Genomic DNA, 144,179 nt, shown 5'->3' with positions numbered 1-144,179 from the left:
TTGTTCGTTGTTTGTTTCGGGGGTTTTCGATTTGCTGACTTTTGATGACAAGGGGAGGGGGGCTGGATGATGCTTACGTCATCAACCACCCTTTATAAAAAATATGAAGTATTCTTAATAACATCCTGAACTGTGGTTTGTGGGCACCTGAACTAACAATCTCCCTATTGACAAGCCTCATAGAGAGCCACTTTAGTGATCTCTAAATGTTTCGTGGATCCTTCAAGTGATCTAGAAAGGGGTTTGGGCCGCTTAATTACACTCGAACTGCGCCACGCATCATTCAAGTGATCCGTAAGTATGCCGCGGATCACTTAAGTAATCTCGGAATGCGCCGGGTGTAACTTGAGTGATGTAGAGCCGAACTGGGGGGGGGGGTCACTTAAGCGCTCTAAAACTGTGCCCACTGTCCCTCAAGGTATTTCTAAATGTGTCACGGATCACTTAAGTGTTCTGGAAATGTGTCGCGAGTCACTCAAGTGATCTGTGAATGTGTCACAGTCCTACTTGTATGATCTGAAAAATGTGCCACTGGCCTATTTGTGTGATCTGAAAAATGTGCCACTGGCCTACTTGTGTGATCTGAAAAATGTTCCACTGGCCTACTTGTGTGATCTGAAAAATGTGCCACTGGCCTACTTGTGAGATCTGAAAAATGTGCCACTGGCCTACTTGTGTGATCTGAAAAATGTGCCACGGATGTACTTGAGTGATGTGCCACGGGCCGCCTAAATAATCTGGAATTGTGCAATGGGTCACTTAAGCGATCTGTAAAAATGTGCCACTTAGTTCATTTTTGCAAAAAATGTGGGACAGGCCACATCAGATAACCACCCTGGCTACATTTGGTCCACGGGCCAAGGATTTATCAGTATATGGCTTAGAGGGTGGGTGACAATAAATTTCTTAAAAGGAAATTTTGAGTTCTTACCCTTCAAATAGCATTGAAATTAACAGAAATTGGTTATAATAACATATAAAGGTATTTTCTGTCGCAATTTTGATTTAAAAAATATTTTTTGATCGTTTGGGGTGTTCAGGAGCCCTCCTTTGCTCCGCCTTCCCGTGTACAGTCTCTGATCCCAACGTTATGTGATAGGAGGTAGGGGGGCTGATAGGACGAAATTTTTCTGACAGGTGGGGGGGGGAAATTAGAGTTTTGCTGACGGGGGGATCAAAATGGCGGAAGAAATGCTGACGTCATACTTGAACGGCCCCCTTATGCAAGATGGAAGTGTAGCGAGAAGCATGGTCCTTAACTTTTGTATACAGGGTGATTAAGAAAATTCGATTTGAAAATGGTTCTACATTTGGAATCGACCATTAACAAGAAAATTCTTCCTGAAACAAACATATTTTTTCCCTTATATTCACGTCAAAAGAAAAGGGTGGGGGAATCTTTGTGGAAAATCATCCAATGTCTTGTCATTCCGGAAATATCAGCGTTAAAGATTTGAGAAAGATCAGTGTTTTTTCTCAATTTATGTATCGAACGAAGTGAATGTATTTAAAAATAATTCACGCCCGGTCGAAATTTTTACATATCCTGGGTATGTATGCTAAATTTCAGAGCCGCATTTCCTATATTCAAACTCCAGAAATGCATTACAACGGCCCCAAGTTTTTTAATGATATTTTTTCTAATGGTTGAGGCTCATGAAATCAGAAGAAACATCGTATTAACCGATATTTCACTGCATCCGATTATTTTATAAGTGGCCAAAAATCTCCAAATAATTAATTATTTTGAAAATTGCTCAGAAACTTATTTCTTGGAAAAAAAATAGGACGGAAATTTATACGCATGAAACTAAAAAGTAATATTCACACACACGCTGATGACGCTTAAAAGCAAAACTAATTTATTCAGTCGCGCACAAAATCGAAACTTCAACTGACTCGGAATGGAATAGCGAAAAAAATAAAAAAAAATTACACTAACCGATATTTGACCGCATCAAATTCCCCTATAATCAAGTCCAACTGTAATAAATTTATTTTTTTGAAAAATTAACTTAAAACATAAATTTATCCATAGAAGAGAGATAAACACACGCTCTTATAATATTCATTGATTCAAAATTAATGCTTTATGTCGAGAGTATAGGATGCTAGTGGAAACAATTTTTTTTCTTTTAATTTCAAATTTCCTTTATTTAAGATTTTTAAACACAGTTAAAAAACATTTAGGGGCTAAGCAAGCTTGTGAGCCCACAAAACAATACATGATACATATCTGTCGGCATAAATAATGACGAGAGAAAAAAAGAAAGAAAAAAACACACATATATATAAGACCAAGAAGTCTTATATATATGTGTGGAATGGAATTGATAAACAAAAAAAATTGGCATTTAGCAGCGTATGCAAGATAAAAGAAGATTACATTACAATATCAAACAGATAATTTAAATCTTCTTGAGTTAACAACCAAGATTTTAAATTGATGAAAAAAGATGTACATGAAGATTGTTCTTTTATTAACTGAGGAAGTAAATTAAATATTTTGGGAGCTAAATAAAGGAAAAATTTTTGGAAACGAGTTTTATTTGGCCTTGGTACCTGTATAGTATGGCGTCTAAATTACATTCCAGACTTATGTAATTTCAGATTGAGATGGCCACTTCTTTTATAAAACATTTTTAAACTTTTATAAACGTACAGATGTTGCAGAGGGAGTAGCTTTAATTGATTGAAAAGTGGAAATGTATGCGTGAGTCTATTTTTACTCAGAATGATACGGATGAAGGACTTCTGTGTGACAAAAAGTGAAGAAAGATTGCTGACGTATGTCCCACCCCAACATGTAATGCCGTAACTCAATCTAGATTCTACTAGAATCTATTATACTCAATACTTCATGACTATCCGTAGGGTATATAAAAAAGGATTTCTCAAAAAAATTTAAATTTGAACAATTTAATGAATTACAATTATTAGGAAGATTATTGTTACAAAAATTAGAAAAAAAAGTCATTAAAACATTCAGCAATATCAATTGGATTCGTTATTTCACCAGTTGTTTCAGTAAAAACCGTGTCAATGCTGCTATATTTATCCTCACCAATTAATTTGTTAATTAAATTCCATTGAGATTTCGAATCACCGTTTGCTTGAATAAATGCTGAAGTATAATAGTCATTCTTATTTTGTTTTATCTCATTGTTTAACATATTTCTAAATGTCTTGAAAGTATATCGCAGCTCAATATCAAACGGTTTCTTTTTAATTTCTTTCAATAATCTATGTTTTCGTAATCAAGGGTTTTCTTATTCTTTTATTATACTTTACTCTAGTAGAAGCATTAACACAATTCTTAATTAAATCCAAGAAAGTATTCATTGCCGAGTTTGCAGATTCACAACTGTAAACAGTATCCCACGTAACCATTTTTACAAGATCAATCAATTGATTTTTATCAAAATAGGTAAAGCACCTTGTTTCACAATTTGAGTCATTGCTGTCATGATCCGTTTCTAAATAGCCATTTTATGATCAGTTATGCACAAATTCAGAAGTACAGCTTTTTTTTAATTTAAATTTCTGGATCTACAAAAAATATGATCTATGCAAGTTGACGTTTCATCGGTTTCTCTAGTTGGAGAATTAATTAACGATTCAAATCCAGATCTTGACATGAAATTCACACAAGAAAAAATATTTAAGTCTTCAGATCTTAAAATATCAATGTTTAAGTCACCGATCAAATACATATCTTTATCTCGTTTATAATCAAGCAAATGATTAATTTCGTTTATGAATGTGTCAATAGAATACATGTGTATTTCCCGTAAGTGCAATCAACCAACAGCGAATCAACACGTCATCTCATTTAAATGCAACTTATTAAAAATTACAATTTTTTCTGGCATATGAATCAACGCATATTTTTATGATAGCTCTTTCAATTTATAACAAAATTAGCACATGATTTTTACACGTGATTCTACAGCATACAGCCTCTAAAATTTACAACCTCTTGATAATTGTTTTTTACTTTTCAACTTTTTTTGTGGGATTTTGCCTTGTGGGACAAGTGACTTTTATTTTTCTAACGCTGTATATACAAGGTGGGCAAAAGCTCCATAGAAACTTTCAAAATTCATAAAAACCGGAAACGTGATTGAAATAAAAAACTGTTTGCAGGGTTAGTATCGCTAGAGGTCATGGGAATTGTTTAAGACAGGAAAAAATAACGCAAATTACAGCCAACAGATGTCACTGACGTACACAAGACAAAGAAAAGACAAAAAACGAACAGAATGCCTCCAAATCGTTTATTACAGCAGCATGTCTTCCACATGCCCACCACCACAGAAGTTGAAACATTGTAGGCGAGTCACAGATCCAGCAACGGCAGAGTGCAGCCGTTCCGGATGTATGCATCACATCTCTCGGCGGATCGCATCACTCAGTTCCGACAGATTGGATAAACCGGATCGATACACCCGGCCGCAACTACATGCTTCGTCAGTCGCGGCAAACACGCATTTTGGAGCTCCACATAATGCTGAAGGAGAGGTTAAAGAGTGCCCCCCCCCTCTAGTCCGGCACCCAGGGCACCAGACCCACCTGCACCCCTCTAGTTGCGGCTCTGCAACCGGGATTTCAAATATCCCCATAATCAGAATTCTGCCGGCGTCAAATGTGGAGACCGAGAAAGCCATGGGAACTTGCAACGCCTGATAATGATTAGGTCTTCCCCGAACGTCTGTATCAGGAATGCCTTGACCGGAGTAGCAGTGTTACTAGTTGCTTGATCTTGCATAAACGTAACTGTAGAAAGCGCATCACTTTCACGCAAATATGGCACGACCTTCTCACGCAGAAGCGTTAAATAGCCCTGCGCATTCATCGTATGCAATGCGTTATCCCCTATGGTGGTGGTCATGTGAACACATACTGCTGCAATAAACGATTTGGAGGCATTCTGTTCGTTTTATTGCGTATCTTTTCTTTGGCTTTTGTGCGCCAGCGTGTAATATAATTGTGTTATTTTTTTCCCTGTCTTAAAAAAAAAACTTCCCGTGACCTATCAATGCTAACCCTGCAAACCGTTCTTTATTTCGGTTATTTTTCCGGTTTTTATGAATTTATAAAGATTCTACGGTTTTTTTTTCCACACTGTATCAGGGCCGCCATTTCAACTTTTTTCAGGGGGGGGGGGGGCAAAGAACATGTACTCAATGCATATAATTAATTATATATATATACAATTTTTAGTGTATTTTCAAAAGCCAAGGATGGGGGGGGGGTGCAACAGCCTCCCTGACCCCCAAATGACGGGCCTGGCCTGTATCTTCGTTGGACATTTTGCCTGTTGTGGCGTTGTATTTGTATTTGAACTGCGATATTTCATTTGCAGACATTAGAATGCCGAAGAAGAGAAGAAGAAGTTACATTCACTTTTTGTGCAAAATTATAAATAGTGTAATTGATGATTACGACCTTCTGCAGAGTTTAATGTGCCAGTTCGAAATATTCTGCTCGGCGAACTTTTCACTTTCCTAAACCTCGAATAAATATTTTGCGATGGTCCCATATTTTCCAGATGTGTGAAGTATATAACAAATGCTCTGTGAAACCCGATATGTTTAATTCAAGCATAAGAGAATTTCTCAAAACTTATGGTATATGATTATTGAATGTTTGACGGTCATTCTATTTCTTCATGGATTTCTATTTTATTGTATTTCTCTTCTCTGGTTAATCTCTATACTTGGGCAATGCTTTACTGTTGAGATGTGTGTATAAATAAATATTATTTAATTAATGAATCTCTCTCTCTCTCTCGCCTATACATTCTGAAGTGAGGACGGTAAATGCTTATCCTTGAATTTTCATGTCATGTTGGTATCATGTTGTAAAACTGCCTGCTCCCTGCGGAGAGACAGTCTTTTTGCACCACTGTTTACGGAAAAAATGAAAGCGATTAATTTTTATTGTTTTTTTCACATTCCCATGTCGGGCATGTGGTTGAGAAAAATACATAGCCGGTCAAACTCTTTTTTACATGCCCAGAGCATGTCTGGCAATAGATTTGGCCAGTTCTGCTGTATATGTGTGCATACTATGTTGAACTTCAAGGGAGCAAAATGTTGCTTCACAGTTATATTTTCTCTGTCTATCTCTCTCTCTCTCAGTACATTCACTAAAAATAATCAAGTAAACAAAACAAAAATAAAGGTCCCACCAAAATAAATTCGCGTTCGGGAAAAAATCCCAATAAAATACAAATAAGTATCACCGAATTACTTAGGAGGAAGGATCAACATACCGCGACAACAATGTAAAAGTAGAGAAAAGTAGAGAGAATGAATCGCCGCGTACCCAGATATCATTGCAACGTTTCTTGGAATTACGGAAACGTTTAATTACCGCGAAACTCGTTAAAGAAAGTCTAATTAATGCCCCCCCATTGTAAAGAAGCTCTTATCATCTCAGACAGATGGCATTTTCCGCTGGAATTTCTGGCTCGTTTTATCGTTAACGCGTTCGCATCCGGATTCAGTTACGTTTCAGATATTAAGTATTCAAAATAGCGGTAAATTATTCATTGAATTTTCAACTGCAGAAAGACAGCCGAGTCAAATTCAACCTGAGTAAAAAATCATTTGGGCCCCTTTAATAAACAATATTGTAATGTTTCTGTGTGTTACATAGGTGGAATGTAATTGCCAAATAAACGCAAGAATTATAAACTGAAAAATAGAATGAAAGAAAAACGTAACAGACAGTGAAATACCATGTATAAGCTGGAATTACATTATGAAAGTTTAATAAAAGATATTTTACCAAACTCGAAAAAAACCAATACGCCTATTGGTTACATTCACTAAAATATAAGCGATACGCTTATTGGTTAAATTTTTCAAGTTTTATAAAATAACTTTTATCAAACTTTCATAGCGTAAAGACAGCTCTTAAACGTCGGATTTTTGAATAATTTCAGACTCAAAACGGTTCGATTTTCAGTAAGTGATGAGACTTTATTTGTAAGAAACGAAAAAATTGTGTTATAAAAATTCTGCACATTCTGTTCCTGTTTTATGTCTTTTGTTAAATATGCATTAGGCCCAGATACAACTATAAAATTTCGATGAAACATCTTTTTCAGCCAATAAGCCTATTGGTTACATTTGGTCGTATGTAGCCGATACGCTTATTGGTGGCATTTTTCAAGTTTTTTAAAAGAAATTTTCTAAAACCTGTTATACTGTAAAAGTAAACCCGCTCTTATACAGCGTTGTACTTCAACCGCCTGTCCGCGGAAAAGTTCCCCAAATTGTTGAAGCAACTATATGGTTAGGAAGTTGCATTGTTGAGGGAAAAGAAGGATGCTTTTGAAATTATATTCATGTCAGCAGAAGTGTGCAGCTATGTTAGTAATGAAAAACAAATTAAAGAATCGATTGGAAGGTGTTGCAGCGCTTCATGTCTCAATAATAGCGCCGAAGTCACTTATACAGAGGGAATAGCCAAGTCCCCTTGCCGCAAATTACTGGGGAACTGTTGATTATAGAGGCAATTGGAGCGTGTATGACTCATATATGGCATTCATGTTGCAAGGGGTTATGTAAATATTAAAATAGAAATGGTAAATTTTTATACGGAGACACCCTGTGCTAAAAAATCCCAATTCGAAAGCTGTTTCCCCTGTCTTTCCTGAGCACCACAAAAAACATTTCACGTTTCGAAGTGCAATTTTCGCTGCGGTAATTGAATTCACAAATCACATAAAATGCGGGAAAGTATCGCATAAATGAGGGAGATAAACGTTTGCCCGTTAGTTCATGCTCCACATTTTTTCAATTTTTTCAATTCGAATGTCTAAGCGAATATTGATTTTGGAAACGTGGATTTTTTTTTGTTGGTCTCATGAGAGACAGAGCAACAACTTTGCAATGTAATTGGATTTTTTTTTTTCGATTGGGTTCCCGTATAAAAAGTTATTTTTTTTCCAATAACTTTATAATCCGTGCAATAAGACTGATGTACCTGGAATCTACACATAATTTGAATATCTTTGTTCCAATTGGAAGCATGCCAATATGACCAATGTTTCACGGTTAATTATATATATATATATATATATATATATATATATATATATATATAATACACTGGTGAAATAAATTAAGAGAATTTGCATATTTTATCGAATTTCATGAAAAGAACTGAACTGAATGTGAAACCACTGCTTCTAGACAAAAATGCTAATCTTGTACGTCAAATACGTAAGCGTATACGCGTGTTAAAAGTAGATGTGTAGGCGGAGCCAGTAGAGAAACAGGCGTTATAAGCGCGGGTAAGTTAAGACGCATTTCGTTCGCTAACACACCTCGGTGAATTCCTTGGTGTTATTTTGCAGCAATCGGTTAATTTCAAATTGTAACAGTAAAAATGAGTAACCACCAACGTTTAGATGATGGAATGAGGTGGCGAATTGTGGGGAAGGCTAGAAGCAGGCCAATCTGAAGTCCAGATTTGTAGAGAGTTTAATTTAACGCCCAGCGTCGTGTGTAACTTATGGAAACAGTTTCAGAATACCGGATCCATCGAGAGAAAGCCTGGGCAAGGTTGTCCAAGAGCCACGACGGCCAGAGAAGATCCCCATTTGTCGATTATAGCGAGGCGTAACAGGAGTGCTACAGCTTCTCAGCTCTCTCGTGACTTGTATGCAGCCACAGGAACCCGTGTATCAAGAGTGACTGTTTCCAAAAGACTTCACGAGAGAGGGTTGTTTGCAAGAAGACCTGCTGTTTGCGTTCCGCTCACTTCGACGGACAGGAGAATCCGTTTATCATGGTGCAGAGAGCATAGAGATTGGAGTATGGATCAATGGCCGACCGTTCTCTTCACTGATGAGTCCCGGTTCAGCCTAAGCACCGATTGTCGCCGTATGTTCATATGGAGAGAACCAGGGACCCGCTAACTACCCTCCAATGTCCGCGAAATCGACCAATATGGCGGAGGAGGTTTAATGGTCTGGGCAGGCATCATGTTGGATGGCTGCACACCTCTCCATGTCTTTGAAAGAGGCACTGTGACTGGTGTGAGGTATAGGGATGAGGACTTGAAGCCCTATGTTCGCCTTCGCCTTTTCAGGGGTGCAGTTGGCCCTGAGTTCATTTTAATGGACGATAACGCGAGGCCACATAGAGCTCTTCTGCTCGACGATTTTCTAGAGAGTGGGGATATTCGCCGGATGGATTGGCCAGCCAGATGTCCAGACCTTAACCCTATAGAGCATGTCTGGGACGCCCTGGGGAGGGCAATTGCAGTTCGCAACCCCCCTCCGGGAATGAAAACAGCGTTGCTGAACGATTGGGACCAACTGCCACAGGAAATGATAAACTGCCTTATTGCAGGTATGAATATATATATGATTATATATCATATATATATAGAGTTATATATATATGATATATAATCATATATATATTCATACGTGCAATAAGGCAGTTTATCATTTCCTGTCGCAGTTGTATATATATATAAACCGTGGATTATTACGATTAATTTGCAGAGTAAGTATATATAAGTAAGCAAGTATTAGTATATAATATATCTCATATCCCTCTCCACCATTACTCTGCTAATTAATCGTAAAATTATAATCCACGGTTGGTATAAATATAGACAGAGAAGGTAGAGAGGATTATGTTGTCAAAGCATCGATGAATGAATTTGAACTCTATCCGCTTTCCCGTTCCGATATTTTTGTATACAAGAGGAATGCGCAGAAATGTGGATTGGAATTGATAACCTTTGCTGTGGGACCCTTGCTGCCGCCTATTAAATACGAACAAAAATATTTGTTATGAATTCTCCAAGTGAAATTTGCTGCTATGTTTATACTAGTTCACAGCTTGAGAGTAAATAGTACATGGTATGATACCATATATTGCTTATTTTCATGCTTCACCTGACCTGAAAACATTAATCGGTGATACCAATGTTTTGATGGATAATTGTAACCCATCAAACCCCCTTCATCATTACCCTGCCGTTTCAGTAGCAATAGTGTCTTTCATGCTTCATACCGAAGCAAATCTTCACCCCTAATACTGATTACTTAACATAGTGACCATTTCCGGTCATAAAATTTACATAAATATATAGCATGAAAAAAAAATTTATTTCTATGTTATCACACCCATATACTATTTATTTTTATGCTGAAAAGCGGTTTGAGACGAACAATCAGTTTTATTTGAAAAAAAAAAATCAATTGATTCGTTTTTATTTCGTAGGTGGCAGCAGGCGTCCTTGTGTGATTGGTTTTTTTCTTTCTATGTGTCAATAATGTCTGAATAAACACCTAGTAAGCGGTATAAAAATGACGCAGAAAATTGACACCAGTATACATCATAAAAATATAAGTATGTATGGTACCGAACCACACATATTTTAGATGGCAGCAGGTGTCCCAACTCAACGATGTCTCGTTGTTCACACGATTAAACTAAAGAGTTATTGTTAATTAAACGAAGTTAATCACATTAACAAAAAATTGAGACTTAATTAACGCATGTACATCTTCATTTTATGCCTCTAATTATATTGAAATCTTGCAAGTTTCAACGAAATTGCTCGCTAAAGTTGAAAGCATAACTTTAGCGGTAAGGTAAGATCATTGAGGAGTAATTTGAAAACACCGCCAACATGATTAATTTCAACACACAACTATAAGGCATTGATAACGTTTTTCCATTAACTTAAGAATAATGTAAAAGTTATTGCGAACTGTACAGAAATTGAGGATACTTCTTTAGTTCTTCACTATATTTTTCTTTCATTATCACGTCTAGTGTCATGTAAGACCATTGTATTGTCTCATTTATAGTGACATTTGTTCGATATGCCTAGCGCTGTCAGGTACTTCTTTTCTTTTGGAATCTCCTGGCATTCAGACAAGAAAAATTACGTCTTAATGCAGTAGTCCAGCCTTATTGTAATCAGGATTAATGTTATCATTTGGGTATTGTTATCACTGGAGCCTGGATTGTATGCTCTAAAAATGCTGAAATATTTATTTGAAGTACCAAAATATGCATGAAATAAAAATATGCTTTACAAATTAATGCTCCGTAGGGGATATACATTATAGGTACATCGAAAAATGCGTGTGAGATAAAAATTATGTATTTAAAAATGCTGAACTGTCCCTGGAAAAGAAAATATGCTCCAAAAATGAAAAACGAAGTGGATTTACAAAATGCAGAAATATGACCGAAAAACTAAAAATATGCACAAAAAGAAAAATATCCATGTTAAAAGCACTGAAGTATAGAAGGAAAAAATAATAATTTGCAGTAAAACTAAAAAACATGGCCAAAATGAACCCATGTATTTAGAAGTGCAGAAATCTGCATTTAGGAAAAAGCCTAAAAACATGCCCAAAAATGAACAAAACTGAATGGCGGAAGTTATTTTCTCGAAAAAAATTGAAGAAATTTGATTAAACTTGCGGAATAAAAAGATAAAAATAATCTTACAAACATTAGTACAATGCGATGAATATATTTAAAAAAAAAAATTCTAAAAATACGCATTTATTCTAAAACATCGGTGATTTCATGCATTTATATGCACTTACTATAAAAAGTAATAAAATATGCATATGCACTTATGCATTTGCATTTAATTCGGCCTCTAGTTATAACTTTTGCATATTACGGAACGGGCCATTATCATAACATGGGGAACATTAATTCACAGTTATCACAACTTTGGTTTATGTCATTAATTTTTCTTCAATCAAAAGTTATTGCTTCTTGCATATTTTGAAGATAGATATAAGTTGAACAAAACTAATTTTTTATATATAAGCTATACTTATGAATCTGTCTGAAAGACTATGTAGGAGGTCAGAAGGCTCCCCATTGATCAAAATGTCCGTACTGAGTTCACAATTTCTTAATCGGGCCGTAATAACCTCTATGATCCCTATACGTATAGTGCTGTTTTTACAATGACTTTCCCATAGTGAAAACATGAGTAAAATTAAAAAAAAGTCCATTTCTTCAATTCTTGGTCAATTTCAGTCAGGAATCTATAGAACATACCGGTGATAAGTATCGTAATTTGTAATACACATTACAGTTCCATTCCAACACTTCGCAATTTCTGAAAGAATATATAAAAAAAATTAACTGAAAGGGGGAGAAAATCCCTTTTTTTACAGTAATTTTAAAAAAATGGCACTGTTTAACATTTGAAACATGATATGTGGGAACGAAATACTGAACTGCCCAGTTTCCATACGTCCCGTTCTAAACGGGCATATGGTCATTCGACATACAACCGAGATTTTTTCAGATATAGTTATCGATCGGTTACTGTTATCACAAACTCCAGATGTCATCACAATTCCTTTCCGACACGAGCATTCATCTTTTAGAATTTTCAAAAGTTTTTCTTTTGCATTTTTGATGCTCAAAAAATGCAGTAAAATCATAAATGTCGGAAAATCTTTTTTTTTTCCCAATATTTTTGTTTTTTTGTCAAGAAATAATTCGTTTCGTTAAATTTTTTTCAGGTAAGAAGATGCAGGTTATATCTATCTTCGCATACAGTTTTTTTCCCAGAATTTTATTACTAAATTTTGTGAAATAAACCACACTTTTCCCAGAGGCACTTTGTCTTCTCTTGGAAGAAATTTTAAAGAAGTCCTGTGTGAAAGTACAATTTTAAGTGCTGCCTTCTTTCGAAATCCCCTAAAGTTCACTTTCACCATATTTCTAACTCAAAACGTACACAACCCTTTAAGATAGGGCTGAATTTACTAACTGAATTCTACAGTATAAAAAAAATCAACCCGCACCAGTGTCTGAAAATGTTCAGCGGCATGCGCTGCATTTCCATTTCCGCAAATATACTTTCCAACGATTTTTCTTCTAACGCAGTTGAAAATATGGGAATTCCAATGTGTGAAGTAAAATATTCATATACAAAAGAATTCGATAAACATCAGCGACTGTGTGGGATTTTCAGTACAACGGCCACTGAAATAAAACGCAATGAATGAATCCGTTGATAACTTTCTATGCCCGAAGTCATTACAGGAGAATGAACGGGGAAAAGGGAGAGGAATGAATGAATGAATGGCTGAAGAAGGAAATTACCGCTCACTTTCCATGATATATGGTAAAGGAAAAATATTGAAAAGAGCTCCTGCTCATTTTCTGTAACTTCGGCTATTCAATGAGAATGTGGATATAGTACTACTTTGTTCCTTATCTGGTTGATATCGTGCGATTTTTTATCCTGATGTTCCAGCTCCAGAATCTCTTTTTCTTTCCATCATCTGTTTCCCATTATTTTCATTCACAAATATATGTTATGTGTATATAGGCTACATTTCTTTCCATTCTCGGTGCCGACAGAGACATCTTTGTTATTTCTGGAGAAATGCATGGAGAAAATCGTATCGAAATGGAATTTTCGCAGAGTAATATGGAATGGTATTCTAACAATTTGAAATATTGTGCCTAATATGAGAGTATTTTTTTTTTTTGTTTGCTTGCTTGTTTTATCAATGGTAGGCGATTTGCTTATTGCATACCAAATCGTATGCCAGGATTGATTGCAGTAATGAGCTTAATTCAGAGCGATGAGAGCCAGAGCGCGAAACATCATTACTTTAAGCTTTTTAGACCAGTATATATAGGAGTATCTATATTTTCTACGTCAGAATCATTTTACTAAATATCGTTTGTAATGACTGCATAACAATCGATATGTTACAGTATTCAATATGTCCTGTGATTAATGCGCGCTTTATCTCATCAATCGTCCGTAGTGGAAGTATGGTTACGATTTCAAATGTGCCTAAATGTATTCAGAAATCTCTTTCTAGGAAGAAAATACAGCGTGTCACGGAATAGAAAGAAAATCTAAATTTTTATACGTATAGTCTGTCATAAAAACCCCAATTAAAACGTTTTTGTCCTGTATCTTCTGAGACTAGCACGTTTCTAAGTGCAATATTCGGTGAGATATTTTAATTCAAAACCAGGAGAAAAGTTTGAAAATAAAAACAGCATAAATGAGGGGAACGAAACGTTGTTCATTATTTTATGCCGTTTTTAGCCTAACTTTACAACGATTTTTGAATTTTAAAATCCCATCGAATATTGCACTAAGAAAAGTGTATTTTTTTTTCGCTGGCCTCAGAAAATACAAGGTAAACATTTTCTAATAGGGGTTTTCAAGACAGGATGTCCATATAAAAATTCAGATGCTTTATTTTATGACACACTGTCGAAACTTGTATATCTGTATATTTCATTTGTTTTCTATATTCTTATGCTGAGTATCGTATTGTATTGTATTGTCATTATAATAGCATTAAAGAGCAATTTCAGAGAAAACCGTAGCCAATCCAACTTTGTTACGATCAAATTCACGATCAGCACAACGAATTATATAAGAAATTGCGATTTTTAATTGGGACACAGGAACTTTGTCAAAATTTGTTTTCCAGTGTTATTACAATGTTATTCAATATAAAATATAACTTCTTACTGATAAAAACTTAAATAGTAAAACAGTCGAATGTGTATGTTAACATTAATAACTGTTAAAAATGCGATCATAATAGTTGTTACTAATAAAACTAATTAATCGATAAATAAACAATGAAAAATTACAAAAACGAAGTAAATAAAAAAGGGTTCAGAGTATTTTAGTGAATTCGGTAAATATAAAGTAAATGCAGTATATGATACATATTTACAAAGAGAAAGAAAAATTGTAGAGATTTCTCCGTAACATTCGAGTACAGAATTAAAAATGTCATTGTATTACATGAAACGGAATTCTTTGGAGAGTCGGTGCTATCCAATACTTGACACGTGATTTACTTCGGGATCTACGGAGGATTTCACAGATATTTCCTTCTTATGAAAAGAACAGAGAAAGTAATCGCGAAATTTTTCTAAGTTATTATTTCAATATATAGATTTTGTTCTATCATATTTTAGAATTTATGTTTGACGTTACGAGGATAAATCATAGAGTGATATATTTAGTATGTACTAGAATATTATTTATGATACGATCTTCCTTATTTATATGAAAGAAAATCTATCGGTGACTATAAATAGTGCTTATGGCATACGGAAGTTTCATTCTTTTTGGCAATATGTTTTTCTGTGGGTATTTGGATTAATAATGGTGGAATTTTAAGCAACAGAAATCATTTGAATTCACGTATGTGATGCATATGGAAGTTACGGATTCAAAAAAGTACGATGATATTGCGTAGCAGTAATACAATTCGGAAATGTCTTATGATTTTCTTTACTCTTGAATTTCAATAAATAAAGTATAAATTATCGTATCTGTTACGGTAGAAGAAATAAATGATCACCGATCATTTTGATAAGTTTGACTGATTAAGTCAAAAAAGTGTAAATTCCCCTAAATTTATCACTTTTACCGGTGATTATGCATAATAGCCAAGTCACTGGTATATAAACATGATAAATCGTACTAAGCTGTTCACATTTGCCGGTTATTATGCATAATCGATATTTCGAATTGGTAATTATGATAAATCGGTCCCGATGCAGTGATATGATTTATTATTTAAATGACCATACTCGTTAACCAGTCTGTGTTATACGCCCGACGCGTGCATATTGAAAAAAAAATAGATATACACTTTTGTTTATCTATGCAAATCCCTAGTCAACGTATATTGGTGTTATTCGCATCGTGTTGGTATATTTTCATGCTTCTAATATACAGGGCTGCCCCAAATTGTTTGCACAGCGGATATCCCTAAACCTGTTGACTTCTGAAACATACTTTCAATTAAAAAAACTTTTAAAATGACGTGCAGGTACTTAAAATCTCAAAATTTGTTTGAGGGGTCGTATACATGAAAAAATAATGAGATTTACCTTCTATACAGTTCCCTCGTGCTCAGAAACTCAGTTAGAAAGTTGTATCCCTGTCTCTTCTGAGACCAACAAAAACATTCCACGTTTCTGAGCGCAATATTCGCAGAGATATGCGGTATCGAAAAACGGAGAAAATTCAGGAAAAAACAGCATTAAATGGGAGTGAAACTTTTTTCTCCGTATTTACAATTGGTTTTTTTTGCCAAATTTCTTCCGCTTTTCAAATTCGAATATCTCAGAGAATATCGCACTTGGAAAAAACGTGGAATTTCTTCTATTGGCCACGGAAGAGACAGAAAAGGCCGAGTATGACCAGGCTCTGTCGCTTCCGCGAATTTAGCTCATTGCCCGGATTGCGCGGTCATGCCGGAGAAAATTCTGTAATACAAGGAAGGAGATTGGGGGGAGGGGGGCTTTCATAGGGTACAATATACATTCATTTGTCGTTGTGCAATATACATACAACCACGCAACTCTCCCTCATAAGAGACAGGGCAACAATTTTCTAATTGCGTTTTTGAGCACATGGGGACTGCATGAATATTTCATGTCTTAATTTTTTTAGGTTATACGACCCTTCAAAAAACAACAAATTTTTAGATTTCAAGTAACGGAACTTGATTTAAAACTTTTTTAATTGAAAGTATGTTTCAGAAGTCAACGAATACAGAGATACCCTCTGTGCAAATAATTTAGGACAGCCTGTATGTGGTCATGGCGGTGCGGTCATGGACCTACACAAAAATATTGGGGAAACTATCCATCCCAAAAATATGAGACTTTTGCAGCCTCGTTACAAATAAAAACTGGACTATCTGTTATAATTTTGCAAGTAAAGTTAGTTTTTATGGTTTCAAACCAATGTGCGGCACAAAAATGGGCAAAATACTAAACAGAGTGTCGTTGAAGTGGCGACGAACTCAGAGGGATGTTATTAGGCACCAAGAGGAACTAAAATTGTCATAAAACATAGTATCGCAAACCGCCTTTAATCGGTGAAAATCGCAAAAAAAGAAAAAAGGAAAAAAAGAAACAAACTTATGAAGGGTGTGACGTAGAGTGGGACAAAAAGACATTCAAGATAAGTAGAAAAAACATTTATTTGACAGCATGATTACAACACAGCCTGTAATGTAAAAAATAATGTGCAATAATAAGTACAAAAAATAAAATAAAATAAACAAGTACAAAATCATTTACTTGCAACATGATTACAATACAGCCTGTGCAGCACAGTTGACTGTCAGAGAGTAGACGAGGAAATGATCATAGTTGTTGGAAGTTGCGCCCGCGAAGGTCATTGCACAGCCCACAGCGGAGTAGTAACGATTGCCGGACGCGCGTAAAGATACTGTATACCCCCTACTGAGTTGTCCTGTGACGTTGACGCGTGAAGGGAGGGATCATATGCCAAGGAGGGGAAACGGGGGGAGCGGAAGGGGTGCAAAAAATAGCTAAATTAGCGCAAAAGACTCCAACAGAAAATACCAACCTGCTCCTTTTGCCTGCGACATTTTTTTATCGAAAGAAGATGAATGAATCGCCCATCGTGACGTTTCATGACGTAGCCAGAGGCCAACTTAGCGTGGGTGTACAATATCGTATGTGCTGGTGAGATGTGTGCCCTTTCATAAGTATTTTTGTGGTTTTCATCGACTAAACGTGTTTTGTGATATCATGTTTTATGGCAGTTTCTGCTCCTCTTGATGTCTAACCAGACCAGACCAGAACTGAACTTTAAGCCGATTCCCAGCCCGCGAGGGCCAACTGCCGGCATAAAAACTGGCCAAGAAGGCCTGTGAAGAAGAAAATGTGTACATGTTTGTAGATAGATATGTGTTTGCATGAATGTGTAGTGTATGTAAAAATAAAAAGAACTGGTCAAATTGGTGAAAAGTCATGATCTGGCTATAAGCAGGCAAATATCATCACAGTTCACAGAAGCAGGCAAATGTCATCACAGTTCACAGAAGCAGGCAAATGTCATCACAGTTCACAGAAGCAGGCAAATGTCATCACAGTTCACAGAAGCAGGCAAATGTCATCACAGTTCACAGAAGCAGGCAAATGTCATCACAGTTCACAGAAGCAGGCAAATGTCATCACAGTTCACAGAAGCAGGCAAATGTCATCACAGTTCACAGAAGCAGGTCACACAATCTGCAGCTAGCAACATATATTCGAAGTGGAATGGGGGAAAAAACATCACATGGGAGTCGTGACGCAAAAACCCCAGTTGTAACATCAAAAATGCAATACAGGTAATAAAGTTCTGTTTCAACTCAGTGCATCAGAAATTAATGGGGATTTACTATTGACAAAAAAAGTCTTCTCGCTCTTTTTTTTTTTTTTTTTACACCTTTTTCATATGTACATCATATATAGGTCAAAGTTCAATATGCAAGTTCAATTGGGAAATATATGTGTATATACAAAATTCAATAATGAGAAGATACAAATCGAATAGATGCGAATAAATGTCAAAAGTGGATAGATACATAGTATGCAAGTAATGTGAGTATATACAATTGAATGAGAGAATTTATGTACTAAAATAGATTTGTATACAATGAGATTTGTAGAAGAAAACACCTTTACAAACCCTCCCATGTAAGGTGAACAATTTGTTTGGGCCTCCTATATTTCCTTAAGCAGTCAGCATCATAGTCAACAATTTCCCTCAGATGTTCGAATTGGGAACTAAACATTCGCTCGAATTGATCATTGTTTAATTTCTTAATGTATGTGAATATGTGAGGTATGTCCAAGTCTTGTCTGATGTTTATTCCACGAACAAACCAAGGGGCTCCAACAAATCTTCTGAGTGATGTCTAATATCACCCCCTCTGAGTTTGTCACCACTTGGCAGGCTTTGGCAACACCCTATATGGTATTTATTGTTATGCTGCATACCGAAGTAAATTCTATGCACGAAAATACATAACTGTTTTTATGTTTGCTGTTGCATATTTCTTGGTGAACAAAATAAATTAGAGTAACCGGTATTTTGGCGTGCATGCAGCATAAAAATACAAAATTTATAGTTTTATATCGCATGTAGTTTATATTGTTACGAACTTTCGACGATAGATGGCGTGATTTGTTCGATAGAAATATCGATGATACCGGTTTCGGTCTAAGCGCAGAGACATTCGATTGGCGGAGAACAGGCAGGGCGTGTAGACAAAAATCTAGAAAGTCCCGCCCCTCCATATGGTAGCGCAGCCGACTAGGAAACTGTGTAATAGAATTTTGTGGAATGTCCTTTTTCTCGAAGTTTCTATCCGGGTTATAAATACCGTGGCGCTCACAAGATGGCAGACTGAGAGAGGCTAGACAGGCACAAGGAGATGCAGTCAGATGTGTTTGAACGTTGAAAGAAAGTTGTTAGCTCTATGATTACGTTGTGAATACGTGTAAATTGTTGTTCTGTAAATAAATCTGTGTTTGTCCGTCGAACCGCTTCTTGTTTTGCAATCTCGAAGTCTTGTGGAAAATTATCCGCAACAATATTTTTCTTCTGCACATCGGTTTAAAAGAAAAAGAACAATTTTATTTGAAGAATTACAACAGATAGTTTTTTTTTATTCAATAGATGACAGCATGGATTAGCCTAGCTTAACACGGTTTCTCGTATACATTGCATATTCAGTCGAATCCCGTTTTAACGAATACCGTTATAGCGAAAATTTCGTTTTAACGAACCCTTTTCTAATCGCCCTAATAAGTTTACATAGGAACAATGCTAGGTGACCTGGAATTCCTTTATAACGAAATTTCGTTTTAACGAAGTGATTCCTCCGGTCTCTTGGCGTTCGTTATAACAGGATTCAACTGTTATAACAAAATATAAATATAAAAATGTCAGAATGGTATAAATTTTTTCACCTATTCTAATAAAAAATTTTTAATTCCAAATACTAATTTTTCATTATAATTTTTTTTTCATCGATTCGCAAATTCTCCCATTTACGTATTCCAGTTCGTGGAAATTTCAATCATTTTCAGACGTCTGCAAGTACAAGAAGGTTGAACTTGGTAATTTAAATAGGTAAATTCATATTTGCCCTACAATTCGACACTATAATGCCATCTGAAAATGTTTTTTCGAGGTATCCTGGTGTCCATCAGTGAATTCGGGGTATATACCGGTTTCTATCAGAATTTGTCTCATTTTCTCAGTCTCATAGTACAGAAACCCTATCCTAGGCCGGCGTAACCTTACCGTAAATCGGCGACGATCCTATAAGCGAGGTAAATTGTAACTTGGTGACTTTGCTGATAGGAACAGTGCGGAAAATTCTAATTCGCATTTTGACTGATTTTGGTTTTTGTATTGGTGACCAGTATAATGTCATGGAAATCGAACGATTTAAATTGAGGATGAAATCGATTATGAATTTTATCTGATTTATTATTGATTTCAATATGTGATTTAGGACTTTATACTCGAATTAAGATGTAATATGGAATATATAGGATTATATGCTTGATTTCCGATTGTATACGTAGATTTGTGATCTCGCAATTGATTTTATACTTAGATTATGATTTTACACTTAGATTATGATTTTACACTTAGATTATGATTTTACACTTAGATTATGATTTTATAGTTGTAATGATTGTAATGTATATTTTGTAATGTATATTTTGTAATGTATGCTTTTTTATGAATAAATTGCCAGAGGTATCCAGTCCGTGTGGACAATGAGCCGATATTGCCATATGGCGATGTGGCCTGGGTATCTTTCGGTTTGACGGTGATCATAATCACCTTATTTCAGTTTTCGTATTTCTTTCAAAATTTCGATTAAAAAAACTATAACTTTTGATATTTGTTATGCAATTAAACCAATTTGTTTTCAATTTTTTTTTCAAATAATTAAATCCGGTGGAAATACTTTCCCGGCGCTTAAAACATTAAATTATTTCAAGTTACATGCCGGACCGGGCATGTAAACTTTTGGAGATTTGATCTATCCCTGGTAAAAAAAGCATTTTAAGTATTGAATATAACTTCATTTGAATCCTTTCCCTGAAAAAAAGAAGACAAGAGTGTGATAAAATGACACATGACGGCAAATATTTTCGTTCAGTTTACTCCGTAATTTTTCCCGTTCATGGATTTTTAGAATTATTTCGTTATTTTCTGAGGCAGAGAAACAGAAGAGACAAGTTTAATAGAGCAATTCGTTCCTGAGGGAATTGATGCGTTGCTACTTGGTTGCGATCAGAAAAGTCTCATTGTCCCGAGAGCGAAAGCGTAAGTTTTTGGAATCGCTGTGACTCCTTTCGAAATTGGCCAATTCGTCTTTTGACTCTGAATTTAAAGGACTTCAAAAAGGGACCGGGAATCGATTACACGAGCGAAAATTTCTTCAATTGCAGCTCAGTTTTTCCAATAGACGACAAGCAATCCCTTTTTTTTTTCATTTTCTCTGTCTTATTCGTTTTAGGTAATCATCCGGGAACTGGGTTTGTCGAACGATGATGTCCTTTGGCTGTTGAATATAATTCAACCCGGTGAGTACTAACGTGGGGCTCACGCCCCATAAGGACACATTTTGATTTTCAACTGGGGGAAGGGGAAATTTCAGTTTTTCTATAACAGTTCTTCATTGTATATCAGTTTAAATTTCTCATTTTTGAACGATTACTTGATGTGATTTATAAATTTATTTTTCTCTTTCAGTGGGACGGGTTCTTGATGATTTGTGTTGCATCAAAAAAGTGTCTGACCTCTACGGACCTCCGTGACCATAAAATGAATATTCTGTATATACCAATGTAAAAACAATGAGTTGATTGATAATAAGGTCTTACCGGGCTGTTAGGTCGTGGTCTACTATTTTTTTCCCAATGCTTCGACCGCAACGATGGTGGGCATCTTCAGAAGTGGGTCTGGCACTAACGAGTGCCAACGGAGTGTCCTTTTTATCAAATTTCCCGGCTTCACTAGCTGTAGATTGCTGTCGTCAGCACTCGGTAGTACCTGACTCAATCTCTGAAGATGCCCACCATAGCTGTTGCGTAACGTCGTAAAGAAATAACGGAACACGGCATAACAGCCCAGCAAGTCCTTATCCTGAATTAGACGCCGGCTGTCAAAGCGTATGACAAAGCAATGGGTTAATTGCTTTCTAATCCAAGCTCACGGACCCCATGAAATCCTTCGCAGGACCACTGATTTGACCCACTGCTTTTGAATATGTAAAATTAGACATAAATAGAAGGAGGGCGAGAAGACTCCACACCTATCAAAATTTAAGGAGGCACATCAGAAAAGAATGGTACTTGCATTAAAAAAAAAGAATGACGTTTCATTGGGGGGGGGGGGATACCCCCTGACAAAAGTATCGGCAGGTCAGAGATTCTTCACTGAGGCATGACCTAAAAAACAATGTTGGTAACCACTGATTTTTTTTTTTTCACCCCTTCACGCACAAGCATTCGCAAGAAATTTGGATTATCTCTATTTGATGAATCGGAGCTAAATCCGGTAACCTCGTACAAACCTATCCGCACGTTAGAAAAAGGAAGAGGGAAATAAAAAAATATAAAAGGGAGATAGAAGAAACAGTACGGCAGATAAGTAGGTAAGAGAGAGTATAGAACGGATTTCTTTTCGCTCTACGTGTTCTCTTCCGCTCTCACATGTATATATAGTAAAAAGATTTATTGTATGCGGGGGAGGGGGTCACTAACAGGAGATGGAAAAAACGAGGACGGGAAAAAAAAACCGATTTCATGTCCTATGGTTACAATAAAGCTTCGCAATGGTGATGAGAGAGGAAAGAAATACAGAGAACACCAGATTGCATTTATTCCACTGGCGTTTGGTCGAAATATTTTGTCCGTGATCCAAAAGCGTCGATAAAAGAAAATTTTATAATAAATTTAGATATGGAATAAAATAATTTTTTTGAGAAACAATAGCTGTTTAGAATGTTTTTTAAATTCATAATTAGTTTAGAAGTTCATAAATGTTGAAAGGTGTTATATTTTAACGCGGTTTGCGAGAAAGGTTTCCTCACGAAAGAAGAATTTTTGGTGCAGAAAAAATTAGTTCAAATTTTGTCCATAGAGAGCGCGGCATGAAATCAACTGAGGAGTACCTGAGACTTTCCTTAATATTTTGCGTGTCCGTAACGTTCAAAAAGCTTCAGCCGGCGATCCGCGGCTGAGGTAAAGCGCAACTTCACCAATAGTTCTTTACCCACCAATATCGACATCCCGATGAAAACCCTATTAACCACCAGTAAAAGGCAAATTCAGATATGAGCTGTGGATATAAATGAGATTTAATTATTATTTTCCCATATGAATTTAATTACCATTTACCAGAATGGGTCATCTTCCTTGACGTCTGAGTATTTTGTTCTCATTTTTTCTCATATTGTTGTATTTGTATGATGATAGTAATAAACAATTTGGATTTGAATTTGGAGAAAATTTGGAGGATTTGAATTTGGAGCATTGAATGCGGGTAGAACGGCTAAAAGGGGCGTCATTATAACGAATGTCTACAGTACTTCTTTTGTTTTATTGCTACATTCACGTGTTACTGCGTGTGGTGAACCCTAAACGGCAGTGGTTCTCAAAGTGTGTGTCTCTAACGTTTGTCAGAGGCATCGCGGTGAGCTGCCGATATTGACGCGTGACTGTTTGATGCCTTGGAGTTATTTTATTTTTGTCAGACTATTCTGCAGAGTTGCGAGTAACAAGAGTTTGAGAACCAATGCCGCACGGTATCTAAAGGTGATTTGCGTACTACCATCACCTTGACGTACGTTGCGTATTTGCTCCTGTGCGTCAGTTAGTCCAAATTTATCTGACAAGTGCCAATTTTATAATTTGTTTATTTTCTGTATTCGATATTTTACTGTGGAATTCAAACTCAGGATTTTACCATTGAAAATGCTGTAAATTGATTTGATATATTTTTACCATATAAGCGATCCTTCACTGCACATGTACATTTCAGCAGTCAACGACAGTTCTTTCGATCGAAAATCGCATTTATTTATATACACACGCACATGAAATTTACTTTTTTTTCTGTCTTCCTCCTTTGACGTCAATGAAAGTGATTCTGATTGGACGACGACCTTTCACTTAGCGTAAATCTTATATAAAAGGAAATTCAATAAAAATAATTCGCCCTTTAACTTCGTTTTATTGCCTGACCTCGGTTGTCGATCCCGTGTTATTTGATGCCGACTAAGTACAGTCGAGTCCCATTATAACGAACTCCAAGAGACCGGAGAAATCACTTCGTTATAACGAAATTTCGTTATAAAGGAACTCCAGGTTTTTTTTTTCATTGCTCTTCTATAAATTTATCTGGTGGATTGGAAAAGTGTTCGTTAAAACGAGATTTTTTTTACTATAACGGTATTCGTTAAAACGGGATTTGACTGTATTGACTTTTGAAGATATCAACAGTGTGGAGATTTCTCACACTAAATAGAAGTAGAGAGGAGACTTATTTCTTGTCTTGGGAACAACATTTTCCCAACTATTTTTTCTCAATTTTTACCGTAAAATTCCACAAAATTAATTTTTATAATCTAATTATACTGTATGAAACATGATATATAAAATTTAAAGTACATTTCTCACTGTAATCACGATGCTTCAAGCTGCAACACGAACCTTGTACCTTGAAGCGGTGAAATTACGAAGAAAATAAAAAACAAATATTACTGGAAAAATTGTATAATGAGTGCTTTTTGTAAATAATGATCATACAGTATATTTAAATTGAAAATATATAAATAGTGACCCAAATATGATTATTAATGTATACTCACAAAAGTACAAATAATAGACGTAGGAAGACATTTATTTAGATGCAACGCATAATTATTCTACATCATACTTGTAGAAAGGAAAAATGTAATGTTTTTACAGCTTTAATTCTGTCCGTTTCTTTCGTATTTGAATACCTATTGTCAAAGGGGTCCCTGAACTCCTCACAAACGTTTTTTGAAATTGTATCTGCATGAACATACGTCTGAGTCCTGTAGGTGCCACACCACTGTACACCTTCCCTAATTTTATTGTACGGTTTCACACTTTTTGTTTATATATGCGTACTTGTATACGCATTTCTCTAAATCTCGCATTTGAATGCATATTGTCAAAGGGTCATAGGTACAATAAAATAGGGGCCCCCCCAACTCATTTACAACCTTATTCACTTCATTACATGTCTGATCTGGGGCATATTTTTTGTAATTGTATATTAATGCATACTAATGACTAGAGGTCCTTTAGATCCCATGATATTTTACCATTTCCCCAAATTTTATTATTTTTTTCTCCTTTTAACTCAGAATTATCTCCGGCACGACCACACCATGTAGGGCAATGAGCTTATATAGCGTAAGCGGTAGAGCCTGGTCATGCTCGGTCCGTTCTGTCAAGAGATACAACATCAGCGATGTCAAAATTTGTTACATTTGGCACTGGTTGGTAATAAAATATTTTCTCACCTCTCTTCCTAAGGAAATTCACTTAGTAAAATTGTTTAAAAGGCGCATCCCACACTTTGTGATTATTTTTTGTTTCTTTTCAACCAATTTCAACAGTTAAAATGCGGATAGACGAGAAGAAATGAGTAGCAGCTGATTTTATTTTTTGCAAGTTTTTCTTTATTAGTATCAAGTTTAAATTCATTTTTGCAAGACAGAAGTTGTAAAACTACAAAATTTATCAACAGTGCTAGATATGATTGAGCACTTGGTATGGTTTATCAGGTGTGATTGTATGGATCCTTAGGTAGTAATTACTGAATATACTTCACTAACTGTTCTGAGAAGAAACACAACACAAAAACAAGAACATAATTTTATAACTAAAATGTCCCTACTTTTGCAAGATCTCCCTCAAAGTCACACACAAAGAAATGGAACAGCATTCAGTTGTGAGGGTACGTATTTCAAATCTCTAGCACTCCAAAAAAATAAGTTAGAACGCAGTACCATTAAAACTATTTCAAGTGTTTCAAGGTTTATTATGCTCAAGATACAACAATTTCATCTGCTTTATTTACAATTAGTGGCAACCCATTTAGATAAATTTGAAGAGACAGTCTCTAAGACTGAGAATTTAAAAATATTCGTAAAAATAAATTCGTATACACGTACGTACGTGTAGCATTCATTTGGTTCCATTGTAAGTTTTCTCCTCCCGTCATGGATAATGATGACGACGTTTCAGATTTTGGCTATTAATTGGTGATTAGCGTCCATATTCCCGTTATAATCTCGGCTTACATCGTTAGTACAGCGTAATCAGAAACTTTTGCGATCGATTTTGGGGGAAAAGTCCTTATCTTTATGAGGAGATGCGATAGATTTTATTAGCTTTTCTCTCATCTTAGCGTGGTTTTATGATTGCCGAGATTGTTCCTCGCGACAAATAATAAGGAAAAAAAAGGAGGAACTGATGTTTTCGATGTCACCGAAAGGAATCGTTTCGGTGCTCATTAAAGCAGTAACAAGATATTCGCTTGGTTGCATAATATAAAATATTTGTTCGTCTTTGTTTAGTGGAACACAATTCGTGGTATGTACTAAATTTCTTACTAAATACGTGGGGAAACTCCATTTCATCGTAACTTATATCGAGTGTTTGGAATTGTCAACTAATTCTTTTCGATCGTACTAACTTGATGTCAATTGAAGCAAACAAAATGTTAGGTAATTCAAATAGAGCTTTTCAATGCTTTTATAGTCTCTAGTTTGTAATTTTTCCCCTAACACCAGGATTACACCATGAAAGTTAGATAAAAGATATGTAGAAAACTTGAAAAAGACAAACAATAAGCCTAATGGTTTAATTTATCAAGTTTTATAAAACTCCTATAGTGGAAAACTATTTTATTGCACTATAACAATTCTTTGACAACGATCTTTGCTTGACAAAGTTATAATGATAACTTTCATAAAGCTTTGTCAATGATTTTTATTGTTCTTTTATCAAAGTTAACCTTTCTATCCATTATTTGATAAAATATGTGTACGCATCATTTATCCTGCAGTTTCAACAGCTGAATTGCATTCACACTTTGTGATTTGGTCAAATAATTTTAAAAATGGTGATGGATGATCAATGGGAGCTACAAAGATCTTAACCAAGTGAGACCTCGCTACAACGAGAAATCCTTCTAAAACGATAATTTTTTAAATATTGTTAGCATTGTCTATAATCTAATGTTGAACTCATCTCGAAACAACGATACCCTCTACTACGAATGAATGAATGAACGCCAGAATTTTGTCACTGGACTTGTCCCGTTGCCGAGATCTCTTCCAGCCCAACTTCGGCAGAGTCTGGAATACTTCAAGTCAAAAAAAAAAAAAAATAATAATAACAAACATTAACAATTTTTACAATATATTTTCTCTGGACATATATGGTGCCGCCGCGATCCATAGATTTTGTGGTGTTAACAGACGAGACGATTTTATAAGTTGGAGAAGAGTTCCGGGGTTTCGTTTAGAGGAACGAATCCACATGAATGAAGGTATATTTTGGAAGAAATATCCACTACTACGATAAAGTCCTTTATGACAATATTTTTTTCTTTGTTCGCAGAGTACCTACCGTTATATCGAGGCTTCACTGCATGCGAATATCAGGTATTTGAATTCCTTCATGATACTCCGATATGCTGACTACAAAAACAGAAATACACTTATAATGTAAATGAGCTTCTTTTTCATCCTATTCATCAAAATTGAAACTATTACAATGGATGAAAATGATAAACTTGCTACAGCAATTGGTAAAAAAATGCTTTAAATAAATTTTATTAAATACATTTGAATAGTAGTTTTGCAAAACATCTCTGTCAAATAAATTTAATAGTGTAAAACCGATGTAAGCGAAAAAACTCAATAATACCTACAAAATTCTGATCCAAGACAAAATCTCTTTCAAACGTGCTATAAAACAGGTATTCATTAATGTCGAATTATATGCAATGTATGCCTGGCTCGGTTATATGAAAGTCAAGAAGAAAAGTAAGATTTATTTTTATTACATACGAAAGGTTAATCCAACGTAACGGCATTAGCGTAGAAACGTAAGAGGATTTGCAGCCTAATACCAGTAATTGCTTACCTAGTTAGGAATAAATGCCAACGTTATCCCCCGGTTAAGACTCGATGAATCTCTTCTCAAAGCAAAAGAACTTGAGTCAACATCCAAAGGAATGACATGGATAAACGAAGGCCGAAATAGATCAATGCTCAAAAAGAAATAAATGTAAAGATATAGTCTTACTTGGTTAATTCGAAATCCAAATTCATTGTGAAAAAGTTCGAGAATTATTCAATTTATCTCTTTTGAGTCCTCAGAATAACTAAAACGTGCAACTTAATCGTAAACATTCACAATAATTATTATCAATTATTAAAATTTTAACATCAGTTTCGAAACTGGTTCGAAAAAAATTTAGTAATTTGTCTTTTTAATATATTTGATCGTAGCAGCTACATTATTCCACTGTTGTGGAATCGGCATCACTGGAGAGTTTCTTGACCATGTTAAAAAACTGATATACGGAAACAGTTAATGATCATCCGTTACGAGATTGTTTCCAAAATTTTGCTTATCATTCCTATCATTTTGCTATGGGGCCATTCAAGTATTACGTAATCAGATTTTTAGCCATTTTACCCCCCCTTGTCAGAAAAATTTCGTCAGCAGTTTATAATATTTCATATCTTCAAAAAGGGTGGTTGGTGACGTAAGCAACCTTCAAACCCCTCTCCCCCCCGTCATCAAAAGTCAGCAAATCCGTAACTCAATAAAACCCCCCCCCCCCACCGATGCTGACGTAATACTGGAATGACTCCTGTCTAAGAAACACCACTTTCATTAACGTATTAAAATTTTAACTCTACGATACTTTTTGTACTCCTCGTGACGGTAAAGGAGATTCAGATTTTCAATGGTATACTTCGTTTGAGATAACATAATCGGTATTAAAAAAGTGATACTCAGTTTTGATGCACTCCAGCAGAACGATGTGCAAATGTGCACTAGGTTGTACAGAGTGTATAGGTAGCAGGACGTATGACATTTTACTAGGGAACCATTGATCCTAGAGGCATACTTCCAGGTGGAAAGGTATCCAAATAACGTGTAGTACTGACATATACATTCGTGTTGGAAGGGGTTGTATAGGTATTGAAATAAAAATGTAACTTTTTATACGAACACCTTGTGCCCAAAAACCGAATTAGAAAGTTATTGGCCTGCCTCTCCTGATACCAAAAAAAAAATACATGTTCAAAGTGCAATGTTCACCGAGATATTCGAACTCGAAAATCGGTGGAAAGTTGGGAGAAATCAGCATTAGATGCGGGAAAACCATTTTGCCCGCAAAAGGAGGAAAAAACCTTCCCTACAGATTATTTAAATAAATTAATTTGGAGAAATAGAGGAATTTATTTTCTCTGGATATATCTGCATTACATGCTCATGATGCCATAATCTAATATTAAACTAATAATCAGAATGTCATACGTGCACGGTAAATACAGCCTATAAGGAATGAAAATACACCAGGCTGTATTCAAACGCTGAGAATCATGCAAATTCTTATAGAAAGAGATTAATTAAAATCATAAAGAGAGAAAAATGAATAATGGGGATAGCGCCTTCCTGAGAGGAATTTTCTGATTTATGACACGTGCTCCCTCGAGCAACCTCTCATCAATATGTGTCATAGTAAAATTATACAGAAGAGATTAAAAGCAAATTTTTCTTCAATTTGAATTTAGAAGTTTATACAGAAAACTTGGAAGAAAAAACATTAAATAACAACGAAAAAAAACAAACAAACGGCTCTATGTGAAGAGTGAGGAACAATTTCTCACGAGCTACGGTATCTCACGCTTAGAGACATCGCCATGAATAATCTCCCGCCTAAAATTCCTATTAATTACTTGTAATGACTCGAATGAAATTAATGCACCCTTCAAGGCACACAGACATTTCCGACAGATAGGAGGGAATAAATTTAAATTTAATTCGCATTCAAGGAATTTATATCTCCGCATCAGGGAACAATTAATATTACTCACTTGTCAGATATGCAGCGATATTTATTTGTACGCCAAGGATGGAACCGTGTTTACCGTTGATTTCGATTACCTTAACGCCTAACAAACATATAGGAGACACGGCACCGAGCAGGTTCAATCAATCTATCACAAAAAAAGCATATATGTGTGCTTGGATTAACTTGAGCGCACGGTAGTATGCAAATGTGTTTGTTTTGACAGGTATAGGATTCCAGTTATCTCAATCAGTCAAAAGATACTGCAACGAGAACTCTGAAATATAGCCCGAGAACTAAACTCATTAACAGAGATGAGATTTCAAATTGAATACCTATGAGTCCATGCTTTTAAGTGCATACAAGTGTCGATTAATTAACAGCCAAAACGGAGTTAACCTAGAACTTTTGGGACTCAAAATGTTAGCGTCCGCGTGTAGATGACGTGATGATTGTATTTCAGTAAAGTGAATTTTAATGAGGAAGCTTTCGCAATTACGAATTATGTACATTATTTAATGGGATTTTCATTTGTATAGCTATCAGTCGGTCTGATCGAGTTGGGGAAAAATAAATATTACCATTGGCACATTGTTGCGAAGACAATTTCAGGCAGTTTTGTCTCGATTGAGTTCAGAACTATATTATAATATTTTCCAGGATGTATTGTCATCGTTACATAATTCGTCTCAAAGGGGCTTTTAATATGCATGTAATGAATAAATATTTATATTGGTCTGTGTATGAGTCAATTTCTTAAAAAATACCTAACTCGCAGTTGTGGTTCATTAAATGACTATAATGCTTAAAGTATACAGGGTGAACGTTACATTTTCTGCCAAATGAAATGGGTTAATAGACAAGCCTAAATGAAATGAAACACCCTACCAACCCTGTCGTATCACGAACCATTTTCGTGTTATGGTGGATAATCGATTATGGAAAAAAAATTCAAGTTAGGAAAACAAACCTGAATTTGTGAAGTTTTCAAAGATTTACACGCAAACTTAGAGCACATTTCAAAAAAGCAGAAAACTTCCAAATGAGTCTAGTATGTGTGATGAAGTTGTACCATCGCCCCCCCTCCCCCCGATATACATGTAAGGACTGCCATATAAAGTATATCATATAGTACGATTTGTGATGTTTACCAATGACGCGACTCTTGGCTTATGCATAATTACCGTTAAAGTGAATTTAGGGAAATTTGTAAAAATTACCAAAATGTTTGGTAAGTATGCATAATAACCTCATATACATAATAACCTCATATATCTATTTTGCCGTAATTAAATATACGGTATTTCGTTTAAGTTCCTATATGGTATTTTTTAGAAGGTTGATAAACATTTAATAATTATATTTGCGATGTGAATTTGGAAATGCCAGAGTGTACGGAAGAATGGATTTTGTGCACCGATGCTTAATATACAGGGTGTCTTGGTAAGTGCTAGGCCTTTATCCCATCAACCGTCCGTCGTACAAGTATGATTCCAGTTTAAAAAATGCTCAAACAGGGTTCAAAATTACCCTGTACCAGTTTTCACAGTGAGAATACAATGTGTCAGAAAATAGAAAAAAAAATCTAAATTTTTAGACAGCCCCCCCCCCCCCCCGAGCTTTAACTGCGAGTAAGAAAGTTGTTGCCCTGTATCTTCCGAGGCCACAGGAAAAAAAATACATGTTTCTAAGTTGAATATTCGCTAAGATATTTGAATCCACAAATCAGAGAAATGGTATGAAAAAACACAGCTCACAAAAACTAAGGATCACATAACGAGTCTTTCCTTCATTTATGCTGTCCTTTCCCAACTTTTGTCCGATTTTTGAATTCGAATATCTCAGCAAATATTGCGTTTGTAATTTTTTTTTTTTTTTTTTTTGTTGGCCTCGGGAGAGACAGGGCAACAACTTCCTAATTGGAAGTTAGAGAACGGGAAGGGGACATTTTATTTGGTTACGCACTTTAATTTCGCTCTCAAAACTGGTATAAGGTAAATTTTTGAACGTCTTTTGAGTATTCTTTTCAATTGAAACTATACTTCTACGACGTATGAAATAAAGGGTGCATTCAAACTTACAATTTGTACCCAATGTATATACCCTACAATGTATACCCAAAGCAATGAAGACCACAAAAGCTGTTCTGGACCAATTGTTCATACTAATTAAAGCCTGAAGCCGATTACCATCAACTTCGAGAACCTTGTTGAGCAGATATGATAATTGAAAATAATTTTCTACCCGAGCAGAGTTGAACGTTTCCGTCGGCGCCCTAACCTTTGCAGGCTGTCTAGCGACTTATAGATCACCAGGGGTGGTATGTGAAGGAAAAAAGGCAAGTTTGTGCATGTGTGTAAGTTGTGTAGTGTACGTATTTGTAGAGAATAAAAAGAGCCAGGACACACAGTATTGTTTACAAATTTTTCCAAAATGAGTGTTTATCGAGATAATACAGTACACAACGCAGTCGATAGAATAAAGAAAAAATATCATAGGGGCAGGTGAAAGTAGCTGTTGTGCGATATGCTACCCAAAAACCCCAAAAGTTATAAAATTTTACACAATCAGTGGTGCTTAAATCAATGAAAGATGATAGAATTCATGCCAAAATTTTTGTGTAAACAAGCTCAATCAGTAGTACAGATACTGTAGAACCGGCATCAGTCATATAACTATAACCAAGAAAAAGTTACAATGAAGACATGATACACACCATTACTGTATTGTAATCACATCGATTGTGACATTACATGAATTTGATGCATTATTTGTTCATCCAAAAAAAAAAAAAAATTATTATTATAACAATAATAATCAAGAATACGGAAAATAACCATATTGCTGATATTGATAAATAAGGAGAAAATGCAACTGCAAGCTATGCACTAAATGATATAACTGCGGTTGATTGCAAAAACAAAAAAACCCACATAAATGCCTCTGAATTGCGATCGCAACATCTGCAATATCAAATGAAACTGGTATGAAATTAATGCAATGTTTGTTAATAAAAATAATCATGAAAAAAATATTGATAGAGCTATATTGCTAGAGAAAATATAAAGGAGAAATATAGCCGCAAAAGGTGGAAATAATATAATACCCGAGAAAGAAAAAGATTAAGCACATGAATAAGCGAGATAAGGGTTTATTTTTTTTTAAATTAATCATATGTATACACACAATACCCTGCATGGATTACGAATGCAGAAAATCGGAATACGAATTGGTGAAAATCACACCAATTCGTCACCCAATCCACGCTCAGCACGTCCATTGGCCTAGACCAGTGATTCCCAACGTGGGCGCTAACGCTTCCTGGGGGGGGGGGGAGATGAAATGTTCCAGGGGGGCGGTAGCAGCTACGGGTATAACATAGGATCTTCTGGGTTAGATTTCGTTGGGGGCGCTGGGCAAAAAAGGTTAAGGGCAGAAAACTATGGCCTAGAGCAGTGTTTCCCAAAGTGGGCAATATCGCCCCCTGGTGGGCGATGGAATAATCCAAGGGGGCGATGGAACCTACGGATTTAACATAGGATCCTATGGGTTTACTTCAGTTGGGGGCGATGAGAGGAAAAAATGTCTGATGAAGGGGGTGATGAAACAAAAAGTTTGGGAGACTATGGCCTAGAGTGTAATATTGGGGATTCTAGATCATAATAGGCAATTTCTCTAAGATGCGGGTGTACAGAAAATCGTAATCTGTCAAAATGAGCATTTGCACGGTCCTTTTTTATAGTCGAAGATTAGTGGTAGGTCAATAATATTTTTCCCTCTCACATATTTCAAGAACCTTATTGAGAGATCAGAAGTTTATAAGTATTTGAACGATTTTCTATAACATAGTAAAATAGTTTGAATAAATATATATTTTAAATGTTTTGGCTGAATTTGAAAGTAAAACACAAAAGTTAAGTAATATTGCAAATAAATATTGTAAAAAAAAAAAAGTCGAAAAAATGAGCTGAAAAAATAATGGACAAAACTTTACGCACCTCTTATGATTACTTAACAAAACAACAATAGATGGCAATGCAGAAATATTAAAAAAATCGAAAAACCATACAGAACATATACTGTACAGGCACAGAGCTTTCGCGGCAAATATTTAATTAGGGGGAATTTATATGTGATGCATATCATTGGGATCAATCAATAAACAAGAAGATTTTTCGCATGATTGCCCTTGATTCAACGTGGATTCGGGCTTCCAGCTGCTGATTGCCATGATGCTAATCGTGACGAAACATTACATTCTTTTAGCAGGCCAATAAAAAAGTGTTTCTTCGCCGATAACACCAAAGTGCTTCTAACTATTCGCTACTTTTGTAAAATCACGTTCAAGTATGCACCAATCCGACCAAAAGAGAAGTCGATTTCCATGTTCTTACTTGTTAACTCAGCCTTGTTCTGAATTTGACCAACATTTTTTTTTGGTAGTTCTTAACCTATGGGTCACCAACTAAACAGCAGGGGCTTCCGGGATGGGCCGTTCAAATCCACTAACAGCCAAGAATTCTTGAGGTATGGGTTGCGATCCAAACTAGATTAGCAGAAGCTTCTGTGATGGGTCGTACAAATTCATTTACACATTACACACACGTACAAACTATTTATTTTTTCGCCAAATAAAAAGTTTTTTCTCCGTCGATAACACCAGACTTCTTGCGTCCGGAAAATTCACTGCTAGCAATTCACCACCGAAAAATTCTTCGACGGCAACTCACTACCATGCAATTCACCGACAATTCGACACGAGTGAATGCACAAGTGAATGAATGATAGAACGAGTGAGTGAACGAATGAGCTCCCTCACTCACTAGGTAGCTCATTCTATCAGTCATTTACTGTCTCGCTTATTTGCTTACTAAGTCACCCACTCACTTGTTAACTCGCTCACCAGTCCACTCGCTCACAATGTCTCTCACTATGTCACTCGCTTACTCTCTCAATAATTATATAATATTAAATATACTCCTTGGGTCTCTCCCGTACTCACTAGATCACCCCCCCCCCCATGCCCACTATGTTGCTGACTTTGTCATTCACTCACAAGGTCACTCGTTTTATCTTTCACTCACTTGGTCGCTCATTATATCATCAACTGACTAGGTTGCTCATCCTTTTACAAATTCAATCAAATGGTCGCTAAATTTTCACTAGGTCACTCGCTCACTAAGTCACTCACTCGGTCACTCTCTGACTAAATCACCAGGTTATCTCTCTCTGTCACTCTCTGAATAACTCACCAGGTCATCTCTCTCTCTCTCTCTGTTACATTCTCTGACTAACTCACCAGGTCATCTCTCTCTCTCTCTGTCATATTCTCTGACTAACTCACCAGGTCATCTCTCTGTCACTCGCCCACTCTCTAACTAGGTCGCTCATTCTGTTGCTCCCTAATGCGCTCATTTAATCACTAACACACTACGTCGCTCATCTCTAGGTCACTAACTCGCTAATTACTGTTTGATTCACTGACTCATTCACTCACTCGTTCAGTCCTCTGTGGCTCACCGACGAGAAGAATAATCATCGGTAATTTTCCCGTCGATTAATTGTTGGTCGGTGAATTTTTCTGACTGTGAATTTTTTCCAGTGGTGAATTGCATGGTGGGGAATTTCCCTCAAACTAAACTGCTTCTAACAGTTCGCTTATCTTGTATAATGCGTTTAAATATCCATCAATCCTACCTAAAAACATGGCGATTTTCCATTTCTTATTTGTTATCTCCACCTTTTCTGATTTAGCCACAAATGTTATTGCCCTGAGAATCCAATATGCTGCATTTCCCTTGAATGGGTACCAGATAAAACTGGTTTGGATTTTACGCAATAACTGTTTCAAATAAGCTAATAAAAATGCATCCATCGTCAATTGATATAGGACTGATTATTGAAAGTAGTTACAAGCTTTAATTGAATTTCCCACATGTTCATAAAAATTAGCTCAATTTCACAGCAAATGCGAATTTGAAAGACTCGTGACACACTCTGGTTGCCCAATATAATGTGATACTCGATATTATAGCGAAAATTCCCAACCATTTTTATTAACAAAGCCATCGTGAATGTTCACAAAAGTATTTATATTGTATCTCTTGTAAGAATGGAACATTCAGAAAATCGATGCAGGGAATGTATACACTGACCTGAAAGCAATTTAGTTTGCGTATAAAGTTTTATATCTGCACATTGAAAGGTTTTACGCTGAAATTCACCGCCGCGCGTGTAGTTTATTCATGATCGAATGCAAGGGAAGGGTGTAATGCAACTTTTACGATTTCATCTTCACATTTACGACTTGATTCTTGTCGTCGTGTAAAAGACTTTAACATGTTCAAAAACATTCTTTTGGTCTGACCATCATAAAAATTGCGTTGGGATATACCCGGTAAAAGTGAGGAAACTCAAAATACTAAGTTTCCTTATTCACGTAGATACATGTGTATACTTGGGAAAAAAAGTAAAACCATTTTGAGATACTTGGTCTTCTTAAAGTCGGAGTTGTTCTGAAATTTATAATATTTTTCTTCTTCAAAATTATAGCTGTCCCTGTTTTACTGCTATCGGTTTATAGTTACGTGGCAAAGTCAAATTTGATTATGCTGCACCAAAAAAATGTTTTAAAAACGCTTTGAAAATTGCATCTAGTGTAATTCTTTCACTTCTTGTATGATATTTTTTCCCATGTATTTTGCCTAAAATTCCGAGGTTTTCGATATTCCACAAATACACTGTGTGGCCACTTTATTATGACCACACGTCAATATGTCGTTAGGCCACATTTTGTCTTTAATTAATGCAGCGTGAATTTTTCTTGGCATGGACTCTACGAGATCTTGATTGGTTATTTGTGAAATCTGCGACCGTGCTTGATGAATAGTACTTTTACATAGTGTGAGATCAGATGGCTGTGGATCTAGAAGTCTGATGGTTCTTCGACCCTGATCCCACAAATGCTTAATAGGATTTAAATCTGGTAACTCTGGGGGGAAAAGGGCTTCCTAGTCAAAGTAAGCACTTCTTCATGTTCCTCAGACCAATCCCGTATAAAATCAACACTATGGCAAGAAGCATTATCTTGTTGAAAGTGACCATCGCCATTAGAATAAACCATCAACATATAATATCAGGATTTACTTAGAGGTCATGTCTTATTTAAACGTACATAAAAACGAATTGAAAGGATCAAAGCATGCAAAGAAAAAAACATTGATCAAGCCATCACATTGCCTTCACTACCTGGACAGGTTGTATCAATGCAGTTAGCACCCATGTTTCTGTGCTGTTTCCGCCAAATTCCCTCTCACCTATATTCATGATATAACTGAGAATGTGACTCATTGGATCACATAAGTTATTTCCAATCGCCCACTTTTCAAAAATTTTCACTCGCTTCCGTATTCGAGCCGTTTGTTCTTGTAAGCTGCAGACAGCAACTGTGTTTTATCTGGCCTTCGGCCACCTTATCACGTACGATGCATTCTACGGCAAACAGTGTGTTCAGAGATCCTTTGAGACGATCCTGGATTAAGATTTGCTGCAATTTGCTGCACTGTTACGTTCTGTTGTCTTTCACAAATCTGGAGACTCTTCGTTCCATCCGCGCATTTTCCAGTCGGTGATGACACCAAGTTGCACGTTGAGACCTAGTTTTTTAGCCTAACAGTCCAATCTTTAAATACTTAAACTAACTTAGAGGTTCTCTTGAACGTTTCACAAATGCGGCCATTTTGCTGATATTAGTTCATTCAAGTCCACCTAATAACGTTTTTCCGTTAAATTCATCTATAGTTATAGAGAAACGGCCCGTGAACCCAGATGCGGAGCGCCAACGAGTTCTAACCAGCCGACCAAACGTGTTCCTGTAGAAAACCATCAATGCACACAACGCAATAAACATACAGGCAGACCATCTATCCTTCATAAGAATACATGAATCTGAAAACTGGGATCAATGCGGGGTATTATAAATCATATTCAAAAGTTTGTAAAATTCAAGTTAAGTTGCTAATTGAAACCCAAAAAAATCGTCAAAAGCCAGAGAGACTATCGGTCACAGCCATAAAAATTGTCAAAGGCAACTAAATTCGCCAACTACCGCTAAAATTACTGAAAAGTCACCAATGGCGCGAAGTAGGGAGCTTCCACAAGTTGCAATGGGTGGAAATTTATAATTCACCAAACAAAACGTATTTGTTTGACAAGTATGTGAGATGAATATGCTTATGAGATGGCAATTATGACTAAGTCATAAGAAAAAAAATCTTAATTATTGATTTCAAAATTTCTCTCAAGTAAGTTTCATTCAAAATGACGCAGAAAACGAAAAATTTTATGTAAAAAAACAGTTGGAACGTCCCAAATTATATGAAAATGTCCCGTAAAATACATGTCATACGGTCATACAAGTTTCTGGTCAGCTTAAGTTGCGCGTCACTGACCTATACAAAAAGTCTCAGAAACTGAGCTTTTCTTTCCCATACCAGCTTAAGCCGGATTTTCGTATGAGTAGATTTTCTGCACGGTGTGGAGGTTCAGTGAAAATGCCGATTGGTTAAAAACCTGAAATTCAGGTTTCTGAACCAATCAGCGTTTTCACGCTGCACGCGCTGTAGAAACCTGCTCCTTGGAAGACCTGGCTTTAGCCCTCTAGCGGCAGCAGTGTGACGTCATATCATAACTGTCTTAAATAGTCATAATAAAGTCGCCACTTTGTGTAAAGTCCCTCGTAACCAAATGCTGAACCAAAAAATAACGAATCATTTCCCATTCACGAATGAAATTCGTAGATATTTATAAATAACTTCTGAGAGTAAAAAATAATTTTTTCACTTCTTATTTAATGAATAAATAAATATCGTATTTTCAGTCTAATTAAAAAAAAATTATGTATATAATTTCAGAGCAAATAAATGCTTTCACACAAGCATAAAAAAATGAATTAATACTGAAGAAAAGAGGGAAAAAAGAGGAGATATCGAACATTTATCGCTTCAAATGATCCTAAAATTAATCGAGGATATATTTTCAAATCGCTTTTCCGCAGTGTTGAAGCAAACTATTGAAATCATGTTTAAAAGAGAAAAAAAAATTAAATAAATATGTATATGCAGTTTTCAAATTCCATTAAAATTTTGATGCGTCATTGCAAATGCGTTTAACGGACGAATAAATTCGCTTCTTTTTAAAAGAAACAGAAATAAGAATAAAGAGAAGGATGTTCCAAGGGAAAGAGAGAGATTAACTGCCTTTTTGGGTCCTTGAACAATTGCGTGAGGATTTTTCTTTTCATACATTTATAAAAGTTTTTCTTTTTTTTTCAAGATTTACCTTATCTCCAGAAGCGGGATTATAAATTTTCGATTTCCTGGTTACACACTGTAATATATGGTCGGGATCTAAAAGATATGAACCTCTTTACGACAAGCGTTAATAATTTATCGTACCATGAAACTACTTACGTAGGAGAGCAGGATTTTACTTCTTTGATGTTTCCTAATTCCTTTCTGGACTGGACTTATATGTACATATATCACTTAGAAAAAAAAATTATCCCTTTATATTAATACCGGTATATTCAACAGCATACACGTATTCATAACGTTCTGTGATAACGTAACCTTAGCATGAGTACTTTGAAATCTTGTCTGGAACAGAGAATGAAGAAAATGGTTTAATGTACTCTGTGTTATACCGAGTTTTATTTTTGAACCGCTTGTTTGACGGTATTAGCAACCATAAAAATTTGTCATAATATGTGTAGTGTAAATATACAGGGTGAATCCGATCTATTCTGCCAAACGAAAGGGGTTGATAGACTAGCTCAAGTTGATCATGAAACAACCCATCAACCCTGTCATATCTCGGATCATTTCCGAGTTATGGTGGAAAATCGTTTACGGGCGTCTTGTCTGAAAAAACCAGAATTTGTGAAGTTTATAAAAGATCTACAGGCAAACTAAGCACAGATTTGGAAAAACCAGAACATTTCTACAAGGTGACACCAATTTCATCGAAGTATCTGGTTTCAATGCGCGCACATAAGCTCTGAAGGAATGGCAAAATTGAAAATCGAATTGTCCCAAAATTTTTATTCTCCAATTCTGCAAACAACTTCACAGCTATCACTTCACTACAATCGGGGAAGCTTGTCAGAAACTTCTCCATTTCACCAGCTTACGAAAAAGTTTACAATAAACCCTATCGGTCTTCTGTTTCAGGAGAAATTTAGTCTTTTGTTTGCAATACATCACTGAAATATGCGTTTGTCGAAGTAGATATCGACGAAAATTCGGAATTGGCGGTTAACGACATTGGCGACAATTTCATTTTAAACGATAAATAAGGTGACACTACCATACGGATACAGGGTGGGAATCCGTATTTAACAGCGAGCTACAAGCGCTGAGAGATCGGTGAAGTGAAAAATCGAAATTGTCGCAAAAAATTACTAAAATTACTTCGACTGATGTATATTAAAGAAATGACTAAATTTCTCCTGATTTATATGACCAATTTAGTTTATTCTAAACTCTTTCGAAACCTGGTGGAACGGGCATGTTTATTCGGCAAATCTGACCGATTTTAGCTAGAAAGGTGTTTGCGGAATTGGAAATTAAAATGTTTGGTGAGAATTTGATTTTGAACTTCGCCAATCTTTCAGCGTCTGAAGATCGCCATTGAATCCAGATATTTCAATGAAATTGGTGTGAACTTATAGGACTTTTTTTGCCCTTTTAAAACGCTTGCTCAGTTTGCGTATACGTCTTTCAGAAACTTAAAAAATTTAGTTTTGTTTTTTAGACTTCACGCATTTTTTTTCCATAATCAATTATCCACCATAACTCGAAAATGGTATGAGATAGGGCAGATTTTTGGTGGGGTGTTTCATGATCCAACATGGGATCGCCTATCACCTCGTTTCGTTTGACGAATTCATCCTGCATATACGCAAATAAGTAATTTAATGATAATGATATATTACACCGAGCATTAGTTTCGAAATTCAATTTTTAAATGAATAAATATTTATATATTGAAAAAAAATGTAAAAATAATTATTTTACAAAAAAACGAAAATAGAAATTCAACTAGACATAAAATATATTAAAATATTAAATTATATATTACGTCCCAAAAACAAATAAAACACTTTTGAAAAGCTACTCCTATAAAGATAAATAAGCCTCCTAAAAAAACTACTGCTATACAGCACCAAAAATATTGAACTACTTCCGTAGCATTAAAAATACAATTAATGTTACAAATATTACAAATTATACATTCTGCCAGTTATGAAACACTTGACTCTGCAGATATTGTATCATATAGTGGGATTCATTTACTGTTTTTTTTCATGAATTTTATCAAAAAGAAAATATACTGTACTATGCATGACCTCTCACTATTTCCGCCTGAATGTTACTTAGATAAGATTGATGAACGCAATACTATATATTAACCAACTAAAATGCCACGGTAACCAATGTTGTTGCATTGTATTAACTTCAAGTATACGTCTCATCGGGGCGCGGTAGCCCGGTCGATAAGATGCTCGCCTAAAGTACCAAAGGATGTTTAGAGGTGTCGCGAGTTCGATACCCGGTTCGTCCTTGTCAGAAAACTTTCCTGACACAGGGGTACAACAAAAAAACGGCGACTTGACCGCAGCAAAAAATTGCTACCGCAGGGAGTCCCCCATCGAGAGGTTAGCGCACCAACCTCTCGATGAGTATGGAAAAAAACAAAAAAACAAGCCTGCCGTTCGGAATCGGCGATAAATTGTAGGTCCCGGTCTAATTAGCCCTCGTGTGCAGAAAATGACCGTGGTGCGACAAAAATGATCAAATGATACGTCTCATCTATACCTGATAGAAGAATTGTAAAGTCCCTACAAGTCACGAAGTGTGTGTTTATTCCAACTCCCTTACTGCTTTTTGTCTATATTGTACCATTTTGTGGATTTTTTTTTGTTGTATTTTTGTCTGATTGTGTGTGTAATGGAAAAAAAAAAAAATACTAGCCTATGGATTTATTTTTTAAGGAAATGCTGGATCAGAGATGTGGTTGAACATGACTATCCATATAATCGTTGGAAATTTAGTGAGTAGTCTGCACATTATTTACAACACAACTCACTTTGCACACTGATGAGTATTTGAAATTTTTGAACATTGGAAATAATGCATAGAGAGTTTATATAGGATTGATCGGAAAATGAATTTACCACATCCTCTCTCTCTCTCTCTCCACAGCAGTACTTAAAATGATTTAAGTTTTCACGGCATTGCTTCGAATAACGAGAGATTTCAGTCCACTCATTTCATGAATACCTCTCAAATATGAAAATTTGTGGTTCGCAATGATAGAGGGCGTTGACATGATATGTATATGAAGCAGATTATGAGGCATTATGAGACATTATTCGGTTAGAAAAATCTCACGCTGCAAGCGCACATCTAAATAAAAATCATCCATTTATTTTCATGACGGTCTGTTATGCATAACTCGGCCTAAACACTGCATGTCTGCGCCATATATGAGAAGTTGATTGATAATCATCTTCAGTGTATCACTTGGATTTAGGTTCACAAATAACATTGTCCCTCACCTATGCAGTTAATGAGCTCTTCTGAGTAATTATCATTTCTGATTTTTTTGTTTGTTTAGGCATTTCATAAAAATTCACGCACAACACCAGATACGCACTCAGATTGTTAGGTACGCATGCACAATTTCATCGCAACTCATTCGGTAGTAAATTGCTCATGGCGCTACACCGGAGTTGTGTTTCATGAACCTTACCTCCTATAATCTATCTTAGATATGTTGGGCCATCAATTGAGTATGAATGGAATAGAAGGGGTTGGTGCACATTTTCTAAAAAACACATTTTCTCTGGAATACTTCAGGTTTGAAATACTATAAACTTTTTCGCTTCTGTGTTCGAGGTTTTGCTGTACCTGCACTAGAAGCATTTTTAACACATATTAATATAAATTGCTAGTAAGCATTATATATGCTAATGTTTTACATTGAAATGCTCTTTTCTCAAAAAAACTGAGTTTTTGTCAGATAAGGGACATTTTTCTTTTTAAGGACATTCCTCTTCAACCACCACTTGTTCAAAGGTCTTAAAACTTCTTGTGTCTCTCAACACTAAAGTGTAACATACTTTAATTCAAGAGGATTTATTATTGAAATGACCAGCGATTTTTGAAGGAAAAAAACATGATTTTGAAGTTAAAATTCGAGAAATAAATAGCCAACAAATGAAAATCCTAAATGCTTTCGTTAAATTGTATAAAAATCTCCATAGAAATTGTGAAAAAAATTGAGTCCTTGAATAAAATAGAAAATTTTAAATGTTCCTTAAAAGAGATTTTTCCCATACGAAAACAAGGGAATTCGAGATCGTGCACCGACTCCCTTAAATATTTTTAGCAAAACAGGGGCTTGTATCACCGGTCCGAATACTTGCTTTTCACCAAAGAAACGCTACTACTAAACCAGACATGCACCTCGTTCATATTCCTCTGCGGAACTTCTAACGAGTTGGAATATGGGTGTATGTATAGAGAACCTTTCGTGAAGTTTGTTTCTGTGCTGCCATCTGCAATCCAATTTTTATACTATGAGTTTTTTTTCTCAACTCGTAGTGAGTGAAGTGTAATGAATGAATAATTGTAACGTTGTACTCCTATTCCTCTCTGCGGCGAGACTATTTAACAGGGAGATCGGCTCGCATTCGCGCCTCAAAGTTGGGAACCGCAGAAAACAAACTTCAGCCGGTGCAGACAAACAAAGGCAGCCGGCAACAAAATCACCACTGCAGCGACGGTGAGTTTGAACCCGGATCCTTTCGATGCGAGTCCGTCACTTTGACCTTTGAAGACAGGGCACAGCCTGCTTCCCATCTCAGAGAGATATCGAAGCGTTCCCGAAGGATAGGTGTGTCCGGAAAGTTTTATTAAAAACAACATAACATGACCACCTCAGACGAAGGCAGCAAAATAAAATAATTTACATAAAAATTGATCGTCAACTCCTGAAGTCATGTAACAAATAAATAAAATCTAAACAATAAACGCCAATGGGCAAACAAAATTATAAACGGGATTATAAGATGCTGGTGTATAGCTGTCCATCCCATAGGAATATAGTAATCGTCAATTGATCGAATGATTGCCGATAATCTTGGAATATAAAATTTCGAATCACGGGGAATTAGCCGCAGTCATCATAGTCTAGGCCGCAAGTCGATGATCACCACGTCACTTTGACCACTTGACCACCACAGCGGCTTCCAAAGAAAAGTTGCAAATTTCGTGATCGAAAAATGTATCTCAAGTTCAATGCTTAAAAGAAAAACTATGTGTGAGCTACACTATCATTACGAAAGAAGCTCACAAGTATTACCGCTACAAGATATCAGGTATATACCAACATCTGTTACATTCTAGTAAATACCGCTGGTGAGTATTTCTTGTTTGACGAATGGATAATAAGTGTAGCAAGTATTGTTATGCCCTTTTTCTATTCATATTGTTGATCTATAATTTCAGATCACCAAGGAATTTAGACCTATCGGGGTTTCGAAGTTTGAGAGAGAGAGAGAGAAAGAAATAGGATATCATAAAGTGAAGTTTATTTCAAAGATCTCAAACAATGACCGATTTGAAACTCTCAAACACGCTCCTTTCGAATGTTATGTGCATATATTTTATTTCGCGTGGTTTCGAGCGTCGTTTTCTCACCTTCTCCTCCCCCGGGCGCTGTGGGAGTTGGACTGGCATATCGTATAAAAGGGATCAATGATTGGAGCTGAAATCTTTGAAACGGCTCACGATGAATAATTCATGTTGATTTTCGGCAGAAAACTTCAATGATGTTAAAGCAGGAATACGGCTTGAAAAGTTCTCCCTCCCCCACATCTCCTTTTTTTTTTCTTTTAGGGAAATTCTCGGTAAGAATGGTTCAGAAAACCGACCTGAATTCTTTCTGGTTTTGTTTCAGAGTGTGTTTCTCTTATACTTCGTTTTCTTATATCGTAGCGTTTAAATAAATGCTCACGTTGTTCACAATTCCTACGATAACGTTCGGATAAACTCATTAAAATTCAGAATTTATATCGATGCACTGAAATACGTCCCTAGCTATGCTGCAAATCTTGTTATCGCCGCCTAACGATTCCTTCGAAAACGAGAAAAAAGAAACAACCGTGGACAGCCTAAATAAATTGGAAATACTAGGACCAAAAGCTAATCCTGCTGCACTATTATTGACGTTTTTGTTCTCTTTTTCTTTCGCCGTTACAACGTCTCCTCTGTATTATGAAAAACGTGAACAAATTTTAGATGGAAAGGACAAAAAAAATAGTTATAGTGAAAGACGGATTTTTTTCCCCTCTAGCCCAAAGCCGCCCTTGGGGTACAAACATAGTGCACGCTCGTTTCCGACTCTTCAAGTTGGCACCGTTGCCAATTGATCAAAACCTTGAATTTGAACCTCAGCAATCCGTAATGGTGCCGGCTGACAGAATCGGAAACCGGCGTGCACTATGTTCGTACCCTTAGATCTCAAAGTATACGAACGATTGCGATCGCACCGGGGCCCCGCACTTACGGTAATAGAAGTTTGGAATTTGATATGCACACAGTACATACATCGAATACATTATTTTGTAGTAAACAAACTGTCTGAGCTTCAATTTATTTCATTTTAGAATTTTCATTCAGTTCTGGAATAGTTATCAGTCCCATGAATTCTGCGCTAACATCAATTCTGGAATCATTCATCTTCTCATCATTCATCTTTTATCTTCTCAATAATTCTGAAATTTCATCTTCCTATTTTTCTCAATTCTGGGATTTCTTTCTCTCATTAATTTTGAATTATCATCAATTCTGTGTAATTGTGAATCGGTGTTTGGCCAGAACATATCTCCAAAAAAATGGATTTTTGATCTAAAAGTAAGTCTTAATAATTATAACTAATTATAAGTGAGATAAATGCATAAATACGCGCATACGGCTAAACAATATGCTGATGTAAGATATTTTCATTTGTATTATTTAAGTGTGTGCTTAATTTTTTATTTTAAATGACAATGAAAATGCCTATATCTCAAAAATGTGATTTTGGAGTTATCATGTTCTGACGAAACACCACAGACAACTGGAATTGTGAATTATCACCAACTCTGGAATTATTTATCGCATTAATTCTGAATTATCATGAGTTATGGAATTATTTGTTTCATTAGTTCTGAATTATCAACGATTGAGGAATAATATATAATTTGCTGTTGCAAGAGAAAGAAAAAATATTCTATAGCTTATTCCTTTAGGCCTGCTCGAAGGACTTTTCAGTCCCTTGAGGCTACAAAGTGTTTGTTTTGAAAAAAATGCATCCATTTTTTGTTTTTTTTTGTGTGTGTATTATATACAGGGTGATTATAAAAAAACTATCCCGACATATGGGCCCCTAACTATCATGCCATTCACAGAAACTGAATGAAATTTTGGCATAAGGCATTTTGATGTATGCGTTCAAGAATGATATGGAAAACAACAGTGTCACTCTAACAGTTACGGTTACAGTGAGAAAATTTCGAAAATATCAAATGGCAACACCAAGTTTTTTGTATTGGAATGTGATCTCCATTGTGAAAAACCCTAAATAGCGTTCGAACGACAACTGTAGCATGAAAATCACCGGCGGTAAATAGGCTAAAAGTGAGGACAACCAATAAGGACAGAGAAACAACATAAAATAAAGCATTTTATTGTGTTTCACAAATTTTCCACATGAGCTTGTGGAGGACTAATCAGGCTGGGATCTCAGCCGAAGAAACGGTGTGACGAATGAAACGAACATTAATGTTCTGGTGCACGGCAAAGTCCTTTTTACTTTTTCCTTGCCTAGCTCCGGGGATTTTCGTGCTACAGGTGCCATTCCAACGCTATTCAGTGTTTTTCAGTATGGAGATCGCATTCCAATACAAAAAACTTGGTGTTGCCATTTGATATTTTCAAAATTTTCTCACTGTAACCGTAACTGTTAGAGTGACACTGTTGTTTTCCATATCATTCTTGAGCGCATACCTCAAAATACCTTATGCCAAAATTTCATTCAGTTTCTGTGAATGGTATGATAGTTAGGGGCCCATATGTCGGGATAGTTTTTTTATAATCACCCCGTATTTGTATTCGTGTAACACATGCCTGAATTTGTGTATTACATGTTTGTATTTGTGAAATTAAAAAAAAAAATATATATATATATATATATATATGTATATATAATATTACTTCTCTCAATAATTCTGAATTTTCATCATTTCTGTACTTTTTCTCATTAGTTGTGAATTATCATCAATTCCTGTATTATTTATCTTATTAATATTAAATTGTCATCAATTCTGAGATATTTTCCTCGTTAATTCTGAATGATCCTCAATTCTGAAAAATTTTCTCTCATTAACATTGTGAATTATCATCAATTCTGAAAAATTTTCTCTCTTTAATATTGTGAATTATCATTAGTTCTGGATATATTTCTCTCATTTTATATACTTCTGAAATCGCGTCTCTCTCTCTGTCTCTCAATTCTGAAATTTCATCTCTCTATCTCTCGCATTTCTGAATTATCATGAATTCTGGAATTATTTCTCCCATTATTTCTGAATTATGATCTATTCTGGGGTAGTTCCTTCGATCAATTCTGATATTTCATCGGTGCTGGAATTATATCTTTCAGCTATTCGTCATTCTTAGTTCATCAATCCCAAATTCTCATTAGTTCACAAAGCATTATGGACTAATTTTAATTAGTTTTGTGTGAAAATGTTTCTTTCATCGTTTTGAAAACGTTTCTTTCATCGTTTTGAAAATGTTTCTTTCATCTTAAAATTCTATTCAGTTCTGAATTTTCATTAATTCAAACATTTTGTTCATATTTGGGTAAATTTTCATTTGATTGTGTCTATATCTTTCTCAGCAGACATTTTTCATCATTCCTGTATATTCTGTAATAACGTATTTATCTTTGGATGTCCGATTCGACTTCCCCCACAAAATATATTAAATCGAGACCAAGGAGAGCCGAAGTTATTTACACACTGGGCCACGTGTCTGACGGAGGGGGGGGGGGGGAATAAAAATTATCCTTGAATAAACAGTAAAACGGGGAAAATTCTCTAAATCCTTTATAAAAATGCCACGACCCTTTTTTTTCAAGAAGAATACTTTTTTTCCGATTTTGTGCATATGATAGTGCTTCCGTTCAACTCCGAGTACAATAAAGAAAAATATTCTGCCTTTTTTCTATTTTTGCTACTAAACCCCACATGCACCTCGTTTATGTTTCTCTGCGGAACTTTCAACGAATCGGTACATATTTTAATGTGCGTGTACGTGTTGTGAATCTAACGGGAAGCTTGTTTCTGTGTAATGAATAGAGCTGCTACTTTACAACATATCAACTCCGGTCATATATCGCCAAACGTCAATTTTCAATTGAGTGGGAAATGCGGGCGCCATCTATCAGTGGTAGGTAAAATAACTTGTTTCTGATGTCCTTGCCAGCACTTGAACCAGTGGACATTGACGGTTACCTTCATAGTGGGAGACGAGTATTCTTCCCCTGATGAGAGTCCAGACTTGGGCTTTGACAATTTTCAAATTTCATATAAAACATTCTTTGCTTCACTATTTTGCAACTATTGTGGCATGAGGGGTTGCTCTATAAAATGATTAGAATGACCCTACCCTTTAGCATAATTAAAATTGTACGTCATTATCTTGCAGCAAGAACTTTTTATGTAAAAATCAATGACACAATATCTACAACTAGACGAATTAGATCATCTATAGTGCAAGGCAGTGTTATAGGACCTTGCCTCCACAATTATCACATGAATGATTTTCCAGTGGCAATTAAGGGTATTACTGCGCTGTACGCAGACGATTCAATGATAATTTGTACAGATAGAAAACCACAGAAGGCATTAAGTAATTTACAAGAATTAATTGATCAAGTCGAAACATGGTGCGAAAACAGCAGAGTTAAACTTGATGCAGACAAGACAGTATTTATGTGGATCACAGGAAAAATAGATCTACCCCCAGATGCCGGAATAGTGGTTGGGGGGAAATTCATTGAACCTGTTATAAGTACTAAATACCTGGGAATAATAATTTACAAACGATTGACATTTGTGCAACAACGCAATTATGTAATACGAAGAGCAGACGTAGCAAAACACACTTTGAAACGCATACTTGCAAGCAGATCAACATTGACAATCAAGAACAAATTAAATGTATACAAAATGGCTATCAGATCCATACTTTTATATGCTGCACCAGTGTGGCTCTACTCGAGCAATCAACACATGGTTAAATTAGAACAATATCAAAACAAAACAATAAGAGCTATGCTGGGAGCCAATTGGTTCATCAGGAATAGAAGTATAAGAAACGATATAAGAATGCCCACCATACACGCCTTTGCTCAAAAGCTGGCTAATAATCCCTTCCAAACTCTTGAAGAGTCAGAATACCAACATCTTAGGGAAATATCCACTTACCCAAAAGATCAGATATCAGCTTTTTTCAGACCCAAAAACTTTCTGGTTATGAAAAGACCGGAGGTACCGGGATTGTGAAGAATGTATATAAGCAACTATATATGGTTTACGGAAAATTCACCGCCAACAATTCACCGCCGGAAAATTCACCGACAACAATTCACCGCCATGCAATTCACCGCTAGGAAAATTCACCGACAAACAATTCACCGCCATGCTATTCACCGCTAGGAAAATTCACCGACCAACAATTCACCGCCATGCAATTCACCGCTAGGAAAATTCACCGACCAACAATTCACCGCCATGCAATTCACCACTAGGAAAATTCACCGACCAACAATTCACCGATATGCAATTCACCGACGACAGTTCGATGCGAGTCAGTTAGCGAGGGAATGAGCGATTGAGTTACTGAGTGAGTGAGTGACCCAGTGAGTGACTGAGTGACCGAGTGAGTGACCCAGTGAGTGACCGAGTGACCGAGTGAGTGACTGAGTGACCGGATGAGTGACTTAATGACCGAGTGAGTAAGTGATTCAGTGAGCGAGTGGGTTACTGATTCAATGAGCGAGTAAGTCAGTCCGTGAGTGAGTGAGCAAGCTGCTAAGTGAGTGAGCGATCTAGTGAGTGAGTGATCTATTGAGTGAGTAAGTGCCATATCCTAAAGATATGGCGGAAAGTTTAAATAATGACTTTATGAGAAGAAATTCAGATGATACGGATTCGGGTTGCTGGATTTTATTCGTTGGTAAAATGAATATTTGCAGTGGCCCTCACAGGGGGATGCCCGATTGGCTTCCGAGTCAGGGGTCTCGTTTCATTTTGGGGGCACTGGATGAATCTCATTCTTTTCTGTCGTTTAACATTGTAGAATTTTCAACAGCGGAAGCCCGAGATAAATCCAGTGTCTGGGTGCCCCACTAAATATCTGCGTATTGGGTCCCCGTTACTAGATGTGGGCCCTGGATTTATTCGTTTTAAAATTGATAAAAATTGAAAATTTTTGTGGACACTCACAGGGGGTATGTCCGACAAGCCTTCAGGTCGGGGCCCCATGGAAAAGTTGACAGGTTTCATTTCGGTGTCCCTGGATGAATCTCATTGATTTTTGTTGTTTAACATTGTAAAATTTGCAAGACATCGGTAGCCCGAGATAAATACAGTCAGGGCCCCCACTACAATTCAACGAATTGGAGTTTGGGGACCCCCATGGGGAAGTTTTCTGGGGTTACTTGATGAATCACATTTGTTTTTTGTTGCTTTATTATTATAAAATTCGCTTCTTCTGTAAGCTGGTGCTTTCACGTGTCCCTTTCCATAGCACGCTGATGAAGTGAAACGAAATAAACAAGATATGTTATGAAGAGAAAAGGGGGGGGGGGTTGGCCGCCAAAGGTGGTAGGGGAGCAGAGCCCCCTAGTACTGTATATAAAATACCATGTCCTGACTGATTCATCATCGCCGAGCCAAAACCGCTGAAGCTGTAAATATCAAATTTTGTGAATAGTTTTTTTCACGACGTACAGACTCACTACTCACTAAGAAATGGTTTTTCCATATTCGACAACCTAAGGGCGTCATAAGAGGGGAGGGGGCGGTCAACGTTGAAATCATGCCGAGCCGAAACAGCTGAAGCTATAAATATGACATTAGATCAATATTGTAATATAGACTCATTGAGAAGGGATTTTTCCAAATTCAACCCCCTAAGTGGGGTTTCAAAAGTTATTTGGAGCAATCAGCACTGAGCCGAAGTCGCTTAAGCCATAAATATGAAATTTAGTTAGTATTATATTTTATAATGTACATACACACTAAGACAGGATTTCTGAAAGTTCATCACCCATGGGGGTTATGAGGTGAGAGTAATTTTGAGATTGCAAAAACACACGAGAGCGAAGCCGCGGATAACAACTGGTAATAAAATATAATGCTTACTAAATTTTATATTTATGGCTTCAGGGATTTCGGCTCAGTGATGATTACTCCATATAACCTTTGAAACCCCCCCCCTTTATTAGGGGGGATTGAATTTTGACATTTGACTTACAGTCTTAGACTTAAAACGAACATTCGATTATGTTGATTTAAATATTCTAACAAATAAAAACACTTCTCAGCAGGCAAATGAGGTAATGTACTATATTGGTTTAAAACATATTGCTACAATAGGAAACAAGCTGCCATAATAAATGGTAAAATCAGCACATTTGAAATATAATGAAAAGAGTCCCACAAGGATCGGTCATAATTATTTCTAGTAATTCTATTAATGATTTATGTAAAATTAAGTAGAACGGTAAAATAATTTCATTCGCAGATGACACAAGCCTATATGTTGAAGACGGGGGTGGATTTAGAGCTCGCTATTGGTAGGGGTGATTTTACAAATCTTTAAAAATCTAGTCTAGGCATCGGTGACCACATGTCCTGCATTTTGTCACGTATTTTCCGTGACAGTTCGGTTTTTCTGTTTTTTCTTCTCCATCCAGACCTTTTGAAAAATGTCACGGTTTTACTCGTTTATAGTCGAAGTTTTCTTGAATTTTTTGTTTTATTTTTTGTTGCAATATTACCATATAGAAGTTCCGAAAATTTCATAAAATATCGCATTTCGTTTGAGGGAAATCTAAGGAGAGCACCTACATCCAGCAGTGGATTGAAATTGGTTGTTGATGATGCCACACCTATTAAAACCAGTATTTTAAATACAGTTAAACTCGGTTATAACGACATCGAAGATTTCGCGGGATTTCGGCGTTATAACCGAGTCTGGCTGTATTGCTTTCACTTTTAGAATATTGTTCTAGAGCTCTTTTAGTTATTTTCTAACATTTACCGGTGATTATGTATGATCCCCACCTCATATTAGTTCACTACGACGCAGTTCGTTTTGTAGAGGCCATATAATTATGTCCTACTACTGATGCTGGAAAACAAATTAATGAAATAAAGTGAATATAAAGATAAGTTTAATTTTCTCAATCAGCAAAACGGGTAAAAGAAAGCCATAGCCTCATATTGTTTAAAATTATATGCGTGAGTTCAAAAATCGTATGAAATTATCTCGTTTTAAACATCCAATTCTTGGACATAAAATCTCTTGGGTGACAAATAACATTTTCGAAAACTGAAACTCACGGAACCACAGCTTCAAAAAACGATATAAAAAATTACATTCTTTTTGGGCAATGTTAGAGGAGTATTTTAGAAGGATAATTTTCACACAGTTTTCATTACATACATATTTAATTGGTAATTTTCAATCAAAACCTACAATATTTAATTAGTAATATCTGACAAAATTTTCATTCAAAACATACAGTATTTATTTAACAATATTCGACATGATTTTATTCCTTACATATTTATAATTAAAGGGTTCCAATCTACTAATCTAGAAAAGAAGATAACACGCAAATGTAAGAAAAAACGGGAGAAAAATATTCATTTCTCACAAATATTGATATCATAATTAAAATGATACATTATGAGTTATACCTCTCAAACAGTCTTTAATGTCACATCCTTGATGATACTTATCAACTAAATTCTTTAATCTCTGCGCAGAGTCCCGGTATTTCTTTCTCCTAATCAATGTGATGGTTTTGTCCACTTACAATTTGCTCCATCCGAACTTCATTCAAACTCTGTTCTCTTTTTATGGCACCGATGAACTTCCATATATCTGGGTGGTGAGTAGATAATTGCTGTTGGAACGCTCGATGCCATCCTTCTATAGAATTGTTGGTAAATCGTTACGCGTTCCTTGAAAGCAGTTCCAAATGTCGATGTCAAAGCGCGGCTGACGACGACCACCACGACGAAGAGGACGCCCGATCCAAGTGTCTTCAAATCCACACTTCATCATAAATACGTTTTCGGAACAATCGGATTTTTTAATCATTTGTGACACTACTACGTTAAAAACTAACTAACTAACCAATTCACTCACTCCCTCACTCACTTACTGACCATTCACTCACTCCCTCACTCACTTACTGACCATTCACTCACTCCCTCACTTACCAATTCACTCACTCCCTCACTTACCAATTCACTCACTCCCTCACTTACCAATTCACTCACTCCCTCACTTACCAATTCACTCACTCCCTCACTTACCAATTCACTCACTCCCTCACTTACCAATTCACTCACTCCCTCACTTACCAATTCACTCACTCCCTCACTTACCAATTCACTCACTCCCTCACTCACTAACCAATTTACTCGCTGGCTCAATCACTGACTCGATCAAAACTCAATCGCTCACTCCCTCGCATTGAACAGTTGTCGGTGAATTGCTAGTCGGTGAATTTTCCTAGCGGTGAATTTTCCTAGTGGTGAATTGCATGGCGGTGAATTGTCGGTCGGTGAATTGTCGGTCGGTGAATTTTCCTAGCGGTGAATTTTCCTAGCGGTGAATTGCATGGCGGTGAATTGTTGGTCGGTGAATTTTCCTAGCGGTGAATAGCATGGCGGTGAATTGTTGGTCGGTGAATTTTCCTAGCGGTGAATTGTTGGTCGGTGAATTTTCCGGCGGTGAATTGTTGTCGGTGAATTGCTGGCGGTGAATTTTCCGGACACGACTATATATAGTGTAAATAATTAGACCAACTGCAAAATATCAAATTTTGTAGATAATATATATTTAATCAAATAATCATAATTAACTGCATTTAATAACATATAATCGCATTTATTAATATGATCTATAGTTGACGCTGAACATAAAAATGAGAGTAGGTAATATATGCATTATGATGAATGATTAATGTTAAAAGAATAGCATTAATTATAACTTAATGACGTCCTAACAGGCTGATGAAGTGACATTCTGTCACTGCCCTGTTGAGTGACACTTTCTGCTTTCTATTTCTCCTCCAGCCTACTTAAGCTTTCTTTTCCCCCTAGATTAATAACCCAATATGGGTAATATTAAACTCTAAGTAGTTTAAAAATAAAACATATACAACCATGGCGAAAATAGCACTACTAGTCCAGGATGGCTAAGAAATGACTCAGGGGTATGCACTGATTGCCAATTTCAGTCGGAACCCACAGGCCACTATGTCATATTTAGGATTTAGGATTTTGCAATCAAATTCTATTTCTTGCCATCATCAATTTTGCTTTCGGTTTTTTGCAATTTTTAATTTTAATTTTTTCAACTTCCTAATAACATAAATTACAATACATATTTTTTTACAATATATATATATATATATATATATATATATATATATATATATATATACGTAAAAAACGTATGTATGCATATGCTGATGCGCAAAAAACGTTGTCTATTCGGCATCGTACAAAAATTTCATCACCTATTTTAAGTGAACTCAACTAACTTAAGTGTTGCATCGATGCGTGCATGCATGATAAAACTTTTCATTAGAATAAGCTGTTGAAAAATTATCAAAGGAGAAATCTATCAAAGGAATTTTCACGTACACATCCTGTGTTATTCCTCGTATACGTTTTTTCATAAGGTAGACAAAAGTACTCTAGTCTCGAGGGTGTCATAAATCAACTTTCGCTCCATTTTTTTTGAGACGAAAACTTTTGAAGGTGATCAGCGTCTCTAGTGTTAAGCCTTTTATATAAAAAAAATATTAAGCAAATAAATAAATAACACGAAGCAAGAGAAAAAAGTCATTCTCCAAACTCGGGCAAGTTTATAAAAACCTAATCTGGTGGATAGAAGAAGAAAAAAAAAACGTGTATTTTCTTTTGACGTTTAATCTGAGAACATAGGTAACATAAGAGCATTAATAACCGGATTATGAAGAGATCAAGGAAAAACTTCTCCTAAGGAACACCGAAGTGTTTGAAATACCTGCATGATATGAAAAATGGAGTTGTTACGTATTTTTGTCTGTAGAAAATGATAAATGTTTTTTTTTTTTGTTGGTACAACTTCACGAAGTGTTGATCTTCAGTCTGATATGTTTTTAATTACACACGTAAGATTTATGTTCGTACGCACTGCTGATTGATCTCCATGAACGAAACTTATGAGTTCTTGAATAAGAGCGAAAAATACTGTCAATACAGTGTCATATATTGACACAGAACTACATGCACAGAATTTATAAAATTGATCATCGGAAATTAAGAATGGCGAACGAGAAATGAAAATAGTATATTGAACAGCTGTAGAAATATTTATCAAGAGTGCCTAAAACTAACAAAACATTATTTCAAAAAGAGTTACATCGCCCCAACGATAATGAACTTCATCTATCCTAACAGTTACTCAAATGACAGTAGAAATACAAATTACAATACCTTTCGCATTTTGTATCTATCCATATATATATATGTGTGTGTGTGTGATGAGAGCTCCGTGACGCTGGCTTTGATAATATCAATAATTTTCATATTCTGCAAAAAATTTATTGCTTCAAAAAATTCGCTTTCAAATTTTATATCTTATCAATTTCACTTTCATCTTCTTTGCTTTTTCATATTTTTCATCATGTTTAATTTATAATTTTGATTTCAACTTCCATTCAATAAATATTTAATACAATGTTATATACTCTTACGATATATATTTCAGCTGCCTATGGCGCTGGTATTGGTGAGTTTCAACAACATAAATTTTACAATCTTTAGCAAATTTCACTTTCATTATATATTTATATATGCCCCCTTTTACAGTCCCATGGAGGTCACATAGTGAACATAGTATACATGTGTAATTTATGTTTGTATTTGTATCTTGCGATTTGTTTATAAAAATAAATAAAGTTTAAGCTCATGTTGGAATGATTTGTACTAGAAAAAATATTGTTATAAGCAACAGCCAATAACGCATTCCTTAGCAATTTTTGCATTGAAAAGAAGTAAATCATTTAAGTCTTTTTATTTCTCTCTCATCTATTTATTCATCATTCCAACAACAGAGATAAAATCCAGTTATAGTTGGGGAGAGAAAAAAAAAGGAACAAAGAAAAACAACAGATAATACAAAAAAATAAATGAACAAAGAAAAACAACAGATAATACAAAAAAATAAATGAACAAAGATCAAAAAATATATAAAGTAAATCGAAATAAATATACATTATACTCTCATATGGACTGCAAAATTTAAATAGTTTAAAACGTCAAATAAAGTTGATTTTAAAATGCAATAAAAAAAGTAAATGCAAAATTAAACATAAAATATATGAAATTGAGAATAAAAACAAAAAAAAAATTTATAGGTAAAAAAAGTGATTTCCAAAATTATCCAAAGGTGAATAAAAAATATCTAGATGCCCTGTTCGACAATTATATAGATGACTGAATAGATGAATTGGATCAAAATAACATAGATTTGATCTGTAGATCTTAGTTGCGAATTTCTGAGAACAAAAATAGAAACATCTCGAGTTCCTGAAAAAAAATTGAAATACAACTACAAAAAATAGATATGTTGGTACGTATAAAATTTTCAGTGATGTAATTTTTTATAACATGAAACAATAGTGAGTCTTCTTTAATAGAGGAAATACAAACGCGTTATCAGTACTCATTTATTCACTCAGCTCGAATGTTTACAAACTTTCATCCAGCGGATGATTCAAACAATAAATAATCACTGATATTTTCATATAAATAACTTTCTTCCGCTAGATGAAATACGATATCCATTCATTGATCCATCCAACGAATGGAAGTTATTTATATGAAAATATCTGATTATTTATTGTTTGAATCATTCATTATTATTATCAGTGTCATTTATTGTAAATCACTTATCCTCATAACGGGCGACATTTATTGCGATTCAATTGTCATTTAATATCAGTAAGCAATTATTGCGAATTATTTATTACTTCTCATCAGTATTTTATCAATATGAAGATTTGAAATGTTTGTAACAGCCAGAAATAACCCAAGTAACGTTAAAAAATCGGATTGCCCGTAACGGCAAAATTCACGCAAGATTCTGAAAGTGTATCCTCGTTTCAAATTAGAGCACTTTTATCTTGCTTCTCAACAGATAAATCTAATAATATAAACCACTATCTCGTCTTTTCACTTTAAAATTCTGTTGAGATTGAGTGAAATCAAAAAAGAAAAATCAGGTTTCCATCAACTAAGTTTTCTAGAATTGGATTTGAATGCAATAAATTGGTCAATAATAAACAAAATCCACAAACAGGTTCAAAATTTCTTATGGGTCTGACAGGAAGAATTTTCTTCAGGAAATTCAGCTAACTTAGAAAAAAAAAAGGAGATGAATTCCTGTTGATTTACTGCAATGTCATTGGTTCAAACTTTAACGAGAGAGAGAGAGAGATCTCACGCGAGGTATCAAACCCTAATGGTCCATTCAGCCAAAGTGGCCGTTAAAAGGAAATAAATTTTGTCCAACATTTTTTTTTTTGCTCGCATCTCTCGAAGCAAAGACGATATCGATGTGAACAACATTCTGAGGCAACAATTTTCTCTCTGAGAGGTGAAAATGCCCTCTTCCCAATAAGTTTTCTCCAATTCTTTACGTTCGTGATGTTCTGTCAGCAGCATCCTGGTTATCGAGGGAATTTATTGCGCAGACCTCCACTTACAGTGTATTGCAATTGCTAAAAGCCCATCATTTCTAGTTTGAAGAATGTACATATCAGTCGTTCGTACATTTTGATGTCATACGTATCTTTTGGTATCTTCGAGGAAAGCTTGCTTTACTCGTATTTATGTCAAAAGATAATTTGCGAAAATCGTTTTATGTCAATATACAATTAACTTTGTCTCTTAATGAATAGTAACCTTCACTGATGTTTGAAAATGCACTTTTGTTTCTCCAGCTATGAATATTTTGAGTACGATTATCCAGTGCACATGAGTGGGACATTTCCGGTGTCATAAATTACGCTATTTGAAGTGATTGGTTAAAAAAAAATAGTGGATTCGGTTGATATTTCTCTCTGAATTCATCTAAGAATATTTTCTCTCTGATACGTATGTTGAATTATTTGCAAATATAAAGGTTCCATATGTTACGGTTAATTTAGTCTTTCCATTTCCTAAAGTAGCGCAACTTCGTGAATTATCCAAGATCGTTTTATACATTTCATCCTACGTGAGAGATTTGTGCCTATTGAGTTCTTCGATAAACTCAAATAACAAGGAAAGAGCTAGAAATTCTTGACACGTTATGGCTGCGGTCTTCAGAAGATAAGTATAACCTCTATCACGCTAACCGGGGATTCAAATTGGGTTGGAAATTACGAAATCCTTTAAGAATACCTTTTAAGTAGGATCCATCGTTTCCATTGGTTGGATGTTTCTTGGTTTTAATATATACTACCAGAATTTACAACCACTTCAGGCCTTGCCGGAAAAATGATTTGTTTGTCCCTCTGAAGAAAACATTAACGCGATATCTCATCCGTTTTAAATTAATCCCATTTTACTTAATCACAATATACTCTTGACCATATTCGTCTCATAAAGCAAGTCATAACTGTGAACGAATCGAGTCCTCCAAAATGTAGAGGATACCTCCGATTATTATAGAACAACTACTCATAGCCCAACAACCCATTTGCTATTGGCTAATTTTTAGGTGACGGTACGGCCATTGATTGTCGGGCACATCATATATGGCAAAACTTGTCGCAGTTATAAATTTTGCATGTACTCTGCGGCAAATGGATCGACCAATACGTGAAGTGGCAACCGATTTTGTAAATTAGTCAGCCTTCAAATATTGATCATCACTATAAAAACAGCAATACTTTTTCCATACGGTATAGTTATGATAAGTGGCTATGGTTGTGGAAGCAATTGATGGCATGTACGATTTCGAATTTGGTGCAGAAATCCCGTGTTTTCTCACAAATTTTAGATTGTGGTCAAGTTTCCTCAGGACCTATGTTAGAATACATTCAAATGTAAAAATGTAAATATTCTATATTGGGCCATTCGTGGTCATTTCAGCGGCCTGGAAACAACATACTCTTAAAGGCAACCTTCCGCATGTACGGGTTAATTTCATCTACCCGAAAATAAATAAATGCTAATAGAAGAGAAATAATTGATGAAACTCATTGAGTCACACATTAAAACGCAAGCATATATTTCAGAAAAACCATTAACAAGATGATAAGTTATTAAAAATTTCGTTAATTATTTTCCCCTAACATACAAAAATGAGTAAGTGAAAAATTAGGAAATAATGAATTAGTAAATTGTTTCATTAAAAAAAAAAATCCGATACACCAAGAATAATAATTAAGAAAGCAAGAAACACAAATTAATTCTCGTTAACGATTTCAAACACTGAATTAAAAAAAAGTAATAATTTCTTTCTCTCTGTCGCTCACATATACACAGCATTATAAAGAAAATAAGAATCGATAATTTTCATTTAGGTATTCACTCGAAAATTCGACTAAATTTCTTTAATTTAAACACTTCAAGTGGCCATTAAAACACTCATTGAACGCAATTAATTCCTACTACTTAGGTCTGATTTAAGGGAAATTTTAATGACCACTACTTTTAGAATGGAGAGGAGAAAAGAAGTAAATAACACAACGGAATCCAAAGAAGCAGAAGAGAGGTAATTAGGATAGTACATTACGAAAAAAAAAAAAAATAATAAGAGCATGTGCTGCTTCAGGGCCAAGATTCCAAGAAGAAAAGAAAAATTTTCTTAATTTTTTTTTTTCCTTTTTCCTAATTTTTTTTCTTTTACTTCATTTAAAGAAAAAAATCACATTTACGCTATTGAGAAGAGAAAGATCTGAATAACCAAAGGAGAAAGAAAATACAAAAAGCGAAATCAGCCGGAGTATAAGAAAAGACGATACATGATTTCTAATTAAAGCAACTATCTGAGTGGAAATAATCGTCTTGAAAATGCAAAACGGAATAACACTTGTTAAAAATATAAACAACTTATATTGATTGGACGATTTTACACAGACCATTTTATTCATTTAGGCATAAATTGATGGCAAAAAAAAATGAATTGAATAGTAATGAAAGCATTTATGCAAAACATTGTTTTAAAAAAGTAAGATTTCATTAATATTTTTTTTTAGTATGTTTTTAAATGGATTTCAAAAAATATCCAACTTATATCCAACAATGTACGTGGTTTTGATTATTTATTGCAAGGGTGATGTTGGTTAATTATTAATTATGGTTTAAAATGCAGCATTGATTCATTAGGGTGATTCTAAAACCATGTGGACAAACTTTTAAGATGTGATATGAAACCTGAACGACATTTTTGGTCATTAAATGTGGGTCGTCGGATAGCAATAGTAAAGGCGTTAGAGGTGATTTTAGAGGGGGTAAATAGTACCTTAGTAGTACCTTAAATGCGCGAAAAGCGTTTTACTCGAATTTAACGCTGTTGTTTCTCAAATTCCCTCCGTTTTTCAAATTCTAATATCTCAGTGAATATTGCATTTAGAAACATGTTTTTTTCTGTAAAGACAGGGCAACAACTTTCCAATTGGAAGTTAAAGGACAAGGGAAATGGATAAAAATTTAGATTTTTTATTTTGTTACACACTGTATTTTCATTTTCAAAACTAGCACAAGGTAATTTTTGAACCCCGGTTGAGTGTGTTTTAAGTTTGTATCATACCTCTACGACGGACGGTCGATGAGATAAAAGGCCCTGCTAGAACTTACAGGGCACCCTATATATATTAGTCACGTAATGCACATTCGGAAATTCTGCCTTTTATCAGAGCCGTTGCTAGAAATTTTGCTACAAATGAAATAAACATAAAAATTAAACACAATAAATAAACATGGGAATTAAACATAAGAAAATCCATAGGAATTAAATAAAAAATGAACATTACAATTAATTATAACAAATAAACATATATATTATTCATGCCAAATGACTATGTATATTAAATGTTATTAATATACATGGAAAGAAACTAAACATTAAACGCAAAAACAAACAGGGAAACTAAACATAATGAATAAACATGAAATTTAACATAAAAAACAAACATGGAAATTAATCATATTAACTATTTGGAAATTAAGCATAATAATTAAACACCGAAATGAAACACAGTAAATAAAATAATAAATTTCGTATCGCAGTATTTGTGTAACTGTATATATTTTCAATTTTTTTATGTATAGTCATAAATCATATAGTTTCAACTCATTTAATGTGAGCACAGTGAGAAAAATTCATGAATGGTTTTATTGTATAACCGTGACTTACAAGTGATTTGCGGGCTGTTAAGCTACAGTGTAAGGTTTTGACTTCTCGTTTCGCCCACACCTACGGCACCATCTTCTGAAATTAAACGGACGTAGGTTTCAGCGACAAGCGAGAAAGGCTTCGTACATCTAGTCTGACTAACTGACTCTTGGACTTATTGTTGGGAAATCCCAGATCTTTATTGGATGTGGCGTGCTCTGATTGGCTGCGTGTGGATTTTACCGGTGATGGGCTGTCTAAGTCATTTCTTTTCTGGCTTTCTCGTCGGAGACACATATCGGCTCTCTACGCCGCTGAAGTACAAGAACAAGTACTTCAGCAAAGAACAAGTATTCCGACTAACTGAAGACCACGTCGGCGACACCAGATGTACGAAGTCTTCTTCGTTTGCCGCAGAAACCCACGTCCGTTTAACTTCAAAAGATGTTGCCACAGATGTAGACGAAACGCCAGGAAGAAAATGCCATAGATCATGGCCTAATAGCCGGAAACCTCTTGTAAGTCATTCAACGCTGTTCACGAAATCCTCAGACAATACTGGTTTTATTACAGTTACTCGTTATATCCGTGACGAAATAAGAATGGAAAATTTATAACTGGCACGATGAAAACACGTAATAAATCGTGATAAAAAGAATGTCATGAACCTTTCCTCATGCGATCAAAAAGTATTTGATCTCAAACAAGAACCTTCAACTTTCTTCGTATTTTATTTCACGAACGATCAATGCACAAGCAGAAATAAAAATAGAAATTTTAGAAGAATTTGAGATCTTTACGAAAATAAAATGTCATTTCATTTCCTTCATGTTAAAGATATACCAAACATATGTTTCTAATGCAAGATATTTTCGTAACAGGCTCTCTTTTCTTTACTTTTTTTCTTTCATTTCAACGAAGAATAAGAAGAGGAGGAGGTAAAGCCGTTTATTCGATGACAGATGTTCGAACCCGCTTTGCAGACAGGTTTCGTGCTATACTATCATCATTTTGTAGGTGAAAGATGTGACAGGAGAGAAACATTTGTAAAAGTACCGGACAAGAGAAATATGAAGTAACAAATTTTCTGTTCTCTCTGCCATCCTTACGTCATAAATCCCATCACTTCACGAAAACAGAACTCGCTGCAAAACATTGTTTCCCCGTCATTGTCCAAATAAATGTTTCGCTTCAACTTGACAATTATTCTTCATATAACTGCATACAGGGTGTTTCAAAAGATTGCCTGAAAGAAATAAACACTGTAATAATCAATTTAATAGTCAAAATTTCATCAGTAGCGATGACTAATCAGATGACAATCAAAAAATTGTCAATACCAAACACAGAAAAATTTTCGTCTCTCTCTATTAGATCAAAGTGAAGTAATTACATAACAACTGAATGAAAATTTGCTGAGGTGTGATTGCAATCCTTGATTTTGGCCAAACAAGCTTTTTTCGAAGAAAAATTTCGCAAAAGCCTTTTTAAGTCCTGAAACTTTTGAGACAGTTATATATTGAAGATTTGAACAAATGGAGTCGAACGTATAGATCTGATACATATTTTTAGGAAAGACTTTTCTTGAATAAAGATTCTATTTATGTCTGTAATTCCTCATATTTTTGTAATCTAATATGACAGTTTTCAAATAATTATAAGTCTAAACTGCGTATTTTTTTTTTTTGGGTTTTAACGTAGTCAAATAATTTAACAATATTGCTCATCTCAGAACGAAAGAAAAAAATTAGCAACTAAGATCGCTTATTGGTCCTATTTAAATACTGATGATAAAGTTGCAATTTGTTATCAGTTTAAGGGTCCGGTATTGATAAATTTGATAGTTCGAACTATTTTATATCTTCGAATCAACAAATTTCAAACTTCAATATTCAGTTTTCTCTCTAATTGATCATTTCTATTCGAAATACAGTATTTTGTGAATTTTATTGTACACTTACAAAATCTTTTCTCTCTGATCGTTTTTTAGAACACCTATCGCCTTTCCTTACACCCAATTCTATTTTTAAAAACATTTTTTTTTATAAATTTGTTTATTAATTAATGTAAAAAATAATAACAGCCAGCATAAAAAAACATTGATTAGAAATATTGAGCTGAAAAGCTTAAAGCGCAGACTGCTAAGCTGATTGTTGTTATAATTGGGTTTTTTCCCCTTCTAAACATAATTATCAATTTCGTGAAATACGAAAAACTCTACGTTATTAATTATTTTAATAACTGAGGTTAATGAGATTGCGAAAGAGTTTATCACTAATGACATCAGCATCTATTTTAATTTAGTATATTCAACTGGTTTTTCTAAAAAAAATAAAGAATCGATGTAATTATATATCGAACTTTAAAAAAAGTCACATAAATTTAGCTTCAGCTTGCAGACGAGAGTTAATAAGTATAATTAATAGCATTACCCGCAATGTTTCTTACGAATTTTGACCTTTTTATTGGTAATGCTTCTGCAAAGGTACATAAAATTGATTATATTGTTACAAAAAGTTTCATAGAAGTGTGGTATTAAAAAAGTTAAAGGCATATTTGCGCAAGGAGAACTAGATCTTCATTAAAAAATGATAAACAAATATTATAAGGTGATAAAAATTCCATACAAAATAGGTCTTTCATGTCAACGGCTGTTCTGTAATGATTCTGTTGACGAAGGATTAACGTGGAATGTGAGGAGTCTGTTCAGGTGCGTAGTTTATCTAGATGATGTCGTGAATGGGTTGGAATCGTTATTTACTCTCGACTGGCCGCGTGCCAAAAACAGTAATGAGGTAAGTTTGAAAAATAACATCACCTGTTTTTTATTTTTTTTCTCCTGTTCCTGTAATCATATTGCATTGATGTGAGTATTATACTTTAGTTCATGCAAAAGGTATTGTAGAATCGCGTTTTCGCTTAGGCTACTACGTTGTCGAGCTCTGAATATAAAATTGGGCGGAATTGCTTTTTTTTAGTATAAAATTTGAATTCAATTGCAGTTCGAAATACTCAAGAATTTCCCAATTCCCCCAGGGATTTATTTCTGATTATCTTGAGTGCGATATGACGTGTATTGAAAATCCTGTATTTCTCTCTGACAAAACTTTTATCGTAGTTATTACAAATATGACCGATTGCGCACATTCTTTGTTACAAGGTAGAAGTTGTAATTTTTTTCCCCCCTCGAACGTTGTTTTGGTGTTGAGGATATCGATATTTGTGAATTTGTCATTTACCATTGGCTTATTGGGTGACTTGAATTGCATTTGACAAAAAAAATTCACATCGATAATAATTTTAAAAACTGAATAACTAGTAGAATACACAAGTCACGTATCTACACGTTTAACAGCAAATAAAATTTTAAAATATTCGGACTTTTCCAATTTTTATTACCATACACTTTTTTTATTCACGTTTTAGCGCCCAAAAATAATTGTCATGATATTTTCAATGTGCTCAATGTTATATATATACATGCTCCAGGGTGAGAACTCGGTGGAGGTGCTCTTTTGAATAATCACCCATGCCTTCTTGGAGGATGCAGATGAACGTGGAATCATTTGATCATTTTTGACGCACCACGGTCATTTTCTGCACACGAGGGCTAATTAGACCGGGTCCTACAATTTATCGCCGATTCCGAACGGCAGGCTTGTTTTTTATACTCATCGAGAGGTTGGTGCGCAGTGGCGACTCCCTGTGGTACGAATTTTTTGCTGCGATCAAGTCGCCGTTTTTTGTTGTACCCCTGTGTCAGGAAAGTTTTCTAACAAGGACGGACCGGGTATCGAACTCGCGACACCTCTAAACATCCTTTGGTACTTTAGGTGAGTATCTTATCGTATACCGAGCCCCGTATACTCAGTATCAGTCTCTCTCAGTATACTGTATCACTCTACTCTCTTAGATCTTTGTGTATAGGTATTAATCGAAAAATACACGGGAAAAGATAAGTTAAGTCACTGATCGAAAATTTTTCTCTGCATAACAACAGACGATCATGATCCATGCTAATATCAAAAAAATATTCAACGTCTACAAAATGGAATGTTCCGCTTTTAGTGGCATTTTACAGTCAAGTAATTTTCGTCCCAATTCGATATTGACACTCAAGCGTATTTAAAAAGCGAATTAAATTTAGTGAAAATCATAATTTGATGTTATTTTATAAAACTTATGCTGTGCCTTAACTTAACTGTGCTGATGATTTAAAAACATCAGTATAAATATGCAGGATGGCTATAAATAAACTGACACAACTCAGCAGTGGTATCAGCCCTGTACACCCCCTCCTAATTTGGGAATGTGAAAATTGAGCCACGTGCAGCGTTCGCGACACGACGCAGGGCAGCACTGTTTTGCAGTCAACGGAAATCCGAGGATCCGGGTTCGAACCCCACCGTCACCACAGTGGTGGTCGGCTGAAGTTGGTTTCCTGTGGTTCCCAACTTCGAGGCGCAAATGCGAGCCGATTTCCCCATTAAAAAGTCTCGCCAATTAAAAAACTTGAAGAATAGATTCGAAATATATTGACATCGGTTAGCTGCGGTTCCCCGTTATTACGGCATCAGTGAATCTACTATCAGATATCATCAAGAAAAAAAAATAACTGGAAATTCTATCAGTCGTTGCTCTCTCTGAAGCTTCACCTGCCCTTGATGTAGCGCTGGATCCAGGCAGCTCGCATGTAGGAAGTGCTGTGTTTAGATTCCTAAGAAACAAAATTTTGTGGTTTTTGTTATTCGTGGATATTCCATATTCGCGGTGACCCCCCGGGAACGTAACCAACGGAGGCACGACTGTGTACTGTCGCTACTCCGGCCTATATAGCGCCAGTTGTGGCGGACGTATTTCATTGAAACTTGGTATATACGTTATTTGACCCGAACCGTAGGAAAAATATAACTGTGATAAAAAGCGCCACTTTTCACCTAGTCGTAAAAAATTGAAATACTTTTTATTGAATCTTTCCCCGTGGTCTACATATCCTATATACCAAATTTCATCAAAATATCTCCATCAGACTGAGTGTAGTGTCAGTTTATTTATCACAACCCTGTATTACAGAAATACTTCCAGATTCATATTAGGGATGCTAGAAAAAAAATCATCCATCTTTATCTAACCAGATAAACTTCAAACCCATTTTAGTTCATCAAGGTTTTAGCAATCCAATAACTGCGGTAAATCACCAAAACGTGTTAATGTTCCGTTTTTCCTTTTACTCCTCTTCCGTCCATGGATTCCATCATCAATAGTTATATTTCCTAAGTTGTTCGAACACCGTGAAGAAAAAAAAAATGGTTCCAGCACACAAACTTAGCTGAACAGTGAAATCTAAAGCTGTATGCGTCTACACACACACACACACACACACATTCAGCACGCAGAGAGCTACTTCTGTTTCCTTTCCACTAACTTAATCCAGATAACTCCTGGTGATTGATTATATGAAGATAGATTGCCTTCGACAAAGAGTAAATGTTTTCTTTTCTTCGTCTTTTTGCTTTTCGCCCCCAAACTTCCGTGATCGAAACGATTCCATCATTTGCTGGAGCCAAAGAAAGTTTATTGCGTGACGGAGGACCTCAAGAAACAACGTAAAACTCACGGTAAAGCACTTTTTTCCACCCGTTCTTTCCTTAACACATACACAGTGCACACACACACACTGATAAATTTCTTAGTTCTTTAAGCTTTCAGCTATCAAGTTTTATGGCCTCGGATTTGGGCACGAGACCAGTTCGCTAATTAAGCTGGTGCCATTAGAATGAACATTCAAAAGAAGAAAATAAAATGCGCAGAACCCAATATTCTCTTTTTGGTATATTTACATGTATATACAATTTGTTAACTTGAAAATTAAAATGGTAATAATTCATTTACCGTGGATGATCGACGGTATTCGATGGGAAAATAATGTCATTGAAAATTTTTCATCATGTTCACATTTATGATATGAAAGCTAAAACATGTACAGTAGCCGCAGCTTATTAGAATCATGGATAATGTATGTGTTGGAAATTGTCATCAATTCCGCTACTTAAGGAATCGACTAATATCTTAACATGGGAAAAAATTATTTCATTGTTATCAAGACTTTGGTTTGTTTTCAATTTTTTTTCGGTGAATTTTATTATTTTTGAATATTTCGAAACTATGTCTTAACCAGACTTTTTTTCCGTATAAGTTACCGTTATTAATCTGCAAAACTGTGCTGGAGGTCAAGAGGCTCCCTTACTGATTGTGAGAAAAAATACCGTGCTCAATGCACAATATCCTAGTCCGACAATGATATCCTCTGTGATCTCTGTTGATCTCTCACGGTACTGAAAGGAAGAAATCTCACACTAAAACTAAGACAGATTCAGATTTGGTCAGGTATAGATAGATAGATAGAACCGCTCACAACTCCGGACTGATGCAAAGCAACTTACTTCCATTACCTCAAAAAAGGCAAAGAGGGTGGTCAGGTGTATTTCCAGGTTGTCGGGTGTTGACAGCGAAAAAATATTTTGAACATGCTGTTCTTGAAATATATATTACTTGAAATTTATATGATAAGCAGGCAGAATTTCAACACGATAGTTACATAACATAGAAAAATTTAAACATTCGTCATTTTCACTTCAAAATATAGAACATAGGTGTCAGCACCAGTAAAACACGAGCTTTTCTTTAAACCCATGAGTGGGAAAGTTGTAAGATGCTCGTCTGTTACCGTGAAGGCTCCTGCCAGGTCTCCGAGTTCAATCCTAAGGAAGGACATATATACAATACATTTTTCTCCTACTTTTACGAGACGACCACCGATAGATGACATCTTCATTTCCGACCAACTAGATAGTAGCAAAATTGCTGTGCTGTATGGTGACATGACCAGAATTGGTTTGCGCAGAACACTCATGATTCTTACATATCATAATACGTTAAGGATTCGAACCCATGGGACTTGGCGGCAACCTTCATAGTGTAAGACGCCCATCTTGCCACTCGGTCATATTGGATAGCTGGAATCTATTCAAAATAAATCTACTCACTTTATTTCAAAATGCTGGTTTTCCTACTGGTTTCCATCACGGAGCTCGAATGCCAACTTGATATCCTCCCACTTACCCCCCCCCCCCCTCCATAGATATATCGCTCGCCTATCATTACTTTTCAAAATTATCCACGGCTATTTCAACATTAACCACATTCTAATCAAATCACATTTTTCCGATAGACTCCATCACTCACAAAAAAATTAAAAACTTTCCTTGCATCCACAGATTGCTTCAAATTTAGCCCCCCCTCCGAACAATTATAGATTTGAACAACCTTCCATCAAATACTATAGATTACACTTCAATTTCCGATTTTCCATATAACATCAATCATCTCCTATGTCAAATCCCATCACCGCATTCTCTTGCATAAGCCTCGGCCCAAAAAATATTTTATAAATAAATAAATAACAAGCAGTAGTAGTATAATTAAAAATTTATTTTGATTTCCATTTTGCAGAAAGGGTAGGTTGCATCTATATTCCACAAAGCCTGTTACTTCCTAAATGTCTACCTTCCTATAATTATATTCCTAGTCTTACTCCCTTGTTCGTATTAAATAACAATATTCCCTTGCGGGTAGCTGATAATTTTTAATTCTGTTCTGTTCGGTGGAGTCAGCTCCATCTAGCTATTAGACGGGAACGACTAGACGTTCAGATAGATTCTTATTTATTAGTCCTGATGACACCAACCATTGGTTTTTAAGATACGTCTAGTCAATGCTCGAATTCACGACGACCCCCTTATCTCTAAAAAAACACTATTCTTCAATTTATACTTGTTTGCACGCATAGTAGATTGCAATATTTATATTAACACAATAAACATCAGACTTACGATTCAGACAAATAAGTCACGAAGTTGCATTTACCATTTGGTTTCTTTTGTTTTTATAACGTTAATATTAAGCAAAAGGTTTTTACTCCTTTCACAATATCTTCAAACTGGTATCCGTTATTTTTATGGAATATTAAAAATTTCTTGACTGCGGCATAGATTTTAATTGTATTTTCAGAATAAATCCAATATCAAAATATGATGTCTTAAATAAATATATGAAACATACATAATTTGTTTTACTAATTCATGACAAATATTTCCAGGATCAAGTCGTTTTGAGTAAAAGTAAAGCTTTATATCCCCGAACACTGAGGATAATCTGAATTAAAACAAACTAATCCGTTTGAGGTTTCTAAAGGAATTAGATTTTTCATGTGACTATATGAGTTCTTACATTGAAAAAAAAATAATCCACGTTAATTTATTAAAAAATGGAATCAGAGAAATGCATATTCGATGAAATATGATAAGCCTTATATCCTTCGAACTCGAAGATCCTCACAATTCAAATAAGCCAATATCGCTAGAACATTACTTACAATTTATCATAAGCTCTAAAGCAAACATTTTTATATCCACAAATATTTAATTAACTCCATATTCGTGTTAAAATCGCTACTCGAAGGCGGACCTTCCGTGAAAAATATCGAAAATGTGTGACGAATCTTAAGAGAACGAAAATTATCTGCGCTTCCCGCGAATTATTTTCAACAAGCGAATTCACTTTAAAACATCCCTTCGCACATTCACACCATTCGACTCGAGGAGGCGCCAGCGCGAGTCGAAATTAATTACTTAAATATTGACAAGAGCCAGTACCTGAGAATGAGAAAACCTCTAATTAAAGACGCTTTTGCTCTCTCTCTCTCTCTCTGTGTGTGTGTCTCTTATCGAGTTAAAAACCGATAAATGAACAACGGGAAATTAAAATCACTTCTTGAAATTGCTGCTACGCGACACATACATGTAGTTAAATTCAAATTTTATAAGAATTCAAAAGCTCTTTTCTCTGCCTTAAGACTTCTAAGCGAAAATCTTAAGCGCTCTATGTATTATGTTTGTGTTGAAACTTTCGGAGAGAGGATTAAATATGCAAGGTGTGTGTAACAATATTGCCTTCGTGATATCGGTTTTGAAATTGAATAATGTTCAGAAACCTTTAGATACATTCATTGATGTGAGCGATTGTATATAGGATTCCCTTTAAGGCTGGTATTACACTATAAAACTTTGATAAAATCCCTTTTATAAAACTCAAAAAATTCAACCAATAAAGTTCATAGGTTACATTCGAGCAAATGAAACTGATAATCTTATTGGTGGCATTTTACAAGTTTTATAAAATTACTTTTATTAAATTTATATAGTGTAATCCCGGCCTAAGCCTAATTCGGTCTTTACTCCGTCAACTGGTCGCCGTAGATGTATGGTTTTAATTTTAAAAATATGCTCAGAATGTGTTCAGGAATCACTTTGTACCAGATTCAGGAGTAAAATTCAGTGCTTGATAAAGTAAGAAATCCTAATTTTTATACGGTCCCTATGCTTTCCATCTTCCAAGTATAAAGTTGCCCCCTGTGTCTACTGAGGCCAACAAAAAAAAATCCAAACTTCCAAGTGGAGTATTCGTTGAGATATTTGAATTCGAAATCGGGGAAAAGCTTGGAGGGAACAGCATAAACTAACGGACAATGGTTCTTTCCCTGAATTATACAGTTCTCTCCCAACTTTTGTTCAATTTTTGAATCCAAATATCTCAACGGGTGTTGCACATGAAAACATGGAATTTCTTGTGAGCATCAGGAGAGAAAGAGCAACCACTTTCTTACATGAAATTAGGGCACGGGGGACCGTAAAAAATTGAGATTTTTCTATTTTATGACACATTGCATTTTCACTCTCGAAAATGGTACAGAGCAGAGGAATTCCTGAACACATTTTTAAAATTACAATCATAATCCCATGACGAACGGTTGGTGAAATAAAGACCGAATCAGGGCACACCGTATCTGAAGTGTACTCGTATTCATGCAACCCTTCCTATAGATAGAAGACCTCCGCATGGGTTGTGAAGTTCGTCTGTAATGTCATTAAGACTAAATGTAGCAAGTTTGCTACATTTTGAATCCCAGCATCCTATTTCGTTTCTTCTTATTTTGGCGTAGAATCTTCAGACTATTGCAGTTGTGTCATTTTTGATTAGAGCACCTTGCAGGTATTCTGTTACTCGGAGAAGTTGCGTGCGAGTGGAATGGCCTCGGTGGAAGCCGTGTTGTTCAGGTCTAATAATTTCGTGATCTTCAGCAAATTAAGATATTCTGGTGGCTACGACTCGCTCAAAAAGTTTCCCTAAGGAGCTGGGGAGCGAGATCGGGCGCCAATCTGAGGTCTTGACCTGATTTCGGAATCACCTTTACTATTGCTCTTTTCCAGGAGAGATGAAAATATTGCAGTTCAAGAAGTTTGTGGAAAAGGGTAGTTAGATAAAGAATGGTGTTATCAGAAAGAGAAGGTGCCAGGTTGTTAATTTTGTCATAGCCTGGTGCTTTTCTTTTATGAAGGTTTTTCATGATTTTTTTAATTTCATCGAAATCTTAGGGATAGAGAGCCGGAGGGTATTCACACCGGTTAGTAGAGAAGAAATTCGAAACATTATTATTGACTCTATTAATTTGAGCGATAGGAGCGTTATTGTTAGGCGAGAATTATTGTTCAAAGACACTAGCAAATATCTCGGCTTTTTCAGGGTCTGTATATACAGGTCCGTTGGGGTCCTGTATTATAGCCATAGCATTATTCCTGGGTATACATGTTTTGTAAATTTTGTAAACGGAGCCGTCTTCACAAGAAGCTTCGGTAAGATAGTTAATATACCTTTCATTAACAAAAAAATCTTTAATTTCTTTTTTTGTTTCTCTAACCACGCTGATGTATTGCGTTCTATGGAATGGATTGAGCGTACGTTGCCACTTACGTTTGTCTATTTTTCTGCTTGATTTTTTCCTTGGCAAAGCTAACGGATTACGCTTCGGGACTTCCCGTGTGGAGCTCATAGTTGCTTCTTGGAGGATATCAGAAAATGAGTTGATAGCTTATTTAATATCCGTGTGCAAATTTGGAATGTTGTTGGACATTGTTTTTTCTTCAAGCTTGAGCCTAAAAAGGTCCCAGTTCGTAATTTGGATTGCTATTATGCGCAAAGGCAAAGTAAAATCCATTTCCAAGAAGATTGTATTATGATCTGATGTAAGAATGGATGCTGTATCAATTGCCATTGGAAAACTGAGATTTTTTGCCAACGCTAGGTCTAAAACATCAGGTTGCCCGTTAGGGTCGTCGGGGAAGTTGGTGGGCGTTTGTGTTGCAAAAGGCACTAGGCCATTGCGTAAACAGTGTGCTTCGAGAAGCCGCCCATTCCTGTTACTATTCCATAGCCTCGTGTAGAATTATCGGTTGGCTCCCCTGGAATATACATTCTAAGAGGAAGAGGTCAATGGGATTGTTTGGGCGTTTACATATGATACCAAACTGAATTTTGCATATGCTATTTTTGTAGATATCTACGACTAGAACTTCGCAATTCCGGAAGTCAGAAAGAGTTAAAGGGTGAGAAACGCAGATTGTTCGGTACAAATTATATAATTTAATTTTGCAAGCTTACTCATATTATTTTACTTTAAAAAAATATAAACTTTTCATATTTTGAAGCAAACTTAATAATTTAATAAATATTATTATTTTAAAAAATGTATCACATTATATTATTTTTTCAATACAGTTCACTAATCCGAAACCCTTTACCAATGTCAATTAAAAAATCATACTAGTTTTATTAGATAGGTGACAGCAGATATTTCAGATCGATGATTTATGTTATTAACATGTTACATTGCAGTGGTTAACATGGTACCATATGGCCCTCTATCGTCTCTGGGATATCCTGTAGGGGGCAGCACAGGTCAAAATCAGATGAAGGGGAACCACTGACGAGTGTTTTCCTGTGACAGAATATGCAGTATACACACACAGAAAACACACAGAGCCTGTACTGCGACGGGAATAATCAAACAGAGACTCCGTTGACAGTGCTGGACATTCACATTTGAATTACACACATACATTATTTACATTACAAAAATGTCCTTTTTTTTATACTATTGGGAATGCACATAAACATTACTATGAAGGATAATATTTTTTTTCATCAGACATAAATAATATAAAGGTACGGTTTCCTGAAATAATAAGGGTGCTTGGACTATTTAAAATAATCGAATAATTGCACGAGACACGAAAACCCCATTCACTTTCGATTTTATTGTTAAAATGATGTTGTATGTATAATTATTATTTGTATAATTATGGTACATACAATTATTTTACTAATGGAAGCGACAGATGTGCTCTATTGCGAGAATATCTACGCAGAGATTGGAAAAAAAAAACTCAGTTTCCATTTGCATAATAATTATGATTTGAAATGACGAGAGAAAGACTTCTATTATCTGAACAATAAATGTTTCGTGAAATATATGATTCATATTTCTCCTATCAATGTCTTCAGCCTTATGATTAAAATACTTTATGTAAGACACTTTCTAGTTTATAGTGTCTTTTTCTTTTGTTTAGTGACGGAAGTTTCCACAAAATGGGAAATTACACTTTTTGTGCAGTTGGCGTGAAATAGAGCAATTAGGACACGCCAAAAGAAATTAGTGTAAAAATACAAGTACTACGTAGCCCAGAAAAAAAGAAACAAAAATTTAAGAAAAAAAAAAAAGCCAGAGGCGGTGACGAGCAAAATTGATTCTTTTTGTTTTAAATTTGTTCACAAAAAGGAGGAAAAAAAGATTGTCCTTTTTGTGTTTGTTTCTCACAGAATAGATAGGAATTTTGTGAGAGTCGCGGAAAAACAATTTCACGCTCGTACGTCCTGAACTAATAGCGTTTCAACAACGCCATATAAAAATGTGTTCTTCCTTATATTATTATTTTTCTTTAATTTTGGGTTATATAAGATCGCGTATAAAAATAGGAATAAAAGTAAGAGGGTTAGATTCAATGGAACGTGATTAACGGGCAGCATTCGGTGTAAAAATGTCTAAGAAGTGCTATTTTCGAAGAAATTTTATTTGGCACATGATACGATACATAAGTGTTTTTTTTTGTTGTTTTTTACACGATTTAGAATAAAAGAGGGAAACAAACTGTCATTGATTCATTGAATAATTTTATGTGCATTTTAATACATTTGCAATAGAGCAATTAGGACACGCCAGAAGAATCGATCTGTATGAGATCATGTATATATGGGTGTTGGGTTATCAGTGAGATCCGTAATTCACGATGTTGTTTTCCCTTTCGAGCATTGGTTTTTTGTTTTTTTGAAGGTAGGCTTGAAATAAGAGATTGTGGTGTCGGTTTTTTGTCTTTGAATGTGTCTGAAAACTCTATCACGTGGTTCACCAGCTACTTAAATTTGAGAACATCCCAAGTTGTATTTCATAACGCAATTTTAACAAAATATGTCAATGGATCAGGCGTTCCCCAGGGTTCAAATCTTGGACCATTGCTTTTCTTAATATTCGTGAATGACCTTCCTCGGTGCTTGAGTGCATCAAATTGTCTGATGTATGCTGAGGATGTGAAAATTTATCGCGAAGTTGGGCGTCTGGAAGATTGCATGGCTCTACAAAGAGGCCTACAGTCTCTCCATGATTGTTGTGGGGGCTAATTTCTTCCAGCTCAATGTTCGCAAATGCCACGTCATATAGAAGAAAATTATGATCGACCAAATTTGACCACACCATTGATGCAGTCTCAATCAGTCGTGTTTCCGTAATCAAAGATCTTGGTGTTTTCTTTGACTCCAAGCTTGCATTTACCGATCATATATATGTTCTCACCAATAAATGCTTAAAACGCTTTCGTATCGGCAATCCCGAGCTCAGATAGCTCTGTACAGAGCGTTTTGCCTGATGACGTGATTTCTTCTTTCCCGGTTCTGTCAATAAACATCCAGTGGACGGAGTCAGCTTCTGTTCAAAAAGTCTCATAATAGAATTGGGAGAAAGAGAAAGGGTGTTTTTGTTTCCCTTCTACACGATTGTGAGTACAGCATAAATAACAGAATACGAGTAGTTTTTTTCTTTCTTGCTTTATGATTATTATTTTTCATTTTGAGGGGGGGGGGGAATGGAGCATTTACCACAGCTCACGCAATCGGAAAAAATATATATTATTGAAAATAGGTGGAAATTTCTAGAAAGTTTAGTGATTTCCACGGTGCCAGTTATAATGCAGATCGGGAAATTTTTAAAAAACCGCTTAAAGGGTTAAGCATCAGCAAATATTCGCGTACAAAGAAAATGCTGAGAATCATGAGAACAGAAAAAATTATTATAGTGAAATTAGATTTTGGATTTAGATCTTATTACAGTTTTATTTTCAACAACTCATTAATGAAGACGTATTTACTAATTGCTTATAATACATAAGTAGTGCATTATCACTTTCACCATTGCGAAATATCTGAAAATAGACTCTAAAACATGTTACGACCCAGATGATTTCATAGAAATCGTTGACATGGATGAAAATATTATACACAGCCAAACCTAAAATCGCTTTCAGGACAAGATTTTGTGTCTTTGGCACTTCAGTTCAACATTAAACGGTCGACTTATTCCCCGATTTCACCTCGATAATTTCTGCTTCCTTGGCTCATATCTATAGCATGTGGATCGCGTATAAAAATCTTTTCTATATTGCTTTGCTTCTCACTTCCGGATGACATATTTCAAAATGAAACGGAAGTTTGCCGGTGCGAATTCTGTGACATGATTGATGCATTTCCGGATTTTCACTTATCGCGTTTATTTGTTTCTTTTACATTTTTATTTGAATTTTATACGTCTCTATCTTGTGTGTGTTTGTATAGGGACCTAGCTGCTTATAATTTTTCTTCCAGCTGAAAAATATTTTGGCAACGACAGAAATGGATATTAAGAGGTATATTTTCGGTGATAAACAACCAATATGTGACATTTTTTTAAGAATTGCAGTGGAAAAATTTCACTGCTGCTGCAATTATTTCTCCATTCCAATGTCTTATCTATTCATGACAGCGAGCTGAAAGGAGCATATAACTTCGATTTGAAAAAATATAATTTAATATGAAGTTAAATAATTTATAATGCCACTCAGAATAATCGGAAAAAGTCTGGATGAAAAATGTTTAATAGGGAGTGTCAATCTTTATGGCTTTACTGTTCATTCCAGAAAAAAATTTGGTTACCTTCTGTTCGTCATAATGAAGACATTGAAGCTTATAAAAGCGCCACTGGTTGTAATACTAGGCCATAACACAAATATAAATACAAAGGCCGCAACAGGCGTAATGCCCACCGAGGTGGCTGAAAAAAAGATGGATGTCAAATATAACCAAAATAAAGCAACCCAATATAAAAGAACATGCGTATCACGATAGAAAAAAAGTAATATTTAAAGACAGCTGAAAAACCTTGGAAACAGTTCTTTTTGCAATACCTAGGATGATCCACGGCACAATATTTACAAATAATGAATACAAAATCAAAAGAGGGAGGGAAGTTTTTAGGATAATTTTACATCTTCACGAAAATAAAATAATATGCCATCTTTTATGGGGTTTTACAAAAACGATTCCCTTTGAAATGGCATAACTCGGGCACAGTGATGAATAGAATAAGGGGCACCTTTTGCAGCAGGACGTGTTTACACAACAGTTTGCAAAATGAATTATGTATTTTACTAACTGATCAGGGGCCGTTCAAGTATTACGTAAGTAATCAAATTTGTAGCCGTTTTTGATCCCCCCCCCCACCTTGTCAGCAAAATTTCGTCATCAGCTCTGCCCCTCTGAATCCTAACTCATATTTTCATAAGGGGTGGTTGATGACGTAAGCATTATCCAAACCCCCCTCCTCCCCCCGTTGTCATCAAAAGTCAGCAAATCGGAAACCCCCCTCCCCCCATCGATGATGACGTAATACTTGAACGGCCCCTCACCGATGCCTGTTTCTTGCAAGAGTGAATCATGAACTTTCCCAAGTACCTCAGATTGGATGTATTTTATTTGTAAAGTCTTTTTACCCCTTTCCGTAAAATATTGACAAACGTGGAATTCGTTGTGATAGTGATTATGCATATGAGGACTTAACTACACTAGAAAAATATTATGAAATAACTTTTATACAACTTTTGTAGTGTAATAGCGACAAATATTTCACAATAATACTTTGCGGCAATGCCTGGAAGAACGCTGTAAAAACGGGAGGGGCCCGTGTTTGCCCCGGGCTTGAAATTATGAGAAACATGCCTGTGGATAACGCCACAGTCATTTTACAAAGGTTTTGAGAGATGGCTGATGTGAAGATAAATCCAGGAAATAAAATTTAACTTGTCATGCGGGGAATCGAACCCACGTCCACTCACTTGCGGGTAAGCGCCCCTAGACCGCCAGACTAAAAAGGTAACGAATCCTGTTTCCATAGAGCTCGTGTGAGCTGAACGGGGCAGTAAATGGACAGCCAGACCTAACTCAGGCCAAATCTCACATTACTGACACTGGCACTAGAAGGTCGACTTATCCGTAGATGATGTCACTCTCCGTTATAACTAAGAAAGTTTTGACAGCTGGCTGATGCGAAGTCATGATCCGTGGAAAGAAAATTCAACTGCCCGTACAGCGCACACGAGCTCTAAGGAAAGAGGATTATTTGCTTTTGTAATGCAGTGGTCTCGGGCACTCACTCGGCAAGTAAGAGTACGTGGTTTCGATTTACCGCAAGGACAGTTGAATTTTCTTTTCTGGATACGCCTTCGCATCAGTCATCTATAGAAACCGAAGAGTGGCATCTTCTTCGGATAATCGTTTCATTTCATGACTTTTGTGGAGACATTTAAAGGTCATTGCAAGACTCCACGAACCATATTAGGAATACTGTAAGTAAGGTTGCAAGACAAGTAAAGTTGTCAATTGCAGCTTAAAAAAATTCTCAAAGGCGTTCTCCTCGAACCTCCTTCTACCAGCTTGAACAGTTAACCTGTGAGGCATACGCATCATATTCATTGCAGCAGAGACGGTGCAGAAAAGCGTCTTCGAACTCCACCCTTTCTTTTTGGCCGTACCATTGCTAAGCAATGCGACGATTTCAAATCCAGAGCAACGTGATTTCACCCATATTGACGAATGAATGAACGCCAGAACTTTGCCATTGGACTTATCGCGCTGCCAAGATCTCTTCCAGTCCAGCTTCGTGGCAGAGTCTGGAACACTTTATTTAGTGTCAAAAAAACAAAAAACAAAAAAAAAACACATACAAACTTTTTTTCAACATATTTTCCCCGGACAATTGGGTACTTTCGCGATTAACAAATTTTGTGGTGATTACAGACGAGATGGGATTAGGAGTTGGAGAAGTTTCGGGGTTTAGTTGAGATGAATGTACACATATTAGGATGGAAGTATGTTTTAAAAGCAATTGAGCCCCCCCCCCCCCCCATGCCATCTCATCTGTTATCTACACTTGCCATATTATATACACAGGATACAAAAAGAAAAAGAAATGAGAATATTATTGTGAAATAATATATATATATCCATCGGAGCGAGTCATCTCGCTTAACACCTTATTGGTGAGCAAATGGGTTTGATAACTTGCGACTAGAAGCCAGCGTTAGTTTTATTGGGTTGAGTTCACTCGCTCCGGTGGATTTAATGAAAATATACAAAATAGAAGCATTGTGTGGGGGAATATATACAATTAGGGAGCACCGGTGGCATCTCGCTTAGCACCTTATTCGGTGAGCAACATGAATACGACAATATGAGTACGCACGTGTGTTGTGGACATGAAATGCAAGGACAACTTGAAGGGAGGAAAGAGAAATACACACATATACACACATTGATATACATATATATAACTGTCAGGTCGAGTCGTCTCGCCCTAAACATATTTTGGTGAGCAATGTGGGCTTGGTTTAAATGGGGGATTGTCTGGAGAGAGCCTTAGCTAAGGATCAGCTTCGGTCTTGGTTGTTTGGTTGACTCGATCTGGCTGGTTATATTTATATTTTTAAAAAAAATGAATATATTTAAAATATAAACTACATGTGGTTATATATTATGAAACCATTCGTGTTGTCCCTCCTAGCACCCTAGCTAGAATAGCGGCATGAAGGACACTTGTGGTTATCACATTTACATCATTGTAACGGGAATGTCATAAGAATTCTTGTTCGGGTCCCGTTAGTACATGCTATATCATGTATTAGTAGTGGCAGTCATGTGGATATGATTTTTGTTGTTGTTTTTATCCATTTCTGTTTTTTCTCCCACTTATTTTTGTAATATTTAAAACATTATTTTATAAATCTGGTGGACAGATTTCTTGTTTTTCGTTGGCGTGTATATATCTGACAAGGCTTGTAATCCTTGCTGCTGTGTTTTTGTTTTTGATTATTTGAGGGAACCATGTCAAATAAATGACACGCTGACCATGTTACCCGTAGTTTAGGAGACATTCCCAAATTTTGTCTGTCTTTTGCAAAGTGTGTCACGTTTTTTCCCCAAATTTCAAGGAATTTTTGGAAGGAATTTTCAAGGAAGTTTAATTTTTGAATTCAAGAATTAAGATAATTTTCATATAAATAATTCGTATATGCAATATAATTTTCAAAATTACATTGTGACAACCATCTCTAATTACCAAAATATTGTACAGGTATCAGGTAAATATATTCATCTCACATATACCTTTTTTTAGTGAATTGCATCTTGACTTCCTGTTCCCATCATTTTCCGCGATCGACAATTTCAGTGATAATTGACAACTTTACTTGCCTTTGACAATTTTTCCGGCTGTGAATGGCAACTTTACTTGCATTGCTGTAACTGACAACTTTAGTCGTTTTGCCTTTCAGAATTTTTTTCAGCTGTAACTGACAGCTTTACATGCCTTGCAACCTTACTTACAGTATTCCTAATCTAAGATATTTTCGTAACAACCTCTTTATTTTTTCATTCCAACATAATAAAAAGTTAAAGCAAAGCCGTTCATTCGATGACAGATGTTCGAACTCTCTTTGCTGGCAGGTTTCGTGCTATGCTATCATCATTTGTAGGTAAAAGTTGTGACAGGGAAAAAACATTTGTAAAAGTACCAAAGAAAAAAAAGCAAGAGAAATATGAAGTAACTAATTTTTTTTGTTGCCTTTGCCGTCCCTACGTCATAAATTCCGTCGCTTTTACGCGAACAGAACTCGTACAAGACATTGTTTTTCTTTGCACTGCTTACTAAAGGATAATCTGATTCTCCATCAGTGGGCAAATGATCCCATGGATTGCATCAGGGGTGTTCAACTTTTCAGACATAGCGGGCCAAATCAAAAACTTTCGAGAAACCCGCGGGTCATTACGTTATACTTTGATATTTAATTGTAAAATGGTATACAGATTCATAAGAATTTAATGTAATGTGGCGTGTTAACGGATGGACAAACGGGCCCCAAATTAGTGAAGTATTTGCTCTCTCTCTCTCTCCCTCCCTCTCTCTCTCACACACACACACACAAATTTGTTCGTCTTTTATGGTGAAAAGATTTCTTCCATTAAATATTAATTTTCACTAATTCTGTAATCATTTCTCTCACCAATTCAGGATTTTACTTTCTTCAGTTACATAATTCTCAAAATTACTTGTGAAATTTTATGAAAGTTCATGATTGTGAAACGTGAAAATGTAAAGGCCTAATTATTAAATTTTTCCTCTCACAACTTCTGAAATTATTTGTAATTCCAAAATTACGGAATTATATGTATTATTATGTATGTTACGAATAATTACGGAATTATTTGTTTTCGTGAATTCTGATATTTTAAAAGAAATCGTGGAATAATTTCTAAAGAAATCGTGAAATAATTTCTAAATAAATCATGGAATAATTTCTAAATAAATCGTGAAATAATTTCTAAAGAAATCATGGAATAATTTCTAGAAGCAATTATGAAACTCTTTGTCCCGTTAATTCTGAATATATTTCTAAAAGCAAGTCAATTTTTTTATCAACAAATAGTTTTCAACATCTCTAAGATTTTTCCTTAAAAATTAATTAAAAAGTCAATTTCTTCAATGATTCTGAAATTATGTCATTATTAAATTACGTCTGAAATAATTTGGAAATAGCTCCAAAAGTTCCACTGCATCTGCATAGAGTCATTCAAATTGCATGATAGACCATTTTTATGTTAAAATTTGAATCAAATCTAAATCCCGGTAAAAAAAGGAAGCGATTTACGACATATTTTTCAACTTTTTTTTGTTCATCGCTCTCCTGCTGAAGTTTTTTTTCCTCATAGCCCCCTCCCACGCTGAGAGATCTAATAAGATCCTATGTTGATCCTAAATAACTATTAATATCCTCCTGTTTAATTACCCCGAGTGAGTGATATCGCCCACCCCACTTCGGAGAAGTCATTTAGAAGGGCGGAGGCCGCCCAAGCATCACGTCAGCAGATTTTTAGTCATTTTTGCCCCCCTCCCGCTGACAGCAAAATTTTGTCAGCACTGCCCCCTACCTCCTCACGCATTCACAGACGTACCCCGTAGGAGATGCACGAGTCTCCCTATGTCCCCTCCCCCAGACAATCAAAAAAAAGTTTTTTTGATGCAAAAAATATTTTTTTTTTCAAATTAAAATTTTGGAAGAAAATACCTTTATGTGTCATTATAAACAATTCCTATAAATTCCATCAATATTCGAAGGCTAACAACTCAAAATCTTCAGAATTCAAAAATTCATTGTGACCCACCCTCTAAGCCACATATGTTATAATCATGACCCGCAGGACAAATGTGGCCCTCGGGTTTACCGGATGTGGCCTGCCACCTCAAACCTAATTTTGTAACACTTGAGTGGCCCAGGAACATTTTCGGATCACTTGAATGATCTGCGGAACATTTAGAGATCACTTAAAGGGGCTCCGTAGAGAACTCATCAATAGATAGAATGTTAATTCAGGTGCCCACAAACTGGGGAAAAGTTTTTGGCAAACCGAGTAACGGGCATTAAGAATATTTCATATTTTTATAAAGGGGGGTTGATGACGTAATCATCATTCAAACACAATTTCCCTTCGTCACCAAAAAGTCAACAAACCCGAAACACTCCCTTCACCATTGATGCTTGAATGACCCCATATCTGAAAAGATACACAGATTTTCCCATAAATTCGTAAATGGAACTGTTATATGTGGAAAGCAGTGTTTGCGAAAAAGTTATTCTCACGACGAGGTATTTTCTTGGTACAAAAAAAAAAAATTAGCTCGATTTTTTGTCAAAAACGGGGGAAAAAGCTGTAATCGATGATACGAGTGAGAATTTCTTCAACCGCAGCTCAGCTTCTCCAATGCACATCAAGTAATTTGATTATGTATGTTTTTTTCATTATCTGTTTTATTCGATTTAGGTTAGCATCCAGGTAGTAAGACAGTTAGTGGAACGAAACGATGGCGTCTGTTGACTGTTGAATGCAACTGAATGGAAGGTATTATAGATTATAACTAAAATAGAACAGAATTTAATTTATTTCGCCGTTTCCCAGACCAATGAGGCTGTCTGATGACTTAAAAATAAACTTTCTCAGGCGATGTGAAGGAGAAAGACAAGTTTTTACATGTATGTGTAAAGCCTGAGTGAAACAAAAATCAAGTCCAAAGTACAAATGCAGTATTCGCTCCGAGAGATCACAATTAGGGAAAAAATTAAAATATTCAATGTTACTAAAATCACTGGTAGACAAAACCCATATAGCACATACAACACATATAAGTATAAGATATAGGGATAGCTAGGGATACGTAAATTTCGCAAAAAAAAAACCTCAGAAATTTCACATTTATTCGGAAAAAACAATTTTCAATCAGAAATTTTGCATTTATTCACAATAACGAATTACAAATGAAAAATTTCACTTTCGTTCACACACACACAAAAAAAACTCGAATAATGTAACGGTGGTATGTAAAAAAAGTGTATCTCTATTTTTCTATTAATTTAACTTTATTTTTCAAATACTTTTTTATAGTATCATATTCCGAAATTCCAAAAAAGTTGCATATACAATCGGGTACACTTTTAACATAACCGGTGGAGAAAAAATACGGTTGTGAAATCCTTAAAATTTGGCCCATTCACGTCTTTTATACATTTTTATCTGTAATACCCTGCTTAAAACATACGCTGTGGATATAACAAACCAAAAAAAAAAATGGGCTTGACCAAAAAAAGTAATCCAGATATAATACTGCAAAACAAAACTCAGGAAAATATAGTCAAAAACAGCCTTTTAAGGACAACACATTCCTTGTATAATACGGGTGTGATATCTTAGACCTAACTTTTTTCAATAAACGTGAAAATACATGGATGGAATAGTTACACTTCCTAATCAACAGACAGCACTGAATATTATAATTGACAAATTTTAGCGCCAACTTTCGATAATGAATGTAACTATTATGGCAATAACATTTTTGACATTTAATGAAGTCCTGCCCAGTGCAGAACTGTACCGTCTGTGCTTTTCGAATTCTGAAATTTTTACTCGTTTTTATAACTTTGTGATCGTTTTATTGGTGGTCTCAATTAAAGTTGAGACAGGCGAAGTACTGGTGGCTAATTCTCTCTCTCTCTCACACACACACACACACACACACACACACACACACACACACACACACACACACACACACACACACACACACACACACACACACACACACACACACATTAACATTTCAAAAAATATCCACATCTGTATATTTTATCTCGTTTTGTAAATAAATTTCCAAAATTTCCAGTGCCAATAAAAACTATATTCATGTTATATTATATTTCAATTATGTGAGACATAAGCTTATTTTTGTGCGACAATCTCAATAATGCATATATGTCATCGCTACGTAATCTAATTTCAACACCTCCGTATAACATACACGTCGGTTGTTACATACACTTCTCGAATCACCTAGGGCTATGTTATAACCAAACTCGACTGTATTTACATCTAACACAACGCCAAAGGGAGAAAAAATGGATGCTTTTGGTTTTTCCACTTTCAAGCACGCTCACAAGTACAGAGCAAAATTACGACTTTCCACTTCAAAAAGTGTAAATTATCGAGATTTCGCGTAAAAATTAGTAAAAAAAAACCATTTCAGCATTTATTCCTCAAAGTTGGCAAATTTCGCATTTATCGCAGTTATTTCGTAAATACGAAATTTACGTAGCACTAGGGATATAGTATAGGACGTATAACACATACGGATACAAGAACGAGTACAAAATACCAGTAGCAAAGTAGATAAAGTGGAATATAAATAGGATGACTGATATACAGGACTAATAAAAATAGAAAAATACACAATATATAAATATATATTTTTCCAATCTATCCTTTTTTCTAATTCATTAAAAAAAATTTTTTTTTTGTATTTATTTTTCCTAGAAAACATTTATAACAAAAATGATGATAGAATACATAATTTTCTTTATCAGTAGATTTTCCAGTCGGAGTGCAATACCCTTTTTGGCCTATGGTATATTGTTCTCTGTGTAATGGGTCGTAATCCACTATCTCATTGAGATGGCCATGATCAGAGTTCTGCAGTTTGTCAAAGTTGGTCGTAGATACCTCCTTGATGAAGTCCAGTATAAGGGGTATACCCAGGTCTTTCCTGATGTCAGCTCCCCGTATAAATTTAGGTGCCCTCACAAGAGATCTTAGGATCTTGTTTTGCTGAGATTGTAGTTTTTGCATGTTGCTATGACTTGCGTGGGCCCAGACCGGGGCTGCATATGTCATAATTGGTCGAAGTATAGATTTATATAGCATGACTTTATTCTTTAAGAAGAGACTAGCTTGAGGAAATGTCATTTTGGAGAACATGCCTAGGGCTTGGGTGGCCTTGTTCCTGACATAGTCAATCTGCAGACCAAAAGTCATTGGCTGGTTCAGAACACAGCCTAGGTATTTTACTTTTCTCACTGGTTCCACGGCCGCTCCACTGATATAGATGGGAGTGTTTCCTGGGTCCGTTTTTCTTGTTAACCAAATAAATTGGCACTTGCTGTGGTTCAGCTCAATGGCGTTGATGCGACACCAGTTCTCAATGGCCTCGACGATTTCTTGAAGATTTGTACGGCATTTTTTAGATTTCCTGTGATTGGTAAGTATGATGGCATCGTCAGCAAAAAGTGCTATGATTCCTACCAGAGGTGCAGGAATGTCGTTAATATAAAGTAAGAAGAGCTGAGGGTCTAAACAGGATCCTTGCGGAATTGAGGCTCTCACTGGGTGCACGTTTGATAGTGTTTTTCCAATTTTGACTCAGAAAGTTCTTCCTGAAAGATAGCTGTGGAAGAATAATATAAAATGCTCCAGGATGCCCATGTCGATAAGTTTGTCCAGTAGTGTATCATGTTTAGTCTTGTCGAACGCCTCACTTATCAAGACATACTGCACAGACGTAATCTTTGTAGTTAAACGAGTCAATTATTAATTCTTCTCAGAAGGATTGATTCTGTCTGACGCAGTGAGGTTACACAGGAGTGCCGTCGGCGGATGCTATGTTGCTTAGGTCGGATGATGCTATGTTGATTGAAATAGTTATCAAGTCGTGTTTTATATATATACGCTAAAATAATTAAGAGATGCTAGAGAGAAAGCTGATGGGTCTATAATATTTTGCAATGAGAGGATCGGTACCTATTTTATGAATTGATTTTATAATAGAGAGCTTCCAGATATTTGGGAAGAAAATAGTTGATTTAGATTGTAATTATTAGTCATTCAAATTTGCTGATACAAAATAATACTTTTGAAGGGCAATCACTGTACATGATGTTCATTAAAGTCTTAAATAGTTTACAAATTTATAAAAATCCAAAAAGAGAAATTGGTATACTCGAATGCGGTTTGCAAATATATATATATACATATAATTGAGAATATATATATTCTCAAAAAGGGGATTTTTTTTTAGCACAGAAAAAAAAATTGCTCAAGTTTTTGTCAAAAGAGGACGCCGCATGAAAGTAAACCACAGAAAGATGGACTTGAACATTTCTTCAATCACTTCTGAGTCCGAAACGTTTTCCGTACAGCTTCAGTCGACGGTTCGTAGCTAAGGTAAAAAAACAGCTTCACTAATAATGCTTTTAAGCAAGAATGCCAATATCACAATGAAAGACTTATGTAAGCGCGAGTAATGGGAAAATTCTGAAATATGCAAATTAGTCTTATAAAATGTAGGTTGTACCATTAACCGCTCATTTCTGGTGATTTGCTTTCGTGCAACTTCCTCTATCGACAAAAATTGGGATTTACTTTTTTCAGAACAAAATTAATACCCTCTTCGTGAGCGAATGATATTCGAATACACCAGGTACTCAAAGTTTTATAGCTTTTTAAATATTTAAAAGAATTTATGGAGCACCCTGTACTTATGGCATATAAAGTTCTCCCAATGTTCGTAATTTACTAGTAAGCTCATGATTACAGTGATTATTGCCGCTAGAAAACATCGAAAAATGTGCATTCAAAATATAAGGCTAGTGACACTCGTTTACCTCGATACAATTTTAAATATTTTAAACTTATCACGATTTTTGTTGAATTCAACAAACAGAAATTTAAAAAGTTAGAAAAAGGTTCATATTTCATCGTTCCGCGCATAACACATTATTCCCACTCAACAACCTTCTGACGGATGCTCTTGAAAATCGAATTCGCAATGGATAATATTTACACGCACCGAATATTTATGTACTGTATGATTTTCAAGTTTATACGTTCAGAAAACCAATTTACGAAAAAAAAAAAAAAATATATATATATATATATATATACTCGTATAACTTTTGAGATTTGCGTCACATGAACATATATTTCTGGAACATGATTGGTATGTGGACTCTGATCAAGACAGCAAGTATATTTGTATGTAAAGCATCCAGACCCACTGACGTTCGAAAATTGAATGAATGACATTGATTGAATCTGCTGGAGAAATATTGAACGGAAAACCGTTCATGAGAATAGTGCTCAAAAATGTACATTTTACCTATTCCGTAGGAACATCTTTTCCCCATAAAAATATATGAAAACATCTCCACGTTTTTCCCTTCGCGATAAAGTGATGGTCTTCTACGGCAGTGTTTTTCAACCCGTTGTGCCCTTTCGAGCATATTTTCTTCTTGTGGCATCCTGTTTAACCCAGTCCTACCCTCATCCCAGTAGAGTGAGACCATTTCTACTTATTGAAATGAATTTAAATCAAAACAAAATTGTTGTATTGGACAAACAATTCATATAAAAAATATTGATCTCTGGAACCCTAGGCCAGCCACAGATCAAGAAGATGGGTGATTGTAGCTCCCAAGAGCCGAACTATACGGGGTAAATAGGTCTGTGTGAAATACAGGAAGATCCAACGAACCTACAAAAATAAATTGAACCCCCGTCCATAACACATCACCCTGGATCCACGCGTACCATGTGTTCAGCGAGCTTCATTCTCGTAGGGATTTCATGCATTTCCATCTGAACATTATTGGTCTCAGGCAAAGTGATAATTCATGATGGGATACCATACTTAGCTGGAAGTAACAGATTGCACTGTCATTCCGTTGCTGTCATTTCCGACTTCAAGTTGGAAAACTACTGTAAAATTCTGCTTCACAGCTCATCACGGTATTCCCATGATTGCAGTCGGTCCAACGCTGTCAAAAGCGTCTAAATGAAGATGTCTAAACACTAGATTGCAGATGTGCGAACTTTATAAGAAATTTCGATTCAAAACTTGGAGCAATAACTTGGGCCGGATAACAAAAAATAAAAAATAAAGAAGCCGGATTAAAGCCGTTCTTAAATGCTCCCTTGCTACCCAACCCATGAAATTGACCAACCACTCTTTCTGTGCCGAAATCCAGTTTTACTCATATTTTCCGACATCAGTCCAAGCTAGTTTCTTTTAATAAATATTTGTTATCTACTGTACTGTACGTTTTAAAAAATGCATTACGGAAAAATAAATTCCAATAATAAATTTATTTTGCACATTTTAATATAAATATTAAATGTTGAACTTGATTGCAAGAAACAAAATGTTTACACTGTACAGTAAGAATACATACACTTTTGAAATAAACAAATCATTAACGTGACGTAAAACGTAGGCTTAGTTCCTATAAAAATTATTCAAACTTATTCTACTACTCATTGATAAATGATTGCATAAATGTAGAGAGATAGTAATGTAATTCGTTAATGCATTATTATTTTTTTAACGTGTTCGGATAGTCGAGATTCTACATCATTTCATGGTAATCTGATTTCAACAAATAAATTTTATAAAAATTTAAAATCTATTCCATTTTGATTGATGATGAGTTAATAAATATCGTAGAGAATTTATAATTTATACACATTTTGATGCACGAAGTCATATGTTGGCGTCACACACATGGATCTTTCTTTGATAGTTTTTCATTTCAAAGCAATAAATGAATGATGGATTAATGCTTCACACACACACACTGATTCTGAGTATATAACATTCAGGAATACGGGTGTTGTCGTAACATTGTTTGCTGAATTTCATATCGTTTCATTTATATCTCTCGCCAGACTTCAATGTTGGCATGAACTCATTTTTTACATGGAAAACATCATGATTTTTTTTCCCTGTCTTATCTTTTCTACTTTTTTTTTACCACATTTTTGTTTGAAACACTACGCGTCGACTGTAACAAATGATCACTCGTAAGTTTTCTGCAATAACTCAAATATACTTTTTTTTTCGCACTGCGATAAGTGCCAACATTTAAGGCATTAAAAATGATTGATAGACTGGATTTTACAATGTATCACACTGTTTGCACAGTTCATCTTTGTTCTCGTGTTTTGATGATGGTGATCGATGGTTGATATACACTTATGGACACTGCCTTTCGTGTTCATTCATAAGTAACGCTATAAGTAAACAAAAAAATATATATATTTTCCAACACGAGAATGTCAACACTTTTTTTAAGATAACTTATTATTGATAAGCAATCTGAAATATCAAGTTTACATAATTGATTAATGCATATATAGAAAAGGCAAATCACACATCCGTCGTATAATATATCTAACGATAATATTGGCTCAAAATAAATAGACAGTAGACGTGCAAATTTTTTCTTCCTCATAAACAAGGATCACATAAACTAGATTATTTTACTAGATTTTTTTTTTCTGGTGGAACTCATCACTTACAGCTTTCAAACATCGAAAGATCAACAAAAATCGGCTTGAAGAAGATTGATCGCTTCAAGATAAACATTCTTTGGTGTTGTTCGTCTGGAATTTTATAGAATTTATAATTTGATATTGTAATGTTATAGAAACTCTTTTAGAATTTTTGCAGCAAAAGGTCCCGACCACCAAACTCAACGGCAAAAATTTTCTGGATACGTGTCTCTCTTCTCTTTTCACTCACTTTGTATTTCTTTCACAAATGCATTATCAAACATGGAAACAAAAACAAAAGCCTATTTTTCAATTTAGGCTGTTAAATATACACACTTTTGCAAAAAAAAAAAAAAAAAAAAACCTCGAAAAAACGAAGCATCATGAAGAAAGTGACTGTTTTTGCTGAAATTGAATTTGTGAAAAGCTCATACACAGCTAATGAAATGATTAAAAATTCGAAGCCCTAGGATCTATCAATGGCTGGCAATTGCACATTGAATGTTTCAATCAGTAATTGGTGATCCCAACCCCCTCCCCTCTTGGCGGCAATGCATGCTTGTGTACTTCGATGTAATGAGTAATAAAGATTCTTAATCTCATCTGCGATAGACTCTGCCAATCATTCATCAATTGTTGCTCCAGATTTGCACATTTTGGGGTTCCCGAATCTGTCGTCCTACCATGTTCCATACATTCTTCATTGGCGAAAGGTCCGGTGAACTTGCTGGGCAAGGAATAGTATCAACAGCACGAAGGATATGCGAGCCGAATGTGGGATGGCATTATCCTGTTGAAAATTACTCCAGGATGATGTGTCATGGAATGTAACGCGACCGGCCACAGGATGTCATCAACATATCGTTAAAGTTGTACGCAAGATGACTGGAGGCGACCTGTGCGTGCTGTCGTAAGAGATAGAATCTCCACACCCTAAGCCAGGAGTAATGGCTGTATGCCTCAGTAAAACAAAGGCTGATTGGGACCGCTGGCCCTGGTCCTTCCACACACGAATCCGATGGTCATCTGCTCCTCTTGGAGCGGGATTCACCGCTCAACACTATGTGATGCCAGTCTTTGCTTTAAGCCATGATGATCACCAACGCCTCTTCCGATGCTGTAGAGTTATAAGCAAGGTTCAACAGTTGGCCCAAGAGCTCATCTCACGCTTTACCCTTTCTCCCTAACTTCCTTGAACAGTCTTGCCCATTCACCTCTCTATCGGAAGTGTCATTGAAGCCGTCACCTGGAATGCCACCGATGATGCCAAATTACTTGTGACCGGAAATCAAGTAGGCAGTCAGTTCGATTTTCTTCAATATCTCCATTGCACGACCCAAAACACATTCACTATCGACAAGATACGAAATTCCGTGTATTTGCTTCTAAGAAATGTCTGCAGAAAATTACGAATGCAAACTTCCAAAAATATGCCGCCGAACGCTGTTTTTCCTTGAAAAACAGCCTTCCCTGTAACCACCCGACAAGTTATCCAATTATAAATAACCAGTAGATTTTATATATAACCTCGATATTCAATAATATCACTTCAAAAGTACGAAAATTAAAAATTCATAAATTCTCGATACGAATACCATCCGCATTCCGAATTCGATTCGAACGCAGTTTCGACAAAATTCTGATAGTGTTCCCGACCGATATGGTTGCCTCTTTCACAGGGATGAATAGAAAATTCGAAATTTCACGAATCGGTGAAGTTCATTAATCACTCGAGATGCCTCTGGTGATCATTAATTTCATTAAAGTTTTAATTAAATTAATTATTTTCGTCGAATCGTACTCCAGTTGAAGAGAACGACTTCATATGAATGGATCGATGTTAAAAGGTATAACTTCCCGATCATACATCAAAGATAGTTTACAATTTTAAATTCCCAACTGAACACCCGTGCGTTTTCTCTACTAATAAAAATCGCACTCCCTCAAGCGACCCGATAGTTTTAGGATTCTGGACGTGGAAACGGCGAATCTCAGTTGTGGGAATTCCAAACTTAAAACGGCCTCGGCGTAGAACGACGGTAAATTCATTTATACGTTTCATTTGCATGTATCCAGTTTTAATTCGGAATGCTTTGATGAATGCAAATCTGATGCAAAATGAGTTAAGACGCAGTTTTCCGAATGCACCCACCGTCTGATTTTAAAGTCCAATTTTCCGGATATCCCTCATCTAGAATCCCAGGATGATTTAACGAAAACATCGAACATGAAAGGCATCGGGAAGCGTGTTTTCAGAATTTCCTTTTGATATATTTTGCATGTCTTCTTGTTGGTATTTTCTACAACATGGTATAGCGACAAATTTTGTGTCTCGTAGAAACGAGAGGCTGACATTATCTTGAAAGCCATCCAAATGCAAATCTCTCTCTCTCTATCTTTTAATGAAACAACTTCTAACTACTGCTCAACATAAATAATTCAACACCAGAGATCTTTGGATTCATTTCGGTATTATATGTGTCTCTTCTCTCTCTATGTCTTTCTCTACAGGGAATGACGTGTATCATGTTTCGAATGTAAGTACCCATGTTAGGACATAAAACATCCTTTTAAATCGATTACAAACAGCTAGCCTTTTTTTCCCCGGAGATCCATTAACGAAAGTGGTGTAAAACTCTAATCTTGTGCAAAACCCTTTAGTTTCACGGAGTTTAAGACCACTTTGATTTTTTGTCACTTGTTACAATGTCGTTATTTTAAAAGGATTCAGATTCGTCCAGCCTAAACGAGATAGTTATATGTGAATTAGTCACTTTTAATCTGGAAATGTGTGTCGTGATTATAGCAATTAAGTTTATTTTTTTATTTCATCTGACATGAAACTCAGACTCAGACTTAACTAAATGTAACGGGGGCTTTTTTATTTGTTCCAAGTGGACTTGATGGTGAGCATTGGATTTCCAACTTTTTTTTAATACCGTGGAGAAAATTTTAGTTGTAAAAGAATACCTGCATTTTACTTTGAAGGTAATTTTAAAATTGAATATTTTATTCTCACCAATTAACTGAATCACGTCGATTTTGAGTTCGTATGATCTTTTGCATCAACAACTAAGTGCATTAGAGTGTTATTATTAAGGAAGAAAATTTTTCATTCTGAATGCCGTGTCTGGTTTTTCATCGAAAATATAGAAACGTTATTCGATAGTTTTGTTTAATATATTGAAAGAATAAAAGAGAGTGTTTTGATGCACACAAATAAAAATACGAATACGAAAACAAAGGCCGCAACAGGCGCAATGACCCTGGAGGTGGCTGGAAAAGAAGATGTTCATAAAACATATGATGTTCAGCACAACCAACATACATATATTCAAAAACGAGAAATTATCACGAAAAAAATAATGCCCACTAAAGTAAAACTAATGAAAACTAATGATTAACCAATGATTCTGATCAAATAAAATACACTGTCCATAAAAATATAATTATGGTTGTCTTATCGAAGTATGGATATCTTTTCGATTTCTCTCATTAAAACATCACATTTCTTCTTAACCCTTAAGGCAGCAATCCCGAGATATGCCGTCAAACGTTCTTTGATTTATTTCAGTCACCCCGAAATACCTCTGGTTCTTAAAGCGCTTTTATTTCTGTATCGACGACCCGAAATAAGCGTTAAAGTTGTTTTCATAGTCAAATATGTTTTTCATTCCCCCCCCCCCCTTAATGGATCAACTACCACTGGGTGAGGTTTTATTTAAAGTTAGATAACGGGAGGAGAGGTGGGGTAAATACTTTTTTGGCCTTTCTTTCAGCACGGTTAAGAAATATACGCTCAGTCTAAATAAAACTGAAGAAAACATTTCCCACAAAAAAAAAGTAAAAAAGCAGAATTTCTGAGAGAAATCAGATGTTTCAAAACTATTTGCAGTGCTCGCTCTCAAATCTCAATTTATAGAAATTTAAATCTACTCCCCATAAGACATAACGCCATCTACCGAATCATACTCTACTTGTATCGTAATAAATCAATATGCACTCAAAGAGAGTCCATATCACTGAGAAGACCAAACGAAATTTACTGCTCACCCTCATTTCAAAAAGAAATATTTCGCAAACATTTTTACTTCTTTGCTGCTAAACTATTTAATGCTTTACCGCTGGTAATCAGAATTTATCTAGGTTTGCATTATTTAAAAAAAAATCACTTTTTGAATTTCTAATAACAATAGACGATATTGCCTTTTGTTAGGGTTGTCTTTGTAAAATTTATATCTATATATCTCATATCTATATTTTGTTATGGGCAAACTTTTTCTTAGCCACCTCGTTGGACATTTTGTCTGTTGTGGTGTTGTATTTGTATGTATATATATATATACACAAATATAAATAACTATAAACACATTGAGTACATGTTCTTTGCCCTCCCTGGAAAAAGTTGAAATGACGGCCCTGTTATTATTCAATTTTTATTATAACTTTTGTGTTATTTACTTTTTATTTTTTGTTTTTTCATCTTTACTTTTAATTAGTTGCTCTGTACCGGCTCAGGCCTCTAGAAAACATACATTGAGATTTAACTGTTTTATGTGTTATTAACTTTGGATATAATTTAATTTGAAAAAAAAATTGAACTTGAAAAAGTATCTCTTCCTAGAAAGCCAAACACTTCATGGTAGGTAAGTATGTATCATAGAGAGGGAAATAAAAGCGATGGGTGGAGTCAATTTTCTTGGTTTCTTGTTCGGGGGGGGGGGAATCATTTATTAGCTCGCAATCGGGCCACTGTGCGGTCGTGTGCGCATCGTGCTGGACTCTCGTAATGTAGATCCAGGTTCGAACTCCTTTGACGGCACAGTGGTGGTCGGCTGAAGTTTTATTTCTGCGGTTTTTCAGCTTCGAGGCGCAATGCGAGCCCTGGTCTCCCATTTATAAAAGTCTCTCCTCAGAGAGCAGGCAGACCTACATCACGATACTGACGTAACTTGAAAATTCAAGCATTTTCATCTTTTTTTTCAGAAAATGGAAGACAGATGGCAGCATGAACACGAAACATGCGCAACTCTACAACATAGATACGTTAGGGAGACACACACCTACTCAGAACATACATTCCGTCATCTGCCGATTCGTTAAAAATAAGAATAATGTGGAATAATTAGTGCACGGTAAAGTAGTAGTAGGTCGTAATCGGAAAAAAAAAAATTTCTTTAAAATAGGTGGCAATTTGTAGATCTCTAATGTGGCAGTGATAATGGGGGATCAGAACATTTTAAAAAACCACTTAAAGGGTTAAACGTATCAATTGTGGTAGAGTTCATGACTGCTGTGGATGAGCTGTTCCATATATCCCCAACTCTCTGAGAGAAAAATTCCCTGTGGCACCACAACCTGAAGTTGTCCCTTACTAATCACGATATTGTTGTCCCCTTGTTGAAGCAGTTGATTCACGGTGTATTAATAAATCATGGTTCATCCATCCATTGAAATCCATCCCATTGAAAACTGTAAAATCTTCAATCCATACCCCCCCCCCCACTTCCCGACACCTGAGCTCTTCCAATGTAAACATATTCCGAAAGAATCAAGTCTATCTTCTTAGCTCATAGCATAACCATGATGAGAACTTTTTACGGAATCTTCTTTGGGAAACTTATTCGTACATGTTTTAGATGATAAATAAAAATATTTATGAAATATAAATATTTATCATACCAAAAATATTTTTACAAAAACTCAATTGCATTCAAATCTGGAACAACATAAATGTACAGAAACCAACAACAAACTCCGAATTATCGTCAGTTCGACTTACTGGAAATTTCGTTTTCGGGGAAGTAAAAAAAAAACGTTTCTGTAATAACAGTATCATTTAAAAATTAGTAACCACTGGGCATGAAGAAATAAGCAAGGATGAATAAATTTCAATGCTTTATTATTGAATGAGAACATTGGAAAAAGAAGCAAATGGACGCACGTATTAACAAGTATAGACGTATACAGAATATTAGCATAAAATAAATCTTTTGAATAAAGATAAAGCACAATAATAATCTATGAAAAATTCAATAATTATCTATGAATGCCTCTAAATTTAATTAACATTTAAAGAGAGTCTTGCACCCATAATTTATTTGATTTATTTTCATTTTTTCATTGGTTTGGTATTACGAGCGATGCCTTACTTTTCAACAACAAACTTTTTCTTGATAATTGGATTTCTTTCCATTTCATCAAAAATTTGTTCCTTTATTTTTTCGACATCTAAAGCTTTCGCACAACCTCCGAAATTTTTCAAAAGCCGAAATTTTCCAAATCCACTCGCAACTGGGCGAAAGCGAAACAACAATATTGACAAGACCGGACGTGAAACAAATAACGTGCAAACACTGATGACTAACTCCATTGTCATCGGTCAAATTTTTGTCAAAAAAACTAATTTCTCACTCTGAGGGTAAATGCTTGTTTTTTTTTAAATTCGTCTCATACCTCAAAACTACAATTTAAACGAAGAAAATTCCGACTATAAGGGAAATTTTAACATTACAATAATATTAAGGCTGCGGTGCACGCAAATTTTCCTAAAACCACATTTTCCGATTTTTAAATACTATAAAATTTTAAGCGTCTACCTGTGTTAAAGGTTTTGTTGTGTTAAAAATATTTTTATATAAACTGCTGACGGGCATAACACATGCTAATGTTTTTCACTAAAATTTCCATTTTCTCAAAACTAAGTTTTTTGTTAGATAAGGAACATTTTTTTGAACACCGCTCATTGAAATATATTGAAATTTTGTGTGTCTCTCAACACTATAGTTAAACACTTTAACGCGAGGATTTCTTATTAAAATTATTTTAAACATTTTTATGGCACAAAATATGGGAAAATTTTGATGATATTTGAAAAACGTGCATATTGTTCGAGTTAAATTTCGATAAAAACATAACCAACAATTAAAATCCTAAAAGCTCGTGGTAAAGTATGTAACAGAATAGAGTTGAGAGACACACAAAGTTTCATGCCATTGATGACCTGATGACGCCCATTTCATGTCATAGTTTTGAGAAAAACATATTTTAGAGAATAACATTAGCATGTGCAATGCCTGCCAGCAGTTTATATAAAAATAGTTTAAAAATTCTTTTCATATAGGTAGAACAAAAACTTTAACACAGACGCAGAAAGTTTCATCGTATTTAAAAATTTAAAAATGGGAAAATGTATATAGTATTTTGTAAAATTTGCGTGCACCAACCCCCTTAAAGATTTTGAAGCGAAGAGAAAACTTCCACTTAAACAGATATTCGAGTTATCGGAATTTGACTTATCGAGAATTGACTGTGTTTGGTACTAGGGTATTCAAAACTTACCGATATATACGATGAAATTTCAAAAATTTCATTCTTAATTTCAGTACATCGTTTTTTGACATTTTTACGGGATTTTGTTTTTTCTCATTCATTCAGTCATATTCTTTCAGATGAATTTATTCAAATCAATAAAAAACAGTTTCTCGTAAATTCGTCAATTATGAGAATCACCGTTTATGCAAGAATCAAGTTAAATAAACTCTGTCAGAGTATCAATGAATATTGAACAATAAAACAGAGCTGAAATTCCCAATATTATCGAATTCTAATGGGGGTCGAGGCGTAAATAAAAATCGCATAGCAGCTAATACAATATCTATTCTCAGCTGAAATCGAGAAATTTCCCTATCGGAGAAACGTCATGTGAGTGAGTTTTTCTTTCGAAATTCGCCGTTTATTTTCCGTACGAAATATCGTAGCTGAATTATTTACCTGTAAGTTGTTGTCAAATACAACTTCGTAACCAAGAAAAAAAAAACGAGCTCAATTTCGCAATAATTTCCGATAACAAATGATACAATCCTGGCACCTTCATCATACAACAGGCAAAAGAGAAGAATTTCAATTTGAATTACATGAACCATCAGAGTGAGATAATATTATTTTTCCAAGCGAAAACACGACGAACTTATTACACAGGGTGTTACCTCACTAACCGTTCGTCTTAGAGGTATGGTTCTAATTTAAAAAAAAAATGTTTAAAATGTGTTCAGAAATTACTCTGTCCATTTTTGAGAGTGAGAATATAGTGTGGTAATAAACAAAAAATCTAAATTTTCATACGCCTCGTCCCAGTCCAGAGACTTCCAGTTAGAAATATGTTTCCCCGTGTTTCGCGTGGCCCACAAAAACATTCCGTGTTTCCAAGGGCAATATTCACTGAGGTATTTGAGTTCCGAATTTTCAGAAGGAAAACAAATGAGAAGAACATTATAAACTAACGGGTATGTGCCCATTTGCTGTTTTTCGCCGGATTTACTTCAATTATTGAACTCAAATATCTCAACGAATATCGCACATAGAAATGTGGGTTTTTTTTGTTTGTTGGTTCATAAAACACTAGGCAACAACTTCCCCATTGGAAGTTAGAGGACAGAGGGGGACCATATGAAAATTTACATTTTGTTTTATTTATAACCACAATGTATTTTCACTCTAAAAACTGTTACAGGACTGAGATAAACCGTATTAAAATTAAATAAAAACTAATAATAATTGGAAAAATCCTGGATTTTAATGAGTTCAGTGCATACGGATTTTGGTATATTAAGATTCTTAATACAAAAATAAACAGTCTGGGCATTCTAGGAATCTATCTCTTTCATCTGCACGTGTGACGGAGAGACAGAAATAAGCTCACTATGAAACATATCACACAACCCCTCACACTTTTATCACTATGGCTCACGAATCTGACTAGCACTGCGAACAGAGAGAAAAATCGACGAAATACAAAATGAGTGTTCAGTGTTGCAATCACTCCTTTAAATTCTCCATCATCCATATTTGTTATGGGCATCTTTTTCTCAGCCACCTCGTTGAGCATTTTACCTGTTGTGGCGTTGTATTTGTATTGATTGTTTATCTTCGCTCAGAATTTTTATATTTTTACAGTGCACCTTAGAGTGCTTCAAAAAACATATCTTCAAATTTTGGGCCGTTTCTGGAACGAATTAAACGATTTTTTCCAGAAATTTATGGAAAATCGCGTTTCGGCAAACGAATGTGATTTCGAAACGTATTATTTTCATTAGCTGACGTATCATCGTATGACACGCACCAGTTGACACTCACAATGAGATGTATGCGATGCGCCGTAACGCTCATGAGAAAACCTAAATTCATAAATGCTTATAAAAGTTTGTCTCTGAATTTTTACACACAGATTATCCTTTTAGAATTCTAGATGATGCTGTGTATTTGACTTTCTTTCAAACCGAGCACAACTCCGACCATTGGCAATTTAATGCAGAGTTGGTTCTTTGGTTCTGCTGGAAGAGTTAGCGTATGCAAATAACAGTGTGAGTGCATGTATAGTGTTGTGTCCAATTGTTCAATGCCATCTATATTTCAGAAGTGAAGTGTAATGATTGAATATTTGTACCATTGGATATTTGACTGCTCTCGGGAAAGTGATGTGAAGAAAAAAGTCGATCGATCTATGATATGTGAATAGCCAAATAGATTATTGCGGTATCTTTCGTACGACATCCCTCGAACCAGCGAACAGTTTGAATATGTCTGAAAACATTGTAATATTCTTCTTTGTTTTTCTATTAAACTTATATTTTTATTCGTTGTAGTTAGTACCAAAACAGTATCATTCAGGAATGATTTCGCGAACTTGCTCATTCGGTATGTCGGAAATAATGAATAAATTTTTCGAACATATCGGAACGTACCGAATATAACTATTTTGTTTTGTACCGAATTTTTTTTTAAATTTTCATGAATATCATTATTTGATTAAATATTACAGTTAATAATAGCCATGTATTGGTAAGAAAATGATCAAAGTAAACTTGTGTGTTTATAGTTGTAATTTCGAAAATTTACTCCACTTACATTTTGGCTGCATTAGTACCCTTTGAAGAAAAAATGATATTGAAATATTGCTACGAAATTAAATAAGCGATGAATAATGTTGAATATAGACAACAAGTCTCAAATAAAATATTATTAGGGAATTTGTTTTTCGTTTTCCCATGAATTCCATAATTTTTTCTCTATTTAATCAAATTAAAATCGAAGATTCTTCAAAATTGTATCAATAATGAAAATCCATCAAAATCTCATTGTCAGTCTTTCTCCATAAAACCATTAAGTTCTCCGAAATATTTTCCGATTACATTTTGATATTTTTCACTAAAAATACACTACGCTGGAGAAATAAATATTCATAGAATTTGAGTTATAAACAGTTTTACCAAAAAAATAAACGTCGAATTTTCTATCTCGCTATTAAACAAAATTCTTAAGTCGGCACGTGGTTATTGATTTGAAATGAAATTCTTACGAATTTAAATGCAGCGAATCGGCACATATGTGAACAGAGCAATTTAAATAAATAATTCTGCTTTTAGAAATATATAACTGTATTTTATTATAAAAAGTGCAAATAACAAATGAACTGATGTTGTTTATTGATGAACACAGCAAACGAGAAGCATAACATACAAGTAATCAAACAAATAATCGCATCTGATTATTCCAGATAATCATCTGCACTTCAGAAAGAAGTCTCAACAATTTATTCTTGTTTTTGTGGAGCGAAATCATGAACCGATCAGACTGCAGATCACGAAACACCAAAAATTTTTGAAAAAATCAAAATAATTTATTGACAGTTAGATAATAATGAATTATTCAGATGGTGATCTTTTGGAACAATGGTTGTAAAATGATGTGGTAATTCTGTGGTGTTTGTTCAGAACATGATATCTCCAAATATGGCTTTTTTGATCTAAAAGTAAGTCTTGATAATTATAACTAATTAGAAGTGAGATAAATGCACAAATACGTGCGTACGGCTGAACAACATGGTGATGCATGATATTTTCATTTGTATTATTTGTGTGTATGCTTTATTTTTGATTTTTAAATAACAATGAATAATGCTTATATCTCAAAAATTCGATTTTGGAGTTATGTTCTGACGAAACACCACACAGAATTACCTTGTAGATTGAAAACCGGGGATAATTACATCTCCTTTCTTCCTAATTGTGTATTATTAGAGCATCATTTTCGTCACTGAAGATTCCTGTTAGTGCAGATATTTTTAGCGCAACTGATTGATCATTAATAAACGTTGAAGGGTTGAAATACAGGGTGGTTCGGTAAGGAACGTCACCCTCACATTGAAATTACATAACTTGGAAGCAGGGATAGATAGAAAAAAAATAAGTGATACATAAGTTTCTATCACGCCGGTATGTGGGATAAGTTAAAACTTTAATTAATATTTAGCACCACAGTATCTGGACAATATTTTTTGAACATGGGGGTGGTATTGTCCTTCGCAAATCGGGTCAAATCACAAAACGGTGAATTGTCACATTTCTTAGCAATGCCCAGGAAAAAGTGAATGTAGGAAAATGTAGTTTGAAGCCTCTTTATTGCAACGCATCTGCTCCGAAAGATGCGTACGCCTAGCAGATGAACTATTCAAGCCGATAACGATAACCAAAACGAACTTCCAAGTTGCTAAAATTCTCCACAGATTTTAATTTTCTGTGGTCTTCTCACCTGTTGACGAAAGTCGTTTCAACCAACTTAAAGACCACAATAATTAGGGCATTTACAGTAGCTCGTGCCAATGCGGTCTGCCATATGTCGACCAGACCAAAATTTCTTTGAAATTTCGCCTTGCTAAACATAAACACTACGTTCAAAATCAAGAGCTCAAACGTTCTTCTATAGCACAACATTGCTGGACCAATAATCAACACTTTGACTTTGAACACTGCCAAAATTATTCAGAAATGTTTTTCACCCCTCAATCTAGATTTCTTTGAAGCACTCCATATTCACATAAACTCTTTTCTTCGTTGATTAAAGATTTCTCCAGCACCCAATTTTTCTTCAAGGTGTGGTCTCAATACTAAAACTTACCCTTTCTTGCCACTCCATCATCGATACACTCTGTCTCACAATCGTAATCGTTTCATCATCATCACTACTTTTCTCTCTGCCATAATAACATCACGCGTTGCCCTCCAACCGACCACGTGCTTTTATTTAAGCGAGTAAACTGCGCTATATAACAGGTGTTTTCACTTTTTTCCTCAGACGAAGGGGCTTTAGTAGCCCCGAAACAGTTGTCTTTGGTAGCCCCGAACAGTTCAACTTGGTATACTTTTAGCCAACATCGTTGAATTTTTGCTTTCTATATTCAAGCTGATACAGAATTCCAGGAACTGTAAAAAATTACCTTCGAATGGTACTACAGAAATAAGTCATAAAATAAACCGATTGTACCGTCATCTATAAGATGATATTGTATTTAATTTCACAAATCGGTGCATTAAAATTTCCGAACCTGCCCATCTTTATTCATAGCACTGTTTCCACTTTATGTCTAATCAGGGTTAGGGACTCAACTTTGTGAAACACTATGTAGACTAAAACGTACTGATATTTTTTGTAACAACAACGGATGTAAATTGATGCTGTTAGCTTATTTTCAATGAAACGACGTAGCAATTTAATTAATTGGAGTAGAATATTCATAATAACTAAGGGTAAAATATATAGTCTGTCATGCGCGTTTAATGTTACCTACAAGATCGATAAAACCTGACAGCAAAGTTTAATAGTTTTTACATCGCATTTTATTTCTTATTCCCTCAATTTAATAGAATTTCATAGATCTCTGAACGCTTAAAATTTCAGCAGCTCTCAAAAAATGAAACTGACAAGGAATCAACTCAAAAAACAGTATCGTACTTATCTAGCCGTATTTTGTACCGACACTAGAAATTAAACCTGTATATAGTAAATATTTTATTTTCCAAAATACTGAATAATTGACAAAAGGAAAAAGGAATAATGGAGTTTTTATCATGTATATTCAATTATAAACCGGACCATAGAAATTAAAAAGATATTGAGAAAAGAAGAAACGTTACCAAAGCAACGTAATGTAAAGTTCCTTCAGAAGTTTCCATGCCCGCATTTCGACCTTGAAAATTCTCTCTTTCAAACCGATCTTAGTGCCATGGGCAAATCACTACCGAGTGGGTTATGTTAGAATAAGTCTGAGTGTGTGTGTATTGTACACCCAACGCGGAGTTGGTCTCTGGCTACGTCTTTAAACTTCACGATGGGCGATTCCATGCATCTTTTGGGTGAAAAGGTCGCAGGGGGAAAGGGACAGGTTGGCATTTTCTGTTGGCGTCTTTTGCGCTATTTCAGCGAGTTGTTTTTTCCCCCTCCTTTTCCTCCCCGTTTCCCCTCCTTGGAAAATGAACCCTACCTTCGCGCGTCAAGGTCAGAAGCCAACTCAGTATGGGCATGCAATACCTAACAGTTTGAGTGTGTATCTAGTGTTGTTTCTGATTTTTTAATGCTGCCATCTATATTTCAAATTGCCAAACTGCAGAAGTTGTTAAGAATGCTAATATTCTCTAATGAACAGAATTATGCGTATCAAAATAACTTTCTTACAATCAATTTGAAACACCCTGTGCAAGTTGTACATTTTGTATGTGGTGGTATTGTTGAATGTGTTAAAAGAGATAGACAGACCATGACTGATTGGACTTCTTTTTATCAAACACAAAATGCACAACATAATTCTATACACAAACATGCAAAACATAATTCTATACACAGACAATATCTACTTCTCTTTTCTTAATAGGCTTTCATGGCCAGTTCGTATGCTGACAGGCAGCACATAGGGCTGGGAATCAGCCAAAATTCAATTCTCTTCTGGTCTAGTTATAGATTTGTATTAGACGTGTTCTGTATAGGCTAGTTTTCTAAAGCCCCCGTTTCCATGTGCAATGAAATATCCCGGGAAGTCATCCCGGGATGGCATTGATTTTCGCTACAATTCATTTACATGTCGTTTAATTTATGCCGGTATTCCCCCTCTTCTTTCCGGAAGTCGTCACTTGTTACGTGGGTTGAACGGAAGTGGTTGGTTCAAGGTGGCTGAAGAAGGAGCTTACAGTAGTTTTCGCGGCGGAGTCACACAGAATTATTCCGCAACAAAGATTGGACTCTTTTGGCGGATCTTCGTCTCTCCTTTTTTCCCCCCATGAGGAAAAAGAAGTTGCCGTGCAGATAATAATCACCAAAGCGACCCCCAATCTTGCACATGTAAACGGGGCTTAAGTAAAAATATTTCAGATATTACATAACAGGCCATATTATAAGTAAAATTAAGCAATTGTTCCTGCTTGTCATTACTGAGTAGCTACTGTAGGGAAGCTCATACAGCTTGCATAAGCGGTTCGGCGATTGAGATGCAACTAGAAATGCAATAAAGAATTGGAATTTTTTCGCACTCGAAAGTTTTTCTCTGGAATGAAAGAAAAAAGAAGCATTTGGATCTCTCTTTATTTCGTATTTTATTTTATTTTCCCCCATTCGTAAGCTAGAATAAAAATATGTAGGTACGTGTACCGTAAGAAATTGGATTCTGTGCTACGAGGCTTCTGGAAAATGCAAAGTCTGAGGAGAGCACCACATGCGTTATTTCAATTTTAATAACTTTCCTTTTCTATTTCGTTTATTTATTTATATATTATTATTCTTTTTTTATTTTTTCTGAAGCGACTTCTTCGAAAGTGGGAAAATCATTGAATAGAAACCTTTTCTTTTTGTTGTTGTTATTTCGTTCAGAAGAAACAACAGAAATGAAAAATGCAAAGCCATAAAAGAAAATGTATATCAAAACTGTATTTGTTTTGTGGCAGAGACTAACCCACAATATATTTTATTTTTCAGTCCATGCAATGGAAATATAGAATAATAATAATATCGTTCATAAATTTCTCATCAATGTAGAATATCAATCTGCTGGCGGGCTCTGAGAAAAATATAAGTAATAACATCATCTGGTGAAATAATATTGAAAAAAAACGGAAAGAATTTTTTTAATCGGGATATTATGAATATAAAATCTAATATAATAATATATTTTTGGGAGTTTTTTAATAAAAATCGCAATACCCTAAAATCCGGAAGGAACTTCGATAACCACGTAAGTTGAATTTATGTGACTGGGGCTAACATTTTGCATACAAAGATATATAAATATCATTTAACTCAGACCAAAATTTAGTAAAAACACTTCTTTTTTGGTGAAAATTACAATTAAAAAATGTATGCATAACGAACTAAACAGAAATTAAAACGTTATTCATATAATGATGGCTTCAGAAAATCTAGGTTACTTCATGACTGTTAGCAGGTTCTTAAAAGTCCATATTCCCTGAAATCTGTGCGAGTGAATGTCCAGTGTCGAACGCTTGAAATGTTTTAATAAAATTTATTTTTCGGAGGCAAGAAAACTCTCACTCGCGGGTTAAATCAGAGTTGCACAACCGGTGGATTGTTATTAATGGATATCACATTAAACGCATTGTTAAAGCCTGGCAATGCCATTCGACGTCAGGTATGAAATGGTGAAAAAATTGCAGATGCTATAGTAAGTTTTAAAACTACTTTTTGAAAAAAACAAGGCAAAGTTTCCCATCTTCAACAATTTTCCCAGATTATTCTATAGCCTCTCAAAAACCAACGAAGTTCAGTACATATGCTTTTCTGATCGGCCACACAATTCTTATTTGATTATAACTTAATATTTGCTATTAACTCAGCAATTATCCAATGATTATGTTCGAATTTGAGAAATCCGTTTTTTCCCCAAAAAAATTCGCGTTACTTCTAACTCGTTTAACTTAGGGTAGCATAAGTCGGGGTATTACTGTGCATATTATAAATCGCATACAACAAAACTGATACACTTGTATGTAATTAAAGAATGAATTCCCAGTTTCTGATAATATTAACGTTGCTGTACATAAAATCGATATCTGCATATAAAATAGAGATCTCTCTAAAATCGAGATTTGTGATACTATAAGAGGCAATTCAATTATGAATATTTTATTTATTTATTTCTATATAAAACATAGAGCAACATGTTGAAACCAAATTACAACTCAGACTAAGGGAAAAAAACTATTATACAGAATGCTAATTACGAATCTTATATATAAATGTGAAAGTATGTGTATGTATGTTTATTCTTTATACAAATCTTATAATTTTAGACCGATGAGTCGCCAAGTTTTCCATGTATCAATCATATATATTGCTGTCCCGCCCCTAGAGGCATACAGCGGAAGTTTTCCATGTATACCAAACGAGGCCGGGATTGAACGAGAGGTTACTTTAGAAGTTCGGCAGAGCTGGGCAAATGCTCGAAATGGGCGGGAAACCGTCGGGCAACAATGGTTCCTGGGCCCCAACAATCTGGGGCCAACAAACTTTTAGAGTTTGCTTTGGTTACCGTGGTTCCCTATCAATGCGTTTCAGACATGCACATGCCTTTCCAATGGTTTGTGACTTCTTTGATACTGCCAGAACAGTTTATTCCTTTAGGATGGTTTGTCATTTTTCAATCTTCCCAGTGATTGAAGAAAACTTACCCGGAAGCACCGGGAATTTTTGCTGGTAAATAACAAAAAACGCAAATTACAAATAAAGTAGCAAAAATTACACAAAATACAAAAACTCTCAAGAAAGGAATATTTCGCAATGAACAGCTCTTAAATGCGGGAAACCCCCGCAATTTCCGCATTTAACGCTGTTTTCTCCAAAAGTGTAAATTTTAAAACTCCAAACATTTCTAAGCTTCACGATTTGGGATTAGCCTCAGAATTTTTGAATTGATTCGGGATTGGACTCATCCATCAAAATCAAGTTATATTTGACCACGCATTTAAGAAATCAAGATGCTTTCATTAAGTTCACATTGGATTTTTTTATGAACTTTTCATTCTACTAGAATTTAATTTGACAATTCAATTCTACAAGTTATTGATACAATAGTAGACTATATCTTGGATTCTAATTCTAATATATCACATTAAGCGAGAATAAATGCTTATAGATGTAGCGTGACCACTGTAAGACCAGACATGATCCAGGCTCTGTCCCAAGAGGGATGTAAGTAGCGTGACCACTTGTCACGATATTCTAGAAAAAAGACGATAATAAAATATGGGTTTTAACCCAAATGTAGCACAGATCAAATAATCGATGTCGCTGAGAAGCTATTACTTATAGTACATGGGAAGACGAGAAATCAAACGCTCACTGAACATCCAAACCTATCGGCAGTAAAGAATGTGATTCTGCGGCAATCCAAATAAATTCACTTCAACTAAACTCGTAGTTAGAATGATTCTGTTATAAGAATGGTATGATTGATATTACCTGGAATACCCAGATTTCCATGGTTAGATTCGAGAATTTCTTTCTTAGATGATTATAACTGCCCAAAATGTTTGCCCTTCATCTCTCGAGAACAATGTACAGTCTCCCACCAGACTGAAAATTCATGGTAGATTGGAGGAAGCGAAATCGCGAACACACGATCTCAGGAACAATGCGGTTCTGCATCATTTATTTTTAGATGAACTTGGAAGTGATTAGGATACTACTATGGACACGCGGGAGGAACCCACGACATCCAGTAATTAGCATCGATCAAATTAGCTATGCTCTTCAAACAGGAAAATGGTGGCTAGCGGCGTGCTCGGAGACGAGGTCTTTTAGAGCTAAAGCCACGTTCCGAACTGACAGGGTAGATTGTCAGTGTCCGTACCGTGAACAATCGCACAACTGCGTGAACACTCGTGAGATATTTCTCTAATTTTTAAACTAGAGTGCACATGCCATCTAATTAAATGGACTGTGACACTCGCTACTTTTATATCCGACAAAAAAATATAAGAAAATTGAAAAACAAATCTTGGGTGTACCTCATATTTAGCCTGTTCTGGGTATGAATTCTGCCAGTTTCCCGTAGTAAACATTTAAATATATCGTTGATGTCGTTAATAACGGCAAGCTCGTGAACATGTTAAATGTTGCAAAATAATAATAATTACTATTATAATAATAAAATAAACACATACTAAATAGGTATGATAAATGAACAGCTTGAAGGGTATGACATCAATCATTTGGTTAAATCTAAGAGGACTGAATCGTTCTAGAATGCTACGCATCAGAGCTGGACAAATTTATTGCCCGACACGTCCAGGGCACGGAAAACTTTTTGACCACATGCCCGTAACGGGCATATAAAAATGTACAATAATCACTTCCATTCTTTAATATTTCATCGACGATGATACAAGTGTTCCTACAGACACTTATGAAATTGCGTAGAAATGCTTTCTTTGTTAGTTATGATGCAAATTCGTAGCCAACGCATTTTGATCCACATATTTTCGCGGTTCTTCAGTCCGGTGCGGTTATGTGCCCTCATATATTGCGACCGGGCTTCTGAAGAAAGTGAAACCTCACCTCCAGAAATATAATATATCTTGATGGTGTTGACAGAAGAAGAGAAATTTCTTAGTTTAAATCAATCAATACGCAAAAATGAATTTCACCAAAAAAAAGTTATATATTATGTATGAAGATATAAAGTGTCCGAAAGGGATAAAAATTATGCGATTGATTCTAAAATTGTAGGAAATATACTCATGCGCATTTTTATTTTTCACAAAAAATATTAGAAAAATATCTATCACAAACATTTGGGACTTTTGTTGCCCGTATCGAATAAATACTAAACTACCTATTACAATTTTTTTGAAGTAGATTTAGTTGCTGATTTTAAACCAGTTTGTCGCGTGAAAACGAATAAAATTTGATATGAAAAAAAATGTATGTGTGCTTCGGGTACACGCCGGTGTAAATTTTATATGCTCAAAATATCGGTTAACATATTTTTATGTTTGAAGATAAATTACTTTTGTACACACCAAAAAAACATAGCAACCGGTATTTTGGCGCATGAAATTTGCACTGGTATGCAGCATAAAAATATATATACAGTTTCACACAGCATGTTGTTCCATTTTATCCTAAACATTTGTTTAAGACCACATCCATTTTATTTTAAGAATTACAACAGATGGTCCGTTTTAATTCAATAGGTGGCCACAGCGATCCTATCTTAAAGAAGTTTTTCCTGTTTATAACAGCAGAGTATGATATGAAATTTGTACTCAAGTACATCCAGTGATAATATTTTTCGGGCAAGTAAAATACTGATTCGGATATCTATTATTCTAAGTTACATACCCCACCGAGCATGTAGAATTTCGGATATATGCCCAAACCTGCTACGCATTCTGAACAATAAGAAAATTATATCCTTCATTGTCCATATAAACCACCATACTTGAAGGCCCGAACTCCACTACCGGACTTATCCCTTTGTCGATATCTTTTCCAAGCCAGCTTTGTGGCGGAATCTAGAATACTGCAGTGTTTATTGATTCAATATCTGAATGGCAAGATCAAAAACGCAACAGTGTCACCCATCGAAAAAGACAATTATGTGTGCAAAATATTGATGGTAATATCATTTAAAATATGATTGTATAAATATTTTAAAACTATTATTCTAGTTATCTTCCACGGAACTGATCTTCGAAAAAATAAGTTTGCTATGAACAATGTTTAATATTTTCTTTGAATACCAAGGGACAAAATGCGCGGAAACAGATTCATGTCGTCTTAAATAATTCGAAAGATAAACACACGATACTTTGAAAATGTTTCTTTAGAAAAATGTTTTATACATGCTTCTTTACTATAAAATATGAGACAAAATTCAATATATATAAATGGTGCGCAGTTTGTATACTGAAAAAAAAGGTGGAATGAAAAGAATTTCATAAAATATTGTTTGTTTTGGGAGAGAAATGAACAGGTTTATATACTCGTCATATCTTCTTTTTGTGACGAGCAAATGCGAAAATAAGACTAAATATCCAATTGTACAAGGTCTTCTAAATTTGTAAATGCTACATGAAATGTAAATATTTCATGTGAGTTTGATCTTCTAGCATTTTTTTGCGCATCACTTCACCAACGAAATTTTTGTGAAAAAATTAAATATGTACTTCTTTGTCTGAATATTTTGTGTTCCACGAAATAAGTAAGTAAAACAATAATTTATTTCTGCAAACATAGGTAGATTGTACTAATATGTTATAGATAAATGTATGTTTGCAAATTTAAAATCAAAGTTGCTTTACTTATTTTTTTTCTCCTAAATATTATGTAAAGTGTCAACAGAAATGGGTAATGCCACGAGGTTGTAAAAAAGTTTGAGATAAGGAATAATAACGAAAACAGTTACTAAATAAAAGAGAGTAAAAATTGTAGGTACAAAGAAAATAAAATACGTAATCGAACGGAAGAGTTGCAATTAAGTGTAGAAAATACACAAAGCACTTCGAAAGTTGGTGTAATACATATTATAAATTATAAGAATCATGAAAACAAATCATAGCAGAGAGATTTAAAGCAAATGCATGACTCTAATATACGACACATGTCTCATTCTATTAAAAAAATATATACTGTTTTATGAAATAAATTTTACATATAAGAATTTGACACATATAAATTTTGATGCGCAGCTAAAGAAATAATGACAAAATGTATCAATAACACATTGGTTTAGCCTACGAAGAGCAGCTCGGCTCTTCTATGAATCTGCCCCTGCAGTTGGTAATGACGTCACTCTTGATATTTATGTGTGTAGCTAAATAAAAAAAAGTGAAACAATAGTGTGTGTGAGAGGAAGAATATACATACTCCACAACAAAGATAACAAAATAAAATTAAACAGCCGAAAATACTAAAGGAAAGTATAAAGCAAAACCAATTAACTATAAGAATAAAACAGAAATGATTAGAAAAAAGGTCAAATCAAAAGTGAAAAATAGCAAAACTGATAAAATAATAGAGTGAAATCGAAATCGATAAAAGAAGATAACAAAGAGAAAGTGAAGAAAAACAACAGATTGATGATAAAGAATAAAAGAAAGCAAAAATTAAAAAAAAAAATAAAAAGAGAGAAGAATGAATGGCAAAGTAATAGAAGAGAAATTGATAAAGAAAAATAGGGTGGTGAAAACGGTGAAGAGAAATAATTTGGTGAAGGAGAAAAAGAAAAATTGATGCAGAAATATAAAAAAGTAAACACGATAAAGAGAAAGTTTAGAAAATTAAAATAAATTAGTGAAATAGAGAAGATTGATAGAAAAAATACGTGAGGGTAAGTGATAAAGAAAAACGAACGAAGGGTTTTAAAAGGTTGATGATAAAAAGGAATAAAAGAATGCAAAAATGAAAAAAAAAGAGAGAAGGAAGAATGGTAAAGTAACAGAAGAGAAATTGATGGGGTAAATAAGTTGGTGAAAGCGATAAAGAAAAATAAGTTTGTGAAAGCGATAGAGAAAGATTTGTGGGTGAAGATGAAAAAAAAATAAGTTGTTAAAAACGATAAAGAAAAATAAGTTGGTGAAAGAGACGAAGAAAAATAAGTTGGTGAAAGAGACGAAGAAAAATAAATTGGTGAAAACGATGAAGGGAAGTAATTTGGTAAAGGCGATAGAGAAAAATCGATGCAGAAATATGAAAAAAAGTAAACGCGGTAAAGAAAATTTAGAAAATAAAAATAAAATAGTGAAATCAAGAAGAATTTGTGAAAAGAAAATAAGTTTGTGTAAGCGATAAAGAAAATGTGATGAAGGGGGATAAATTAATGAAACGATAAAGAACGCAGACGATAAAGGAAGGGCGACGACGAAAACAAAGAATAATGAAGTCAAAAAGAACGGAATTGAACCAGGTGAAAAAAATAACAAAGTGAAAACGATAAAGAATAATAACATAACGAAAATTCAACAGAAAATAACCAAACAAAAGACATGAAAGAAGTAAGATGAAGAAAAGAAATTGGATTCATAAACAAGAGAAAATACCAAAACTAAGAATACAATATTCTGAAAACGGTGAAGAAATGAAAGAATACAGAAAATAAACAAAATAAGAAGAATTTTGAAGAACGAAAAAATGAAAAAAATACAACAGACTGAACGTGAAATATTTTCTTCAAAAGGGGAGAAAAAATTATAAATTTGATATGAAAGACAAGAATGTAATGAAATAATGAAGCAGTAGAAAATAGGAAAAAGAGGGAAAGAACGGAAATACGGTCCGTTTCAAAAGTTTAGATAACACTGTTCTTTAAAATCACAAGAAAAATAAATTAGAGTAAAATTAGAACCTTTTAACGGATAATACCTGTAGCATTTCTACATTTTTATAAAACAAAATCTATGAAAGAACATTTAAGATATTTATAGTATCGAAAACACATCAGTATAAAGATTTACAAAATTTAAAAGATTACGAGATTCGCAAATATAAGAACATTACACAAAAAATGGCTGTCTGAAAAAGTTTAAAGAAAATTCCGGTTTACAAAAATTAGTCTTTTATAACAGCTAATACTTTTCATTTCTTTTCCAATAATCTCAAACACACATATCCTTCATGGATCTAAATAAATTATGTAGTGTTTCAACATCGAGAAACACGCTTCCTGGATAAAGCTCAAGTTATCAACAGTCGAATACCGTATTTCATTTGCGAACACATTTATCGTAAGTATGCTCCATACATTCTTAATAAAATGCAAGTCAGGACAAATCGATGGCCAGTATAAAACCGATACATTTTCGCGATTAAAAACCTATTTTGTGGCAACAGATCTTTGAATAGACACGCTATAATTTTGAAATATCAAGTGTGATCCTTCTAAATCTTCTCCAATCAGTAACAAATTAATTGTTTTCAAAAATTTCGTTCAAGCATCAGAGTTTTGACGACCAATTTTAAAAGTTGGGGAAGCCTGACAATTAAAAGCAAAAATGCTGCTTTTAATTACCATTATCGAAGTTTAACCTTACAGTCTGCTGAAAACATCTGTCCGGAACATGTGCGAGTTCAATTTTTTTTGCACCACTGAACATGATACAGTAAAACTTCGATCAACCGTCACCGTCCAGACTAGGGTTATGACGGATAACAGGAATCTCTTAATACATATGTACAGTAGCGTGATTTCACTGCGGGTTTTGGACGAAAAGCCCAGACTTATAGCCCAGCTTCGTGGCAGAGTCTAATTTGTATTTTGGCTGTGATTTGGAGCTCTACTTGCCTTTGAGAATTTTTCAAGTGTAATTGGAAATTTAATTGCATCTAATATATTTTTTCTTTTTTGCTGCCTTTACTTTCTTTTGACAGTTTTATTGGGTGTAATTGGCAACTTTTCTTCTCTTTGACAAATTTTCTAGCTATATCTCTCAATCTCGCTCCCATTTGATGATCTTTTCGCTAAAATTGACCACTTTACCTGCATTTTAAAACGTTCTTTAGCTGTAATTGAAAATTTTACTTGCATATGATTTGACAATTTTCTTGCGGTAATTGGTGACATTCCGAATGGATCCCGATCACTTGTATATTTATGAAGGGAATATGCACAGCTTGGGCTTTTGTCGTGTTGTTTGCATTGATTCTTTTCCACCGAAACTTCAAGAGCCGGAGGTTGCGCATCCCCGCTCTACAGCAAAGAATTTTTTCAAAGATGTCTTGCAATAATATGCGGAATGTAATTAAGTAACGCTAAAATAATTCTGAAAACCTTATTTTATTACCCTACATTGCATGGTTCTTATTGAAAAAGTTTGGCAGCAAACGTCTTACAGAAGCATAAATTTGGTTTTCAGAGATTTTGAGGGCTTCTTTAATAGAACACGTAATTGACGGCAGTAAACGTGGCCCTGTCATGAATTTCATTTCACCTATTTCATACCTATGGTTACTTTTTTTAGCGTAAGTTTGATCATTTCTATAGGTTTTAACGTTGTGCACAGGGGAGCTGTTTTTAAAATTCACACTAGAAATATTCGAGGTCCCGGGAACAGATGATTTCATTTCACATTGATTCCTATGAGAAAAATCATTAAGGTTTTGCTAACGGACTTCTGGAACAAATTAAGTTTGTAAACCAAGGGTTGGCTATACTTATAAATAAAAATATATTCGAGGAAGAGAAAATAAAGCTACAAAAATTATGAAAAAGTTCCTAAACTGTGCTCCGCGAAGGATTCACTGTGTGTATTTTTTCCAAAGTATTTCAAAAATTTACTTTTATACTAGACGAAAGTCGAGAACAACCGTCTTTTTGCTACAACGAAAACAAATGTTTTTTTAATAACACATATATAAAATAACATTTATATGAAATGTTTCGGAGTCCAAACATCGGAGGTTTTGTTTTTGAACTAAACTGCAAATTTCCCGAGATATTTCTTCCCGGATTGAGCCCATGCTTCAACACAGCCTCGCACCATATGCCGTCATCTAATCACGATGGACTTGTACGATTTCAATCTGACATGTTATATCATAGTTTCATGCTGACTCCAGCATAATTTCAGCCGCCTAACCACCTAGTACAGTTTAGGTACTAAAAATGGTCGAAACAGGCAGGCCAAAGTGAACTAAAAATGCTCAAAGTAGGCATTTCATTTAAAATTTATGGAAAAAAAAGAAAGACCACTAAAACAAAGATATTAAGGGTTTAAAAACTAGCTGAAATTGGTTACATTTAATTTTCTACTGCTTTAATTATGGTTCATAATAACTGCATAGTATAATGCAAGTTAAACTAATTTCAAACCCAAAATAAAATGTTAGTAGACCTTTATTAATACATCAATTCCAGGACCACAATTATAAGACTCAGGAGCCCGTAGAGAAAATGACCCGTGGGGCTCCTCGCGAATAATTCTCGTTCATTTGTTGTATTATTTGGAATAATCATTTGTACAGGGTGTTCTATTTCTGTTGTTTTTACCACAGAAAGTTTGAAAACAGGCAAAAAAAGGCATTTATATGGCATTTTGCTACAATTTCCGGTCTCTAGTCATGACATATATTTAAACTAAATGTTACTTCACATCGAGCGTGACTTCTAGTATCCGTGTGTGGGATAAACTTTTCGCCTAAGAAGTGCACCGTGACTTAAAAGTTTAGGAACCATTCAGTTAAGGCAGAAAAATGTGTGATGTGTGTGAAGTAAATTCACAACATAAGAGCATAGAAAAAACATGTTTATCAGGTAATTAGAATAAAAATTAAAATCATACAAAAAATTAATAGGAAAATACCGACAGAAATGTTTAGGAAATAATGAGACGTAAAAGACAAAAATCCAGAATAAAGGAGAAAGGAGATGAATAGAATCTTCGAAAAAAGAAACTAATAAGGGTAACAATAATGAATATACTTTAGGCAATTGCTAAAAGACTTAATATTTCTAACATCTTCCCCCAATTGAAACATTTAGTCCGTCCACAACAGGTTTCTTTAAGAACCTTAACGCTCTTTTAATGGTTAAAAAAAAAGTTAAATGACGCTGACAATTACCCCCATAAATTTCCCTGTTATCAACGGCCCTAACTTAACTCTAGGTACTCTATTTTTTATACTCAAAATAAATTGCGTTAAGCCCTGCAACCACAAGCTATACAAAGAGGAAGGAAATTAAGATAACTTTTATTTTTTTTTCCTCCATAGCTTCAATTTTGAGTAATTTTTTAACTGATATTTTTATAGAAGGTATTTCAAAAAATGTGCTTGCTTGGCAAGGAATCGATTTCGCGGTATGTTTTTGATTTAAACTAGAAGACATATTTCATTATTTCATTTAAACAAATTTTTATTGTTTCATTCACTATCTTAGCTTATTGATAAACATTACGCTGCTCAACACTGATTTTATTGCCGAAGTTATTTTAGGGACTTTAAGGTGACTTTTGGGTGTTCTGATTCTGTGAATATGGTATTACTTTTTTTTTGAGATTGACTCTGGTTTTTGAGATTTCAATAGTGACACAAAAGCAGCATACAAATCGCAATGAAATTATGTGAAATGAAAATCATTGCCAAAAATACAAGATTTCCGGAAGACTGGTTATATCTGGAGATGACGATTTAGGAAGAAAATTCATCTCTATCTCCTCGAGGATTTGAACCTCGGTCTTTCGTATGCTGTTTTCCTCTTAAATCGTAATCATCTTCAGATATAACTATTCTACCGAAAATCGTGTATTGACAAGTGGAAAGGACATTTTCTCTACATATTGCCAAAGATATTTCAGTAGTTTTAATAATGCTTATAGGTTGAATCTGGCATTTCTTTTTTTTCAGATTGACTCTAGTTTTCAATGTAAATTTATATGCTGCTTATGTGTAATACTATTGAAAATTAACCTTCAATGGTATTACACATAGTACAAATACAAATACAACGCCACAACAGGCAAATTGCCCAACGAGGTGGTTGACTTAAGAACATCATGGATCCCCGAGCCATTTTTTGGAGGCCCTACCTACTACTGTATGCACCCCCCCCCCCCGCGGAACCCCCAATGAATCGGTACATGCGGGAATGTGCGTGTACGTGTAGTGAAACCTGACGTGAAGTTTATTGTTTCTCTGTAATGCTTGTTATGTATAGTGCTGCCATCTGCCACCAGTTTTTCTAACTATGAGTGAAGTGTTATGATTGAATGATTTATCGTTGTAGGACTGTTGCTCTCTGTGGCGAGACTTTTTAACGGGGAGATCGGCTCGCATTTGCCCCTTGAAGTTGGGAACCACAGAAAACCAACTTCAGCCGACCACTCAACTTATAAGCAGCATATAAATCACATTGAAACTGTGTGAAATGTAAATCAATATAATAAGCTTATGAGATCAGTACATATAGACCCTCTGATGTCTGATGATGATGTAAATGTAATAGATAATATAGCGAATAAAATAGGATAAGAATAAAAAATTAAAAGTAAAAATTCGACGCAAAAACTAATGGCTGAAAACTGTATTCAAATGATCAGAGTATGAATTATCTCGAAAAATAGAACAATGCGGCAAAACCGATATCAGTCTTGAAATCAGCAGCTCCAATATACAATAAAAAAAAAATAAAGAAATTCGTAGGAACAAATGGAATTATTATTACTATTCATTTAATTTTTGTTGAGCACAAACAGTGCTATTTTCCCAAAAAAACCAGAAAGATGCTTCGAGTTTCAATATAGTATGCATGTATAAATAGTATTTCGAAAAGTATTGCTAATAAATGCCGCTTTTGTGTGGCTATATATTCGATACTTAATAAAAGCAACTGATCTCACTAATTATTTGTATTATCTTACATTCGATTAATAGTAGCAATCGTAAATGAGTTTGAAGCATTAATTTTTTTAAAGCAGTTTATTAATTGATGTTTTATTACCATAACGAAGCATGAAGTAGGCTTAACGATAGTGAAATCAGTAGATGAATGATTACTCGCGTGTTTCTCGATAATTTTTCAAAAACAAACTTCATTGTTTCATAATTAGAAATCTTTTTTTTTTCTTAACTTTTCCTGTGGATAAAATTAGTTTTAAAATATGAATAATTACAGATATGTCTTAAATTTTCATTTCATGCACAATATGATTTTTTTTTGTAAATCGTGTATTTTAAAAAAGAAATAAAGAAGAAATTTTTGACATCGAAATTATTGGATTTTTGAGAAGTTACAATTAGGAACACGCATGATTCTTCTGAGATTAATATCTCTATCAAAATTCAACTTTTTTATCAGAACTTTACATACAATAATAAGCAAACTTCTAACCAAAGAGTGAGGAAAATGTTTGTAACAACTGTGATAAAAATCCAGCTTACCAGTGCCTGGAATTTTAAAAAAGTAGAGACTCTGCCTCTATATCAACTGAAATAATATATATATATATATATATATATATATATAGGCAGAACTTCAACAATATATACTGGCGCGTGCACGAAAATTCAGGCATCTGCCAATTTCAATGTCAATATGGAAGCTGAATGGCTAAACTTAAATGATGATGAAATGCAATTTCCTTGGCGATAAAGTAAAACACTCATGCCATTTATGAAATGCCTTCATTTTATACACAGATTTATTCGAAAAATCTGCTCACAATAACTGTTTTTCTTAATCGGTTAATGACTTTATATACAGGTTGTCATATAAGTGCTAATGCGGCCTTTATCTCATCAATCGTCCGTCGCAGAGGTATAGTTCAATTTGGAAAATGCTCAAAAGAGTTAAAAAAATTATCCTGTACCAGTTTTGAGAGTAAAAACACAGTGTGCGACAGAATAAAAAAAATCTAAATTTTCATACGGTTCCCTCGTCGTCTAATTTCCAATTAGAAAGTTGTTGCCCTGTATCTTCTGAGGCAAACAGAAGATATTCCATGTGTGTCTAAGTCAATATTCACTGAGATATTCGAATTCGTAAATCGGTTGTAAAGGACAACGTGAATGAGGGAAAGGAGCGTTGCCCGTTAGTTTCTGCTGTTCTTTCACAGCTTCTCTCTAATTTTTCAATTCAAATATCTTTCACTTAGAAACATGCCATTTTTTCTGTGGAACTCAAGAGATACAGGACAGCAACTTTCTAATTGCAATTTAAAGAACAAGGGGATCGTATAAAAATTTAGACCTGTTTATTCTATGACACCGTATTTTGACTCTCAAAACTGGTACAGGGTAATTTTTGAACGCCTTTTGAGCATTTTTTAAATTAAAATCATACTTCAACGCTGACGGTTGTTGACATAAAGGCCGCGTTAGCAACAGGCAAATAGCTTAATAAGGTGGCGGAAAAAAAAATGAAAATGAAAAAATGAAAAATAAATAACAAAAAAGTAAAAGGAAAAGATAAGAAAATTTAATATAAATTACAGCGATTATATATACAATCGAACCTCCCTAACGGACATCTCTCGTTAGCGGACACTTTTCTGTTCCCCGGTGCCGTGGAATACGGATTTACTGTATTTCCCTCCCTGTTAGCGGACGCTCTCGATAGTGCACAGGAAAATCAAGCAAACTCTATTTTTTTCAAAACTCTAATTTACTAATTTTATTCCATTAATCGATAATTTATTATATTCAACAGTGATTATGTATAATCCCAAGCTCGTATCGGTAGATATGATAATCCGGAAATCAATTACTTGATTAACAGAACATAACTTTGGTCCAGGGTAGTGATTCCGAATGGTAATTTTAGTTTCTTTGCACATGTTAATACGTGTGAAGAAAGCCAACATTACAAGACCGATAATGTTGTCATGAATGTTTTCTTTTCCTTAACACTTATTTCAATTTTATTCAATTTTTATTGCAAAATACGTGTAGTGCGCGTGTGTAAGTGTGAAAATAATTAATTGGTTTAATGAAGAGAAGAAAAGGTATAAATATTTCCATGTTTATCGCACTTTCAATTTATATTTGGGAATTATGCATAATCGCGGGTAAAAGCGACAAAAAAATGCAGGGATATTTCCAGTCAAACTTTCCTTATTGAGACAATTAATGATTATGCATCCTCACCGCACCGTTATTCACTTTTACACATATACACTTTTACACACACAGTAACATTAACTTTTTCACATTGACATTCACAGGAACTAATTTCCGTCGAAGCCGAATGTCGCATAAATGGGAAAGTCGTATAAACGAAGTCCTGCTTTTTGGAGGAATGTGCAATTCTGTTAATCAATTACTCATCGTAACTCCTCATAAGTGGACAAACTTTCGGTCCCACAAGTGTACGTTATCGAGAGGTTCTACTGTATTTCATGATCCATCATATCGATCTCATTAAAAATTTGAAATACAGTCGAATCTCGATAAGTCGAATGTGCAGTCGCCGGCGAAAAAATTTTTCCCTACCGCTGGGTAATTCGTGCGTGTAGGGTAGGGCTTCAGCTTGGCATTTTGCTATTATGCGGTGCTAACCTCTATAGGTTGAAGGCTATAGATATGCACATTCGAATCTCGTTTGAACGAGTACCATTACAGCAAAAATCTCGTATTAACGAACATTTTTCTAATCCTCCAGAAAAGTTTACATTGTGCGTCAAGTTTTTTTCCAAATATTTTCATTTAGTAACTAAATGCGATTAAATTAGAACAACTCATCTTTCCGCGAATTTCTTCGTCTCTAGTGTTTGGCATGTTTCACTAATGCGATAAATATAGCGCTGTTATTTTAATAAATCTTTGTTTTACTCTGATTCTCTGCAATCAAAATTTCCTATAAGTCATGGAACACACCCGTGTTCCGGCGAAACGGGATAAATCCCCGGATCGAGTGCCAATGATGTCATATTCGAGAGAGGTCTCACTGTCTTAATGTCCGTCGTGGGGTTTTGCATGTTTATCCAGATTTTCATGCAAAAACCTGGAATTTCTTTATAACGATAATTTCGTAATAACAAAGTTATTTCTCCGGTCTCTTGGAGTTCTTTATAACGGGATTAGACTGTATTTATAGCAAGAAACGAATTATAAATAGAGTGCGTACACAAGAAGATTATTTTCCGTCAAGAAAATGCATTGATTTTTGACTCCCTCTCTTTTTGTCCTTTTGTGGGAAAGCCGTTCATTTTTTGCAAGCTGACAAATGAATCCCCTAAATCAAACTGACAAATTCTATTGCTAAATGCTATATTCTGTTGCTAAATGCTATATTCTGTTGCTAAATGCTATATTCTGTTGCTAAATGCTATATTCTGTTGCTAAATGCTATATTCTGTTGCTAAATGCTAAGTTTTATTGCTAAATGCTAATTTCCGTTGTTAAATTCCGTTGTTAAATTCCGTTGTTAAATTCCGTTGTTAAATTCTATTGCTAAATTACGTTGTTAAATTCCGTTGTTAAATTCCGTTGTTAAATTCCGTTGTTAAATTCCGTTGTTAAATTCCGTTGTTAAATTCCGTTGTTAAATTCCGTTGTTAAATTCTGTTGTTAAATTCTATTGCTAAATTCCGTTGTTAAATTCTATTGCTAAATTCCGTTGTTAAATTCTATTGCTAAATTCCGTTGTTAAATTCTATTGCTAAATGCTGAATTCCGTTGCTAATTTCTATTGCTAAATGCTGAAATCCGTTGCTAATTTCTATTGCTAAATGCTGAAATCCGTTGCTAATTTCTATTGCTAAATGATAAATGATAAATTTTGTTGCTAAATTATATTGCTAAAATCTGTTGCTAAATTATATTGCTAAAATCTGTTGCTAAATTATATTGCTAAAATCTGTTGCTAAATTATATTGCTAAAATCTGTTGCTAAATGCCAAATTCCGTCGCTAAATTCTATTACCAAAAAGCTAAATTCTATTACCAAAAAGCTAAATTATATTACCAAAAAGCTAAATTCTATTACCAAAAAGCTAAATTCTATTACCAAAAAGCTAAATTATATTACCAAAAAGCTAAATTATATTACCAAAAAGCTAAATTATATTACCAAAAAGCTAAATTCTATTACCAAAAAGCTAAATTCTATTACCAAAAAGCTAAATTCTATTACCAAAAAGCTAAATTCTATTACCAAAAAGCTAAATTATATTACCAAAAAGCTAAATTATATTACCAAAAAGCTAAATTCTATTACCAAAAAGCTAAATTATATTACCAAAAAGCTAAATTATATTACCAAAAAGCTAAATTCTATTACCAAAAAGCTAAATTCTATTACCAAAAAGCTAAATTCTATTACCAAAAAGCTAAATTATATTACCAAAAAGCTAAATTATATTACCAAAAAGCTAAATTCTATTACCAAAAAGCTAAATTATATTACCAAAAAGCTAAATTCTATTACCAAAAAGCTAAATTCTATTACCAAAAAGCTAAATTCTATTACCAAAAAGCTAAATTCTATTACCAAAAAGCTAAATTCTATTACCAAAAAGCTAAATTCTATTACCAAAAAGCTAAATTCTATTACCAAAAAGCTAAATTATATTACCAAAAAGCTAAATTATATTACCAAAAAGCTAAATTCTATTACCAAAAAGCTAAATTCTATTACCAAAAAGCTAAATTCTATTACCAAAAAGCTAAATTCTATTACCAAAAAGCTAAATTCTATTACCAAAAAGCTAAATTCTATTACCAAAAAGCTAAATTCTATTACCAAAAAGCTAAATTCTATTACCAAAAAGCTAAATTCTATTACCAAAAAGCTAAATTCTATTACCAAAAAGCTAAATTCTATTACCAAAAAGCTAAATTATATTACCAAAAAGCTAAATTATATTACCAAAAAGCTAAATTCTATTACCAAAAAGCTAAATTCTATTACCAAAAAGCTAAATTATATTACCAAAAAGCTAAATTCTATTACCAAAAAGCTAAATTCTATTACCAAAAAGCTAAATTCTATTACCAAAAAGCTAAATTATATTACCAAAAAGCTAAATTCTATTACCAAAAAGCTAAATTCTATTACCAAAAAGCTAAATTATATTACCAAAAAGCTAAATTCTATTACTAAAAAGCTAAATTCTATTACCAAAAAGCTAAATTCTATTACCAAAAAGCTAAATTCTATTACCAAAAAGCTAAATTATATTACCAAAAAGCTAAATTCTATTACCAAAAAGCTAAATTCTATTACCAAAAAGCTAAATTCTATTACCAAAAAGCTAAATTCTATTACCAAAAAGCTAAATTATATTACCAAAAAGCTAAATTATATTACCAAAAAGCTAAATTCTATTACCAAAAAGCTAAATTCTATTACCAAAAAGCTAAATTCTATTACCAAAAAGCTAAATTCTATTACCAAAAAGCTAAATTATATTACCAAAAAGCTAAATTGTATTGCTAAATGCTGAATTAGATTGTTAATTCCTATTTTTTTAATCTCTCTTATTCCCGGAAACTTCGATTCAAAGGCACAAAACTTTGAGAGTTAAGGGAAAATAACTTTAATACTGAGATACGGAAAAAAACTGCAGGACAAGTGAAAATTTCGATCTGAACAGATATTCTTGTCATTGAAGTTCGACTTATCACGAATTAAGTGTACTTCAATCATATTTCTCCAAGGCTTACGTTATTCCAGAGAAAACGTATTCCATCACCCCGCAAGTGTAGTTCAGTATTTCCTAAAGATGTCTTTCTAATTTTTATGTTTCAATAATCATTTTTTGGTGATAGAATAGCGATGTTTAGGAAAAAATAAACATTCGAAATTACTTTTGGCGTGGGGTTGAAAATTGTGTCTTGGGTATACTAGTTTGCATATTTTTTTTATTGAAATTCATTCATATCTTCCGATGCACGAAGCGCCCCAAAAGTAGTTAAAAATTCACACTTTTATACAAATAAATACAAATACAAATACAACGCCACAACAGGCAAACTGCCCAACGAAGTGGCTGACTTAAGAACATCATGGATCCCCGAGCCATTTTTTGGAGGCCCTACCTACTACTGCCCCCCCCCCGCGGAACCCCCAACGAATCGGTACATGCGGGAATGTGCGTGTACGTGTAGTGAAACCTGACGTGATGTTTTTTGTTTCTCTGTAATGCTTGTTATGTGTAGTGCTGCCATCTGCCACCAGTTTTTCTAATTATGAGTGAAGTGTTATGATTGAATGATTTTATCGTTGTAGGACTGTTGCTCTCTGTGGCGAGACTTTTTAACGGGGAGATCGGCTCGCATTTGCGCCTTGAAGTTGGGAACCACAGAAAACCAACTTCAGCCGACCACCACTGTGGGGTTCGAACCCGGATCCTCGCATCGCGAGTCCGTCACTATAACCACTCGACCACCACAGCGGCTGAAAATGTATTAAAAATTGTAAATTAATGAAAATTTTTTATAAATTTTGCAAAGTATTCATGTATTAAGGTATAAATTTTATGAAGTATATACTGTTAAAGTGTAAATAATAATAATTTTATAAAAATACGTGAAATATAAATTTAAAACTCAAAGCAATAAATCAAAAAACTTATAAAAATTGAACTTATATAATAGTGTTTTTAATCGTATTAATTTGAAAAGATTTTACATATTTCTAAATGTTGTAATGCTTTTTGGTGTTAAAATGTTTGATATTGCTTTTTGATTTTATCCTATTCAGTATGAAGCCGTGTTTCTTCTCTTCTCCACACAAACTTTCCGACACCTCAGACACTAGGCGAATGCATCTTTGACTTGCTTGGGTATGTGGCTTGAATATTTTCACCATTTCTTCCAACTTTTACTATATTAAATAATTACATACATACTACATTTAAACAAGATTTGAAATATAAATCATTTTTTCATATTACATACTACATTTAATAATAAACAAACGATTTTTCATTCTCTGCTTATACTATTTTCCCTGTAAAATCGATTATTTAACTCATTTTTTTTATTAAAAAGTTGCATAAAAATCCATTTTTGGCAAATATTTAAGTGTCTTGGGGTACCGGAAGAAATTTATTGAAGTTGGGAAAAATTTGCATTTATGGTAGTATGTTTAAAAGATAACTTTTTTGCACCCCACGCACGCCGATTCTTTCATCCGAATTTTTGATTTTTCTATCCACCATAGTGCTAATCAAATTAAAATATCTTTGTGAAATGGAAAATAAAATTTTCTGTTATGTATGATTATTGGAATTTTCACTCGTTACATCAATTTTTACATTCTATTCAGTACATCAGCTGCAAAATTTGCGCAATTCTTTCTCACACTTTCACATTGCTTCTCTCTCACTCATTGATAAACATTATATTTTTGCTTTTTTTTAAATTATAAATGCCCTCTATTTCTCAACACTGGAATCACATCCGTTAACGAAATAATTAATTCGTGTATTTGCATCCGGGAATAAAAATCTCATCAGGAATTTCGAGTAATGGGATTACCGAACATGAATCGCAGGGATGCGAGGGGATTAGTTTTAAAACTCTCTTCGGGAAAACAGTACTTAAAATCAGAAAAATCCAATATTCCTTAATTTAAAATAATAATAATAATAAAGCTCACAAACAAGTAAAAAAAAAGAACGAAGGTGATTAATATTTAAAAGAAGACTTGTCGAAGAGGTTTATTTAAGAGATAGTTCTCTCTCTCTCTCAAATAACTTATTCGCCCATGGGAGATATGGATTATTTTTTGTACTTCAATGGCGTTAATTGAAATGAATAAATTAAACTTACGCAACTATGAAAAATATACAACAAATTAAAAGAAAACAACTTTAACTCGAGATCAATGAAGAGAATTCAAAAACATAGAAATGGCTGTTGAAGCTCGAAAATTTTTCTGAGATGTCTACGATGAAACCTCAATTCCACGATACTTGATATAACGATAAATCCCTCACAAACGATTTTGTCAAATCTTGTTTGGAATCGTCAATACTGCAATGTTAAATTCTTCTCTTGATACGACGATATACTTCACTACAATAAACTTCTCTATAACGATATTGTTTTTTCTAGATTCCCACACTAAATAGACGAACGGGGTCTGTGTAACCCTGTGCGCTCTTTCTACTCGCATATCTCAGGTAAAAATAAACGATTATCACAATTGGAGTTAAGCCCTAACTGACGATTATGTAAGTTTCAATAAAAAAAAATATACAGTAAGAAAAACAGCGCTGTGGTGGTCGAGTGTTCATAGTGACGGACTCGCATCGCGAGGTCCCGAGTTCGAACGCCACCTTCGCGACAGTGGTGGTCGGCTGAAGTTGGTTTTCTGTGGTTCCTAACTTCGAGGTGCGAATGCAAGTCTCGCCGCAGAGGGCAACAAGCCTACAACGATAAAAACTCCAAACATTACACTTCATTCATAGTTCAAAAAATATGTGGTAGATGGCATCACTATAACAAGCATTACACAGAAACAAGCTTCACGTTAGGTTCATAACACAGACATGCACATCGCAACATGTACCAATTCGTTAGAAATCCACAGAGGAATATTGACGAGGTATATGTGTGTTTTAGTAGTAGTAGTGAGAAAAAGCAGCTATAACACGATACTGACAAAACGTGAAAATTCAAGCATTTGTTTTTTCCATCTTTACTTCAGAAAATGGAACACAGATGGCATCATGAACACGAAACAAGCGCAATTAGACAACACAAGTACGTTAGGGCTACACACATTCCGTCATGTGCTAATTCGTTAGACATTCCGTGGAAGAATGTGTGCCACAACCCTGGTGCCATAAGTGGTGGCAGGGTCTGAAAGGTTTAAATAATATTTTAAATGATGTTTTTACCATAACATGATGTTTTTTGAGGTTTTCCGACAATATTAACCCGTTATTTACCATTGTCCCGGTTTTAGAGGACGCTTGTTTTCATTCCTAATCAACTGACTGAGGTAGATGCATTTTCTCATGGTGTACTGAGTCTATAGACTCCCACAAAGCTTCCCCTTTTTTTTATCACTGTTTCAACTGTTGTACATAATTTTTAACTGACTGCTGTAAACGTTGTTGTTAGGAACCATCGAGTCGATTCCGACTCCTGGTGACTCTATAGATCATGGCTCTCCAAGCTGGTCTGACATTCACAGCATGTCTCAGTTGTGCTAGCTTCATTCCTGTGCTTTGCAACACACTCTATCTATTTGGTGCTCTGCCTGGATTAAAAAGTATACGGACATCGAGAATACAATGTATTTGCACATTTTTTTCAGTGTTCTTCATTAAAGAAATACAATATACTCCATGCAACTGACCGAATTTACATGTCAACAACGACACTCAGCATTCTGGATAGGAGTGCTTCAAATAATGATTATCTTCTTTGTACATATGTTTTGCTGCAGAAATCTCTTTTATATATACGTGTGTACCCCCTACAACTTTTCTTCCAATTTACTATCATTTTACTTTTAGCATTTCTTGATAGCAAATGGACAATAATGGTGAGTGTGTGCATTACAAGTATATACAGATGAACGAAATCGTCGAATAAGAAAATCAAGGGGAGATACAAAAAAACCCTGAAGGATCGTTTACTTGTAGAAAAAGTAATGTCTGTGTTCAGTAAAGAGCTCCACCATTAGAGTTGAAACAGAAACTACCTAAACGATTTGCTTCTGACTCTTTATTTATTTATTCTTGTAGCACAAATTAACTTCTTCTAGACGTCCCGGCACCGACTTGAATTGGCGTCCTTGTCAAAAAACAAGGAGATACACGACCACAAACCATCCGACGACCACTGTCTTTGACGCCGCCCATCTCATTACTACACACAAATGTTACTCTTTTCGGGAGACCATAGTCGATTTTTTCGCTGATCTAATAGTTCCGTAGTAATTGCTGATACAAGTATTAGATAAAGATGTCGGTCGATATCGGTCTCGTTGTGCGGCACATTGTCATGGGCCATGTCTGTCTTTATCCTCGGGCAACTAATTCTCGCTATCCTTTTGTATCCGCATTTGCTGATTCGGGACAAAATGGGTTCGAATAGAAAATGGCAAAATAACGTTCTCTCTATCTTTCTGTCCATCGTTTGCAAAAGTTCTTGCTGACTTTATGGCTCTGTGATTCTATTTTAATGATTTCGCCCTTAGCTAAAGAGCTAAAGTTATTAACTAAATAACTAAATAAACCTAACGCAAATGAAACCGAATACTATCTTTAGTGAGCAGGTATTTTTTTTTTATTTGTATAACATTTCAACAATTTCGAAGAATCTCAAATTAGTTTCCATGTGATGATTTGATGATTTATTTTGTCAGTAGGAAGATTTTTCATATTCTTATCGTCTTTGGATATATCATCCACCTAAACTCGGTTATAACGAGATCAACAATTCCACGAAATTATGTCATTATAACAGAGTTTGACGTTTTTGGGAACTTTTTTTACGTAAAAATATATTCACAGAGGCAATCAAATACTTTGTATGAAGTTAATATTCCTATACGATTACGGCATGCATCTCAAAGTGAACGTGCACGGCTCCGAGGGCTATTGCCAAGGGTGTCGCGAGGAACTGGCGACAGTAATATGTGCCTCTTCAGTGCTTTGAGGAGGCCTCCTTCCTAGACCGTTCTGGGGAGCGGGGTCGTCTCAAGCGCGTCATGGTCCCCGGGGAAGAAAAACAAATTTTCAGGCCTTTTACCTGAGCAGAAAAGCGTATTCGCTTTAAATTATAAGTTTAATCCCGGAAATCTCTCCTAGTCAGATCTCATTATCATGAGCACCCACTATGCACTTGGTTTTCAACCGGGGACCATATAGCCCCCACATGGTCCTGGGATATTTTAATGGGTCACGAGTGAAAATCAAATGGAAGCGAAGCCATGGCAGATGGTGAAGGAGACCATATAGCACAATGAAAAAAATTCAGATGTGAAGGAATAAAGCTTTTCTTTACCCGTAAAACGCTTTATTTTTTTTTTTCGAACTGATAATTTTTTTCATAATTGATGACACTCATAGAAATCCTGAAAAACCATTAATCGTAATGCTTAGACAGGGAATTATGGAGGACGTATATAGGCCGTAAAACATCGCACATGAAATAAACGTATTGATATAAAATATTTCTTCGTGATTCAAACTATAGTTAAGAAAATTCGGGGTCAAACTTTAAAGTGAAAAAAATACATAAATGCAAACAAAAACATTTTAACAAATTACTAAAATCATCGCCACACGTGCTCTGCAACAAACATAAAGTTATTTTCGTTACTTGGGACCTCCGCCAGCAAATTAGAAAAATGGAACATATGTTATATTCACTCATTATCAAAAATATCAAAATAATTAAAGTGAAACTCTTCAAGAAAGGAATCGAGTCGATTAGAAATTTTAAAGTTTTACATTTACTTCATGAATAGGACATGCAATGCGAAAAAAAGAATTACTTGACTCCTTGGTTACATAATCACAAATATATATATATATATGATATTTTTTCGGCGTGCCTCTCAATCCTTCATTACAATTTACACATACACCACGAGCGTGGAAATCGAAGTCGTGCTCAAGTATTTACAATTATCAATTACAAGTATATTAATTTACTACATCTTAACACCTCGACATACTCATCAAGAATCGCCCCAAGAGAAGCGAAACTTACAAGATAGGGCTCTTGGAGTGGGGGGACTGAGCCAATCAGCGTGCTGGATGAGATCTACGACACGGAAAGTTTCTAGGAACTCAGACCACCCGACCTCTTCCAAGTGAAAGTGGATCTCGTCCATCTAAGGAATGTCCGAGGGGGCCATGTGGTCAAACTTCCGTTCTCACGAACCGTGAGATAATTCCCCTTCACCAACCGAGAAAAAAAAAGAAAAACACCTACACTTTATATACAATATATCCATCTAGAACTATAAAAATATAATTTACATAAAGTATGTTATGACTTCGATCATAACACAGATATGACCTCGCACTTTATGCGCCAACTCGATTCTGCATTTTTATCTGCAAACTGGTTGCAGTAATGAGTGCCTAAAAGACCCTTTGCATAAATATGCAAAGCTTCGCATTCAAGGGTGAAAAGAGATATTGTGGGAAAGTTGTGTGACTTCTTTCAAATTCCAGCAGTAACGCTCAGGGAGCAAGTGTCATCTCAATTCATGGGTACATCCCACCAGAACCAAAGAGAGTCATATGTCCATAGGAACTAACATGAGGAGATCTGGTACCATGCTGCTCGAGAGTATGTCGATGTGTAACCAAATTGTTTAGCACGAGTGCCCGATTGGCGTGGTGGTAAGAAGCTCGTCTACCGGTCCCAGGTTCAAACCCGACGGAGGATATAGAATAGATATTTTCCCTATCAAGCCTGAGGCAACCACCGATAGAGTGCCTTTATTTCCAACCAATCTCATTAATGGCAGTAAATTGCTATATATCGATATGGCCAGAGTTGGTGTTTAGTGAAATAGTTATAGTTGTTTATTTCGGGGGTGGGAACATCACTTTGCCCTGGAGCCCAATATGTTGCCTTGTATAAAGCAACAGCACCCGACATCGCCCAGCCCCTCATCCGGGCAATGGCTAAAATTGACAATGGTCGATAGAGCCTGGGCGGTGCACGGAATGAAATGAAATGTATAAAGCAACACTCAGAGTTAAGCTTGCTAAACCTTTGCGCAGGGGTCTATAGATCGACCTTACTCGAAAATGTTTTTGCTCACTATGAATTTACTTGTAAAACCATTTCAATGATTCTTGAGTCTCGCTCCTGGATGTGTGGTGGGAGCTCTGAATAGGATAGGAAGGCCATGAAAAAAATGGTCGATAAGGGGGACGGCGCATGGACGAAAAAAAAGATTAAGAAGCACTGTGATTTATGTTTCATTAATTTCTAATATAGGGTCATTTATGGCAGCAATAAGTAGGTAAATACGCATTGAAATGGATAAATTCACGCATTTTTAAATGTTCAAAAATCACCAATGAAAAAAAAAATGCACGGAAAAATACGAAATTCCTTCCCCCGTAAGAATTTTCTATTTTCCGTGTGCTTGCTGTTTTCGATGGTGACTTCTGAGTATTATCAGGCAAAGATTAATTTACTCTTAAATGCTTTTAAATGCATTCCGTTATTTCCTCTCAATTTTTCATTTCAAAATCTTTTTTTTTAGTTAAGGAATCCTATATAGGTTTCGTTATTATAAGTAGTTATCCATCTAAATGTACGCTTTACAGATAATCCTCTCGCATGTGTTCGAATAAATGCAGCGATCCAACTATTTTATGTACAAAAAGTGTTCCAATAAGATTTTCAATCCTACGTCAAGAAACACACAAAAATAACTATTATTTTGTTTACGTATAAGACTCACTTCCACAGTTCAATAACAAAGATTTTCACGACGTATTTCTAGATTTCCATCTCTCTTTACACGGACAAAAAACGATAAAACGAAGTTTCAATCAAGAGTCCTCAGAGACTGCACAGATATTCCCAGTTAATAGAATTTTGATTAAATATTTGCTATAAAAAAGAAGATTCTGCCAAACTTTAGTATAGACCAGGCAGAGATGGTAGTTATTAAATATTAAAGTGATAAAATAAGACGTGCTTTATTAATTATTCAGTGTTGATTCCATCTGCTGATTAAAGGGAAAAAAACAGCAATATTTCTCGATATATTACACATTAAAAAAAATATTACTTAGACTGAATTCATCAATTCGATTATTCTCAGAGTCAATAGAAAGAAAAAATTCTCGAAATTTTTTGACCGTGTAAAATCTCAGCGAAAATGTTCTTTAAGCTTTGTTTGTGGAATGATATTTTGATATTTGACAAAAGAATCACAGCATTTCCATAGCATGATATTTTGTAAGATATAAAATTTAATTGTAATAAATTATTTTCAAATAAGGATAAACCTTTAACTCGAATAAAAGCTTTTTTTCTGTCAATCGAGAATGTTGGTACAGTAGAAACTGTCAAATCTGGACTCCCCGGGGTTTGAGTAAATATGAGTTGGGATAAATTACCTCATATTATGTATCACAATTTTAATTTACTTTCTAAGTTTTAATATATATAGCTGTAATATACCTCTTTGAGATATACGGTAAATTTGATACATAAATTTGTGTTTATCCATGTCCATTGGTGTCGTATCTGTTACGGCCAAACCCGAAATTGCAGTTCACGAATCGGCCGAACCGGTGAATATTGGCCCAGACAAAGTATGAATTGCTGGATTTGGCCAGCCAGTTCATGAAGATGCCGGAGATTCCTGGTCGATGTCCGATAACAAAATACATGATTTGGTGCCATCGCCTAGTTGGAGAATTTTATATTCGTAAAATTTTTTCGCCCAGTTGGGCGATAATTGTATCCACGCTGTTAGCTACGACAACACGTCAAACCGCAGTCACGATGTGGAAATAATGTTTTGAAAACTTTCACAGAAAACAAACTGTATATATCTATATATTATTGTACAAATAGTTTTTCCTCTCAAATTCCTCTTTTTTCCTCTGTCGTTACATGGAGAAATCCAATACAGCTGCTATAGATAGTATCACACGTTGACGATAATTTCACGAACTGATCTCACTTCAGTCCTTGACAGTAACATATAAAAAAAATGATCGATGTCTCGGTATTCATTGCACAGGTTTCACATTTGGTAAAAGCATTATGCCATTTAGTCTGTGAAATTTTTGAAGTGACATTTTCTCAGTCTTGTAAAAGGCACTCTGATCACCACCTTTCATACTTAACTGTTTAACATAATTTTGTCCGTACGTGCCGTGACCAACAAAAGTCAATGTTCTGTTCACAAAAACGTTTTTGTGGAGAAACAGCGGGTATCGCAGAAAGCACATATCCGTGGGTTGCAACCAGGAGTAGTTTAGTGTTATTTCTCTGGTGACCGTCTCTCTCTTAAAACAAGGATGTTTGGGAAACATTATCTCGTTGTTTTCGTTCATACAAGAAATAGTACTGGTAGGTAAAAGAACGAAAATTGGTGAAGAAAAAGAATTTGAAACCGATTCTGGGTGAAAGAAACATCATTAATGATCTGAGTTGAAAAAAAAAGGAAAGAAAACATAGCTTGACAAATTTGTCCGGATTATGGGAGTTTCTACCGTATTTATTACCATCCTCATCATCATTCCTTCCCTCCTACGGCCTTCAACTACTGTTTTATTACAATTTACAGAAATTTTATTTTCTTTGTAAACGATAATATTCGATAGACAATTCACCCCATTATCCATGAAATAATCATTGGTTATTTTATAATCATTGAAAGTATCAAACACCGCGAAAACGAGATTATTTCTCAAGAAATAAATTATTCATGGGTTTAATTAAAACCACGCTCTGCTATTAGAATTTGTAATCGTCCCGACTAAAAAAATATGAAAACGTTTAAGCATCACACAGCTCCGACACAAAGTAATATATAAATCCATTTACCTCACAACATCCGATGAAATATTGCACACCACAAAATCACTTTATAACAACGGTTCACAAACAGAGGAAATATTTTTAACACAAGGTCTTGGACAATCACTTGCGAATTACTCGTAATAGTGAGTTGACTCTCGGTATAAGCCTACTCGTTATAACGGACTTTTACTGTATATATAATAGCGGGGTGTGCCCGGTCCTTCAATGTTCAATGTATATATAATCGTTCTTGCTAATTACTTGCATGCAACGACGAAACAGCAAAAACAGCCACTGATCGCCAGCTTGGGTGATTGAAAAAAAACATTTTTTAGCTCTAAATACCTAGATACTGATGAGCCACACTTTTTCAGTGTCGAAGACTCAATTATTATTACAGATCGTCCAAAAGACGGATCTAGTGATTCTCAATATCATCATAATCCTCGATATAAAAGAAGAGACGAACACAAGAAAAATATGTCTTTGGTAAATTAGAAAACCACTTTATACAGGTTTGACTATCATATTCATATACATTACTATAGGATATACGGGGTGATTATAAAAAAACTATCCCGACATATGGGCCCCTAACTATCATACCATTCACAGAAACTGAATGAAATTTCGGCATAAGGAATTTTGATGTATGCGCTCAAGAATGATATGGAAAACAACAGTGTCACTCTAACAGTTACGGTTACAGTGAGAAAATTTCGAAATATCAAATGGCAACACCAAGTTTTTTGTATTGGAATGCGATCTCCATACTGAAAAACACTGAATAGCGTTGGAATGGCACCTGTAGCACGAAAATCCCCGGAGCTAGGCAAGGAAAAAGTAAAAAGGACTTTGCCGTGCACCAGAGCATTAATGTTCGTTTCATTCGTCACACCGTTTCTTCGGCTGAGATCCCAGCCTGATTAGTCCTCCACAAGGTCATGTGGAAAATTTGTGAATCCCAATGAAATGCTTTATTTTATGCTGCTTCTCTGTCCTTATTGGTTGTCCTCACTTTTAGCCTATCTACCGCCGGTGATTTTTATGCTACAGTTGTCGTTCGAACGCTGTTTAGGGTTTTTCACAATGGAGATCACATTCCAATACAAAAAACTTGGTGTTGCCATTTGATATTTTCGAAATTTTCTCACTGTAACCGTAAGTGTCAGAGTGACACTGTTGTTTTCCATATCATTCTTGAGCGCATACATCAAAATACCTTATGCCAAAATTTCATTCAGTTTCTGTGAATGGTATGATAGTTAGGGGCCCATATGTCGGGATAGTTTTTTTATAATCACCCTGTATACTGCTGAATATCTGATTGAGAATCCTATAATAATATATGAATATTCTCATCATCCTATAGGAGATTATTTTGTTATTTTCTCAGCCGATTACGTGTAATACCGCTATCTGGGGCCGTTGCTTCAGCAATTGATTCCTAATCGAAAATTTTTACTGTTTTATAAATGTGTTTTTTTCTTCAAACGATGAAGAAAATCTCATTAAGAACTCGAAGCAACGGAATTAATCAGACGTAATTAGTTTTGCAGGAAATAAAAGAGAAAAAAAACACAGAAAATGGAGAAGAAAATTATTTCTCTCAATGAATAACTTTACTGAGAGAACGAATTTCCAATGAAGTGAATTTTGACATTCTTCTTTAATAATAATAAGGGGAGAACAAAACTTATTCACATCGTGCTAAAGAATCAGGCAGAACCTGTACGTAATCAACAGGCGAAAAAAAATAAAAAACTCGAATACTTCAGATTATGCAATTTGAAAAATACTGATTTATAATTTGCGAATTATTTTATCAATCAAAATCGAAAAAAATATTGGACCTCTTTCTCTTTCCTCGTTCCGTACACATTTTTCCACCACAAAATTTAAAAGAGTAAACCTTAATTGAATTTACCCTCTGATGCTTGTCAAAGTGCACTCTTGAATTTATTTCAGGTAGATAAGTATAAAAATGTGGTTTATTTTTCTTCCTTTACCGTTGTTGACCACATAATTACTACTTCCATTATGGTTGTTTCGTGTTTAATATTCAACTTAATTGGTGAAGTTTCCAAACTGGGTGGATCTCGGGATTTCGCAGTAATACTCGTATGTATGTGATTGGAAGGCCTAAAATATAATGGGGGGGGGGGTGAAAATGCTAATTTTCTGGGTCCCTAGTAAGAAGTACTTCAAGAAATTCTCACAAGAAGAATGTGCGGTGATAAATGATAGTAATTTTCCGAGGATGGCGTCACTTTCCGCTATCCATAAAAAGGTTTTTAAAAGCTGGCTGTATGGATAGCGGAGAGTGACGTCATCCTCGGATAAGTCGTCATCTGCTGGCATCGTCGACAATTGTGGGCTTTGGCCTGCATTGTGTCCGACCGTCCGTGTACGGTCTCGTTCAGTGCACACTAGCTCCAAGGAAAGATTGAGGTATTCGTTGCCCCTATAGTCTAGTAGTTTAGGACCCTAGGGTGTTCACCTGGGAAGTGAAAGGACGTGGGTTTGATTCTCCGCAGGGGCAGTTGAGTTTTCTCTCTTCAGCCAGCTATTAAAAACATTTGTATGATAGTAATTTATCGAGGAAACAGCTTTTTTCTGGATATTATATGAACTCGGAAAGAAAAGTCATCTTGTCTCCGCCTGGACTCGAACCCAGGCGCACTTGGATGCATGGCAAGAATTTGAGTCCCGGCGGAGATAAGATGGCTTTTCTTTCAGAGTTCACCTCAGCATAAGATCCAGAATATAGCTGTTTCCTTGATATCTTGGGCTGAGAAAAAGCCGTCTACCTCACCCTCCTGACAGCAATTTATGTTTCAAGTTAAATTAATAAGGGTCAAATTTATCTTTTTGAGAATAGTTTCGACGTTCTAGTGAAAGCTTCATAACTTTTAACTGGCTATAGCGATCATTAACATTAGCCATTTGACAACCACCTGCCACTACAGCGAGATAATAGGTACTTAAGCTGTACTCGTTATAACGAACATTTATTGTAATATTATTCAAAGATTTCACATTGTTTATTACCATTATTTACGACGATTTTCGAATCCCTGTTCACACATACATAAACAATATTCAAAACACTCTATGACATTTATTCATTTCAAGAATTCCAGTTCTGCTGCACCCCTAACGCATTTACTTATGCATATGATTAAACATTAAATACATTGAATAGAGGTGACTTGTAAAATGCTAACAATTAAAGTATGCATAATGTATAATGCAAAAGGTTATTACATTACTTACTTTTTTGCAAAAAATACAAGTTCTTTGAGTTAAGCTCCGTATTAAAATTACGAGACTTAATATGAAATACTTACCTCTAGAATTTTGAACGAGTTAATGTAATTAAGAATTAATGAAATACCATGATATTATACATTTAATTATGACTATATACTATAATGAAGTAATATCCGAAAATTACTTACGTTATTCTTTGCGAAAAAGTTAAGAGGGGATGCTGTTCAAATACCACCTTGCATTAAATTAAAATAAATTTTTGGCATAATTTACAGCGTTAATTGAAGTACAGAGGGTCTGTGCGTATATGGGGTTTGCATGCATGTGTTTATTAAATTTTCAATTCACATCGTATATACCAATTATTGTACATTATTTTGCAACCGAGATTTTCTAACGTTAATTACTGTTCATATTCACGCAAATAATCAAATCAGCTTTATCTCGGAAATGAAATATTAATAAACAAAACAAAGCGAGTTGCCAGTGATTCATGAAGAATAAGGAAATGGAATTTTCGCTGGAACCTCATTCATTTGTTGTTAAAGAATTAATGAGGGTTTTATTGGCAAAAAATTATTGTTTCACTATTTGATGATTATACAAATTATTTCAGGTTCCACTTTTAGATTTGAAAATTCTAATAGTTAAACGCAAATTAAACTACTCAAGGGGTAAAAATCGAATTTAAACATTGCATTTATCTGAGAAATGAGGGAAAAATATATAAAAAAATTCACTTTTGGATAACAATGTGTGAAGAATCATTTTTTTTTTGTTATTTTAGAAATAAGTACACAGTACACAGAGTGCGTAGGTAACAGGGCGCATGTGACGGTTAATGGCGATCGTAGAGGCATACTTCTAATTAATGAAGTATCTAATTAATGAAGTGTCTAATTAATGAAGTAATGAAGTGTATAAATAACTTGTATATTTGATCATTTTTGTCAAACCACCGTCATTTTCTGCACACGAGGGCTAACTCTCTAGGCCGGGACCTACAATTTATTGCCGATTCCAAACGGCAGGCTTGTTTTTTGTTATACTCATCGAGGAGTTGGTGCACTAACTCCTCGATGGGGTAGCAATTGTTGCCTGCGGCCATGTCGCAGTTTATTTTGTTGTACCCCTGTGTGAGGAAATTTTTCTGACAAGGACGAACCGGGTATCGAACTCGCGACACCTCTAAACCGTGTCCGGAAAATTCACCGCCAGCAATTCACTGACAAAAATTCACCACTGGAAAATTCACCGCCGGAAAATTCACCGCTAGGAAAATTCACCGACAACAGTTCGATGCGAGTCAGGTAGCGAGGGAGTGAGAGATTGAGTTACTGAGTCAGTGAGTGTAATCGCGACAGTACCCAATTCTCCGGAGAAAATATGTTATAAAAGTTCGTATGTTTTTTTTTTCTTTTTTTTTGACACAAAATAAAGTGTTCCAGACTCTGCTACGAAGCTGGGCTGGAAGAGATCATCTTGGCAACGGGATAAGTCCAGTGGCAAAGTTCTGGCGTTCATTCGCTCATTGAGTCAGTATCTAGTACCTAGTGAGTATGCGAGTGAGTGACCTAGTGAGTATGCGAGTGAGTGACCTAGTGAGTATGCGAGTGAGTGACCTAGTGAGTATGCGAGTGAGTGACCTAGTGAGTATGCGAGTGAGTGACCTAGTGAGTATGCGAGTGAGTGACCTAGTGAGTATGCGAGTGAGTGACCTAGTGAGTATGCGAGTGAGTGACCTAGTGAGTATGCGAGTGAGTGAGTGAGTGACCTAGTGAGTATGCGAGTGAGTGAGTGAGTGAGGAAATGTTATTTTATATACAGTATATAGATGTAGATACGCGCTAAGAGATGGGATTTATGGAAGTTCATCACTCATGGGGATCATGAGGTGTTAAAGTGGTATGGGGGGGGGGATCTTCACTGAATAAATTTGAAGATTGCAGAATCCACACCAGTGAAGTCGCTGGTACCAGCTAGTTCATCATAAAAAAATAAGCCATTGCTTACTGATGATCAACAATGTTTTTTATAACATCATATTATGAGATATTCGTATTCGAAAAACGAAAAAAAGTTGAGGGGGGAAAAACAGCATTATACAGAGTATCCTTTAAGTGCCAGCATTACCTTTATCTCATCAACCGTCCATCGTAGAGGTATGATTCCAAATTAAAAAAAGCTAAAGGCGCTCTCAAAAATTACCCCGTACCGGTTTTGGAAGTGAAAATACAGTGTGCAACAAAAAATAATATATGCGTTTTCATACGGTCCCAATGTGCTCTAAGTTCCAGTAAAAAAGTTGTCGCCCTGCCTCGCCTGATGCCATCAAAAAAGTTCCATCATGTTTCCAAGTGCAATATTCACAGAGGTATTCGAATTTCAAATTCGGGAAAGAACAGCGTTAAACGCGGATAAAACTATTTACCCGCATAAAACGGGAAGACAATAAAATAAATTAACATTTCATTCACTGATAGCACCCGTTTTACGAAAAACGCGACATGATACGTAAAATGCAACACAAACAGTTCAAATACAATTAGTGTTTATGACAATTTGCATCGCATAGAACTACAATATTTCATTCAAGATGAGTGCCTTTTGTAGATTCGGAATACATCTAAATGGGTGGAATGGTGTTCATGTTGAAGTATGGTAGTTTTATGTAACGCAAATTGTGATAAGCATTAATTACTCACTCAATGCGTGTAATTTCGAGTTTACAGCCCCACCTGGGAGTTTAATTTGAACATTTTGTTAATTTATCAAAGAAAAAACGCTGAAGGCTATGCTAATTATTTTAGAGCGACCGCACCTTTTTATGTGAATTGATGGATTTGTTATTAATTTTTGCATTGCGTTCAGGAATTCCCGTCTCCTCCCTGTGTATGTTGTGACATTGCTCTTTCCTTTTGGAGAAAAGTGAAATTGTAACAGGCAAGCGCTGTTGACAAGGATGTACAGTAATACTTTTATTCACGAGACACGTGAGGTTTAAGTGGTATATAGAGACCAAGACATTCTCGAGGAGTTCGATTTCAACCTTCATCACGAAAGGTTGTCAGTTTCGCGTGTTAACGCAGAGTTGTTCTGTATTAACTTAGAATAAAGGAATTTTCCATACTTGCCGCTCCGTATGCACCTCACCGAGCGTCACAAAATTAGATTACGGGTAGAATTTTTCAACAATTTTGCAGAAGATAGATCAACAAATATTCATGCCTCCACAATTCAAAAAACATTAAAAGAAATTTTATTTGTAAAATTACTTGATTTCAAGAATGTTTCCATTTGCACACGTCCATGAAATGGATTGACAGGACACACGTGAATTTGTTCGTAGAAATGCATGAAAAATTTTCTTGAAAGTGTAGTCTTTGTTGCTTGTTTTTCTAACGGAAAGTTGATGCACGTTTATCTGTCTGCCATGTTATAGTCGATCTAAGCCGCATCGAGCATCTATTTCTTATAAAATCCTTTAGAAAAGATCTTTTTTTCTGTTTCTTCCGATTTTTTTTTCGTCCGATTAGATCTCTCCGTTCCTCAAAAGATTCTTTAAGCTCTAAACTCTCTCTCCTCTACTTTTTTCTTAGATTTTTTTCCTTTCCTTTAGGAAAAAACTTTGGAAAAAAATAAGGAATTTGTTTTAATTTTATTTTACAGCGATATATACGACTTTCTTCAAAAGTTTTATTTTCCTATAAGATTCAGGCATTCTTTCTGTTTCTAACATGATGACTTTCTTTCTCTCGGCCATGTTCTGTGTCTTATTCTCTATCGACGGCCGCCGTGGATAAATGCTAAAGTATTGATTCCATTCCTATCAAAAATAATAAAAGGAATGGAGTTTTCCAATAATTTCATTCATTTTTATTTCAGTGTTGTGAAATTCGTACTTTTCATTAGTAATATTCAACAATCTTTCCTAAATATCGTATCCGACGTCTTGTTCATTTTTGTGATCCGTTTTTTTAACTTATCGTGAAATATCGTTATAATGACTGATAGTATATTTCATCAGAAAACAGACACTACTTTTTGCCTCATATTAACAGTAATATATTTTATGTCAATTTCCCTCAAAATTATTTGAATTTCCGTATGTTTAACGAATTCTAATAATATACCACAGTTGGGTTCCCAATTACGGGTGCCTGCCCCCCCCCCCCCAATGAATGAATGAACACCAGAACTTTGCCACTGAGTCTGGATCCAGGGATTCCCCAGGGATTCATGATCTATTTCTGGGAGTTCACGGTCTAATTATAAAATTAAAAGAATTAATCCTTTGTTGAAAAAATTAATATAAATAAATTAATGAAATTAAAAGTTTTAATTAAATAAATGCACGAAAGCAGTCTGCAAAGTTGACAGACTGAAATATTGGTATTGTTGTTGTTCGACGAAACTTCTCATTTGTGATGACATCTTCCGATAGGCGTATAAAAAGTTGTTTTAGTTTTTTTGCTGTCCAGTAAATGGCATCGCTATCTACCACATTTACTATTACTAGATAGCATGCTCTCCATTGTTGGAGAACATTTTCGATGACAAATTGTTGTAGTTTCTGCTGTTGTAAATGGGGGGTCCATGGCAGCCACAAAGATTTCTGCGCGGTGCACGACTAAAAGTATTTGAGATGTTTCAAATCTTTTCAACTGAGTTTTTGAGGACAGCTTGTCCGTATATAAAGTTACCTTTATTTACGGACTAATTTTTACGGACTACCTTCAATTACGGTAATCTTTTTATTTCAATAATTATACAATCCCTTGCACCATGAATAATGCAGCTGAGTTCTACACGTTATGTGGATACTTTTTCTAACTGGAAATGAGCCTCTAAGATCAACGGTTCGCCAGTAAAATATAGTGGGTGCTGGTAGCTATGAAACCCTGTATATGCAATTTAATAAGGAAATAGTTTCAGATATTTCTTTTCAGAAACTACTAATTTCGTACTCATTAATATTTTATGAAAAAAATTGATCAAGTTTGATATTATTTTGGTTTCTTTTCTCGGTTGGCACGGAGGCATCAATCATTAAGTTCCGCAGGTTATTTTGACAAATAAAAGTCATTTTAAGTTTTAGTCGATAATTTATTGTCTTTTACGTCAATCCTGTAGGGGTCTCGTTGTAGACTTGTGCTAGACAGACAATTCAGTTTTAGTGGCACGTTTGTTTTTTTGTTTTTTTTTTGGAATATATTTCCATGTTTGATTATGGATTCCACAACATCGCAGTCTAGACTTCGATGACAGAAGTCTTTGACAGGAATTTCATTACCTTTGGCGCTCTCTATAAACGTTGATATTTTATTTGTTCACTATAAAATACAAAAGAGACGATTGTCATGATTAATTTTACTAATCATAGAAAACAGGAAAATCTCTATAATATCCACTAGTAAGGCTTAATTACATATTTTTCTCCCCGTTTATTGGATATGAAGAAGTAGGCAATTTTAAATGTCATAAACGATTTGATTTCAATCCAATTTCGGCGTTTCTTTTTTTTTTTTTTTTTTTGTAAAGCTGACAATTGCAATATTTTATTGCTCTTTGCATTTATTTCTGATTATGATTCAGAAAACAAAATATAGGAAATGATGATATATGTATGTGAATAATTTATCGGCTTTTTCAAACATTATTTTTTCCTTTTATCTATTTATTGATTTATATTGTTTATGGTAGATAAATATAAATATATAATACACATATGCACATAATACAGACAAACACTTTGCGTCCTCGACGGACTGAAAAGTCCTTCCAGGAGGCCGAAAGGAATTAATTTATTGAATATTTTTTAGCGACAGTGCCATTATATTTATTATATATGTTTTACTGTATTTTTGTTTATATATTTTTAAATAAACTTTCAGCATTAAACTGCCTATTGTGAAGCTCAGCAGAATATTTCCCGCATAATTTATTCTTTATTATTCTTGTACTCCGTGCAACTTTGTTTTCATACACTCTGATATATTTATAAAAATGGTTGCGTAATCTATACTACAAATGAAGTTAGATATCATATGATTCATGTTTTTCAAATATTATGTGATTTGTATTCTTTTACTGGTTTCTTTTCCTGCCACCTTGTTAGGCAATTTTCCTGTTATACCTCCAGATTCTGTATGTGTATAAGAAGTAGATGTGTACGGGATCACTAAGGAAAAATCCTTTCTTTTTCAAAATCTCAGTCATGTTTTTAATGAATAGTTGAAATTTTGATATATTACCACATATACAATGCATGTTCAGAAAAAAAACAGAAAACTTTATGTTGTTCAAGAACGTAATATTGAATTATTGTTGGGAGATATTCCGGAATTTATAGATACAATACAAACCACTAAACATACTATAAAAACCATTTTTTACAACCACTTATAACAACTGTATATCAATTGCAAGATTTTGTTAGGTATAAATATGTAATATATGATGATTTTATGCAGCTAAATATAGCGAGATGAAATCTGGTGAATTCACATCACACCAATGCAAGAGCAAAAAAAAAATGCATGAATTTCCGATATTAAGAAAATCTTTTGAAAATAACCTAAGGAGAAATGATTATGTGTGTTAGTTTTAAAATAAGAACTGCACGATGTAGAATATCATAAATAACATTTGCTCATTATTCCTGGAAAAACTTTTACACGCCCGTGTTTTTAATTTGTGATTGGCAATAACAGAAAGTTTTGGTTTTCAACTGTCAACGAATTTGTAATCAGCGTCTTGAATTATTTGATATCATGGTATTGGATACTATTCGTGTTTCTAGAAAATTCGCTCTTTGATTAATAAAGAAATTGAAAAATGAAAAAAGAAAATTGTACGTGGGATACATTCTAATTTGATCAGATTGAGACGAAGTGATAGACTATATCTTAGTCATTCATAGTGAAAAAAACTGTGCATATAGAAAAAACAACAACAGAAAACTCTGCAGTATCGGTATAAGTAATTGGCGAAATATTTACATATTTATACCGTTGAGGCACTATTTTACAAACAATCAATTTACGTTACGAACAGTACGTTTTATGAATGGTTTTGTAGTTTTAAACGATATACATACCATTCCTTTTAGCGCCTTTCCCATTTCGAATTTTTGATTTCACGAACTAATTATTCAAGTCCGTACGGGCTCGTAAAAACAAGCGTCAACTTTATAATTTTCTTCTCTCGGACCACATATTACTTATGGATGTGAATACAAACGCAGACATATCTATGAACTATGAAAAATTACATGTAAATTTTATGTTCCTTGAATATATCATATCTAAAGCATCAGTGCTCGAAAATTACTCGTATATTCTGGCATAAATTGAACAACTACAATACAAAATCAGTAATAAAAGAATTGCGTTTAGTTAATACTACTATCATCCTACCAGTTTTCCAAACAAGGATAACCCCTTGAAGAACGTGGACACGTATTAAACGTGTCAGAATGCATATGGTTGGTGTACGACGACCCTGAAACATTAAGTACCAATGTGCACTGAAATACTAGAAAAAATGATATTCCGACCTAATACCGAATAGGTCCTCTCGAGCTATCAGAGCTGCTGCTACATGACGTGACATGGACTCCACTAACGTGTGGATATATCATGAAAGCAATTCATACCACGAGTTTCCCAGGGCAGTCCACAATTAAATAGCAGTGCCAGGTGATTTTTTTACAGTACGTTGCAAAGCGCCCCATATGTGCTCAACAGTATTTGTCTGGGGATTTAGGTGGGTTACGGAAGATGCTGAAGCCAGAAGAGTGCTCCTGAAGCCATTCGGTAGGAAATTCCGACATGTGTGGTGTCGCATTGTCCTGTTCGGATAGTCCAAGCCCGTTTTAATACACACAGGCCATGATTGGGTGTAAATGATCTGAAAGGATGGTTACGTATTACTGATCACCATGCATAGTCGACTGTAGCCTTATCAGGGAATGAACCGTCATACATTTCACACGCTGACACTTGTTGAAGTCCCAACACTGAAATCTGTACTAAAATACTAAACCGCGTTTAAAGTTACTTAAATTGTGGCAACTGCCATTTTAGCAAAAGAAACCGGTCTAACAGCTTCCCTGTCTTATATAGT

This window comes from Pholcus phalangioides, unplaced genomic scaffold (genome assembly GCF_987345545.1).
Source record: "Pholcus phalangioides strain wild (caught in Gottingen) unplaced genomic scaffold, Ppha-v1.0 ptg000021l_1, whole genome shotgun sequence".
Classification (NCBI taxonomy): domain Eukaryota; kingdom Metazoa; phylum Arthropoda; class Arachnida; order Araneae; family Pholcidae; genus Pholcus; species Pholcus phalangioides.
This window is presented reverse-complemented; position numbering follows the sequence as displayed.